General features: G+C 38.2%; 1 protein-coding gene across 5 annotated transcripts; it reads left to right on the forward strand.

Moving 5' to 3' along the window:
- Positions 1 to 222: 222 nt before the first annotated feature.
- On the forward strand, positions 223 to 88,627 carry MYBPC1 (myosin binding protein C1). 5 transcript variants are annotated; one of them, XM_059186659.1, is made up of 32 exons: positions 223 to 410; positions 18,561 to 18,605; positions 20,730 to 20,771; positions 28,921 to 28,959; positions 29,675 to 29,710; positions 31,326 to 31,436; positions 33,148 to 33,296; positions 33,633 to 33,750; positions 35,228 to 35,279; positions 37,321 to 37,377; positions 42,761 to 42,927; positions 45,015 to 45,147; positions 46,679 to 46,803; positions 47,702 to 47,807; positions 49,020 to 49,186; positions 51,066 to 51,228; positions 52,173 to 52,279; positions 52,607 to 52,740; positions 61,464 to 61,623; positions 63,196 to 63,300; positions 64,090 to 64,278; positions 65,371 to 65,505; positions 69,686 to 69,853; positions 73,731 to 73,819; positions 75,308 to 75,503; positions 77,659 to 77,798; positions 80,445 to 80,604; positions 81,576 to 81,712; positions 83,594 to 83,780; positions 85,491 to 85,558; positions 86,956 to 86,998; positions 88,355 to 88,411. In XM_059186659.1, the coding sequence occupies exons 1-31, from the start codon at positions 386 to 388 to the stop codon at positions 86,959 to 86,961; spliced, it is 3,516 nt and encodes a 1,171-aa protein (XP_059042642.1). In that variant the 5' UTR covers positions 223 to 385; the 3' UTR covers positions 86,962 to 86,998; positions 88,355 to 88,411. The 5 variants fall into 5 exon arrangements, with proteins under 5 accessions (XP_059042642.1, XP_059042643.1, XP_059042645.1 ...); XM_059186660.1 differs by having other exon boundaries at positions 85,491 to 85,549; XM_059186662.1 differs by lacking the exon at positions 85,491 to 85,558 and having other exon boundaries at positions 224 to 410; positions 88,355 to 88,444.
- The last annotated feature ends 13,559 nt before the right edge of the window (positions 88,628 to 102,186 follow it).

The raw sequence follows: 102,186 nt of genomic DNA on the forward strand, positions 1-102,186 counted from the left end.
GTTTTGCGCTCCTGAGTTGACACATGCCTCTGTCAGACAGAAAGAGAAAAGTAAGAAGGAACACGAAGCTGCAGCTGAATTTAGAAAGTTAGAGGTGTTCTCATAGCCACATGAGATGGACAGGAGATTCCTTCCAGTAGGCGAGAGAGCAGAGTGCAGACAACAGATGTGAGAAAGGTCCTCCTAGCTGTCAAGTTCCAGCATCCTTGTGTTGAAGAAAGGGAGGTGCCAACATGATTGCTGTGCAGACAGCGTATAAAAGCCCTGGACTTTTCCCCAGCTGCTTGTCACGCTGACCTGCACCCTTTCTGACTGCCTGTGGGGTTTCTGTCAGCCGGTGTCGGAGGGGAACAAACTCTTTGGAGAATAACACTTTCTTGTGGTCATGCCAGAACCCACTAAGAAAGAGGGTAAGACTCAACCATAAATCTCTTTGCTGCACTTTTTAATAAAGTACGTTTATTTCTTCAACAGACTACAAGAGAATAGAATCACTGTGATTTAAGGAAAAGATCCTTTCCAATAAACAGACCAGAGGCAAATTATAGGAAAAGTATAACAGATTGAAAAATACCTGATACAGATGGTTTATGAAGGTGTAGGGATAAAATGATCAAATTTTTATGTTATCATTAAGTTGAAAGGGATCATCAAAGTGTCATGTAAAGAAGTTAATTGTTCATGATGAATAGACTGCATTTTCAAGCATATTCTCTTAGATTCAGTAACTAAGTTTTCACCATGTGTTTGAAACTCGTGGGTGGTGGGAGGGACTTGTAGCACTTTCTTAGTTAATAAATTTGATCGAGATTTCAAAAAAGAATTTATGACAGTATCTCCAGAGTTGCTATAGTTTTTCATGGAAAGACATTTAAAATATACAGATATACAGATGCAGGTATTTTTTTGTTTTTATCGGTGTTTTGAAACCTTCATTACTTATTATATTGCTAAATTCTTGCATGCAAAAAAGACATCAGACAACTTGATAAAAGAATTTTACTGCTAGGTTGTGTTCTTTAATGAGTTTTGTTGTAGACCTATTCATAATATGTAGCCTTTTTAAAATAATTACACTGAAAATATGATAATATTCTTTATTAGAAGAAATGCTTCCTCCAATAAGTAGTTTTTCCTTTCTATGAAAAGATAAGTATTTGAAAACTACTAATTAGCAAAAAATAAATTGGAATTAGAAATTACTAAAATAACTAATGAAAAAACCCACATTAGCTGCACAAGTACATTGAGTTTAATTTTTAATGGAAATATCTTTTTAAAATATTATTTCATTCGTTTTAGTCTTCATTAGTGCTTACCGAATCTTTATTTTTTACTTCTGCAAATAAAATTTTAAAAAATGAAAAGGAAGCATAAAAATTTTAATTCTTAAAACTGCTTTTAACCACTGTTTTGAAGAACCTTGGAAAAGATGCTAGACATTGAACCTGAAGTTGAAATACTACCCAAATTACCAAAAGTCTTTGAAATATATTTTCTTTATATAATTAAGCAACCAGTGTTGACAGGCTGTGGGTGATCAGTTTACAGGTTGGCTTTACTTAGTGGTGGAGGGCATTGATGGATGAAGTCTTCCACCCAAAATAACCACACCAAATGCATGCATTAATATGGGAACTTAATCCCGACTATCAGGCAGTGAGTCCAACCCCTGCTAAAGTGTCTTATTTGTAATGCAAATGATTTACATGTGTATTAAGTGTCCTTTTTATTTGATCTGTCACTTGACTAGCCTCTTCAAGGTTGATTTGGGTGAATTGCATTCTAAGTTTCCTGACTAAGGACAGAATATTGTTTTAATTATCCTGCATTTAGTGGATGAATTTGCATGTGTTATTTTAACACTCCATTGAAAATGACAAGCTGAAAAACTAATAAGTAAGATGACAGACTGTAGAGCCTATAAAGCTAATTAAATTATTCTGATTGCTAGGGGTGATGAAGTTTTACTCTTGGTCTGACAACTGAATCTGACCCACTCTGCTTTTAGAAACAATGAAATTTTAGAGCTACAAAGGGGAAGATCTATTTTTAACTTCAGCATAGCGCCCCCAAAATATTTCTTTTTTCCTTTTGAATAAATCAATACAGATACCATAGTCGCCACTATCATCTTTTGCCATAAAAGCACTGTTCATATGCTGTGTCGGAGTCCCCCGACCCAGAACAGTAATTATATACTCATAGATTCTTCGTTAGTTTAAATTTGGATGGTGGGGATAAAAAGAGTTTTACTGATATATTTAAAATTGTTTGAGGAAGCACAGGGATTTATTTGTTTGTTTCCTGGTCAGCAGAACTGATTCTTAAAGGAACTGCACCTTACACAGTTTTCCTAATGAAATCACTGCCTTTTAATAGTGTTTCTATTAAGGAGTAAGGAGTATGGCAATTCAGGAACTCTTCTGGTTCTTGCACCTTCTCCTAACTGATTTCATTTTCACTGGGGGTGGTTTTGTTCCATAAAAGCATCCCTCTGGACGATCGCCTCAAGAATAAACCATGTCCCCAAACCAGTTCTTCAGAGTCATTTTGAACTATCGACAGAAACACCCCCAAGGGACAGGTTCCTTCAGTCCCTATAGATCTACTTACATCACTTCTCCAGCTGGGAGAACCATGCCCACTTGCTATGAATCTTAATAGGGTACATGGGCCTAGGATCCAGGAGGACCTGGCAATTCCTCAAAAGAGGCTGAGCTTTCAGCACCTGTAAAAGATATCTCTCTTCATCACCTCCCAATCTACTGTGGCTGAATTCTGGGAGCTTCATGTTGGGTCTTGGGAGAACTAAAATCTTCTAAGGAGGTGGAGGAAGGACAGGTGTAACTTTGTCCCTCAAGGAGGAAGTCTAGTGGAAGTAATTAGTCAACAGTCCTGATTTAGGCTCTTGAAAATATTCTGGATGGCTCAGTAACCCCTTTTGGAGAAAGAAAGCCCTGCTTTTAAGGAGCAACCACTTCCCATTGCTCTCCTCTCCACCTTCATCAATTGTAGAGTTACTCATCAGAGAAATTTTAGAGTATTTGTACTGACCATTTGGAAATAAAAGATCTATCTTGCACTGGGGAATCATGCAGAACCTGAGGCCTAGCAAAATTAGATTATTCTAATCAAATAGTAACAGGATGTGGGTGGAAGTTTCAGATTTGTGGGAATCTCCCAGAATGCCTTACTGATACATATATTTATGTATCAGCCATTAACTGAGGACTTACTATACGCTAGTCTCTGGGATTCTGTTCTAAAAGCCCTCATGGTTAATTGCCTCTGGGTTCTACTATGTAAAGAAATTATTACCTTTCACTAGAAATTTCTCTTTTTCTGTCAAAAAGTGATTTCTATCAACGTGAAACTAGAAAATTTCTAATTAGAAATTAGAAAATTCGGGCGCCTGGGTGGCTCAGTGGGTTAAGCCGCTGCCTTCGGCTCAGGTCATAATCTCAGGGTCCTGGGATCGAGTCCCGCATCGGGCTCTCTGCTCAGCGGGGAGCCTGCTTCCTCCTCTCTCTCTCTCTGCCTGCCTCTCTGCCTACTTGTGATCTCTCTCTGTCAAATAAATAAAAATAAAATCTTTAAAAAAAAAAAAAAGAAATTAGAAAATTCTTCTGCGGTAGAATCCCTAATAGTTTAAAATACTGTAAATGGCTTTTCAATCCACAAAAATGATTTCCTCAGAATTCTGTCTCCACAGTACGTGATCATTAAAATCTGGTTCTTTAATATACTTAGACAGTTGTTAACTGTCACAGTCTATAGGGCTTAGAAAAATTAACTTCTAAAATACCAGGTTGAGGCCTTAAAAAGATTTTCACTATTTGTTATGTGATATATCAAGCCCTGTTATATTTCATGTGCTTAACTTGTAGGGAAAAGGCGTAAGTTCTCTTTGGTGCTTGGGTGCGATTCATAAAACCTTGGGAGAGACACTGTAGGCTTCTTGTCTTCCATGTAAAACCTCTTCCTGAAAATTCAAACATATGACAAAACATAGGTTCATTTATGACCATAACTTTAAGGGACCATTCCGATAACTCCAGGGATCAAAGGTATGGCATTGTTGCTGTGGACTCTTTTGTAACATCAACATACAAGGTCTATCTGTCAAAACCATCTTGGCCATGTTCCTAGACAGGAACATGGTGATAGAGAAAAACTTTCTTTCAGTTCATAGGAGATTTTCCTTCGCTTTATCCTTCCTTCTTGGTCCCTAGAGATTTCATCACATTTTAAACTTCTGCCCCAAACCTATCTGAATGCAGAGCAGGATTTATGACCTCTTGCTTATTCCTCAGCATCGCCCAAGGCTTAGTCATCATCAGAAAATGTGCCCTGGTGATGGCTAACCTCCCTCTCAGATTTACTCCTTGACCTTCAAGTTCTACCTGCATGAGGCTGGAAGGCCTATTTCAAACACCAAAATAAATTCTGGGGGGAAATGTCATCTCACATTTAGAAGACCACCTTTCATTCAAATTGAGGGAGAAGGGGCACCTGGGTGGCTCAGGTCATGATCCTGGGGGTCCTAGGATGGAATCCCGCATCAGGCTCCCTCTCTCTCTCTCTCTCTGTTAAATAAATAAAATCTTTAAAAACAAATTGAGGGAGAGTTAATTTGTAGGAAGTAAGGGAAAGAATGGGAGAAGAGGGAGGAGCTATTTGATCAAGGGCAACGATTTTCCTCCAAATTTGAAATGGTGCGTGTAGGCCAAATTGTAGATTTGGATGAGGAATAAAGAAGCTGTATGAATGAATGCCATGCTCTTTCCCCCTGAAAAAATTTTGCCACGCCAAACAGGAGATGGGTGGGGAAGATCTGAGCTCTCTGCTGTAAAAAAGAATACTCCGGGGCAAACGCACACCAGAGAGGCTTAATACTTGGCAAAATCATTCTTTTTCAGTAGCCTGCTTTTATGACCGCCCGGGCTGCACCTGTTAGGAAGATAAATAAAGGACTGGCCAATTCTTTCCTCTCAAGCGTCCTAAATATATCGCTTTAAAAAAACTTTGGAAAAACAAATTGTATCCCTGCTTCTCATCCAGTAAATCTGAAGAAGTCTTCCCCAGGCCTTTTAAACCCCAGCCAAGTCAGCGGTCAGAGAGTTCCTGAAATGAACAAAGGAAAAGGCGGGCCTCTCCCCTGTGTCCAAGGGACCTAAGAGAAAGGAAAAAGGAAAGCACCCACAAGCCTCCGTTCCCGCAATGACTCCCTTTATTTTGGACACAAGACATGGCCTTGAAACATGTTATTTTAGGCCCCTGATGGACACACAATTCACACTTTTCCTTATTTATAGCGACTTCAAAGGATCCCCGCATCTGACATGGACGCTGGAGAAACCATCCAGGCTGAAGTCACTTTTAAGAAATGCATGTCCCTTGGGGTGCCTGGGTGGCTCAGTTGGTTAAGCCACTGACTTCGGCTCAGGTCATGATCCCAGCGTCCCGGGATCGAACCCCACATTGGGCTCTCTGCTCAGCAGGGAGCCTGCTTCAACCTTTCTCTCTCTCTCTGCCTGCCTCTCTGCCCACTTGTGGTCTCTGTCTGTCAAATAAATAAACAAAATCTTTAAAAAAAAAAAAAAGAAAGAAAGAAAGAAATGCATGGGCGCAAGGACTAAATAAACAAGTGGCCTTTTTAGAAACTTGAGCAAATATGAAAACAATGGTTTTGTAATACTTTCGTAAGCAAATAGGTCCCTTTTTTAAGTGTTAGAGAGTTGTGGAATGCAACTGCCATGATAGAAAATAAGTGTGGTTTTTTTTACTGCCCTAGAAAGCATTTCTGTTATTTTTGCTGAAATTTCTTATAATTATTTTCTCTAAAATTTACTTGTAGGTTCTTTATGCACACACAGAGAAGAATTTTTATTATTGTTAATAATGACTATTTTTATCTGTGCTCCTCCTTAACTAGTCTTTGAAACCTATATTAAGAGACACAAAATATTCTTGGCAGCCTATGACTTCTGGTAATTCTAGACCTCATCTCTAGACATACTTGGATGTGTTAGGTAATAAAGAACAGGATTAGAGAAAGCTCAAGCAATCAAAAATAAGCAGAAAATTTTTATTTTATGTGTGTACCTGAGGGACTTCGGCCATGTCTTCTTTCTTTGTTTTTATTCTCTGTCAGTTCTTGACAAGAACAGATGTGTTTTCTGCAGTACTTGTTGGTACAGCCTATTACACCCGAGGAAAACCCAAAAAATATGTAGAAAGGCAGTTTACTGATTTACAGTGTTCCTATTTAGGGTAATCACGAAGTAGCTATTATTTACTCAAGAGCAACTTCCTCATATTTGAAAGTATAGTGATAAAAGAATATGAAGCTGTGAAAAAGAAGACTTTATCACTTAACTTCCTCTAAGTATGCAAATTATCTCATAACCAGAGAGAACAGGGCTTCAGTCCCCACAGCTTTTTATAAAGACGAGCCCAAACTATAAGAGTGACAATATTGTTTGCTCTCCTCTGTGTGGCTAGGCCCAGTTTTAACTTACAAAAAGTACATTTGTTTTGGATGGTCTCACCAGTAGACAACAAGCCGAATTTCAGGATGTTCAGGATGTTCCCATTCACGGACAGAGTTTTCCACTCCTGTGTTATAGGCAGTGCATTTTTTATGCATTTCCAGAGGAAAATTTTAGATTCCATCAGACTGGGGCGTGAAGTTGTCGATTTGGCAAACCAGGATCATTTAATCACACGCTTACTTCTCTCTCTAAAATGAGTTCATAAAAAGCTAACTATAATCTGACTTTCATTATGCCTTTCAAGTCTGAAATCCACTTTGATAAGTCTTTTGCCCTTTTACACTCTCTTAGGAATCTTTTTATGGGCCAATTTGGCACATCAATATAACACCTAAAGTTATGTTTATTAATATGTCAGATGTTAGGTCTTATAATTTTGTTTTATTCATTTTTTTGGCTTGTACTGTAGATATTTACAAGAACCTAGGCTAGAAAATATTTTTTTTCCTCCAATCATCTATTTAGAGGGAGAATCATCTAATTCTCCCTCTAAATAGTACTAAATCTCTTTTTAAATTCCTCAGGAATTCTTTGCTTGTGTCAGCTAATAGCTTTTGCATTTAATAAAATTTTATATATCTTGCAACAGATGCTCTATTTATAACTAAAAATTCACTTATTTGTATAATTCTTCATTTTAATTTCTCATTTTTTAAAAGTTAGATGTCTTTAGAGTTGTCCTGCATATAGTATGCATTTGGGCTTTTTCCTTATGCCTGTTAACTAATATTCATTATTAAGCGTAGTGACATAAACGAAGTGTACTATTCATAGAACATTCTAGGTTCTTCCAATTCCAGCTAGACCATGTATTGTATTGAGTTAGTTACACTACATATGCCTCAGCTTCCTCCTCTGTGAGACGTGAATAATAATAATACTTAACCCATTAGGTCTTTACACGAAGGAAATAAGATAAATAAGGTAAAAAGCTCAGAACAGGACCTAGCTCATAAGAGCTTAACTCTTTTCCTTCTAAAACAGCAAGCCCAGAATATAGCATAAGGTGTTACATGCCTTCTTCTCATACATTTTGAGGGCATTCCAGAAACCCATAGCAATCACTGTAAGGTACCTAACAATGCCTGCTCCTCTACTCAATATTTATTTAATAAATATCATCAATATTTAGAATACATTCCCAAGCAGTTGCTGTTATTATCCTAGCCATGATCACCACCAACATGAGTATTTCCTTTTTTTTACTTGTAAATCATCTTAGCTTCTGCCCACAGAAGCCCAGATCAAATAAGAGGTCTAGGAGCGCCTGGGTGGCTCAGTGGGTTAAAGTCTCTGCTTTTGGCTTGGGTCATGATCCCGGGGTCTTGGGATTGAGCCCCACATCTGGCTCTCTGCTAGGCGGGAAGCCTGCTTTGCCCACCCACCCTCTCTGCCTGCCTCTCTGCCTACTTGTATCTCTGTCAAAAAAAAAGAAAAGAAAAAAAAAAGTCATCCAATTCTAAAAATGTAAAAAAATAAATAAATAAGAGGTCTACACTCCAGAGCCTCTGCTGTGTTCCTACTGAAATATGCCATGTCCAGTTGGGGGTCTCCAGCTGTTAAACAGATGAAGATGACTAGTTGTTTCTTCACTGTTCCATTGTGGGAGCATGGCCTTACCCACTTAGATGAAAGAGTCACCCTGCACAGTCGACCGTGTAACTATATCCCCCCCAAAGTGTGAAAGGCTTGGGTTTGTGGAACATTAAGATTTCTCTCCCCAACAGGGGTGCTTTTAGCAGGTGGGGTCTTCCTCAGGTCTGAATATCTCTAGGATGTCCACGTAACAAACTCTCCATGACCACATATGGATGTAATTGATTGAGTGCCACTGTGTTTACTGCTGTGGAATTTTATTTTTATGACCCCACCTGGCAGCAGGCCTGTCCTTCCTCTATTTTTAAAAAGTCACCCAATGTGAGGCCCAGCAATGCCTTGTGGCAAGGCCTTTAGGGGATGTATCTGATAACCATAGAACCACTTAAGAATGGTGTGATTGTGGTGATGGTCTGCCCAAGAACAGCATCTCAGGAGAGGCATAATCAGGGACTAAAAGGGCAAATTGTTAAAAATTTGAATCACTTTTGCAATAATTTCCTTGTGACCTGAGCTAAATTTTTAAACTTTTTCTATTTGCGTAAAGATTTTCCCATACCACCACCCCCATCTATGCCACTCCAACTCCTGTTTGATTCTTACTTCAGAACATTTTAAGAATAACGTAAAAGAGACAATTCATCAGATCTCAGCAAATGACCTCATTTTCATCCAGCCCCATGTTAACAATGAGAGGCATAGTGTTGCTATGCAATACTAACTATATTTTAATCCCCTTCCTGTGTGGAATGACATCTGCAAGCTGAAACACAGTGTAATTAGAAAGACATAAGAACAATTTGACTAGAAGGGGGAAAAAAGTCCTGTGAGTTCAGGGAAATTCCATCAAACTGAATAATGAGTCACTGAAAATTTGCATACTTGATGCACAATTAGATTCATCTCTTCAGAGTCTTAGAATATGGTCTGACAATATTTAGCCACAGTGAATGAATATGGATTTTATTGACTGAAGCAGCTGATTTCCTTGGAAATCTAAGAGTTTATTTTGCTCTTGAACCTTATTATTTTAACCATTTTGGGTAGAAACATACCGAAAATGGTATATTATTCCTTGCTTTTAAAACAAAGGACAGCTGTGTATAACTTTGTCTTAAATTATAGATATCAGTTAGTGTACATGATATCCTGAGAGCCCAGATTATTTGCTTTTGTATTAAATGGGCTCATATTACTTGTGTTTTGAGTTTGTGTACAATTTTTCATAGCTCTCCTGTTTTATCCCTTGCTAGAAGTCCACTGTCTTCTTTTATTACTCTTGTCAGTCAGTATCTGACACTGCCCTTTCTTTTCTTTGTTGTTTGTTTTTGGACCCAAGGCCAGGTCTTTAATCCCCCAGAGTGGGGCTTCACTGTAGAGTGTCCCTGGGGCACCTGTGGCAACATGTTTAAGGAGGCACTCACTCTCAGGGTCATGCAAGTGCTGGATTGGCACTTGTGAGCAAGGGCCTCCTTAAATCTGGCCCCTGGCCTGCCTCACCCTAGTCCCACTTCCCAGGCTAGCTGAGGACCTGGGTGGGCTCTCTTGTGAGTAAAGCATTTGGTGCTCTCAGTGCACAGAGCCTGAGGAGGTGGAGACAAATCCACTTTGCATTTTGGAGACCCTTCTAAACTGGCAGGTCAGCAGCTGTTATCTGGACAAGTGAGGTTGCTAGATACTTGAATTCTGAGTAGGGAGATGGTGAGGTACTAGACAATATTGCCCTTTTGTCTCTATTACTGTACACAAAGGAAAATAACTTATATTTCAGCCCACAAAATCAATTTGTGATTTTTGACTGCTTCATTCATTTTATTAATCAAAGCTACAGATTTTTCCTTAATGACATATGGCATGAGTTTATTTTTTTAATTCTTTTTTTTTTAAAGATTTCATTTATTTATTTATTTGACAGAGAGATCACTGGTGGGCAGAGAAGAAGGCAGAGAGGGAGATGGGGAAGCAGGCCCCCTGCCAAGCAGAGAGCCTGATGTGGGGCTCGATCCCAGGGCCTGGGATCATGACCTGAGCCGAAGGCAGAGGCTTTAACCTACTGAGCCACCCAGGCACCCTATTTTTTTTTTTTTAAGTACATAGGCACAAAATAATTTTTTTAAAGATTTTATTTATTTATTTGACAGAGAGAGATCACAAGTAGGCAGAGAGGCAGGCAGAGAGAGAGGAGGAAGCAGGCCCTCCGCCAAGCAGAGAGCCTGATCCCAGGACCCTGAGATCATGACCTGAGCCGAAGGCAGAGGCCGAACCCACTGAGCCACCTAGGCAACCACAAAATAATTTTTTAAGAAGATTTACCACAAATTCTAAATGTTTCTTAAACTTTTTGGTCTCAGATACATTGGCGCTTAATAATTATTGAGATACTAAAATGTGTTTGTTTACATGCATTATATCTGTTGATATTTACTACATTAGAAATTAAAATTGATAAAATTTTAAAACATAAAAATACACAGTACACATTCTATTAGCTTTCAGACAATTTTGATGTCATCACACATTATATATTCTCTGCATATTTGTTGAGAGAATATGAGTGAAAAAGGCAAACCATGCATTAACATTATTATGAAAATAGTTTTAACTTTATAGACTCCCTAAAAAAGCCTCAGGAGTGCTTGAGGAGCCTAGACAATACTTTAGGAGTCACTATTATAAATCAGTAAAGAATTGCCTCTAAAAAGGTATCTAAATCCTTAAATACCAAGGTACAAGATATCCACACCCACAGCCTATAATGAATAGAATAGGGGACAAATTAAGCATAAAACTATGAAAATGTTACATTAAACATTTATTTATGTCCAAAATCTAGATTCTGATGCATAAAGAATATGACCACAAACACATTGTCATTGTGTTTGCTGATATTTTTGATGACACTTATAATTCATATATCCAAAACTTCTCCAGGTATTATTAACACCTTCATGCAAATAATATTCTATATTAAAGCAGTCTCCATTGTGCTGGACATATGAGGTCGAGGCTGCAACATGCACGCAGTCCCAAACCCCATTATCAACGGGGGATATGCCAGACGTGTTTAGCCTATTTAACCTAAGAAGAAAGATAACTTGCTATACTACCAAAAATGACAAAAACTGGAGTTGGCCAGATAGAGCCTCATTCACCACAATGTTTACAATATATAAAGCATTCACACAGCTTATTTCAAACCAAGAGTGAGACTTTGAGAATAAATAATATTTAAGAATAACATAACAGGGGCACCTGAGTGGCTCAGTCGGTTAAGCATTTGCCTTCAGCTCAGGTCATGATCCCAGGGTCATGGGATCGAGCCCCGCTTTGGGCTTTCTGCTCAGAGGGTAGCCTGTTTGTCCCTCTCTCCCTCCCACTGCTTGTGGTCTCCCTCTCTCTCTCTGTCAAATAAATAAATAAAATAAAATAAAATAAAAAAGAAGAACATAATAGTCTTTGTCTACACACCAAATTACCAAAACATGGTTTTAGCACATTTATTTTATCCCAAAAAAGTGACAAAAAGAAAGCCACAAAAAAGACATAAAATCCTACCCCTCAGTCATCACAACTGTTATTATTGTGTTCTCCCTGTCTTTTCCATGCCTATACAACATATTCATATGTTGTAAGTATGTTCTCCAAGGTAGCAAAAGGCTAAGTTGAGGGTCAATAGGATACTTGAAAGTAGGTCAAACAATGTATTATATGAGCCCGTGAGCCCATGGGAAGAGAGAGCTGGGATGTTTCTATCATTTTGGTGTGGAGACACCTCGATAGAGAGGGGCAGGTTAATTAATGCCTCCTAAGACTGAAGATTTTTTTCCCCTCTTTCAATTTACTGACCATGGAAGCCTTGATCCTGGAAAATAGGAATGGACCTCATTGGAGCAAACCTGACCATTTATGGAGTGACGAGGTTCTGGTCTTCCAGCAGAGCACCAAGGCCACATATGGGCTGTCTGTTTACTAGCCGCCACCAGCGCCCGTCAGTTAGAACGCCCTGGCACTCTCCGTGCAGGAATGCCATTGGTGGCATACCTGTGCTTTTTACAGTAGGTGGTCATAGGAAAAATCCACCATAAATAGATCGAGCCCTTTGAACACGTTTCAGTGTTGCAGAGGGAGGGAAAGACTATATCTGTGAACTAAAAAGGATCAAAGAACAGCCGTCCTTGCCTGAGGAAGAAGGAGGTAGCTTTCGTTGCTGGTTCAGAATCTAGTTAGTTTTCATGCTGTCCATAAGAATATTTCCTTGGGCTTATTATTTTCTGGGTTTCCGAGTTTCTTCCTTTTGTTAAAAAGAAGTTTAAAACAGCAGGTTCTACATCCTTTAGTCCATCCCGTTTGTGTGTTTCCTAATCAAGGCAAGGGGAAGAGGGAGACAAAAGTCTGACTTCATTCACCTGGCAGAAAAGTCCTACAAAAGCTGCCTTTGGGTTTATGAATAAGCAGAAGCCTAGCAGGGCCTCCCTTTAATAAATAACCTTCTGCTCTAAATCTAAAGACATAGAGAGCTTCCCAAGGACAGGTGCCTCCTGAGAGTGTGGACAGGGCTAAGCTAATTGACAGTGGAACTGGCATGGCTGATTGAGGGTTATTTGCTGAAATTTTTATTATTTGGGTTATTTACAGCCCAGATTTTGGAAGGCAGAATTCCTTAGAAAGGCAAGGATTGTATTGGCACCAAGGGGCAAAACTCTAGCCTGATTGCTCTCCTGCCATTGTTAAGAAACGATGGGGTTGGGTGAATGCCTTCCAGCATTCAGCCAGCAGGAGGGTCGCCAATGGGAGACATAGTGTTCTCTGTGGGTAACGCAGATGAAGAAAGCTGCCCTTGGAGTGCCAGCAAATGGTTCTTGATTTCTTGGCAATGAGAAGAAGGGGTTTTTGTGCTGGTAGGAACACTCTGCCAGTCAACTATATTTATAGAGCACCTGCTGTGCAGAATTTGAAAAGGAGGAGGAGACAGACCTTGTCCTCAAGAATCTTGTGATCAGAGAGGAAAACTCCCCATGTACTGTAAACCCTTCACCATTTACAATCACGTTTGAAATGGGACAGGATTAGGTGATATTTAGGGCATAGTCTGAGCTTACTTACCCAAAGTGTGGGGTGTGGACTAGCAGCCTCAGAATCACCTGAGAGCCTGTTAGAAGTGCAGAAAGTTACACCCCCACAGGCCCCCAGAATCAGAATCTGCACTTGACCAAATCCCTAGGTGATTCATATGTGCACAGCAATTTCAGAAGCACTGGAGGGACTATAGATGTTGAGTCTTGAATGTTCTGAGAGTGCAAAGCCACCTGCTTTTGTGACTGACTCGATAGAAAAGAGTAGTTAATTTACCTGTGAGCTTCTTCTTCTTTTTTTAATTAAAAAATGTGTAGGGGCACCGGGGTGGTTCAGTGGGTTAAGCCGCTGCCTTCAGCTCGGGTCATGATCTCGGGGTCTGGGATCAAGCCCTGCGACGGGCTCCTTGCTCAGTGGGGAGCCTGCTTCTCTCTCTGCCTCTGCCTGCCTCTCTGCCTGCTTGTGCGCTCTGTCTCTCTCTCTCTCTCTGTCAGATAAATAAATAAATAAAATCTTTAAAAAAAAAATGTTTAAAGTAATCTCTACACCCAACATGGGGTTTGAACTCACAACCCCAAGATCAAGAGTTGCATGCTCCACTGACCGAGCCAGCCAGGAGCCCCAATCTGTGAGTTTCTTAAACACAGGCATCTCATCTTATCAGTGCCCACTCTTGGGAGATTTATAATAGATTTATGCTCAATGAATTCCGACCACCTGGGTCCTTCTTCCCACAGTTCCCATTCAGTGGGTACTATGGAAATCGTTGTGTATGAATCATTGTTATAGAGGCAGCTAATGAATCTGGGGAACATACAAATGGCTCTTAGAGGTGTGGGTGAAGCTGGGCTTGGCACAACCTATCAGCGACAAAAGATGCCTTGGAGTAAGAGAGATATATGAGCAGTTCCTTGAGGCAAAAGGAGATGCCTTGGGTTCTGAGACATGCCTGTAATCGTGCATTTTCAACCTAATTCCTTTGATTCCTTTAATTGTGGCCTTTACCATTCCAGCTTCCCCATTTCTTCAGGTCCAAGACAGCTGGAATTCTTCATTTCAAATGTCTTGCAAACTATTGAGAGTTCATCTTTTTATCCTTTCTCTTCCACGAGGATTTACTGATTGGTGGGTCCATTTATCTACATTGTACAGACTCTGCAGTGTATGTAAATTTCATCAAAAATCAATTACTATTACCATTTTACGGTTAGGAGAGTGAGAGGTCTACCTCCTCTGCTTCCTCAGCCCCCGACCCAATTCCAAACATGTTCTAACGTGATACAGCCACAGACCTAGAAATAAGTCAAATCCCTAGCAAATGGCATGTGTAGAAAGACAGGAGTGCTGTTCTCACAAATGTGTCAGAGTAAAATTATGACAATAACAATGATAACAATAAAAAGAGATTGAAGTGTATATGGTGTCTACCACATTCCTTGCTTCCGCAGGAATTCACCCACTTCTCCCAACAACTCTTAAGATAGGTTATGCTATTGTGTCCACTACATAGATAAGGAACTTCAGGCACATTCCACTCCTACAGCTAGAACAACACCCATAGGAGGCTATGTGGCCATGGCAATAGATTAACCAGCTCACCGGAAAAATGGAGTGATATTTCTGGAAAGTCCATCAGTCCACTTCTGCCTCCACCAAATATGAAAGCTGAGAAGGGAAGTGCAGTCCCACGTGATAAAGTCCAAGTTCTGACTCAGGCAGACCGGACAGAGCCTGGCTCCACCCTCAATGGGCTGAGGGACCTCAAAGGGCCTCACTTCCCATCTGCAAAATGGGGATAATTAAAGCACTGATTTTAGGGAGTATTAAGGATGGTAAGGATTAACACCCATTAGCATACACTGTGTCCTTCATGCAGTGGAGGCCTATAAGTAGTTGCTGCCTATTTATTTCTCCACTGGCTATAAAGTAACAGGGTTTCTATGATTTCAAGAAGGAAAAGTTCTGGCTCTGCCTTCATACCAAGCAGGCATTTTTAGAGTGCAAACACTCTAAAAATATCAGCATTAATATTCTATAATATTTCTGTAGTTCTGTTGATAATCCAATTGGCAGTTAATGATCGAAGTTCTGTGGATTTGTTGGAACTTGAACTAAGCCCTTTAAATTCTCATTTTGTTTTGATTTGGGGGCTTTTACATACAAACACAATGGAAACGGACAATTCACATTCAGAACACAGTTTCAGTATCCAGAGTAATTCTCTTTTATTTATTTTTATTAGATTTCACCCTTGGCCTTACTTCCAAAACAGGATTTTAAGTAAGCAAGCATAGCTTCCCTTACAAAAATGGGCTTTTGTTTACATAGATGCTGAGAAAGCATGGCCAGTGTGATAGTCCCTACACTATCACCAATGAAGTCCTTTGAATTCTTTTTTTTATCAATTCACTATGCATTTAATGTGTTTCCAACAAGAAAATGTGGTATTAGGGAGACAAGAAAGGAAATGAAAGATCCCTATTCTTGTTCAGCTAGGAGGGAAAAGAAACAAATACACTGTGATAAATGAAAAATAATTTTATTTTTAATTTTTTTAAATATTTTTTTTATTTATTTGATAGAAAGAGATCACAAGTAGGCAGAGAGGCAGGCAGAGAGAGAGGAGGGGAAGCAGGCTCCCTGCTGAGCAGAGAGCCCAATGGGGGGCTCGATCCCAAGACCCTGAGATCATGCCCCAAGCCAAAGGCAGAGGCTTAACCCACTGAGCCACCCAGGCGCCCCTGGAAAATAATTTTAAAATAATTAGTGAATAAAGAGTATATTATCATGGGTTTCAGAATGCCAAGAGAATAAGGGAGGGGAACAGAAGGGAAAATCAGTTCTGGGAATCCTCAGAGAAATACAAAAAGATAGATCAAGACTGACAAAACAACGATAGTAGTTATTGTTGTAAATTATAGAGCTCTATCTACATATGGGAACTGTGCTTATAATTTAGTTAGATTAGTACCTTGTTGTTATTTCACAAATGAGTCCAGGGAGGCTGACAGAGATTAAGGAATTACCCTAGATTACACAACTAATAAGGTGTAGAGTCAGGATTCAAACCGAGATCTACCTGACACAATCACATGCAGAGAATAAACAAAGTCTACTGGGGAGAAGATCATCAGTCTTCTCAGGGGCAGAAAGGTCAGACATTGAAAAGAGAAACCAGAACAGCGGGGGCCACCAGGGTGCGCTAAGGAAAGGGAAGGAGGAAGTTCCCACTGGCAACGGCTTTGAATGTGAACTTAAAGAGTGTAGACCTAACCAAATAGGGAACAGAGATCCTCTCTGGTAGAATAACAGGGTGAAACACGGTTGTGGCATTAAGTAATCCCTGCAGTTATGGGAAAAAGAGGCTGGAAGCCAGAAAAACTCATCTACAAGGAGAGCCAGGCAGAGGTTCTCGGGCATTAGGCAACAATGACCCTGTCCGAAAGATAGTATGCCAAAGAAGTTGGCTTCTTGCTCTCTGTATTCTGATACCTGTGAGCTGCAACGACTCACCCAAAGCCAAGGGGTGAACATTAGATTCCCATTTCTGCACTCAGCTCTCTGAAAATAAAATGCTTTGGCTGAAGGCTTTGTCTTCTGGTTGATCTGGCACTACAGATCCTTTCCATGACGTGGTAAAGAAACTAAAGCGTTTCTCTCGATGCCATCCAGGGGACACTTGTTTCACTGTATCCTCAAACTACATTGCATCCTGCCACATTACTTTCTGCCCGAAAGCTATACGTTTTCTCTCCTTTGGTTTTATTTCTTCCTCTTTAGTAAATAGTACCGTATTTATGGGAATCTGAATGAAATTTTTTTATTTTTTAATTTGGAGTTTGTACCCAGCACACACACAAAAAAATTAGTGATGGAAGGAGATGTCACGGCATCCTGATAGCACTGTGTTGTTCCTTTCTTGATCTGTTGGGGTGCAGTCCATTCTTTCTTCTATGTTCATTCCAGCCTGCCAAGACTACACATAGTGATGACCTTTGGGTTAAACTCTTTGCTGTGAGCTGTTTTCCTCTTTGCATAGAAAGAGCCAGTCGTGGGAAAAATAACTAGAAAATCCTAGATCTGGACAGGAACAGAGCTCCTGGGATCCCACATGTGCTTATAATATGAAAATTTTTCTTTGACAAGCAGAAAATAAGTTTAAAGGAGATTACCTTCATTAACTGCCTCTTCCTGCTCTGGAGTAGGAGGAGTTGATTCACACACATGTCACTAATTCCCAGTTCACGGAATCCATGGGGATTCAACGGGAAATTCCATGCCCTTTGGTCATGGGATATTCCTTTAGCTACTTGAACATAGTATATTTTTTAACAGAAGTTTCTTTAACATAATTCACTGCCAGCCTTCTTTATAATTCTGGATATCCAAAGCCAGGTATAAAAACCTCAGAACCAAAGTTCTCAAAAATTTGGATATGTGTAGATAGAAATCTACTCCAGGGGGAGTCTGAGTGACTTGGTTGGTTATTTCCACTCAGGTCTTGATGTCAGGGTCCTGCCGTCAGGCCCTGCACTGGGCTCCGTGCTGGGTTTGGAGCCTGCTTGAGATTCCCTCTTTCCTTCACCCTCTGCCCCTCCATTCGTCTTCACATGCACTCTCTCTCGCAAATAGATAGATAGATAAATAAAATTTTTTTTAAAAAAAGGAAAGAAATCTACACCAGATACTTGCATTCCCAGAAATGACCAGGAGAGGAGTTGATTCTGTTTCCCAATGAGTCTTGCTTTGACTTGTGATAACTCTGCAGAGCCAGAGGATTTTGGTCTCATCACCATTCAGGAAGCATGTCTCATGGGAGCAAGATGATGTCAGAGATGCCGCCGTGTCCTCGCTCTCTGGGGAAAGCGGGCTCTCATTTACGAGCATTGTCCTCACCTTAGGTTCTGCAGGGTGTGAGTACTTTGGACCATGAGGGACACGCACGCCACTCAGTGTGTCTCATCTTCTGCTCTTTGCAACCTGTGCATAGGGGATAAGTGCTGTATTCACTTTTTCAGAAAAGGAAAACAGGCTCAGTTTAAATGCCATTAAATGTTCTGCCTGCTGGCCAGGACACCCTGGATCCCCACTTTACCTGTGCTCTGCCCATCGGTCCACCATGGAAATCTATAGACTACGATTTAGATCCTCACCTCATACCACACACTAAAAGGCAGTATGTCTTGGCCACAGGTTGAAACTTTTCCTGCTCCATCCCTCTTGTCAGTACAGGTGAGTTGGCTGCCTAGAGTTGAGGGCAGTGTGGGGCTTTGGAAAATAGCTTTTGCCTGTGAGAAGTGAGACTAACACTTCCATTATTCTTTTCATTTCCAGAAAATGAAGTGTCTGCCCCAGCCCCAGCCCCAGCCCCACCCCCAGGTGAGTAAAAACACCGCTTCACGTGTTTGGGCCGCAAATACAGAACGTCCACCCCAGCATGATCTGGCCTCCACTGAAGCTGTGAGTTTTAACCTAACTCCTATGGAGAAGTTGGATGACCACACTTGGCATAAGTTTAGACTACTAATAATAGTCATAATAATAATACATTGTATTTATATATCCGTCTCATGGTACCTGATTTGAATGGCATGTCATATACTTATGAAACATTTCTAGCGACGCCAAAGTTGTTGTTATGCCCATGTTTTAGCTTTGTGGAGCCTGAGCCTCCAAGGGTATGAAGGATTTGTAGCACTTCTTCACATAGAGCTAAAGGCAAACAAAGCCCACTCTTTCTTGTGAGTTTAGGGAACACATTTTACCTCAGTCCTGGAAGACAAGCAGCCTCCTGCCCACTTGAACTATATCACCAGCAAGCACCTGGAGAAGCAGTTTTCAGGACAGTTTGGTGGCCTCTGAGGCTCCACTTCTCCCGTTCTTAGTACCCTGTTGTCCACCAGGTGGCAACAAAAAAACAAGGAGTAAAGAGTTGTAGGGAGCGACAGTGGGCATTACTACTTCACAGAGCAGGTGAAGCCCGCTTTTGCGTTCACATAGACCTAAGGAAGAGAAAAGACTGAAACTCTAAGCGGAAAACATTTCCCTGGATTCTGTTTGCTTACAACCAAGTAGAAGATAAAATACAGCCTGAAGAACTCCTTAGTATAACACAACCGCCATACTGAAACGCAAGCAATACTGGGAGACCCTCCCAAGGCCATCTGTGATTCAAGGCAGGTTTCTTAAGTTGACAACACGGTGTGAAGGAAGGGGATGAGAGAGCACTGGAGACCACAGTCTAGGTGAAAGAGAAGCTGACTAGGCCTTAGTTGCTGGTGATCTTTTTGCATGGACATTTATAATGAGATTATGAAGCTCTTCCATCCTGGAGATCATTTTCAGGAGGGAACTTTGAGAAATCTGACTGTTCATAGGAGCCCCTTTGTCCAGCTAAGAACACTGGATTCACACTCTCAAAGCCCTTAAACAGTATAGAAGAATATTGCTATGTATCAAAATGAATGAATGAGGCTCTGTGCCTTATGGGTTCAAACAGGGACAAGCTCTGTTTAGTCTTCTTTTAGCCGGTGCAGTGTGACATTCTTCTTAGGATGTTCTTTGGTGTGTTTTCTCCTTGCACATACCAATTTATTTTTGACAATACTGAGTACACTGAGGACCTACAGGCCATTATGGATATAACTTTTTCCTTCTATTCTTAAGATCAGTTGCTGTCACTGAGCCACTCTAAATTTTCCCTTGTTATAGCATACGCATATTTCATACTCATTGTATAATACTGACCTCCTGTTGCTAAAACCGGTCTCCTCCCAAACTCTTAAAATAGTGATTAGTTAGCTGAGATTCAGACCTCTGCTCATCAATCCAAGAAAGAGAGAGAATTCATGCTTAAAATCATTATTTTCTTACACATATCCCAAGGCAGACACCATTTGCAGGTATCTAAATATGATTCCGGACAGAGAGATCTCAACTGATGAAATCGGATGTTACTGCTCTCAGGTTCCATTAATTGCCACTCATCTCAACCTAGAAGATTAGTACATGCACCAAAATATTTTCCTTGAAACTACTGGACAATTATAGATTTTATACCCTGACTCATTATTACTATATTAACCGGAAGTCTAAACAATTGGAATCATTACATGGGTCAATCTTCCTTAAAAAGTCAGTCCCTTTTGAGGTCTAAAATGAAGTGACCCACATTTTATACTCACTTTCACACCAGCATGTTTAACATAGTCCCAGCATAGCTAAGTATATTTTAACAAAATCTGTATTGCATGTTTCTCTGTATACTTTTTACAAAAGTGGTCAGATTTACTCATTGCTTTTATTAAAAGTTTAATGTGATTCTACATTATCATTCCCAAGTTCATAACTCATGTATAGCATAATAAATGAATATGTAGAATCATTTATGATCTCTTCTGTTCTCATTAATTTCTTCTCTCCCTCCCTCTACCCGTTGCTCATCACATAATAAAATGTTTTCTTTAAGACACTTTTAAAAATGTGCTTGTACTTTCCACACAGAACCAAATAAAGAGAAGGAGGCTGAAACCACACCAGCAAAAGGTAAGTTAGAGGGAGGGAGAACAAGGCTGAATTCAACAAAATTAGAAGCAGGAAGAGGTCAGTAATGATTGTCATGATGGTCTGATAGAATTTCTCTGCATTTCCTTTGATCAGTGTGGTTTTGAGTTCTTCTTTCGCATCTTCTCTGCATGGCCAGTCAGCATAATGAATGGATCAGTTTTCATGATACATATTTCTTTTTTTTTTTTTTAAGATTTAATTTATTTATTTGACAGACAGAGATCACAAGTAGGCAGAGAGGCAGGCAGAGAGAGAGAGAGAGAGGGAAGCAGGCTTCCTGCGGAGCAGAGAGCCCGATGCGGGGCTCGATCCCAGGACCCTGAGATCATGACCCGAGCCAAAGGCAGCAGCCCAAACCACTGAGCCACCCAGGCGCCCCATGATACATATTTCTAAAAGAAAAACAACAATGATAAAAATATCACAAGTGTTTGTTGAGATGCCAGCAAATTAATTGGTAGTTTGCAAGTTACGTGCATGTGAAGGAAAAGATGTGTCTGATCTTTAGGGGATTACGCCAATTTGGAAAATTATCTGGATTACACATAATTAAAAAAAAAAATTGTTTTTGTATTACTGTGTGAACTGTTCCAGATTTCACTAGTAATCTTGAAGGCTAGCATCTCATTTTGTAGCACTATGTATTTTCATGGACTTATATAATGGCTTATGTACGTTAACACATACAACCTTAAGCAAACATTATGTTGCTCCTTATTGAGCTGGAAACTCATTTATCATTACAATATTATTCTATTTTTATTTTATATGGACATAATCCAATCTGAGAAAATGAATCATCTTTATCATGTACTGCTGTGGATCCATGAAATATTCATTCCTTTGTCTCCCCATGGAGGAAGTCATTGTCATTACTGACCAGCTCTTCTAAGATAAGGAGCATTACTCTTCCAAAAAAGAAAGTTTTCACAGAGGTAGATTTGACAGTTCTGCCTGTATGTTTGTATCATCATTTTTAAACGTTCATCTTTTATTTGTGAATTGAATCACATAGTTTAAATTTTGGAATAACCAATTATTTCCTGATTGCAATAAGATATTTCTCTTTGTCTTGGATGCTACTCAAAATTATGCTAAGTATTTCTTTGTTCTTACTATGTCATATTTCATTACCTAATTCCTATGGTATTATTGTCTCCTATACATTAATAAAATACTTTTCTCTTTTTTTCAGTACACTGGACCTCTTTACTTCAGCTACCTTGAACTTACACTTTCATAAATGAACACACAATGTTGGTGCACTCATTTTGTCCTTGACCTTCAGTGGCTCCCATGGATAGTAACATGAATACTACTCCTGGCCATGTGGGCTACAGTCTGAAGGTTATTTGCTTATGGAATGCAGACAGTGCAAACTCCTAGAACTCCTTCCATGAGATGGGTTCAAGGATATTTGGGCATCTTGGCTGAAGCTATTGTAACATTATTCTCTACAAGACCAATGGCATACACCTCTGTTTCCAAATTTGGAAAGGTAGTTGGACTAGGTTGTAAGGCTCAACCAACAAAGTAGATGATATAATCCCAGAGGGCAAGCTGTCAGTGTTTCAACAAAGCCTGTGACTGACCCTTAATATGAAAAGTCATTATATTATATTCACATGCTTACATGAGAATATGGTTAAAATCAACCAGTCAATGTACAATAAAAGCTCATTACTATATGTAGAACACAGTATGATAAAAGAGCAAAGACAGATGACTAAGGAATCCTGTAATTAGCCTTACTTTTTCCGACATTTGCAGAAGTTAAGCAAGGCCATGGCCACATGAAGTCACGTGCCTAACCACATAAACTGCCATGATTACATTTGCTCTACAAGATTAGGAAGCAAATCGGTTTATGATACAAAGTGACACCCCTAAATAAAGAAAAGTAGGTGGTTGGAAGTTATTTCTTTTTTTTTTTTTTTAAGATTTTATTTATTTATTTGACAGAGAGAAATCACAAGTAGATGGAGAGGCAGGCAGAGAGAGAGAGAGAGAGAAGCAGGCTCCCTGCCGAGCAGAGAGCCCTATGCGGGACTCGATCCCAGGACCCCGAGATCATGACCTGAGCCGAAGGCAGCGGCTTAACCCACTGAGCCACCCAGGCGCCCCTGGAAGTTATTTCTTAATACACAATCCTCTTCAACTATTACTCACTTTCATCAAGGACAGGGAAATTTCAAAGAAAATGCTTAAGTAAAAGGCAACGCAATCATGGCTATATGTGTTTCCCTGGCTGAGAAAGAAGGCTTGCATGAGCATAGCAAGACTGACAGGGGCAACAGGACAGGTTCTTCTGCATTGACCAGAGTGTCTCTTCCTACCCTTTACCCTCCCCCAGCCCTCAGCCCATCCCATTGTTCTTTAACCAGTCAATTCAGGCTCCACTCCTCTGTGCAGCTTCCATCTGACTGTCTTAGCTCACTTTCATCTGCCCTTCCTCCTCCTGATTTCTCTTGGACCTTTCGCCTCTGTTGCTAAATCACTCTTTTCTCCACTTAATCACGTATTAGTGGTTCACTCCTTTCCCTAACAGGTTGGAAGTTTTCTGACAGTCAGGCACCATGTCTTAACACCTCTTTGGTCCCCTTAGCTCATTTCTCCCAGTGTTTGGCAGAGAGCGGCATGTGGCAATCTCCTAGTAAATACTTGTAGAATGAACAACTGAGTTTCCAGGAGGGCTTAGCTGTTGATGATATGGACAGTGGTCATCTCCAGAGATTTGTATTCCCTTTTGCCATGTTTGCTGGATAGGAGTATGAATATCGCATGCATACTTTTAGTCAATGAGATTGAGGAGGAGACACTGGGGTTGTGCACTGTGTCAGAACAGATGGATGATTTTTACTGTAAGGCCAACTCACTTAAAACTATTGAAAATGGTCACTCCTGGATATTAGTACATTTTCAGGACTTTAATTCGTCCTCTGTTGAGTTAATTGAAGTATATTCAGTTAATAGCTCCAAAACTATTACCAGTAAGAACATCATTCACAACAATGTAGCCTTAATATTTTTCTCAGATTGCCTGAATTTTTCTACAACAATCTGGAAATGTTCTGAAAAGGTTTTTTTTGTTGTTGTTGTTGTTTTCATAGCTGCAGAACGTTGTTTGGTTCCTAAATCAATCTTATAAGTAGTGTTTGTAGTTAGATTTGCCAAATATTTCACATTTACTAAGGGTCTCTATCTGGGAAATAGCTGATTTCCCAGGAAGAAGTTTTAATATGTGTTTGTTAATTTGCTCGCTTGCCTCTGGAGTTGTCCATCCAGCTATCCTGCTCCCTAGTACTGCCAACTTTCTCCTGGAATTGAAACAAAAGAGATGACAATATAGAAATGGGTGTAATCAAACAACAATACCAGAAATTAGATGCACAAATCCCATTTAGAGTAATCATACTGGGAAGCAATGTCCTCATAAAAACAATGCTACCATGGCTTAGAATTCATCCAGAATAATACAGGTGGCAAATCAATGAAGTACTTTCTATACGCTCAGGGGGACCAAAGATCTGTCTTTTATCCCAATGTCCTCTTATTCAGCAAGTTTTCACTAAGTGTTGGCTCTGTGCCAGGCACAGGTCTGGCTGCTGGGTCCTGCAGTTCTGGAGCCAACTTTAGGGAGCTTTGGAGAGGAGAGCAACCATCAGCAGAGGACAGTTTTAGAAGAGGCAATTGTCACGGAGAGCCATGTGTAAAGAATAATGTGGGTGATCAAGTAGGATCATACTTCTTTAGATCAGCCAGCCTTGGTACATGTGAACACAGGGTAGTGAGATTGGGTCTCTTCTCTACCTTAACAATTGGCCCTAAGGGAGGTTCAAAACAGGTCTTAAAAGTAGCTCCAGATGTGTCAGAGCATAGAATCAAACACTACTTTAAAGAACAGTATTCATTTCCATACATAACTTCTGACATTTAAAAACGATTTTTTGGTTTTTGCATCTTAATAGTTTATAGTCTGTCCATATTTCAGTAAGCCCAACTGGGATATTTACTGCCTCTTTTTATTTTTCTTCCAGAAAAATATTTGGTTCTGTAATCACTGCAAGTAAATAAAGATGTGTTTTCTTTTTCCAGGCACTCACATTAATATTACCACATAAACTATCGTGAATGAACCTTGTGCATATTAAAGATCTCATGTAACTTGAGATGAAGAATCTTTCATTTGGTGTGAATGTGGTTGGCAGATGAGGAAGTGAATCAGACCAAGTTCCACCCAGTTTTCTCTTAACTGTTATGAAAATTCTTAAAAGAATGATTAAACTTCTTTTTCTTCATTTAGATCCCTTTTCTGCAATAACATTATTCTGGTGCTTTTTACTCAATGCTACATTTTTTTGTGTCTAATTTTACCTTTAGGTGTCAGACAACCAACCATCTAATGGACTTTCTCTATGCTTTCTAATTACATTAATTTTTTGTAATGGTCTTTGTTAGAAGCTAATATTACCACATTTTTCAATTCTGGGACACAACCATTATAAGTTGCAACATAGATTTAATAGATTTGGAGGAGGAAAAAACTCATCAAATATATGCATTCTGATTTTAGAAGCATCAAGATGTGAAGGCATGTGCCTTTTCATTATGAAACTATGATAAATTTATCCAATACCTCCAAACATGATGAATTCATGTTAGCTGTTGATGCTACTGCCTTCCACACATGGTTGTTGTTGCTGGTCTTGTTATTTTTGTCATGGGAGCCAACATTTTCCACAACTGATTTCTCCACTTGAGGATTCTGAACTTAGTCACAATCAAACAAGGTATTATATAGGTATTTAAGTGAGGTTTGTTGAGAGCCACATATTTTAATTTATGTGCTTTTTGGTCTTTGCAAAGATCTCATCTATTGTCCCAAGTTTGCATGACTTAAAAATTAATTTAGAAAGGTAACTTAAATCAACCACAAGTAGAAGTTAATTTATGGCAAAGTAAGTATGTAGAAGCATAAGAATCTATATATTCTACTCTCTCTTCAGTTCTCACCCTGCATTCCAGATTTCATGTGTGCCCCCTTAAAATCCCAGGCTTGTAATATGAGGCCGAGTTTCTTCTCTGCTTTCCAGGCCTTCTTCTCTGGGAACTTCAGTTATTTCAAGAATCATTTTGATGGTTTTACAAATGCTATTTTCCCATGACTTAAAGACAAGTGAAATTTTGCTTTGGTAAATTTCCTTCCATGAACTAGGGGAGAGAGTCTGCTGCTATGGTCTCTGGTCTTTAGATATGCTATACCCTAAGGATCCAAGAACAGATGTCTTTCATCATTATGGTAGTCACTTGTAAACAGAAAAAAAGAAAATATAACTTACATATTGTATTTTTTGTTTTGTTTTGTTTGAAAATATTCTTTGTATGATGCCAAGCCTTTCACATATGTGTTGTTGAAAAGTTGGATATTCAGTTTCTCTGCTAGCAGTAGAACCTGTTTTCTCACAGCAAATGGGAACAATTAGACCTTTCATTCTCATCCAATTCAACCAAATTCAAGCAGGCAACTTCTCAAGAGTTTAAAGTCAGGATCCAACATCTTAACTACATTTCCAATCTAATGGGATGCCAGGACCAAAGCTACTTTTGAAAGGGAATCAAAAACTTTGCCCCTGGTCTATTATATTTTCTAGCACTTCAGTAAATTTGAACATGTATGTATGATGAATCGTCAATTGAGAAGTAACTGGTGTTCGGAAGTAATGTTGGATCATCCAGAGTATCATTTCATGATACCTTAAAACACTGTAATGGTCTAAAATACAGTAATAGTCTAAAATAATTGGACATGCCCCCCCAAAAGGTTTTAGGTTTGCTCTGAGTTCTTATTTAAATTCTAGTTAGTTAACATATAGGGTAATATTGGTTTCAAGAGTAGGATCTAGTGATTCATCACTTCCATCTAACACCCAGTGCCCATCACAATAAATGCTCTCCTTAAAGCCTATCACCCAACTAGCTCATTCCTTGCCCACTCCCCTCTATCATTTAGTGGACTTTGAAACTACTCACCTATCAGATGTTTACTTAAAAAGTGGATTCTCCTTTCATTTTAGTTTTATGAAGGTATGCTAATACTCTTTTCTCATTTTGAATTCTAGACAATTAATTCAATTCACCATGCACAGTGCACAAAGCAAACTCGCAACCATAAAAATGCCTAAAATGAAGCGATCATTTGATCAAAATGGTTCTAGCTTCTACTTTACATATAGCAAAGATGCTCCTTTCTAGGATTTGTTTGAGGTTTAAAACTTTATTTTCAAGAATTTTGACAGGGCTTTAAAATCAAGATTCTTTTTTTTTTTTAAGATTTTATTTATTTATTTGACAGGGAGAGAGAGAGAGCATAAGCAGGCAAAGTGGCAGAGCAGAGGGAGAGAGAGAGAAGCAGGCTTCCTGCCAAGCAAGGAGCCCGATGTAGCATTTGATCCCAGGACCCTGGGATCCAGACCTGAGCCGAAGGCAACCGCTTAACCGACTGAGCCACACAGGCATTCCTAAAATCAAGTTTCTTTACATATTTCAGTAAATAAGAGTCTCTGATTAGGTTGCAAGAATAAAATTCAAATACTGAATTAAATGCATAGCTAATAATATAGAAAAATCTCAAGATATTTTATTTTAGTTATGCAGAATTGTGATTATTTAACGGTGTTTTGGAATAGCTCAGACATAGCTATATTTCCCCAAATGCATGATTTTGTGGAATATTAACAGATGTTTCAGGAGAAAAGTATTGAAAAAATGAACGAAGTTTGGGAAAGGCTAACTGCTGGATCTTTTTTTATCTCTATCCCTAAATGTCAGTGCCCATTAGCACACAGAAGTCTGTGATACCCTTCAGGAAGTGCACATTCATACAATCCAGTAAAATACATGCATTTAACTTCATTTAGTTTAGCATTTTTCAAGCTTCTTTGAGCCCAGAAAGTTTCCTCTGGAGAATCCTAAATCGCACAGTGTTCAGCGAATCTCCTCCATTTCAAAGATAATGACATTAAGTTTCTTACGTATTACATTCATTATTTTGTTAAAAAGTAATAATACATATTGCTGGTTGGCAGTTTTAGAAAAGAATTTCAGGCTAGTAAATAATCTTTGTAGTAACTATTCTAATAGATTATATAAAAATGTGCTATTTTACCTCTTGTTGGGAATTTTTTAAAGCACTTTAAAATTAACAGCTGGGTGCATGTGTCCTGTATCCTATTTTATATAATCATATAGGTTTGTGCTTTGAAATTCACAACTATTCTAGTGTTTTAAGTACAAAGATTATTATTATTATTTACCCTAACATTAATGTTTATGCTTTGGGAAAGCAAAGGCAGAGATTCAGATAACACCAAATGCCTATTTAAACATCTAAAATTGTAAAGACACTTCGAAATTCAGACATTTTAGAAATGGAGAATATTCAGTACCTCTGTATATAAATAATATAAGGCATATTTTTAATTTTACAAACGTGCTTTCATAAGGATTAAAAACGTATACAGCATACTAACATTCATATAATCATGGGAAAATGCCCTCAAATTTCCTAAAATTAATATTGGTAAATTTAGCAAGTGTGACAAATTTATTTATCTTAGTTAATGTAGTCACTTTTGCCTTTTGTCTCCTAAATATAAAAGGGGAATTAATCACAAGTTTTTCAGGGGCAGAAGAGACTAAGTTCTCATTCATTTATGCTTTTTTATGTCTATGTCCAAATGACTATGGCATATGAATTACGTCTGACATTGACTTCAGGTTACAAAATAAGAACTTGAAAACACCTCTATTGTTGACTTTGTTAAGGTTTGGTTTTTAACATTAATTTTTTTTCCTAATGTACAATCACATGAAATATTTGCACAGAGTTTCATTTCTCAATCTACACTTTCAGAGGATTTCTCTATTCTCTCATCCACTTACTTACTTATTTTTCTTTTTGATCTGAAATATTGAGTTTAATCTTTTAGGTACTGAGTCTTCTGAAGCTTACTCATCAGTTTAAAGCATTTTGTGTTTTCTTTTCTTCTTTTTCAGCTTTCTCTTTTTGCAGGATACTCAGGACAAAATCCTTTTCTTCTTGACTTTTTATTCCTATTTCTTGTTTCAGATGAAGAGGAAGCCTCCCCACCTAGCGCCCTGCCTCCAGGTTAGGACAATTCCAACATCTTACCCCACATTATAATTATTGTTAATTGACAGTAAAGAAAAAGGAAAGGCAGAGAACCTTGATGAGATAGTGTGTAGAACAGGGGCACGACGTTTTGCCCCTGTCAGCCCAGGAGGGATACTTTGGTTTTAATGGTGATCTTTTATATATTTTTTAAAGATTTTATTTATTTATTTGACACACACACAGAGATCACAAGTAGAGAGAGAGGCAGGCAGAGAGAGAAGGGGAAGTAGGCTCCCTGCTGAGCAGAGAGCCCGATGTGGGGCTTGATCCCAGAACCCTGAGATCATGACCTGAGCCGAAGGCAGAGGCTTAACCCACTGAGCCATCCAGGCACCCCTATTTTTTTTTAAACAAAAGGAGAATTTCTTTGTGAAATAAATAAGATTAGTAAATCTTGGATATAAATTTTAGGGACAAAATGTTTGATCTATTTCCAGCTGTATGCCCTTATCCTCTGTTCTTTAGATATTTGCGTTATTTTATTTTATTATTGTTTCTTAAATAAGACACACACTTTTTATAGATGCTTTCATAGTTGAAGGTCTACTGATTTTCAACCCAAGCTGACTCTAGTTCTTTCTCCCCATCATGAGGAGAGACAGGGTTTGGGGGAATCCAAGAAGGTTGAAGTCAGCTCTCCATTTTCACTTCTTGCCCTTGTATCATCCAAATCACGCTTTCCTTTCAGGTTTGGGTAGTCGGGCCCTGGAAAGAAAAGATTCAGGTGAGCACTCGCCTGGAGTAAGGCGACCGGACGCCATGCTAATATAGTCACTAATGACCTCATCTCTTGAAGCGGTTTTGATTCTAATCTTTGTTTTATTCAGTTTGTAGCTTTTTTTTTTTTTAGCAATTTTTCATTATGTACCCTCTTACAAGAAAACTAATTTATTGAGAAATAATTAATTTTGCATGACACACACACAAATACAGTAACTTAACCACATATACCACAGATTTGTGGTCATTATAGCTGACATTTTTAACATTTAGCAAATGCACAGAGATGAAGAAACTGAAAATCTCCATTTGGGGGATCTGCTTAAGTTAGAGAATAATTCACATTTCCATAGAACTTTATTACATTTTATAAAAGCCTCCATATGCACCGTGTCAGCAATCACTACAATTCATTCTACAAATTCATTCTGAGGACATACTACAATTCTACTGTGGGCCTCATGGACCAGGCACTTTTGTAGGTACTTGTAGGTATAAAAAAGGAAAAAAAAAAAAAAAACAAGTTCCTGCCCTCATATTACAAATATGAGTGGCCACAATTCATTATTACTATGAATTTCACAGACATACACATACCCCACCCCACCCCCCTACATAATCATGTGACTACATTGCGTAACTTCATTGTGAAAGTTGACATCACTTCATGATGATCTCCATGAATAGCATGATCGATACATGAAAACTAAAATAACTAAATATTTTTCCTTCTTTTCAAGAAACATTAACAGAGTTGGCACCCATGCATTTTTTTTCCCCAGTTACTAAGTGGCTGAAACTGAACTTCTCTACATTTAGCTCGTGGAGACAGAGGGAATGTCTTCAGTTCTCTCCCCTGCCCTCCTCACTGGAGTGGACTGCTGATTCACACCAGCTAAGCACCTGGAGTGCAACCTAGAAAATGAAAATAAACTTCACTTTCAGCTTCTCGGTCTTCATGGGAAAGCCTCAAAGAATTGATTTTTTTTTTCTTTTTCTGCTTCTCTTGCTTCTAGTATTCTTGAAATTTGTGCCTGCTGGTCATGATCCCTTACTTAATCGTCCAACTATGGTCTCATCTATACAACCCTAATGGAATTATCTAATCCTATAGCAGCAAGGAATCTAGGAATACCAGGCCAGGTTTGGCTGCTTGATCTTTCCCAGTTGACTAGCAAACTGACCTATCCCTTTAGTTTTTTCCAGTTCTGTTATATGGGTGTGGCACACTGTAGTCATTCACCTAATATGACGTGGTACTGCCTCAATACACAGTATACTTCCCACCTTGTCTATCTGTTAGGAGACAGACAGAATGGAGAAACAAACCATGGCTGCCAACAAACACAGAGTAACAATGTACCTGAAAAGTTTTACTATTTCTAGGAATACAAAATGTTCTTTACCCTCTCATGAAAGAGGCATCCCTGTAAGAATGAGAATCTGTCACTCTCTCCCGATGGCTGCAGGGGAGAGGGATGGAGAGAATGATGTTATATTTATCCAGGTCTATTAGACAAAGAAAAGCCTCGGCGTTGACAAGAACAAGAAACCCAGGTAAGTCTGCCTGAGAAGAACTTGGTCCTGAAATGATCCTTTTCTTCCTTTCTGCTCATTAGAATGGTCTCTAGGTGAATCACCTGCTGGGGAGGAACAAGACAAGCAGAATGCCAATTCCCAGATGTCCACTCTGTTCGTGGAAAAGCCTCAGACAGGATCAGTGAAAGTTGGTGAGTGCCAAGCATGAAGTCTTGCTTTTCTCTTTAAATGGAAGTGAAATTCACATTGCATGCACTTTACCTTTAAAGTGAACAAATGACCGGTGGTTATCAGTGTTGTATAATCGCCACCTCTAGTTTCCAAATAGTTTCATCATCCTGAACAGAAACCATGTACCCCACCAAGCCATTACTCCCTATTCTTCCTCCCTCTCTCCTCCCTCCCAACCACTAATCTGCTTTGTGTCTATGGATTCGTCTATTCTGTATATTTAGTATAAATGGAACCACACAATATACGACATTTGGCGTCCAGCTCCTTTCCCTTAGCATAATGTTTTCAAGGTTCCTTAAAGCTGTAGCATGAATTGGTACCTCATTCCTTTTTATGGATGAATACTATTCCTTTGTATTTATATACTAAATCCTGCTTTTTATAGCCTGAAAAGAAGAGTGACAGCTATCATTTCATAGTAGTTGAGTGCCTGGACCCTGGAGCCAGATTGGGTTCAAATCAATCACCTCATCTGTAAAATGGGAGTACTACTTGTGAAGTACAATGAGCAGCATCTGGCATACCTTAAAGCTCTGAGCCAGTGTTTTCTGCCATTATGACATGCTCCTTCCATAAGATGATTACAAATCTGCATACACGTTGTATGATAGGGTGTAGTATCTCAGAGGAAACTAGTGGGACAGGGGGCTCAACTTTGGAGAGATTCATTCAAAAAATATTGATTACACCACCTGTTTTAGGCACTGTGCTGAGCACTGAGTATAACATGTGAACATTCAGAACTCACAGTCATAATGGGAGGAACATACAACAAGAATTACAGGTAATGACAAAAGCCAAGTGCCATGATGGAAAAAAACAGTATGGTAAGCTAGAGAGGATTTGGGGGTTCAGGAATTTTGGTGAAATAAATTTTTTAAAAAATATTTATTTATTTATCTGATAGAGAGAGAGAGAGAGAGAGAGAGCACAAGCAGAGGGAGCAGCAGAGGGAGGAGAGGCAGGTTCCCCACTGAGCAGGGAGCCTGATGTGGGGCTTGATCCCCGGACCCTGGTATCATGACCTGAGCCAAAGGCAGATGCTTACCCAACTGAGCCACCCAGGTACCCTGCAAAATAAATTTTTATAAGGAATATATTGTGATCACAACAAATGAGCACAAAACTGACTATATTCTAAAATTACTGCTTTTAGATCTATAATACAGAAGCATACTGCAGGTATATGGGAATATTTGTTCCCTTGTGTTTCTGGAAGATGCCAAAGTGCTGGGCTAGAGTTTTGATGACCTTAGGGTCCATCAGTCAATACAAACAGATAGGCAGGTTGATTTAAAAAATATTAGTTTCATTTAGTCATAGTTGGTCATGTAAGTCCAGACTTCCCATCATCATACCTAATAAGAAGAATAGAAAAAAGGCCATACATTTATAAGGCTTTCTATTTTTATTTCATGTATATATGATAAAGCTAAGCAGAAACTATTCCCACCGATTAACCCATTTCTCCTTTTCTTTCTCCTAAACCTCAAAAACAGAACAAGTTGGAGTATCCTAAGGACTCCTAGAGCATGTGTAAAAAATTCAGGGCACAACTCCAGGGGCACCAGTCACATCATAGTCTCTACAGTGCAATCCTCTATAACTCCTTCCCAAAACAAATAGCAATTTTTAAGCCTCAGTCTGAATCACTTGTGCTTTTTCTAGGTGGAAATATTACCTTTATAGCTAAAGTCAAGGCTGAAGATCTTCTTAGAAAACCCACCATCAAATGGTTCAAAGGGAAATGGATGGACCTGGCCAGCAAAGCTGGGAAGCACCTCCAGCTGAAGGAAACCTTCGAAAGGCAAACTCGGGTATGGCTCTTAACTCCTGGCACAGGGGCTTGGCTAAGTCGTTCCTTCCGTGTGGAGAGAAGGTCATTTTCAAGTTCAGCTTTGAGAAATTTCAGTTCCAGAGAATTTCTCTAGAGTTATCATTCCTGGGGTCTGCACTCAAGCATGGTTGCCCTGTTGTGCCCTGGGGCTGGGAATCACACTGACCCATCCTGTGTTGAGAACGCTGGGCTGGAATGCCCAAATACAGACACAGCTTTAAGCCAATGCTGAGGAATTTCGTAAATCATCAAAATGTGATAGCTTCTTTCTGTTGACACGGTGGGTCTGAAATATGCCTGATGCATTTCCCTGCAGATATACACATTCGAGATGCAGATCATCAAGGCCAAAGAGAACTATGCAGGAAACTACAGGTGTGAGGTCAGCTATAAGGATAAGTTTGACAGCTGCACATTCGATCTTGAAGTACACGGTAAGAGAGTCTTCTTATCTGGATAGCTGTGGGTTTTTTTCATGGTGTGTGAGGGGATAGGAGAGAAGAAAGTCATTTAATATTATGAGATTTTGAAAATAAAGTTTTCTTTCAAACTGTGTGTGTTTCTGATTATGGTAGCCTCAGGAAGCCTGCTGAGTTAAATTGTTATGAAGCAATTTTAAAGTGGAATTTCAGGGATTTCACTGCTAAGTATATCTTCTTCATGCTACCTATACTCCTTCAATCTCCCAGATAAGGGCTGGAGCCCATTTTTGCTTCTACTGAACATGCCTGTTTCATTGGGTCCACTTGTTCCCACCTAAGTTTGGGGAAAATTTTATATCGTACAAGGATGTCAGGATATCTGGGTGGAAGGGAGGATTTCTCTTATAAGAACTAATGTCAGATGGGGAAGTTATCCATCCTTATGTGCTGTATACTGTCCAGAGTGAGTTTAACAGGAATAAATGTAAAGGTGTACATGTAGATTGGGGTGAATAAAACCACTTCGATAAGTAAACAAAGAGAACGTTGACTTGGCAGCAAAGATCATAAACTTAAGGCGAATCCAAAATGTGATAAAGCTACAAGAAGCAAAGCTGGTATGATTTAATACTGGGCTAATATAAGTGGTATAGGACCTAGGTTTAGGAAATAACACTACTCTCTGCAACATGTTAGTTGCTCCACATTTGGAGTAATGTCTTTGGCCATGGTCACCACACATCTGCCTGGCTCTCTTATAGAGTATGGTACCCAGGAGGATGAAGAATTCAGAAACAACATCCTAGTCACCTGAATGTAGTGTGAGGGAGGCCAGGCCTAGACAACGCATAAATAGGGGAAGTGCTATCACACAAAAGTGTTTCAGACAAATTAGAATCTAAAGGTAGGAATTAGGAGGAAGTGAATTTTTTGTCTTCACTTTAGCATGAGCTTTCTATTTAAAGCTCTGTAAATAGCCTGACAAAGGTGTGAGAGGCCCATCTCAAGAAATCTGAAATAAAGCCTGGGTGATCATGGAGGTGCTGTAGAGATTTCTGTATTGAGTGGGAATCTGGTGCTGAGTGATGCCTTTTCAACCTGGCATTTCTGAGAATCACCTGAAGGGCTTTTGAAGAATATTGATTTCTTGGTGCCCATCCCTGATCTAGTGAATCAAAATCTCCAACAAGGAGATCAAGAAGCTGATTTTTTTTTTTTTAAGTTCTTCAGGTGATTCTAGTGGGAAGGCAGGTGATTCTAGTGGGAATGACTGGATCTGGTAATTCCGGCAGTCCCCACATTGATTCTGTGTGAAGGAGGATGAGGTATGAGACCTCAGTGGCTCAGCCATCCAGGAGGAGAGCCACCCCCACGCCCCCTTCACCTGGTGTTCCTTCCATCTGAAGAATCCCCACAGCTTGGAAAGGAACTGAGCACAAAATTGCCTACTTAATGGGTATTTATTTTATTGTTTTCTTTCCTTTCAAAGAATCTACCGGGACTACTCCAAACATTGACATCAGATCTGCTTTCAAGAGAAGGTAACTTCAAAAGGGGAATTTAGGTAGCTTCTGTATAATGAGCAAGTGGAGGGTTTTCAAAGCACACATTCCCTTCCTCCACATTCTGTATTCCAGAGAGAGCATCTCTTCGCTGTAGTCAAACATACTGTGTACCCAAAGGTCAGTGTTCTAGAAAAGCCATAGGTTTAATGTAAAAACTGATCATTTTGTAGAATATTCTCGTCATAGTGAAGCTCCCATTTTTCCAGGTTTCACAATTGCCTTATAAAAACATACTCTTATGTCTTCACATGTGGCTTCTTCCTTAATTGCATGATTTTCAACCAGATGGCCAAGAAAGGTATATAATAATAAAGCATCAGTTAAGTAATGTCAGAAAACTTTCATTTATATTGTTTTTCATCTAGAAATTACTTATGGAGCTATTTAGTCATGTGTCCAGAAAACTGCAATTAAGTAGCTACTTACTGAAGTTAGCCCTATTTAAATACCGGATTGCTAAACGAAAGACCACGGAGTCTGACAGAACAAAGAACACTGTAGAAAGATAAAACCTGTTTGGTTTATTTTGCAGTTGCCAACGCCGAAAAATTAGGGGTGGGTGGGGAAAAGGAAGAAAAAAGAAAAAAAAAAAAAGTTCCAGGCTATTAGAAATGTAACTAGCCCCTTCCTGACATTATTTTACTCTCTGCACTTAATTTTTCTATACTATGAGTTCATCAATGAGAGCAGATATTTTGTTCTTCTGAAGACTGAATCTACTTAGTTTTGTTGAGTAAGGAAAGTCATCCCAAACTATTATAAAGCAATGATTTAGTGTGTTAATAAAAGGCATATTTCTCTCCTAAATTATGAACAAATGAAAATTTTAATTGCTTAAAAATATATTTAATATCACCTGATCAATCAATGGGTATTTTTTTAAGTCATAACCTTAATTCCTATTACTTTCCTTCACCCCATGTTCAACAAATGCAAAGGGTCCAAAAGTATCTTCATCCCATGTATGAGCATATTCTAAGAGAAGGGGATGTAGTCTACTAAGTTTTGTGGTTTAAGAGAATAGAAATGGGTTTATTTCAAAAACTCTAAATACCTACTATTAAAGAAATTTTGAAAACACATTACTTGACTTTAATTCTTATAACTTACGTGTTATACACACTGTTTTTAAACCCACAGACTCTTTTCTTAGAAACCATAACTAACATTTGTTAAAGAGCAGGAAACAAAATCTTCATTAAAAAATTAAACATGTAAGTAAATACGTAGTGCCATTTAAATGTCAGCTCCATAGCTTCTATTTAGAGTTTATATGAAATCATGAAGGTCAATGCATGCCTAATTTAAGATGCATTTCTCAGTAGGAAAGCACTCCTAGTAAAGGGTTCATCAATAATTCAAAAACAAATTTTTGAAAAATACATTTTAAAAGGTATAAATATTAACAAGAGAGTGAAAAGCTTACAATGATATCCCTTTAAAACAGAAAGGAATGCATCTCGTGAAAAGCTCTGCACTAGCTCCATTTTTATGTTTTGTTGGTATCACATTATCTGATTCAACTATTGATGGACACAAAGAAGTTACCTTTGAATATAAGCTTTGTACTTATATATTTGACATTGGTATACTTCGTCCTCCAAGCCAATCTCTGACCCAAATAACAGAGGTCAGCAAAAGTCCTTTGCTTTTTACATAGGTATGTTTCTAAAAACCCCAACTTGGAAAAACAAAGTACTTTGTGTTGCTTGGCTTAAGCGCATTTGTGTTACTCTGCTTTAACACAAATCCAAGCAGTTTCATAAAAGCAATCTTCAAAAATATGTCTTCTGAAATCGTAGAGTAACATGTTTACTCATGTTTACTTTTCCACAAGTACATACTCCAAAACTTAAAATGTCACTTGTGTGAAAAGAAAGAGTTTGTGTTGATTTAGTCCCATGACTTGTGTGCTGGTACGAAATGGCATATACGTTATATGTAGAGTGTTTGGGGGAAACTGTGTGTATATGTCTTCGTATTAAACCCAGATTTGCTTTTCTTTTGTTAATGACAGTGGAGAAGGTCAAGAGGATGCAGGGGAACTTGACTTTAGTGGTCTCCTGAAACGTAGGTGAGAACCCAGCGATGGAGTGAGGCGTTGTGGCCTGGAAATCTTTTAGACACCCACTCAGAGAAGTCAAGTTTAAAGTGGATGTTTTTCAAAGAATTTCTCATTTCCTAAAATGTGTTTTGCTTATGGAATATAACACAGAGTCAACTAAGAAAGAGACAGAGAAATCAGTGCATACTAATCTGCTAAAGATTTCAGCTGATGCTTTTTAACCTTCTTTTTAAATCTTTTTAAAATCTTTCTTAGTTGGGGATGAGGAGATCTGAAAACTGAAGCAGAAGACGCAAATACCTAGAAGTCTCTGATTTCTTTGATGATTTCTCTCATTTCCATCATGATTCCTTGTCATGATCAAATAAATAAAACCTCTATTCCCCGCCTTTGATATTTTACCAAAAAATCAATTTCACAATTTTGGTAAAAGTCTCTGCAGGTATATGTATGTGTGTGTGCGTGCACATAAAATATATATATATATATATACATATATATACATGTTTATATATATATCTCAGATCTACTTTAAAACGGTATTTATAATTAACTGTATTCCATCAAATCTAAGACACAATTCATTTGAATATATACCTGTATTTCATAAATTACTAAGCAATGAAAAAATTGCCCCAAAGAGTTTATTATGACACACTATTGATTATAAGATACATCCTTATTTAAGATCTTTAAAATGTCAAAAGATATGCATTTTAGAAGAGATAAAATACAGGAGTAAAATGGAAATAAATATTTAGTATTATCATTCACAATCCCTTAACATTGTTCTCTTACAATAAAATTTATAGATTTAATGGTGGATATTCAATACATAATCATCTCACAGGATTTCTGCCCATATATGCATATAATCATATATATGTGTTATATGTAAAGCTATGCATATCCAGATATTTACTATAGGGCAACAAAAAGAACTTGATTTTTGCTAGGATTTTATTTAAATATGAAATTTGTGCATAAATAATAAAACTATGATTCTAAATTAATAATATATAATATTGATATTCGTTTTCATTTAGCTTTTCAGGTTCACTTTTTATTACTTTTAGTGCTTTCTATAGTTACTAAAGAAACCTAAGTATATATGCTTCACAACAAATCACAAATTGTAATAAACTGGACTCTATTTAGTTTAGTTGGATGGCTTTATCCATCTCAGTTTGGACGGCTTAATCATTCTCAGTTTAGTTGGATGGCTTTATCCAAGTCCCTGTGAATGAAAAATTCAGTTGAAAACAGAAATATTAACAGGTGCAATTTATTAATTACCAATGAATATTAGCCAATCAAGAGACCTTGGCAGTATAAAATACATCTTTCCCTCTTTAGATACTTCAAATAATCATTAGTCTAAATAATATTTATTAATTCCCCAAATTTATTTAAAGCAGTAGTATAAGTGGCTCTCCGTGAACCTTGAACCTTACCCTTCCTCATTCTACAGGTGAGAAACCAAAGACCAGAGATGTCAGGTGACTTACCCTCAGTCACACAGCGCTTTAGAAACAGGGCAGGGACCTAAATCCAAGTTTCCCTCTAAGTCAGCTCATTTCCTGTGACTCCACATAAGAAATACCACTCTGAATATGCCTTGGAAGTTGGGTGATTCAGTTTATAATACAAATTGAGAATTTGAGAAGAGAACATTTTTTTTTCCTCCTGCTATCATTTACTCAGTCAGGAAAATGCTAAATGCTTTCTTTGTGCCTTGTGTGTGCCAGTGCCTTCCAGTGTCTGGCACACAGAAAGGGTTGGATACGCATTTGGGGGAAAAAAAGGTAGCGATAAAAACATGGATGTGGGTCTCAACTCTCCTAGTTACTAACTGCATGACTTTGACCAAATTACATGTCCTCTCTGAGACTATTTCCACATCTATAAATGTGGAGAACAAAATCTAGTTAAATCAGTTATGTGATTTATGTGTATTTATGTGACTAGTTGATCAATTATGGAAGAGGCTGGCTCATAGCACGTGTCAAATATTCACTCCCACCAAAATGTAACCTTTTCCCTTGAAGAGCCTATATTCACAAAAAGACATACTACACACAGGCACAAGCATGCGCACACACACATGAATCAATCAAGATGTGACACAATCAATTATTAAACCCCATGCTCTGATTAAGAAGGAAAAACAAAAGAAAAAAGACCAAACTACTGCAGTAGTGTGCAGAGTAAAAGAAATCTAATGCATATCAAAATGAATAAAGAAAACAAATGAGAAAAAAAAAAAAAAGTGGGCAGCCAATAGGTCTCCAGTTCTCATTTTCTTTACATCCCCTAATTATGATTTTGACTCATAATTAAATTGTTGTTAGCAAAAGACTATACTCATTTAATATGATATACTAATCTACCAATATAACTTTAGAAATCATTGTGTTTCCCTACTGATTTGTGATTGCATGTGTTTTCATTGTGGTAATGACACCATTTCTACTCCTCCAAGAGTGTGTGGCAAAATCCCTACCAGATTAAATATCTTTACAACCATCATCTGTCTGTAACAAAAGATCTCCCTGACCTGAACAAAGCCATAGTATTTCAAATAGACATGAACTAAATCAGATTAAATCTATTAGGCAGTATCTTGTTATGAGATTTTATATATGTATAAACACACACGTGTGTGTATATATATCTATGTCAAATACATATATATTTGAAATTTTTATTCTATATAAAATGTGTATAATTGCTTTGTACTTTACTAGGACCATTAAGTTAGAGAAATTTTGATGTAGATGTAAGTACTGCAAATGTTTTATAGGTCTATCCCAATGCTTGAAAAGGCATCAGTGGTGCCTATGGAATTTGAGTTTTTCTTCCTACTGTAATTTAACATAACCATGCAGATAGGGCCATGTGCAGCCACCATGGTAAGTAAAGATATGTTTGGATGAGTTAAGGTAACCTCATTTTCTAGTAAAAAATAATGAATATTTCTTGCAATTTGGAATTGAATTAAGTAATGGATAGAAAAAGAAGGAATAGGCAAGAAGTCACTGGTATGTGTATACCAAGTTTGATAAGATTAAGAACATGGTAGAGTGAGGTATATTTTGGTGTTTTCATGAAAAAAAAATTGTGAGGATGATCAGTCTTATGAATCTGTCAACAAAACTGACTTATGAAATCACACTGAAAATGATGATCTTTATATTGGCTTCTCTTATATAAATATTCACCTCATGGACCTAGGTATGCCACAGTGTTTGACCTGTGCTGCTTCCTATCTATTTTGATCTAGTTTGGTATCTTTGAATCCTGTCACCAGTGTTAGGAGGATGGCTGAAATTATACTTAATTCTTGGTTGAAATACAAATTTAACACAATGTAATATGGCATAGTTTTATAGTTTGGGGACTATAGGCTGGACTATGATAAAAATAGAGCATTAATAAAGTGGTCAAAGAAACATCTACAGAGACAATATATAGATACATACAGACACATTTTAATTAGAATTCTCCAAAACTTCCTACAAAATATTTAAAGGATTTATTTAAAATTTAGACTGCTTTCAGGCACTTGACCTATTAGATTTGGCAAGTTATTATCGATATTCCAACTTCAGGACAATTTTCTTAAGCTTTTCAATTTACCTGTGTTAATAGAGGGTGTAATTATGATTTCATTGACATATGAAGATAATACTTGTTTCTTGAGTATTAAAAGATTATTTATTTATTTATTTATTTATAAATGGGCTCCACACCCAGTGTGGGGCTCAAACTCATGATCCTGAGATTAAGAGTTCCATGCTCTACTGAGTCATGTCCATGTCTACCTGAGACATCCAGGTGCTCCGTATCTTTAGTTTTTTAAGAATTACATTTTCCTAATGATGTTGCCTAGTCCTTCTCATAAAGGTTACCGATGGACCAATGCCCTCTCACTTCTTTCCATTTTTTCCAGGAGATTTGCCTCAGCATCATCCTCCACTGGGCAAAAAGACTTACATGACAATGTAAATTAGATATTCAAAAGTCATCCTTGCCTAACTCTACTTTAAATTCTCTCTTAATATTTACATTCTCCTCCCCTTCCCTACAATTACAATCTGGTATTTCCTTTAAAAAAAAATGCAGAAACAGGTGTAATTAGTGTGACAATGCAAACATATGTAACCCATCATTTGCTAACCTGATAGCATGAATCTGTTTTCACACTGATGTTTAAGATCTGTTGACCAGTTTTCCTGGAAAACTATATCCAAACCAGTATTATTCACAATAAGTACTCACTGTAGTATCTCCAAGTTAACCTGACAGAAACAGTCAACTAAATCTTAAATTTAAAAAAAAAAAAAAATCAGGACTATTTAGCCAGCAAAGGAAATCAATTTAAATTACATTTTGCATTTACACTAGTGCCCTTTCCCTAAAGAGTGTTTATTCTTGAGTTTTTCTTTCATTTAGTTGGTTTTAAAATAACGACAGACAAGTGTATTTGAAATCTTATATATTCTTACTCATATATGTTCTTTATATTCTCTGTATATTCTTTAGTCAGTGATAAAAATTTGGGTCATAATTTTGATAATTACACTAACAAGTTACCTTCCCTTTGTTCATTGGAACCTAGCCATTTGCTTTACAGTTTAACATTTATATTTTTATAATTCATACTCAACCTGCTTTCAAAAAAGTTCAAGCCAGTACTTTAAGATTAAATATGAGAGAATTTTTGCTTCATTTTCCTTTTTCCCTGCCAAGTTAGAAAAAAATTTGTTAAAAAGTCAATATAGCCACAAAAATCATATTTAAAACAAAACAAACCCTTCTGGCAGTTTCAAATATTTTTTTTGCAAAATATGATTAGTGTGCACATTTACTAATATGATAGGAAAACTATTTGCAAATTCCTAGGATTTTAAATACTTATTTATACTGTCTTCATATATAGCTAAAATGTGTACAATAATGAAGGTAGAAAGAGATAATTTTTCTTTCATAAACCAATGTTTAAATCTTCTCATTCTCAATCCACTTTTCGAAATTACTTCAGTACCCATATCCTAGGTGACAACTGATCTTAAATTCCTCAAAATCTCACCTTCTCCTTACACTTTCAAGTGAAAATAAATAAAAACCTATTCAGAATATTTTCTTTCTCTCTTCCTAATATTCTGTTTTTAACCAGGAAAGCGAGGGTGCTAATATAAGCGCATACATCTAATCTTTAACTGCCTGAAAGCTTCCTTGAGACTGCGGGTTCTACATGCTCAGGCTTTAAAAAAGGGGGTGGGGGGTTTAACCCTGAACCGAGAAATGGGTACCATACTCCGACCTTCATTCATTGTCCTTAAGGGCCGGTGGGCGGCTACTAAACTAGGGAATGGTTTTCCCCGGGTAGGGAGGTGAAGCAGCAGGAGGAAGAACCCGAGGTAGACGTGTGGGAGCTGCTGAAGAACGCGAACCCCAACGAGTATGAGAAGATCGCCTTCCAGTACGGGATCACCGACCTGCGTGGCATGCTCAAGAGGCTCAAGCGCATGCGCAGGGTGGAGAAGAAGAGCGCAGGTGAGCCCTCTGGGGGGTGTGGCTGCGGGGACCGCCGCGTCCACGCCGCGGACCTTCGGGTCTCTGGCTGGGTTTGGGGTGGGCACGGGTGGGGTGGCCTTCGCAGTCGTTACTCTTCTCTTCGTTACCTGTGACTTCGGGCGAAGTAGCTCCCCGCTCTGCACATCATCAGTAGCTAGGACGGTAGCCGAGAGCTAGCGGAAGTTTAAGGTAATGGAGATTTACTTTACAAGTACCACAGATAACAGGTAATGGAACATCAAGTACGTTCGCTGTCACTGGGGATTTCTTAGTGGCCCCTTTCTTCAGCCTCCACATCTCCCTCCCTCTCAGATTCTCGATTCTTACTTAGGTAGAGTTGGTTCTATGTTCCTTTTTTTACCATCGTATTCTTCTACTCGTTTACCGGGGAGTGGGGAATTCATTTCTCACTCCAAATGCAGAAATCAGATTATTTTGTAAAACAGCTATGCTCCTCTGCATAAAGATCTGAAATGACTGCGTTTTGTTGTGGCTTTAAATATCTCTTTAAAAACTTTCAAATGTTGCGATTTAAATAAAAAAAGAAAAAGAAATACATTCTAAATTGATCTTAAGCTCTTCAAAATTTCCTGTACTTGGTCCTTGTCAGTTATCTGTTTTGTGGCACAAAAAGGTAACATATCTGTCCTATTATTGTTTATTGTTTGTTAAGATCCAAATAGAATTTATTTATTTAGGCGCCCAACCTGGGCTGGGTGTCTAAATAGAATTTTTCTATTTAATTTATCCACCTCTGTTTAAAAATCTGCCCTTTGTTTCTAAACCTCCCTGTAAACTGGTTGAACAATTAGACCCAAAGAAATACAAAAGAGTTTTGTTTTTGCTTGTTTACATAACTCAGCCATTCCCACTATTTCAAAGCTTCAAAACTTTTTGAAGTTTTATTCTTAAGAGGTGTCTGAGATGGTACAGTCACAAAGATGTGAATGCCACGCTGACATCTCTTTTCCTCACACTGGCCCATCTAATTCTTATCACTTAGCTCTCAATTGATGTCTTGAGGTAAATGATCGATAACTTTTTTAAAGCTCATGTTTATTATGTTTAAGGTATGAGGAGGTGAGCTGATTTAAGCAGTAGTATAACAAAGTTGGAATGATGGAAATGCAAGCATAAAAATTTCATGAGGCATTCCACACTTGTGTGTATCTTCCAAACTGTCTAAATGAGTATTATATTAAAATCAGGGGAAAATGATTAAGTCAAGCAAAGAAGTTAACAACTGCTTAGGACCTTTCAAAGATTTTTTTTTAAAAAACTACCATGTTCTTTGTCATTTAGAGTGTTCTGATCCCAAGTTCCTAACCATTTTTATATAAGGAGTGTTTTAAATGTGTCATTATTTGGGCAAGTTTCCACAGTACGAAAACTTTGATAAGCCTACTATTTCAATTAGTCAAAGGCATTCGATTTAATCTTAGGAGTCATTGAGTTTATCTCATAAACTCTGTGATTAAAAAAACTATCATATACAGGGAGTACAAATATAATGCCAATGATCCTGATAGTAATCTTGCTAGAAGAACAGGCATGCTCTTCAAGTTTAGTTTCATTTGGATGCTTTATAATTTCCTGAAGAATTAGGACAATCACTTTTAAAGATTCTTCAGTAATTATTTTTTCCTTTTCTTTTTTCCAATTTTTAAATTTAAATTCTATTGGCCAACATTCGTTTCAGATGTAGAGTTCAGCACTTCATCAGTTGCATGTAACACACAGTGCTCATCACATCATTAATGCCCATCGCCCAGATACACCATCCCCCCAACCACCTCCCCTCCAGCAGCCCTCAGTTTCTTTGCTCTTCAATAATTCTTATGTTTCTTTCAAAAACATGTGGACTCTCTTCAAATTTTTAGACCATCTTGTCATATATAAATCAACACAGAATTCTAAAATATATCAGATAATTTGGAAGATTCCTAATTTTTTTCTACTTCAAGTCTCAATTTTTCATTTAGTTTTAGGTTCTTAGACACACACCGACTAAGTTCACAGCATATATATGCCCATACTGACATAGTTTTGCTTTTTCTCTCTACCAGCTTTTGCAAAAATTCTTGATCCTGCCTATCAAATTGATAAAGGAGGCAGAGTAAGGTTTGTTGTGGAACTGGCAGACCCAAAGTTGGAGGTGAAATGGTATAAAAATGGTCAAGAAATTCGACCCAGTACAAAGTAAGTGGGCTTTGAAAATAATCAGTGATAGCTATATAAATCTAATAGTAGTCTGACTCAATTTTCTGGGAATAAAAACATTTTATTATACCTTTTTAATGCAAAATCATATGGAGGGAGAGTAAAAACTTTTCATATATTTTGGAACCATTAAAATTACCATGATATATAAATAAAACCTTGGTTTTTGTTTTAATTCCATACAAACTATTTTTGAGTGATTCCAGTTCCAGATGTGCCAATACACGTTATATATGATTATTGTCAAATACAATGTCAAGAGCATTGTCAAATTTCTCCCAATTTTTAAAATAAAATTTTGAAATACATATTTGATATAACAACTGGAAATAACACCTACAATTAGAGAACTTTTGGTTTTCCAGAAGAGCATCTAAAGACTGTATTTTATTTTTTGGCCCTCTCTCCAATGAAGGAAACAAACTAATCCCTGATGTCTGATGGTATCGCTAGTCTATTATGAAACTATTTTACAGAGATCCTTCTCAGCCTGAGAGCTTTTCAACTCCAGTATATTTTTTTAAGTTAATAGGAGTCACATGTACATTTACAAAAGACTTTAATCCTGAAAATCTGTCACTTCTGGAGTACATTTAGGTGGTTTCCAGTTTCTTAATGGGGCCATGCCTACAGAGTGACTTTGTGATGATAATGTTTAGTCTGATAAAAATCTCTTGAAAGTGGCTTGAATTTACCAAAAACACAATTTTAATCAGTTATCTTTATCTAGAAAATGTTGTGTAATGCTTTATTCTTAAAGTGTTCAATTTGAGAATTTTCCAAATGAGAACTTGTTAGTCTGCTATAATGCCCTAATATACTTACCCATAATCTGGTCACAGACAATTAAATTTTGTGATATTCCTGGCTTTTAGCTTTTTGTTTCCAAATGCTCAAGTCCTTTTTCAGTAGGTGCTTACTATGATATGATAACACTAGTTCTTAAGCTCATTTAAAAGACCATCACATTATGTAAAATTACCGCCTATGTTAGTGATTAAGTTCATAGTATTGCTAAAACCACATAATCACTTATTCACCTAACAAAATCTGTTGTGACACTGCACTAGGCAATGAGTGGAACCAATGAATCAATGAGTAAGACTGAGTCCCTGTCTACCTATAAAGTAAAAGAACTGGTCCTTGAAAAAAGTGTACAGGATTCTAAATCTCCCTGACAACCTCAGCCAACCCCATTTTCCAATAATGGGTTAAAAAAATTAAATAACAAATATATGAGTACTAATTTATAGATGAAATGAAACCTTCTATAAAAATACAGAAATTATATATTATATATAAATATGCATATGTATTACATTATGCATTAGAAAGATAACAATTGGCTTTATGTTTTCTATTAACTACGTAGGATGTGCTACATAAATTACAAATCAAAATTATATCCCTGACTTTCAAACATTACTGAATTATAAGCCAGATTTGCTGGTAATTAAGTAAAGAATAAAATCAAGTTCACAAACTGTTCTCTCCCTCCTATTTAACACAGATACATCTTTGAACATAAAGGATGTGAAAGAATCATGTTTATCAATAACTGTGCACTGACTGATGATTCAGAGTACTATGTGACAGCTGGTGATGAGAAATGTTCCACCGAGCTCTTTGTAAGAGGTAAAATGAAATCTCCTACTGTAGTCTTGAACAGCCTCTGCACTCTTCCTCCCAGGGGTAGTAATTAAAATGAGCATGACAAGGTGAGCTCTTGAGCTCCAGAGCAGAGGTCATAGTACCTCTAGAAATAGGTTAGCCTGGGTGTTAGATTGACTCTGCATGGAAGCTCCTCTACACTGGCAGTTATCAATTAATAATAATTATTATTATCTTAAGTTATCCTAATTAATCGTCAAGTTTGTTGAAGACTAGAAAAGCTGAGGGGAGAAAATGAGTCCAAATGCCTTATGCTTTTGACTCAAGCAAGCGGTAGATAATTATTCTGGATATAGTTTCTAAAACCCAGCAAACTCGACTAGATAGTCCTCATTTCACACATTCAGCTGATCACAAGTAGATTTCACTTGAAACCAGCTTCATTAATAAAAGGGTATCAATGTTTGACACGGAGGGTGCTGAAGATTATCATTGACTTAAACTTTGTGAAAGAGCCTGAGGGAGTCCACGAACCCTCTCAATACAGACAGCTCTGCAATCTCTATCGTCCATCTAGAACCAGAATCAAAGAATCATGCTGTTATAGATTCTCCTTCATCAGAAATTCCTACCACATGGTTAGTCATTTGCCAAAAGAAGGATATTTGATACATGTTTTGCCTGTTTTCCAGAACAATAATTGTTTGGATTTGAGGAAATTAAGAAAACCTACTCAGGGTTACCAGCTATTTCGCCAAAAAAGCTTTAAAAAAAAAAACCCACCAACTATCTACCACCATCTAACCATAGCCCTATGGTAGATGATACTTTCTTACTGTTGATCTTTAATTTGTGAACAAATCTGTGGTCATGAGCAGGTTTGAACATTTAATGATTCTGATTCCCCCTTTTTTCACACTAGAGCCTCCAATTATGGTCACCAAACAACTGGAAGATACGAATGCTTACTGTGGGGAAACAGTGGAATTAGAATGTGAGGTATCTGAAGATGATGCCAATGTGAAATGGTAAATAGCTTTCCTGAGGTCTGTCCATTTTTAATAGATTGAAAAAAATGCCTTCATGGATTGGAGAACAGGAAATGGCTTTTACACATATGAAAAGAATCGTAATCTCATTTGTGTTCATAGAAGTGGTAACTAAAACTGTGAAGATACTTGGGGTTTTTTTCACCTATGAAGCTGGAAAGCAATCCGGAAATCTAGATTGATAATGTAGGGAAGTAGGCACTTACTGAGAAATGGGTGATTTACAGTTGCCGGGGGTCTGTTAGACTCTAAATCTGGTAGATGTTCCTAACTTCTATACCTTGCTTACTCTCACTGTGGCATGCTGGAAACTTACATGAAAAAATATACTTACATACATATTTTTCATTTAATTCACAGTTACCTTATTGTTACAGTACTACAGGAAAATATTTTAGACTAAGAATCACCGATCACTTTAAAGAATAAAAGCATTTCTTTTGTCTGGATAGGGAATGTTTTCTCAAGTTCTAATTGAGTAACCTCAAAATTAAAGCTAAGAGTTTCAGAATCCTAAAATGAAATAGTTTATTAAGAAGTATAGTAAATTACACAGCGTGTATCTGGCAAAGAGTAGAATGTTTATTCTAATCTAGAATCATAGCTAACTTTAAAATATATTAAATGATGCTATTCTTATTGGTGTGGGTCAAGAGGTAAAATCCACTCTTAGCATCTTCATTGGATTGATCTTGAATGGGAAGAAGGGACCTACATTCTTCTAATGTAATTTTTCAGACAATACTTGTTACATTATTAATCCATTTGATATGATGATCTATACATTCTTTACTTCTTTTTTTTTTAAGATTTTTATTTATTTATTTACTTATTTGACAGACAGATCACAAGTAGCCAGAGAGGCAGGCAGAGAGAGAGGAGGAAGCAGGCTCCCTGCTGAGCAGAGAACCCCATGGGGGACTCGATCCCAGGACCCTGAGATCATGACCTGAGCCATAGGCAGAGGCTTTAACTCACTGAGCCACCTAGGCGCCCCGATCCATACATTCTTTAATTCAACAAATAGTTCTTAGATCCCAGGATATAGCAAAAAAAAAAAAAAAAAAAAAAAAAAAAAAACCCAAAAAACAAAACCAAGACCAAAAATGTCCATCTCCTAAAAAAGAGTTTTATAAAAGCTTTATACAACTCTTTTTTAAAAAAATCTATTTACAATCTATTTTAACTCAGGTTTAAGAATGGTGAGGAGATTATCCCTGGTCCAAAATCAAGATACCGAATTAAAATTGAAGGCAAAAAACATATTTTGGTCATAGAAGGAGCAACGAAGGCTGACAGTGCAGAATATTCTGTAATGACAACGGGAGGACAATCGACTGCTAAGCTCAGTGTCGACTGTAAGTAAGATGTCCTTGGATGTCTTCCAAGTTGGCTAACTATTGGTGTTGCATTTGTTAATTCAATTTTAATTTCAATCTATTTGATTTCTACTTCTGGCAATTTTAAATATGTAAAATTGGATTCCATCCTAACTGAGTGTCTATGTCACATCAGTCAGGGTCTCTGAGATAGAAACCAACTACTCAATTTAATAGTAAAAACAGGGGGAAGGGATAGGGTGGCTGCGCGATGGACACTGGGGAGAGTATGTGCTATGGCCAGTGCTGTGAATTGTGTATGACTGATGATTCACAGACCTGTACCTCTGAAACAAATAATACCTTATATGCTAATTTTTAAAAAGGGGGAAAAAACAGTAAAACACAGTTTTGGGGAGTATAAACATCACCTTCCAGAGAAGTTATCCAAATAGTTAAGAAATACTTTAATCCCAAGACCACATAAATAGATAGTAAATACTTCAATGTCATATAAAATCCTGATGTTTGCATAACCCATGGGTGAATTTGCTATCTATTCATTATATAAACATTCAACATTCTGCAGTTACATTTAGAGTATGAAGAAAGTTGCTCAAACCAAGAAGGCTCAAATGAGAACATTGTAAGAAATTATTTGCTACCAGGATCCAGAGGCATACGAGAATTTATGTACTTCCCCAAATGCCTCCAAATAGTAGTCAGTCCTCAACAGCAGAGTCTGTCTCTTCCAATTAACCGTGAGAATTAAAATAACAAATCTCACAGGAATTTTCGTAATACATGCAGAGCAAAAATCCTGCTTCCTGACTTCTTGCATAGTCCAGTTGTGATCCATAGGATTCCTGGATTATTCAGAGGTTATCTCAGTTACACTCCTTATGCTTCACAGAACTGCGGCCATTTTAGTTTACTATGAAAAAAGTTTTTCAACCATAGGCAACCTGAAATTTGTTTCATTTAAAGCAATTACAAACAAAAACAAAAACAAAACACACCACACACACACACAATAAGTAAATAAAGCAATTACAGCCAGTTCTGCTATAATGCAGCATAGGCATTTCTAAAATCATTGAGCTATACGAAGTCATGCAATAAAACCACAAGACTAATGGAGAAGGTGAGGTTATGGGTACAACACTCAAAAATTTTGTCAGCCGTACATTAAAAAAAAAAGAAGAAGAAGAAGAACCAAATTAAAAAAAAACAGTATCACAGTTTTACACATGTCAAATGGTTAATAAATATGGCACTTTACATTAAGTGAGACCTGGAATTTGCTTGTGTGAGTGGTGTTGGAAGTGTTGCCGCTAGGGAGCCACTGTGAAGTGATGGAAAGAGGTTATTTGAAATTGGACAGACAGTGGTAATTTTATTTTATTTTATTTTATTTTTTTTAAAGATTTTATTTATTTATTTGACAGAGAGAGATTACATGTAGGCAGAGAGGCAGGCAGAGAGAGAGAGAGGAGGAAGCAGGCTCCCTGCTGAGCAGAGAGCCCGATGTGGGACTCGATCCCAGAACTCTGGGATCATGACCTGAGCTGAAGGCAGCGGCTTAACCCACTGAGCCACCCAGGCGCCCCGACAGTGGTAATTTTAGATGTGCATGAGTGTGGCTCATACCGCATGGGTGAATTCAGGGAGCTGGTAAATGTTCGACGTGTGCGTGAGTGCAATTTGTGCGTTCTTACCTGGCTCAGTCAGCTGGATGCTGTTTTCTCTTTTTCATGAATCAAATCATGCATCATCAAAAACAAAATTTTTGTTGTGTTCCAGTTGCCCCCTAACATATCAATTGCACCAGAACACATTTTCATTTTCAAAACAAGAAACCATCTTGGCCTCTCCGGTGTTTGGGTTTGGGACCTATAATTATCTTTTTTTTCTGTAGTGAAACCTCTGAAGGTTTTGACACCTCTGACTGACCAAACTGTACACCTTGGAAAAGAAATCTGCTTGAAGTGTGAAGTCTCTGAAAACATAACAGGAAAATGGACTAAAAATGGTCTACCTGTTCAGGAAAGTGACCGTCTAAAGGTTGTTCACAAGGGAAGGTGAGCAAGTCAGGTGGCTCATAAGGGAGGGCTGGTCCCCATATCCTCTCTCTTCACTTCCTAAATTATATATTTGGTGAGGAGGATTAGAGAGTTGTCCTAAAGAGAGGATCTGTGTTTGGTTCTTTGCTTCCAAATAGCAAGAACATGTGATTTCTCTGTTCTACGTCCTGTCCTACCAGTGAAACTTTACCTGCACCTCATGGCTTCATGCTTTGACTATTCAAAAGCCAATAACTGATTCTTTCCATCCAATCATGAGGTTAAAGGACTGATATTGAGTCCTAGTTAAGGAATGAATCAAAATGGATTAACAGTCCGTAACTAGTAAGTGTCATGTGACCTCCCACAATTTGGGGGGTGGACATAATGCCCTGGAATCTAGCAAATATCTTAAAAGGCAAAAGTTCATAATCTTGGATCTGTGGATCCTAGGAGATTGTGAATCCTCTAAAGCAAGGTCTGTGTATACAAAAATACACACTTTTCTCTAGAGAGAGGATCCATGATGTCCATCAGATATTCACTGACCGCCCCCCACCTCAGAGAGTTAAGAACTACTGCTTTTAGATTTGGGATAAAAAGCCAAGGTCAAGATTATTCTTGGTAAGTTCTTAAATCTTAAAGTGTGGCACTGGTGAGATGTTATATTTCAGTCTTTTTCAAAAGCTATATGATGAGACAAGAATAATGGACTCTTGCATGCATGATAAGCAAGTTGTATTCATACAGATAATTTCATAAACTCCAAAATGAATACTCAGTGTAGGTCAATAATAGGATAATTAAGCCTTCACATTCATATTCTCTCTCTCGATTTCCTGATCTTTCTCTCCAGCTAGCACTAAAAAGTTAATCAGATAAAGGCCAGGTATCTCTTCAGTTGGGTGGCAAACCATCTAAATCTTTGTAAATTCTTAGAAATGTTTTTCTTGTTTCCTTAGAATCCACAAGCTAGTGATAGCCAATGCTCTCACTGAGGATGAAGGTGAATATGTATTTACACCAGATGCCTACTCTATTACTTTGCCTGCCAAAGTTCATGTTATTGGTGAGTAGATGAATCGTTGCAGAGTTTTATATTCATGTTTTGTTGTTGTTTGCTTACCTTGGAAATATAACACATATGAAACTGTGATATTTAAAGAAAAAAATGCATGAATTCGTATGTCATTAATTGTAATAGTTGATTCTTACGGAGTCTTATAGTGAAGTTGTTTTGCAAGGTCCCCGGCACCTACTACTTTGACTCCTCTTATATTCTTTTTAGCCAGATGAAATATTGGTTACTACCAGTATTTACCACTAGGAAAGTACTAGCCCAGATATTCACACAGAAATGATTGTCTGATAACAAAGGCTATGTTTAATATTCTAGATCCTCCTAAGATCATCCTGGATGGTCTTGATGCTGACAATACAGTTACAGTAATTGCAGGAAGCAAGCTTCGTCTTGAGATTCCTGTCACTGGAGAGCCACCTCCCAAAGCCATTTGGAGCCGAGCAGATAAGGTTTGTTTTGCTTACACACACACACACACACACACACACACACACACACCCACTGATGATCCCACTTCCCATTTTCAATTAGATGAAAGAAGAAAGCAATATACACATAGGGGTTCAGTAGAGATATAATTCCTTTGATTAAGGAAGATGACTAATTTTCATGCAAATATAATCCTCATTCATTTACTTTTCATATTTCTAACTATTTACTATGTGACCAGGCAGGTTTGTGTCTGTGTGTGTGTTTGTTGTTGTTTGGGTTTTTTTCACCAGGCAACTTTTTATGTACAGTGAACAAGATCCCATTTTTCATTCTTTTTTAAAATTCCTTTTTAAATTTAAATTCAGTTAACATAATGCATTATTATTTTCAGAGGTAGAGGTCAGTGATTCATCAGTCTTATATAATACCCAGTGCTCATTACATCCTGTGCTCCCTAATGTCCATCACTCTGTTACCCCATCCACCTCCCCTCCAGCAACCCTCAGTTTATTTCCTATGGTTAAGAGTTTCTTATGGTTTGTCTCCTTCTCTGATTTTGTCTTGTTTTATCTTTCCCTCTCTTCCCCTATGATCTTCTGTTGTGTTTCTTAAATTCCACATGTTAGTGAGATCACATGATAATTATCTTTCTCTGATTTACTTGTTTCACTTGCCATAATACCCTCTGGTTTCATCCATATCATTGCAAATGGCAAGAGTTCATTTTTTGATGGCTGAGTAGTATTCCATTACACCAAATCTTCTTTATCCATTCATCTGTCCATGGAAAACTGGGCTCTTTCCATAGTTTGGCTATTGTGGACATTGCTGCTATAAACATTGGGGTGCAGGTGCCCCTTTGGATCACTACATTTGTATCTTTGGGGTAAATGCCCAGTAATGCAATTGCTGGGTCATAAGTTAGCTCTATTTTCAACTTTTTGCGGAACTTCCATACTGTTTTCCAGAGTGGCTGCAACAGCTTGCTTTCCCACCAACAGTGTGAGAGGTTTCCCCTTTCTCCACATCCTTGCCAACATCTGTTGTTTCTTGGCTTGTTAATTTTAGCCATAATGACTGGTGTGAGTGGTATCTCATTGTCTTCGGATTTGTATTTCCCTGATGCCAGTTGATGTGGGGCATTTTTTCATGTATCTGTTGGCCATTCATATGTCTTCTTTGGAGAAATGTCTGTTCATGTCTTCTGCCCATTTCTTAGTTGTATTATTTGTTCTTTGGATATTAAGTCTGACAAGTTCTTCCTAGATTTTGGATACTAGCCCTTTATCTGATATGTCATTTGCAAATATCTTCTCCCATTCTGTCCTCGTCTTTTGTTTTTGTCGACTGTTTCCTTTGCTGTGCAAAAAGCTTTTTATCTTGATGAAATCCCAATAGTTCATTTTTGTCTTTGTTTGCCTTGCCTTTGGACACGTGTCTAGCAAGAAGTTGCTGCGGCCAAGGTCACAGAGGTTGCTGCCTTTGTTCTCTAGGATTTTGATGGATTCCTATCTCATACTTAGGTCTTTCATTCATTTTGAGTCTATTTTTGTAGATGGTGTTGGAAATGGTCCAATTTCATCCTTTTGCTTGTGGCCCATTTTTCATTCTAATGAGTATCACAGAATGGAGTGGAAGAGAAATAGACAATAAATTATTAAATAAGTAAATGAGCAAAACCACTTTGGATAGTAATAAGTGCCTTGAAGGTTTTTTTAAAAAACAGAGTAATATGATTAGCAAGTGATTGTGAGGTAAATGACCATAGTCCTTCTGAAGAACAAGGAAACCATTATGTGACGATCAAAAGAAAAAGATTTCTGGGTAAAGTCAATGCAAGTGCAAGGGACAAGAGGAGAGGAGAAAATGAGCTTGATGTGTTGAAGGAGTTGAAAAAAAGCCAGGAGTTGAAGGAGTTGAAAAAAAGCCACTCTGCATCAGAGTGAATGATGAGGGGAATAATAAATAAGGTTGGAGTGGTGGAGTAGTAGTTCAAATGTCACTCTTGGGCTCCCTATAAAATGTATTATAGGCAGTAAAACTATCCCATATGATATTATAGTGATGACCACCTGTCGTTATAGATTTGGCAAAACCCACAGAATGTAAAACACAAGAGTGAACCCTAATGTAAATTCAGACTTTGAATGATAATGATGTGTCAGTGTAGGTTCATCAGCTGTAACGAAAATACCACTCTGATGTGGGATGTCAGTTGTGGAGGAGGTTGTGCATGTGTGGGGAAGGGTATCTATGAGAAGTCTCTATACTTTACACTCAGTTTTGTAGTGAGTCTAAATCTGCTTCAAAAAGTAATTTATTGGGGCACCTGGCTGGCTTAGTTGGTTAAGCAACTGACTCTTGATTTCATCTCAGGTCATGATCTCAGGGTCATGAGCTTGAGCCCTGTGTTAGGCTCCAGTCTGGACATGGAGCCTGTTTAAGATTCTCTCTCTACCTCTGCCCCCTCAACCCCACTCTCTCTTTCTTTAAAAACAAAACAAAATAAAACAGAAGAACAGGAAGAAGAAGAAGGGGTGCCTGGGTGGCTCATTTGGTTCAGCTTCCACTTTCAGCTCAGGTCATGATCCAGGAGTTCTGGGATCGAGCCCCATGCGGGGCTCTCTGCTCACGGGGAGTCTGCTTCTCCCTCTCCCTCTGCCCCTCCACCCTGCTTGCTCTCTCTCTCTCTCTCTCTCTCTCTCATGGTTTCTCTCTCTATCTCAAATAAACAAATAAAATTTTTTAAAACAATAAAAAATTTTTTAAAAGAATAATTTTTTAATAAAAAGGTTGAGTTTCTGTTTTCTAGTGGAAAAAAAAAAAAGAACATCGTTGAGCTTTGGGACAACCTCAAGCAGGGAAATGAATGTGTATTTAGAGTTCCCAAAGAGGACAGAAGAATATGTAAAGAAATAAGGATCAAAATTTTTCAAAATTTGATAAAAACTAAAATTTCAGGTACAGGAATCTCATTAAAACCTAAGTACAAGGAACATTAATAAAACCACATCAAGACCCATTATAACCAAATTGCTCAAAATCTGTGATTAAGAAAAAAAGACTTAAGTAACCAGAGAAAAAAGTCCCATTAAATGTATAGAAACAAAGACAAAAGTGACAGCAGATCTCTCTAGAAGCAAGGCAAGTGAGAATACAACGGAGCAACATCTTTAAGGAAAAAACGATCAACCTATATTTCTATGAATGCTAAAAAATTCCTTTTTTTTTAAAGATTTTTATTTATTTATATTACAGAAAGAAACACAATGAAGGGGAGAAGGAGAAGCAGGCTTCCTGCCTAGCAGGGAGCCTGATGTGGTACTCAATCCCAGGATACTGGTATCATGACCTGAGCCAAAGGCAGATGCTTAATGACTAAGCCACCTAGGCATCCCTGAATTCTAAAAAATTCTACAAATTCTAAAAAAAACCTATCAGTCTAGAGTTCTATACTGAGTAAAAATAAATAATTTTTAGAAATGAAGACAAAATAAAATTGTTTTCAGATATATAAAAGCTGAAAGAAATCATCACTGGTAGACCTGCACTACAGGGAATGCTAAAAGAAGTCATTAAGGGGCTCCTGGGTGGCTCAGTGGGTTAAATCCTCTGCCTTCAGCTCAGGTCATGATACCAGGGTCCTGGGATCAAGCCCCGCATCGGGCTCTCTGCTCAACGGGGAGCCTGCTTCCTCCTCTCTCTCTGCCTGCCTCTCTGCCTGCTTGTGATCTCTGTCTGTCAAATAAATAAATAAAATCTTAAAAAAAAAAAAAAAAAGAAGTCCTTAAGTCAGAAGGAAAATGATGCCAGATGGAAACAATTTTTACAGAGGAACAAAGAACATCAGAAATGATAACTACATGGATAAACATAAGAGTTTTTTTCTTATTATTTAAATCCCTTAAAAAGATTATTGACTCATTAAAAATAATAATCATATGCTGTAGTGTTTGTAACATAAATGTAAGTAAAAATTATGACAATAGAAACATAAAGTCAAGAGGAGAGAAATGGAAGGTAAGAATTAGGAGGTTTAAAAGGGAGGTATGCTATTTTGATATCACCTGAAGGTAGACTGAAAAACATGTATACTGTAAGACCCAAAGGAACCACTAAAATAATAAAAAGTTATAGTTAATAAGCCAACAAAGGACATAATATGAAAATCACAAAAAATATTTAATTAATCTTTAAAAAGGCAGAAAAAGAGGCATAAAGTACAGATGAGACAAGTAGAAAACAACAAGGTAATAGAATTGCAAAGAAAAATAAATAAATTAGAGATTTCAATATTCTTCTCTCAGTAGTTGATAGATGTAGACCATCAGTAAGGCTACTGTGGGTTTGAAAAATAGTAGCAACCATCTTGATCTAATTGGCATTTATAGAACACTCCACTGACAAATGCAGAATGGGCATTATTTTAAAATTATATATGGTGGGCGCCTGGGTGGCTCAGTCCGTTAAGCATCTGCCTTTGGCTGGGGTCATGATCCTGGGGTCCTGGGATCAAGTGTCACGCTGGGCACTCCCTACTTAGCAGAGAGTCTGCTTCTCCCTCTGCCTGCTGCTCTCCCTGCTTGTGCTCTTGCTCTCTCTCTCTCTCTCTCTTTCTCTGTGTCAAATAAATAAACAAAATATTTTAAAAATATAAATAAATAAATAAAATTACATATGGAAAGTTTCCAAGATAGACTATAAGTAAGTCTCAATAAATGTAAAAGTATTTAAGACATGCAAAGTATGTTCTTTGATCACAATGGGGTTAATTAGAAATCAATAGCAATAACATATGGAAATTTTTCAAAATTTAGAAACTAACACTTTTTGGAATAAATCATGGATCAGAAAAAAGAACCACAAGGGAAATTAGAAGATGTTTATGAGCATACCACAAATCATAATTTTCAGAATGCTACTAAATCAGTATTAAATAGCCCCATATCAATTAAAGAAATGAAGTTTGTAGATAAAACCTTTCAGAAAGAAAATTCCAGGCCTAGATGGCTTTATTGGAGAATTCTATCAAAGATTTAAGAAAAAAATAATACCAATTCTACATAAACTCTTCCAGAAAATTGAAAAGAGAATAGGAGTATTTCCCAACTCATTTTTGAAGCCCAGTCATTCCCTTATAGCAAAACTAGGAAAAGGCATTAGAAGAGACTATAAACCAAAATCACTCATTAACATAGATGAAAAATTCTAAATAGAAGTTAGCAAATCAAATCCAACAATATATAAAAGGAATAATACATTATGACCAACTGGGTTTTATCCCAGGAATGCAAAGATTGGTTTCACATTTGAAAATCAATTAATATAGGGAAGCTTGGGTAGCTCAGTTATTTAAGCATCTGCTTTCAGCTCAGGTCATGATCCAGGGTCCTGGGATCAAGTCCCACATTGGGCTTCTTGCTCAGCGGGGAACCTCCTTCTCCCTCTGCCTGCCATTCCCCCTGCTTGTACTCATGCTGTCTCTCTCTGACAAATAAATAAAATCTTATTTAAAAAAAGAAAATCAATTAATATAATTCACCGTATTAACAAACCAGCAAAAAAAAAAGTAAGCATGGTCATCTCATAGATAAAGAAAAACATTTGACAAAACCCAAAATCTATTCCTAATAAATATCTCTCAGCAAACTAGGAAGTAAAAGGAACTTGCTCACCATGATAAAAAAAAAAAAAAAAACCTGTGAAAATCCTACAATGGTCATTTTACTTAATAGTGAAAGATTGAATGTTTCAATTCAAAGATTGAATGTACAGATCAGCAGCAAAAGAGAGATGTCCGTCCTCACAACTTTTTTTTTTTACTTTTAATTTTTAATTTTTAATTTTTTATAAACATATATTTTTATCCCCAGGGGTACAACTATCATATGATCTCACAACTTTTTTTATTTAATATTTTATTTGAGGCAGAGAACACATGCAAGAGAACACAAGTAGGATAGGGAGACATGGGGGGTAGGACTCAATCCCAGGACCCTGAGATCATGACCCAAACTGAAGGCAGCTGCTTAATCAACTGAGCTACCCAGGTGCCCCCCATCTCACAACTTCTACTCAACATTGTACTAGAAGTTCTAGACAGGGCAATCACACAAGAAAAAGAAATAACAGATACTCATATTGGAAAGGGAAAAATAAAACTGTGCTTATTGTTATTATAGATGACACAATCATAGATGTAGAAAATTCAATGTAACCTACAAAAAATATGTCACAAATGGTCATAGTAGCCTTATTTATAATTTTTTAAAGATTTTATTTGTTTATTTGACACAGAGAGAGAGAGCAAGTGAGCACAAGCAGGGGGAGCAGCAGAGGGAGAGGGGAAAAGGAAGAAGAGAGGAAAGGAAGAAGGCTCCATCACAGGACCAGAGTCATGACCTGAGCCGAAGCAGATACTTAACCAACTATGCCATCCAAAGTCCCCAGTAGCCTTACTTATAATATCCAGAAACTGCAAACAACACAAATGTCCATCAGTGGATGAATGGATAAACAGATTACAGGATATTCACACAATGGAATACTACTAGCAATAAAAAGGAATGGATTATTGATGTATACAACAACTTAGATGAATAATGATGCTGAATGAAAGAAGCTGAATAGCAACAAAAATATTTCTAAAAACTAACAATACCAAATCCTTTTAAGGATATGTAACAACTAAAGACTCATACATCACTGGTGGAAAGACAAACTAGTACACCCGCTGGAAAACAGTTTGGTAGTTTTTATAAAGGTAAACATGCACTTGCATACAACTCCACAAGACAATTCCTAGGTATTTACCCTAGGGAAATGATATGTGTCTGTACAAAAACTTGTACATGAATGTTTATAACAGCTTTATTTATAATCGTCAAAAGTTGGAAACAACCGAAAAGTCCCGTTGTACAAACATACAGTTTGTACATGCATACACCAACTGCTCATGGAATATACACTCGGATACTACTCAACAGTGAAAAGGAAGGTACTAATAAAACATGTAGTAACATGGATGAATCTAAAGAGCATTATGCTAAGTGAAAGATGACCGATCCAAAAGACTGCATATGGTTTCATATGACATTCCAGAAAAAGGAAAACTAGAAAGACAAGTAACAGATTGGTGGTTGCCAGGGACCAGTGTGGAGTGAGTGAGTTGACTGTGAAGGACCATGGGGATACCACTGGGAGTCATAGAAGTGGTCTGTATCTTGATTGTGGTGGTGGTTGCACAATCACACAAGTTTATAAAAATTCATAGAACTCTATGTCTAAAAAGTGTGTGAATTGTACTCTGATAGCACAATAGACAAGCAAACAAAATGTTGAAAACAAAAGAAGATAATATAACACCAGCCTAAATAAGTATTTTTCTTTTCACATTAAAAAGAAAGCAGAACATCTTCTATAATCTTAAAATTAGAATTTAGCTAATGTGAGGAAACTTTCTTTTTTTTTTTTTTAATTAACATATAATTATTAGCCCCAGGGGTACAGGTCTGTGAATTGTCAGGCTTACACATTTCACAGCACTCACCATAGCACATACCCTCCCCAATGTCCATAACCCAACGACCCTCTCCCTACGCCCCTACCCTGCAACCCTCAATTTGTTTTGTGAGATTGAGTCTCTTATGTTTTGTCTCCCTCCTGATCCCATCTTGTTTCATTTTTTCCTTCCCTACCCACCAAGCCTCCCACTTTTCCTCTCAAATTCCTCCTATCAGGGAGAGCATATAATCACTGTCTTTCTCAGATTGACTTATTTTGCTCAGCATAATACCCTCTAGTTCCATCCACATCATCGCAAATGACAAGATTGCATTTCTTTTGATGGCTGCCTAGTATTCCATTGTATATATATATACACCATATCTTCTTTCAATTATAAAACAGAAGAATTATGAAAACTATAAGCTATTGCAGGTATTTTTATTGCTGTCACAGTTTTTTGTTATTGAAGACGTGTGAGTCCTAATCCAAACCCAAAAGAGTAAAGAGTTAATTTAATCGTTACTAGAAAATTACCCAGTTTCTAAATTACCTTGACCTTCTCTGTGTTTTCTCTTTGTATACTGGCTGTTCATTGTCATGTAGGAAGATGATCTAGGAATCAGAAAATTGGAATGCTGTTTTAAATTTCTGATTTAAGAAAGAAGGAAAGTAGTGAAGGAGAAGAAAAGGGGGAGAAGGAGGTGGAGGAGGAGAAAAAAAAGAAAGAAAATATAATGAAAGGCCCAACCTACTCTGTCTTTACTTAAGGAATTAGATGTTCATTCTTTCATGTCCTATTAGAAGGGAAAGATCAATACTCAACAACTTGTATAGAAAATAGGCGTTGTGGTCTTCTTCAACCCTTTTCGGTATTTCTAAATTTTCAAGACATATAAGGAAATGAGCAAATCATGATCAGTTCCTGATATGAATTTAAATATTCTAATTTCACGTCCAAAGAGACTCCTCTCCTTAAACAACAGTTCTACAGTCATATTTTTGTCCTCCAAATTTTTCTTTGGTGAGTTCATGGTTAGTGGGCTTTTGAGACAAACCCCACAGCTTCCTGCTGTGTAATATGGAATGTTAATACCTTTGTCCTTAGGATTGGTGGAGGATCACACTAAGAACATGTATTTTAGGCATTAGCACCACATCCAGCTTAAGTTCTAAGGCACTCTGGAGTAGTCCTTGTCAGATAGGTCATGCTGTATTTTGTTTCTCTCCTTCTTAGGCTATTGCGGAGGGCAGTGGCCGGATAAGAGCAGAATCTTACCCTGACAGCAGCACTCTGGTCATTGATGTTGCTGAAAGAGATGACTCTGGTGTTTACCACATAAATCTGAAAAATGAAGCTGGGGAAGCACATGCAAGCATCAAAATTAAAGTTGTGGGTAAGTGCTCTGGGTCAACAGACTTCTAGAATGAAGTTGACATGTCCATATGCAGAGTAGACTTGGGCAGCTCTTGGTTCTCTTAGCTCTTCTGGGTAGCCAACAAAGGAAAACACAGTATAGCTATATTTTATAAATCACCATTTTTCTATCTTTGCCACTTCTTTTCTTTCCTTGCCTTCTCTTTTCTTTCCTTTCCTTTTTGAAAAATTTCCTTCCCAGGGCACCTGGCTGGGTCAGATGGTTATGCTTCTGCCTTTGGCTCAGGTCATGATCCAAGGTCCTTGGATCAAGCCCCACATCAGTCTCCCTGCATCAGGCTCCCAGCAGAAGGAGTCTGCTTCTCCCTCTCCCTCTGTCTCTGCCCCTGCTTGTGTGCTCTTTATTGCTCTCTGTCTCTCTCTAATGAAAATAAATAAATAAATAAAATAAATCTTTGAAATTTCCTTCCCTTCTCTCCCTTCCCTTATCTTTCTCTTCTTTTTTCGTGCCTAGAGGTCCAATTGTATAAATGCATCACTAAGGTTAATCATTTGGGGCTGCTGGTCATTAGCTCTTCATAGCCGTATTCCCTTTCGGTGCCCTCTAAACTCACTGAAACACAATTGCTAAACAATTTCCAACATCACAATCATCGTAGAAGAGTAAGATCATCTTTTTTGTAGAAGATCTTCATTGTAGAAGAGTAAGGTCATCTAAGGACCTCCTAAGTACAAGTTTGAAACCAGGTGAAATGAGTCCAGCGGATTATTGATGGTCCAAGTTTTTATGGTCTCTTCATCTCTCTTCATTTTTCCCTTAAGAAATATATTTCAAATGGACCAGAAACTAAGGTCACTTTATCAGGCACTGAACTATAATAACAGGACATGGTAATTTGCCATTTTTGACTTGGATTTCTACCAGTCAACATCTTTATTATTCCAAATAATTTATAACAATAGTCCTTGATTCAGTTCTGCTGAAAGTTCACCTTGTATTTAAAAAAACAAAAAACAAAAAACAAAATCACATCTGATATTTATGCAGTAATTTCTTAGTTGCCATTTTCAAGGTAAAGAACAAGTGTCTTGGGGCGCCTGGGTGGCTCAGTGGGTTAAGCCGCTGAACTTCAGCTCAGGTCATGATCTCAGGGTCCTGGGATCGAGTCCCGCATCGGGCTCTCTGCTCAGCAGGGAGCCTGCTTCCCTCTCTCTCTCTCTGCCTGCCTCTCCGTCTACTTGTGATTTCTCTCTGTCAAATAAATAAATTTTAAAAAAAAGAACAAGTGTCTTGAGTTCCATATGGGGCTTATTCTCTAATGTTGTAACACTAAAGAACTTGAATACATTATTATTTTTATCTTTATTGGGCCCACTGTCCCTTATCCCATATGGAGTGTGACTTTTTGCCTAAATTAGTTACTATGTGCATTTCAATAAGAACGGAAAATTATTCAGAAAAAAAATGCTTCAGTGATTATCACTAAAAATCCTTTTTTCAAGTGACATTTTTCATTGTGCTCTCATATATGCTTACTTTATTTTATTTTTTCATTCTAGTCTATTTATTCCATTTTTTTGCTTACTACAGATATCCCTGATCCTCCAGTGGCACCAAATGTGACAGAGGTGGGAGATGACTGGTGCATCATGAACTGGGAGCCTCCTGCCTATGATGGAGGGTCCCCAATCTTAGGTAACTACGTTAGTCTGTCCATGGAACTGCCAGTGGAGTTGGAATCCTTTTTATGCTGATTAGTATAGAGGGCCTTTTAAAAACTGCATTTAGAAGAAGACCTATCATACTGTGACTTTAAATATCCATTCAAATTGAAATGTATGTTGGAATTCTCTGTAAGTACTTGCAATTTAAATAACTCTGATAACTCTAATATTATCTGACTGCCTATTCTTTTTTTGTTTGACATTTACATTTAATATCCAATTTTGCAACATCTATAAGTCTAACTTTAAATTGTCCTAGTCAGCAAATGTCTACTTCCATAGAACTATGTCTATGAAGAAATTTCTTTTAGAGATAAATACTTAGAAGAATTTGCTTCCCCTATGGAACAAGAATTTTTCCTACTTGAAACTCATAAAACTGGTCATTTCCCTCTTCTTACCTACACTCTTGGGACTCGGAGCCAAATCTATTACTCAACTAAGGGAATGGTATAAGTTTCTACAGTTTACATATCTGTGATTTGTTTTTCTTTCTTCTCTTCTTATACAATTTTATTGTATTATTTTTAATATTTTAATATTATATTCTTTTTATCCATGTCCTATAACATTAATGTTTATATTCCCTATTATCTCTCTCAAACAACTGATGGGATAAGGTGGCTTAAAAATATATGCATACCTAACTACTTCACTTAAGTGCTGAGAATATGAGAAATTTTAAGAATTCTAACACCTGACAAAGTTTAATTTTGGAGACCATGGAAAAACCTCAATTTCCACTTTGTGTCACTTGCAGGATACTTTATTGAGAGGAAGAAGAAACAAAGCTCCAGATGGATGAGGCTAAATTTTGATCTCTGCAAAGAAACAACTTTTGAGCCTAAGAAGATGATTGAAGGTGTGGCCTATGAGGTCCGCATCTTTGCGGTCAATGCCATTGGCATCTCCAAGCCCAGTATGCCCTCCAAGCCTTTTGTTCCTTTGGGTGAGTCAAGAGAGATGCGTCTCTGTCATGCAGATCACTGCGCTGGCTTGTGACTGCTCCATTCCCACCTCTAAATGGAGCACACCTGGAAGCTTCTTAGAGTGGTGGGTGAGCAGAAGGTTGGAGGCAGTTAGGGACAATTTTCTAAGAAACTGAAAAACAAGTTTGGTAGAGTTGAATGTCTTCATAATGTAGACCCTGGAATTTATTACCAAAATTCCAGTGAGAGCTGTAGGTGGCTCTGGAGTCTGCTTTCCTCTTCAGGCACTTATCTGAGCCCAATGACACAGGACCACTCCCCATGTGTCCTGAAGGTATAACCCAGCACCTACCTAGGTGTAAGCATTGTAACTCAAACAGAGACCACTTCAGCAAAGCACACTTGAAAACTAGTCTCTTTGCTTTACGATCACACCTTAAATGTTACCTATTGATCCAACAAAGTCACTTCTTTATGTTTTATTTTTTAAGATTTTATTCATTTATATGAGAGAGAGAGAGAGATGACAAGTAGGCAGAGTAGCAGGAAGGGGGGGGGAGCAGGCCCCCTGCTGAGCAGAGAGCTCCATGATGCGGGGCTTTATTCCAGGACCCTGAGACCATGACCCGAGCCGAAAGCAGAGGCTTAACCCACTGAGCCACCCAGGCACCCCAAAGTCAGTTCTTTAAAGACAAATAAACCAAGAGAAAATGTCCACACTCTTTTATGGTAGTGAAGTCCTTCTTTCAATGGAAAGGAGATTTAGTGCAAGAGTTTGCACTTTAAAGTTAGAAGGTTCTGGGAAAATTTACTCTGGATTATTAGATCTCATTTGGCTTTTTTCAACTTCCTTGGGCTTCCCAGCCTCCCTCGCCAATCCAAACTGGAGGGAAAGTGTGGCAGCATTTCTAAAAATTTCTATGCCTGGCAAATCTTTGCCTTCCACACAGTATAGGCTTGAGGAGTCTTCACTGAATTTTATTAAGACATGGATGGGCCTTCTATGTACATACTTATTTGTATCGTAGTTCATTTTATTACAGCTTATGCAGTAACACCATAGTTAATGTCTTCTGTTTCTCTCTCTCTCTCTCTTTTTTTTATCTCCAAAGCTGTAACTAGCCCTCCTACCCTTCTGACCGTTGACTCTGTAACTGACAACACTGTCACGATGAAGTGGCGGCCCCCAGACCAGATTGGTGCGGCGGGTTTAGATGGCTATGTGCTAGAGTATTGCTTTGAAGGAAGTAAGTACAACTGGTAGTTAAAATGAATACCATCATCAATAGGTGAGATACGCTCCTCCTCTTTCTTTTGTTGTTCATTCTTGGGAAATCTCCTTCCGCAGAAAATGACAATAGGTAAAGGTCATCCTTCTAACATGGATTAAAAACTTAGTCCTTCTTTGGTACTCGATGCTAACAAATGGAGATCTCAAAAGTATCCTAGCTAGTCTACCAGATCAGACAACATGATAGGTCTAAGACGTAAGAGTAAGGGAGTCTGACAAAACTTCAGGGATTTCCACCTCTTGAATTTGAGTGTTAAAATTGTACCAAGCAAAATAAAAGTCTAGTTAGGATGAAACGAATTAGAATTCTAAACCCTATACTAAGCAGAGGTCAGCTATCAAAAGCGCTGCCTATTTCTGGGTAACAAAGAGAGATCATATTTGGCTAGTTGGTGATCATCCCCTACCTTCCTAAAGAAAAAAAAAAGAAGAATTAAGGATCTCTTTCAGTGCTTAGAGAAAGCAGCATTAAACCCCAGAGAGTGTATTCAATAGATTTGACATGTGACAGAACTTGTCTCTGTATGGGAAATTGAATCACTTAAATTTAAGAGGAGAAGAGAAACAGTGCCCTCCCCAAAATGTTGATAGAAAAAGAGAAATGACACAAGAAAATATGGGCCAGAGTGTACCTAAAACCAAAAATGATGTAAAGTTCACTGAAAGCATCTTGTGTTTTTTGATTTCCTACTTGACATGATTTGAAAATTGGCGAATAAAACTACCCCTGTTTGAACTCGGGTTCCGCTCTAGATGACGGGAGGTAGGTTAACAGTCCACCCGGGAAGCGTGTTCCTATCTCCATAAATGATAGGCCAAGACAACCTCTGAGGAAACTCTTTGGATCCCAAACTTTAATATGGATCTTACATGAAGGACAGAAACTACAGAGCACATTTGAGAAATCAGGAATGTGAACATAAAGCACCTTTCCAGGAGGAAAACCTCTATGGAAAAGAAACTTCGTATGAAGAAACAACTGCTGAAAAGGAAATCCTAGGCCCCTGGATCGGGACATCCCTCGAAATGAGCACCACTGGTGGCTGTTGTGGTTGCGGGGGAACAAGAAGGGGGGTGGGGGAGGGGCAAGGCATCCGGGAACAGTTCCATTTTCATTTGCTTGGCTCCCAGAACACTCTGCTGGATTTCTCCAGGGCTTAGAAAGCCACTAACCAAAACCAGTGGGGACATTATGAGAAAGTTCCCAGGTATCCCCGTGTGGGAGTGGGGTAGTGTCACTAATGCAACAGATAGATTCTTGAGCGCTTCAAAATAAGTGTTATGGCCATTCCATCCCTCCTCCCCACCCCATTTCAAAAAAATCCTGAGTAATCCACTCTGTTATTTATATCACCCCCAGCAGCAAAATCTCCCAATCTTACATGTGATGTGGCTGCTGAGCACGAACATTTGTGTACGTATGAAACAGAGCAAATTCTTTACTCTTTTCTTTCTGATAGGTTTAAAAAGTAAGAAGATACAGCAAAATGATAGATGGCTGTCATTTTGATGTTACCCACCTTAGATAAAATACAACGAAGTGTATTTTACATAATTTTGTGTGTGGTCTGTGTAGATATATATGTATATGCGTTTATACATATATATATGTACACAGTCATTATTATGTATCTATTTTGCCACATAACATTTTGGAATTAGCTTTCTATGGAAGTTCTTTCATAACGTGTATATCTTTCTTCTTGCAGTCTTTTCTTTCTTTATGTGGCTGCCCTATTCTTCATTCTTTTTAATGGCTGTTGTCCTCCAGACTAATTTTCTGTAGTGTTTAATGCTTTTAGATATGTCAGGTTTTATTCTGTAAGAAAATTCGTTCTTTTATAAGATCGTGTGTTGGTTTTGAGTCTGCCTTTCTCTTGTTTTTTGGGTTTTGGTTTTTTGTTTTTTTAATGCCTGCAGCACATTACTCTTCTTTGTTGTCTTCCTTCACACTAGCTCTTTCTTTTCTTTCTTAAAAATTCTCCTCGTGTATCAAGTAACTTTCGTATTCCTTCCCCATCTCTCCGACACCATTTTCTTTCGTTTTCCTCAATAAAAGTGGTTCAGATGTGAAGGGATGGGCTATTTTTTCTTCCCCTCTGATCTTGTTTCGTCCTGTTTTCTCTTGAAATTTCTCCTTTACTAGGTCTTTACTCTTTCAAGCACATTTTCTGTCTCCTATTTTCACTTTCTCATCAACTGTCTCTTCACTATGAAAATACCAGCACAGTAGCTCCCAATCTGACCATTGGCTTAAAGATGTATCTCTTTTTTGATGTCCTATTGAAATTTTAAAATTTTTATCAGTCCATATGCCCTTTCAGCCACCAGGATATTCTGTCTCCCTGTTCCTTCTCCCTGATACTTCTAGAAGGGATGGAATCAGAGAGAGGAGAAGGTTCCGTGGGCTTCCAATCCCCTGCTCCTCTCCTGAGAAACTAGAAAGGCATCATCCCAAACCAGTGGGGTGTCCTCACGACCAGTCCAGGAGCCAGCGACATTCCCTCCACCCCATGCGAAACTCAGGGACCCAGGCAGACTCCATTTGTTTTCTTGACTGCAGAACCCATTGCCATGGCAACGGGGGGAGCTGCCTCCAGAGCTGCTGGGAAGACAGAGTTGACTTTATCATGAGTGCCCTCACTCCCAGCCTGTGACGATTGAACCCCGTGGTGGAAGCACTATGTTCCCTGGGTACCTGGGAGGACCCTCCCAGGCGGAGGGGGCAGGAACAGGTCAAAGAACAGACTGTTCCACTGTGTGCTGCTCCTCTGTGGAGTCCAAGACCTGCTCCTCTTTTCTCTTCAGGGTCTTGCTTTGTTCCTCTCTACCTCTTGTTCCCACAGCTGGAAGTGCCCAGCCTCTTTTCTCCTCCTCTTCTCTGTGGCAGGTGCCTCAGGACAAAAACCGTAGTCTGAACAGAGCAGGCTGTGGCTCTCCTGAGGAACTCCCCCCTCCCTAATGTGTTTGGTCTCTTCCGTCACTGCTCTGAAGACAAATATCTTTGCATACTTTGCATACTTTACTAACAGAGAATGCTGACTACTGATACGATATTCTTCTGGTGTGAAAGTGGGTGTCTTTAATTAATTTTAATGACGGATTCTCAAAGGTACATCAGCAAAACAGTCTGATGAAAATGGGGAGGCTGCATATGATCTACCAGGTAAAGTATTCTATCAAAGCTTTCGAACTTTTTTACTTACGATAAAAGTTTCTGGGAATGTTCCATGACCAGGCATGAAGTACACCTACCACCCACACACAAAAAAGCCCCTAGAGATCAAGGGAGTGGGTGGGCAGTGAATTAATAATGTGGAATACAAACTTTCTCTCCCTTCCCCCCCACTGAGGGCATAATGCATACAAACTTTTAGAAGGTGAAATATTTGCAAACCCCTCTCTTGCTGTTATAGACAAAGCCTACCAAAACCTTTTAAAAATATCAACATTTTTGATCAAGGTAAAAAGAAGAATGCCAATTCCTTAAGAGGTCTTGGCTCCTACCCAAGCTGTGTTTCCTTTTTACCATGGATATTAGCTTCTTGTCTTCATAAATGGGAGCATGATCAGACTCCCTGGGCCCATAATAGTGCCTCATAATAAAAGACCAGCTAAGATGAAACAGAGAGATTATGTGACCATAAAGGTCTGTGTCTCTCATTCATAAGAATAGCATTTTCGTTTTCCAAAGTTGAACATGTATAGGTGGCTAAATGTCATGACTATGTCAATCCTTATAAAACTGAATTGGAATAAAACTGCTACAAAACTCTTGGGGACAGTTACTATGATTCAGAATACTCCAGTATCACTTTAATTTCCTGAATCACAGTAACTGTCCCCAAGAATTCAGGATACTCTAGTATCATGGTATCTTGAATAAGAGGTTTTTCAGAAATAGCAGAATCTGATGATCCTTCTTCCTGTCATTTACATTAGCCATTCGAGACCATTTTTCATTTAAATATGAAAAATGCTCACCCATGTAGTATGACTCCAGACCAAAAACGTATTTCCTCCAACTGATTTAATTATGAGTCAAATGCTAGTTTGGAGCCGACTGTACCAGTTAGGGTGATTTCTTTCACTAAATACCATTTCTCCTTGTTTTCTTTCTCTTTTGTGGGTTTTAGCCGAAGATTGGATAGTTGCAAACACAGATTTGATTGACAAGACCAAGTTCACCATCACAGGTCTGCCTACAGATGCAAAGATCTTTGTGCGTGTGAAGGCTGTGAACGCTGCAGGCGCCAGCGAGCCCAAGTACTACTCCCAGCCCATTCTGGTGAAGGAAATCATAGGTAGGTAGGCAAGACTTTTAGAATTTTGTCTCCATTTCCAACATCACTTGGTTTTATGTTCTAACCCCCTTTTTTCTCAAACCTTTCTGTTTTGCTATCGCTCCTTTGATGTATAGTCAGTGCCCCTCTGGAAGTTAGGAATGAACGAAACATCTCCTTTCCACCAGTGTGGAGGTCAGTATTTGCAACTCGGTACAAGGACCAGTTAGTTAACCTCACCAGATCCCGTGAGCCCACTCTGGCTGAGCTGCCGATTTCCACTAAAGAGAGGGAGCATGAATGCAGCAGGGCACACAGCAACAACATGGCTCCGACGGGTCTGCGAGGCCAGAACCATCTTCATAATGAAATGAACACATTAGTTGCCCTTATCAGTGTTTGGCATCTGCCCTGGTGATGCACAAGTGATAGATCCGCACAGACTCAGTCAGTGCCATCAAACTCTGCTAATTATTTCTGTCTTCCTCACCACCTTGAACTTGTAGTTATAGTTAAAAAGCCAGCTTTGCCTCTGCATGTTCTTTTTGTTTTTTTTTTTTTTAAGATTTTATTTATTTATTTGAGAGAGCGAGAGAGATAGCGTGAGCAGGGGGAGGGGTAGAGGAGAGAGAGAACAAGGTGGGGCTCAATCCCAGGACTCCAGGATCATGACCTGAGCCGAAGGCAGATGCTTAACTGACTGAGCCACCCAGGTGGCCCACCTTGGCATGTGCTTGATGAAGCATAAAAATTATTAATTCATTATGCCTTGGTCCTCAAGGACACATTTTTCCTATGTTTATGTAGCAATGAAATGCAAAAGATGTACAGAGGCCTTACACTGCATATTGCAGTGCAATGGTTGTCTCTAGAATAGCACTTGTGTGACTGAGTGAGAGGCTGAGCTAGTGACCGTTCTCAGAAAATTCTATTTTTACTTGAAAAAGAAATGACTGGCTATTTGGCAGGTATTTTGTAGAAAATGAAAGCGATGAGGCTATCACTTCAAATAAAACAAGTTACAGTATTTGTTGTCAGCGTTTCAGTGAAAAAAAATAAGCTTTTAGGGAAAAATTAGAATTTTGGAAAACTTATATCCACCCCCATAGACTTAACTGCTCTCAACACTTATAACTGTTCTCATTAAATAGGCAGTGATATTAATGGATGTAATTTTTTTGATATTGAATAATGGAATGTGTCAGCATCTGGAAGATCTACATAATTTGGTGAAGCAATATTTCCCAAATGACAAATACATGTTAAAAACATGCATCAGTACAATGTATATTAAAAATGTAAGCTAGACCAATGGATTTTAATGTAACAGAGTGTGAAAAGTTAATTGAAATAGTTTCAGATTCCACATTTTCCCTCACCTTTAAGAAATTACAATTTATCGGGGTGCCTGGATGGTTCAGTGGGTTAAAGCCTCTGTCTTCGGCTCAGGTCATGATCTCAGAGTCCTGGAATCGAGCCCCGCATCAGGTTCTCTGCTCAGCGGGGAGCCTGCTTCCTCCTCTCTCTGCCTGCCTCTTTGCCTACTTGTGATTTCTATCTCTCTGTCAAATAAATAAATAAAACTTTAAAAAAATTATAATTTATCATGTTTTAGTTTAGAGTCAAAAAGGAATATCCAAAATTGTCTAAAAAGCTTATTAGAATATTTCTTCAGTCTGTGGGAAGCCAGATATTCTTCACTAAATGACTTCAACTTATGGAACATATTGAAGTCAAATTGAAGGCAGGAAGAAGTTGGAGATTGCAGATCTCCTCTATTAAGTCAGACATTAAGCAGACTTGCTTAAATAGAAACTAATGCCATTAAAATGTTATTTATGTTTTTATTTTTACATGAATAACTAAATATTTCAAATATCCTGTTTTAATTTCTAATAGGGCAAGTACTGATATATACGGCACACATAAACAAAAGCTGAGAAATTGCTTTTTTGAGAGCGATCCTTAATAATGTTTAAGAGTATAATAGAATACTGAGACAACATGTCTGAGAGTTGCCGCTTCAGGGGAAAGAACACTGGACGGGGGCCTGGGTATCTGGGTTCTAGACCATGTTCTGCCACAGACTCATGTTGTGGCTGCCTGAAACCTTTTAGAAGTGAGTTATGGGATAGATGTTTGGGTGGTTGGTTGGGTGAATGGATGGATGGGTGGGTGAAAGAAAACATGAAGCTTGCACATTTTCTTAGTGGATTCTAGAGACAGCCTATGTAAGTTGAATCCTGTTTCCATCGTGTGTTAGCCGTGTGACCTCAGGCAAGAGACTTGATCTTCCTGGAGCCTTAATTTCTTCATCTGCAAATCGGGGATAATAATAGCACCTGACCCATCAAGAGGCTCTGAGGATTAAATACATGGATCCATGTTGCTGCTTAATAGAATGCTTGTCACATAATAAGCTCTCCATATGTGTTAGCTTTTATTGTGATGATTGTTTAGTTTACTGAAGAATCTGGCTGAGTTTTTTTTCCCTCATTTGTAAAGTTAGGGAGCTAGGGGATCTCCAAGTTCTCTTCCAGCCCCAACATTCAGTAGTCATCATCATTGTCACCATCATCATCATCATCTCCTAAAGTTTATTGAGCACTTATTATTCTCAACTATTATGCTAAATGCTTTACGTGGATAACCTTATTTAATCCTCCCAAGAGTCATACAAATTAGATGCATTCATCATGCTGATTTTATGGAAGAAAAGTCTGAAACCAGAATTCCTATATATTAGATCTAAGACTCAAACGCAGATCTTGGACTCCGAAGTCCACACTCCTGAGCATGGGCTCTTAAGGCTAACTCAGCTTCCAATCCTGGCTGTGTCACCAAGGGCAAGTTACCTAACCTCTTATCCTCCTGTTTCCTTTTTTTTTTTTTTAATTTTATTTATTTATTTGAGAGAGAGAGTGAGAGAGAGCACGAGAGGGGTGAAAGTCAGAGGGAGAAGCAGAGTCCCCGTGGAGTTGGGAGGCTGATACAGGACTCAATCCCGGGACTCCAGGATCATGACCTAAGCCGAAAGCAGTCACTTAATCAACTGAGCCACCCAGGGTCCCTCTGTTTCTTTATCACGAAGTAAAACAGTACCTATCCTACAGGGTGTCCTTGAGTTTGAAATCATGAAAATACACATGGAAAGTATTTTGTCCAGTGTCTGTCACATACTACGCCTTCAAATGATGAGAACTGCTTCATCCTTGTGAGTCTACAGGCTTTTGACTCTCTGCTTCTGATGGGTTTGCAACAACATATCCTAGTACTTTATGGTGGTTAATTAACCAACATCAGTACATGTGGGCTACAGCCACCTCTTGTGTGTCTTATAGCCACACAGGGAGAGAGTTAGTATCCACTTGCAACAGAACTACCCAAATAACAAGTGCTACCTGCGTAAACTCTTTTGTTTCGTTTTGTTTTGTTTTGTTTTTTTCTGGTGAGAAAAAATGAGCAGTCCTACCAACCAATGTGGTGCCTATAGATCTTTTGTGGAATGTTCACTGGAGAATATTCTCGCTGTTAGAACCTATGAAAAATATATCAAAGGTCCTAAGAGAAAATTTGCTGTTTTTCTCTAACATTGTTTTAGACTTCTAATGACTGTAAAAAAGGGAAGTTACCATAAATTCAAGGAGGTCAAGGGTAAATTCTGTTGAGTCAAACTATGCAAACATCTCTATTGAGTCAAACTATGCAAACATCTCTGAAAAAAAAATGTTTAGAACTAAAGTTACTGTACATGATCTGGTAATGGCACATCTGAGATTTTCCTGTAGAGACATCAGCGCAAGTATATCCCAGTGAGTATTATGCCAGTGTGCTTCTGTAAGGCTATTTCCCGTATACCCTACTGATCACAAAATTATACTATTCTACTTTCACTCAGAGCCTCCAAAGATTCGCATCCCAAGGCACCTGAAGCAGACTTATATCCGCAGAGTTGGTGAAGCTGTCAATCTGGTTATACCTTTCCAGGTAATAACTCAGGGATATTTATTTTCTTTTTTCAGTGCTGGGATGTTTAAGAAGTAGAAACAGTTACTCTAGCACTTAAACTCATGCTGATTCAGGATTTCTTCAGGGGGAAAATAGATAAATAACGCAAGAGATATGGAGAGTGAGTAAACAATCCTGTGCTTGATGAGAAAACTATGAAACTGATAGATACTCCTTCTCCATGAGATGAATGATACCTAGGTTGGACCGGTCTGAAGCTCAGGGACTATGGTTGGGCAGAGAGGAAATAGCAAGGAGATGCCCAAATAAGAAAAGCTTAAAGCTTCTGGCCCTGCACATCTGTGATAAAACTAATCTTCATTTTAAGTGAAGCTCTTGGTATAACATTCAGGAAAACAACATGTACTTACTTCCCATAATCAAGCCAAATGAAGAGGGATAACTGAATGTTGAAATCTAGAGGCCACTAACTGAAAGATGCAAACATTGTTAAATCATTGCTCCAGCAAAAGAATCTGTTGTTTACAAGATTAACCAGACCTCACCTACAATAATAATTTTGGTCTGGTACACACACACACACACACACACACATACTGCACCACCACCCCATGGACTCTTTTTATGCCTCTAGCCAGCACTGTTCAATAGAATTTTCTACAATGATGGAAATGTTTTGTAGCATCAATGTCCAACGTGGTGGCCACCAACCAGATATGACCATTGAGCACTTGAAATGTGGTACTTGAAACTAGTGCAACTGGGAAGGTTAATTTTTCATTTTCCTTAATTTTTTTTAAAGAGTTTATTTATTTATTTGACAGACAGAGATCTCAAGTAGGCAGAGAGACAGGCTCTCTGTCGAGCAGGGAGCCCGATGTGGGACTCGATCCCAGTACCCTGAGATCATGACCTGAGCCGAAGGCAGAGGCTTAACCCACTGAGCCACCAGGTGTCCCTCATTTTCCTTAATTTTAATTAGCTTTAGTTTAAATAGCCATGTGTAGCTTGTGGCTCTTCTCTCAGAAAGCATGGCTCTTGAATTAGAATTTAGGTTTCTGCACACATTTGAATACACACAGAGCTCATTCAAACCCAGGATCCCATGACAAGCAAGCTAGAGGAGAGCCATTTGGGCCTCCCTTATTGCACTTGGAGTTATAGCTTAGAAGAGGCAGTTGCCTTCTACATGCAGTTTGTGAAATCAGAAGGAAAGCCAAGGAAGATGCAAGTCCTTTATCCAAAAAGTGAGGATAATGATACTTATTATCTTGCTGTGAAGATTAAAGGAAATATTAAACATCATGTACCTAGTGTAGTGCTTGCACAAAGAATGCAGACAATAGGCAATATGGGTATCACTGTTTCTGCCACAGTTGCTAACCACCAGACTATCTCCAACTTTGCCTAGAATGGGGTAAGCAACTGTCATTTTTTGTAACGCTGAAAAAAAAAGTCTTGAGACCATCTGATTTCCCTCCCCCTCTACTTTTTCTGTCTTTTTAGGGAAAACCAAGACCAGAAGTAACTTGGAAGAAGGATGGTGCAGAAATTGATAAGAATCAAATAAACATTCGTAACTCTGAGACTGATACAATCATATTTATCAGAAAAGCAGAGAGGAGCCACTCTGGGAAATATGATATGCAAGTCAAGGTGGACAAATACGAAGAAACTGCATCAATCGATATACAGATCGTTGGTAGGTTTGAAAGAAAGAAGTAGAATGTTCTGTCGAAGCAGTATTTGGTCTTGTCATTAAGGCAAAAGTAAGAATTTTTATTAAATTCTTTTTCTAGAATTAGAAAATATAGGTAAATTGGTAACATTAGTACTTCAAAATAATTTTTTACTGACTGAAAATACTAATCATTGGAGACTTAGGGCATACATGTTAAAGAAAATTAATGCACATACTTTTAGTATGAAACATGTGTACTGCTTCATAATCCACTTCTCTCTTATTCTGTTTCTCATCTCCTTGGTGACAAAATATTTTCTGTTTTGAATTCTTGCATTTTTTTATGACTATAGTAGATTCTAGACACAATTTACATGTTTCCTACTACACCTAAAATTTGCTAATAATAAAGTTTTAATGGAGAATGAAAAGTTTTTATTAAGTGTAAGGAAGATATACCTAAATAGTTAAACACTAAATTGGTTGATCCTGTAAGGCTAGATACTCACTCATTTGTCCAAATAATAAATAAGTGTAGTTCTCCTGTCTAGAGTTAAGGGAATAGATGGAGGATGTCTAACAGATGGACCCTTCTCACTTGCTATCATTTTTGCCATGTCAAGAAATACATTTAAGAGCAGTGCTATAGAAGACTTGTTTCCAGTCATTTTTATTATCATATTTCAGCAAATTTGATGAAACTAGGGGCTTTCTCACCAAAGGAGCAACTTCCTGTGGCAGATTGGATAAAAGTTCATGCCCTTTAAATTAAGTACTCTCTTCCTACCAGCTAAACTTTCTTGATTTTTTGTTAAGTTGAGAAGAGTGTTGAGGCTGCCCTGTGCCCTTGGATCTGACTGGGCTCCATTGTAATGGGAGCCTGCGTGGGAGGGTCTGGAAGAGGGGATGCCCTCTGAAACATACAAAAGAAATTTTCTTTTCTACTTTGCCATGTAGGTACTTTATCAGGTAGTTATAGTGTTTGGGCCATTGATTGCACACTCAAAGTGCTCAACGAATAATGATTTTCATTCTAATTATTTTACTAATTCCAAATTTATGTTGGCAGAGAGATAAAACAAGTTTTCCTCATGCCCATTAAAGGTATCTTTTGGGTATAACAGAGGAACCCACTCACAGGCTGTGGCCTGCCTCTGAGCCTCTCACCAAATACCAGAGATGCTTGGCCCAAATGGGCTGTTATGATTTGGAGTCCCAAGTCAGCTCACATTTCCCATTAGGCAGGGTAGCCTTGTGCTTCATGGCCAGTAGCCTGTCCTTGGAGGGATGACTAATGAAGTTTCATTTAAATTTTCTTTTCAAAATCCATTTCTTTCCATGAAGATGAAAGTCAAGAGTTTTTAGAGAAGCTTAGCTGGAGTGCATTTCATTACTCTGATGTTTAAGAATGATGAAGGGAGGGGCGCCTGGGTGTCTCAGTGGTTAAAGCCTCTGCCTTCAGCTCAGGTCATGATTCCAGGGTCCTGGGATCGAGCCCCACATCGGGCTCTTTGCTCAGCGGGAAGCCAGCTTCCTCCACTCTCTCTCTTCCTGCCTCTCTGCGTACTTGAGATCTCTGTCAGATGAATAAATAAAATCTTTAAAAAAAAATGATGAAGGAAATGTGGGTAGAAATGCAAGGAAGGATGGATATTTCAAATATCCTTCTGTAATGAGGTACAGCGGTCCCCTCTATCGATGGAGACATGTTCCCAGATGTCTAAAACCACAGGTAGTACCAAACCTTATATATGCTATACTTTGTCTTCTACACCCATACCTGTGATAAAGTTCAATTTATAAATTAGGCACAGTAAGAGATTAACAACAATAACTAGTAATAAAACAGATCAAGTATAACCATATACTGTAATAAAAGTTAATGTGGTCTCTCTCACAAAATATCTCATTGTACTATACTTACCCTTTTTCTGATGATGATGTGAGATGATAAAATGCCTACATGATGACATGAAGTGAGGTGAATGACGATGATGCAGGCATTGGGACATAGTGTTAGGCTACCATTGACCTTCTGATGTTATGTCAGAAGGAGGTGCATCTGCTTCTGGACCTCACTTGTCAGCAGAAAGCAAAAGTGCTGTTAAGGAGGGACCCACTGCAGAAGTTGAGAGGGAAAGTGATCTTACAGTGATGCCATGAATTCATCTTATAGACCGTCCAGGTCCACCTCAAATGGTGAAGATTGAGGATGTCTGGGGAGAGAATGTTGCTCTATCATGGACACCACCAAAGGATGATGGAAATGCAGCCATCACAGGGTACACAATCCAGAAGGCTGACAAGAAGAGTATGGTAAGGTCTGGCTTTCTCTGGTTCAGCAGCAACAGAATCACATTTTATCAGAGGTGAAGGTGGGGCATGAGGTCCTCTATGGTGAGGAATGTGTGGGGGGCATGGGTAAACAATGTGGCCTCATGGAAAGGATAAAGCCTTAGGAGTCACAGAGAGTTGGATTTGAATCCCAGTATTGCCACTTAAGAGCACATGTACATGGACAGTCACTTAACTTCTTTGATCTCCATTTTCCTCATCTATAAAATAGCGACATGAATACTTAACTTTGCTTGGTTATTGTGGGGCTAAAACAATATAAAGCAGCTGGCACAATGCTCAATGGAACTTAATTCATTTGTTCACCAAATATTTACTCACTCTGGATTCTAACTCAAATTTAATCGGTGCAACACTTTCTCCTTATAAGATAAATGTTGCGCAACATGGACAGAAAGACATCAGTTAGAAAAGAGGGATTCTAAAGGGAACAGTGTGTGTAAAGGTCCTGAAGAGGGGAGGAGCTTAGTGTGTTTCAGAAGTCAGAGTATGAGTTAGTATTAGCTATATTTTATCGCTGAGGAAGCTGAGGCTCAGAAAGGATAAATGACTTGCTCGAGATCACCAGATTTTTAAAAATGTTAAAGTCTAGGTGTTCCTGCATCAGAATCCATCCACTACACCCTACTACTGCCCTACTTGTAAGTGAATGAATGAATAAATGACTGTTAGACACACAATGGCATAGAGCCATTTTTCATTCTTACAGGAAGAGTAAAATATCATACTCAATGATGTTGATAGGAAGTCATTCGGCAACTACACCAGTAGATCTCAGTAAGAACTTCAGTTATGAAGTCACATCAGATTGTAATTTTATGACCTAAGTTATGAAAGGGAGAAGGTTTTGTTTGGCCCTTGTTTGGACCTTGCCTCTTGTTTGGACCTTGGCCCAGATACTGGCAGTGAATCCAGGGGTACCGTGGTTCTTATAGAGGGTCCTTCAAGCACTGCCCTCTCCCCGACCCCCAACATACTTGCTCAGTGTTTGTCTTCTTAGATATTCAGTCAACTCCAGATGAACCAGGACTTTCCCAATGCTTCATGTACCTGAGTTGTACCCGGCAACAGGGGCTGATCCCTAACCCCTGCACTCCTGTGTGTCTGTTGCATTTCAGCAGGGACAGACCTAGAGGCCAAACAATGCTCCCTCTGCCCAGTGTAAGTCCCAGGAGATCACCACACCATTGCCTCACTGTGGCTACAGGTGCTATTCTTCACTTAAATTCCTATTGTCACTCATCACTTCATAAACACTGTTTTCATTGGGTGTGCCAACACATTAATTTACTCATTTATTTACTATGTGTTGAGCACTGTTCTAGCTGCTGGATTGGGAAAAAAAAGAAAAGATCACTCATAATCTAGGCAAGAAGAAAGACATCACAGTATCACATGATAGAATAATACACCAAATGTTGGAATAAATGTTGGAATAAAGTGCTTTGGGAATAAAGGAAGGCATAACTAAATTTGTCTGGTGTCTTAAAAATATCCAAAAATACAGAAATAATGATGGCCCCTAAAAATTCTGAGAAAAATCCTTCTCCTTTATGAACTTTCTGTCATAAAATATATTTTCTCAATTAGTGATACTAAACATACATGCGGCAAGGTGGTTCTTTACTGGTTGCAAGATAAACTTTGAGATCACTATGTTTCTCAGGATGATGAGAAAATAATTGAAAAGAAAATTACTTGTTTGGGTTCTCATTCATTTGTTCAAGTATCCAATAAACAATTATTTTTTGCACAGTACCCATTATGTGCCAGGTATTCTAATAGGCCCTGGAGATACAGGAGTGAGAAGAAAAGTCTGTCTTTACCTTGATGGTGTGTTCATTTCAGTGAAGGAGGTAGAGACTAAACAAGTAAAATAGTAAATATATAATGTAATTTAAAGTAGCAGTTTCTATTAAAAAAAGAAAAAAGCCTCGCCAGGTTAAGGTGATAGCCTAGAGTGGTTGGAGGGGAAACAATTAAGAAGGAGGTAATATCTGAGCAAAGACCTGGAAGGCAAATTTATTGGGTGATATTAATTTTTCTCTAGTGATTTAATGTCATCTCTTCCTCAGAATAGGTAAGTTTAAATTAAAATTCTTTAATTAGGGGCACCTGGGTGGCTTAGTTGGCTAAGAGACTACCTTCGGCTCAGGTCGTGGTCCTGGAGTCCTGGCACGGAGTCCTGCATCAGGCTCCCTGCATAGCAGGGAGTCTGCTTCTCCCTCTGCCCTTCCCCCTCTCATGCTCCCTCTCTCTCAAATTAAAAAAAAAAAAAAGAAACTTACAATATTATATAATTAGACTTCATTATGCAAGAGATAGGTGACAGACACTATATACTTACGAAGGAAATATAAAGGTAGGAGTTGACATCTATGATTATGCATCTAATATGCAAATGAAGATTAAATTATACATAGTCAAGTATAAGTCTGTTGTAAAGTATAAACAAATTAAATGTATGTCATTATTACTCTCAATATAAAACTCAGTGCTATTTTTCTTTTAGTTAATGAAACATCCCTGTTATTTATTCTGATCAACAGTAGGAATAGTTGTGTATTTTTAGATGATTTTTCTCAAACAAACTTTTTTCCCCCATAGGAATGGTTCACTGTCATTGAGCATTATCACCGAACCAATGCCACCATTACGGAACTGGTCATAGGAAATGAATATTATTTCCGGGTCTTTGCTGAAAATATGTGTGGCCTCAGTGAGGATGCAACAATGACTAAAGAGAGCGCTGTGATTGCCAAGGATGGTGAGTTAGCAGTAGACTGGTTTAAAGGGGGTTCTCATTTCAGTTTGTGGGAGTGAGAAGCATTTTCCTTTTTTTTTTTTTTTTTTTTTTTTTTTAAAGAGAGTCTTCACTGCATAGGCATGGTTGATTAAATCACTGGTCTTTGTGATTAAACACAAGCTCCAGCCCCTTTCCTGCCCCTGGGATTCTGGGGATGGGGCTGAGCGTTTGAACCCATTAATCACAGGGCTGGGTTTCTCTGGCAACTAATCCCCATCCTTGGGTCCAAAGGTCACCTCATTAATGTAAAAAAGACCCCTTTACAACTCCCCTCACTTAGGAAATTCTAAGGATTTTAGGAGCTCTGTGCCAGAAATGTGGCCAGAAGACCAAATATCTACTTCTTATTATAAATCACCATATCACAACTAGACATCTGGAAACCTCAGTTTTCCATGACTAGATGGAAAGGCCTGGAAGAAGAGATGTGACGAATGGGAATTCTGAAACTGATAAACACACATTTTTAAATTGCAGTAAAAATATTCAAGCAAAATGTTCATTTTATCAGTAAAATATTTAAATTTTTAATATTGCATTTTTTTTTAAAAATGCAAGCTTAATTCATTCCAGTTTCTGGGCTGTGGGCCTAGAAATGGCTCAAGTTATAGACATCGGAATTTATTTCAAATTAGCCACTCTCCTTAAAACCCTTGCTCATTGCGTTCACATTAAAGCACACTGTTGATCAAAATACTGACACCAAATTCTTCTCAATATTTCTTTCAGTCTCAGAGGACCACACTGGCTTTCTGTCCCAGGTGGGATTGACTATCTCTTTGTACCCTTCAGAATGAATGTAGTATGATATTCACCCACGTTTTTACATGTTTTTTTTTTTTTTTAAGCTCAGGGGAATTTTAATCATGAGTAAAGTATGCCAAGAATAATATATTCTCAGGCCAATTTGTATATTCCTCATTGTTTCTAAGGTAAAATCTACAAAAATCCAGTGTATGAAGATTTCGATTTCACAGAGGCACCCATGTTTACTCAGCCTTTGGTTAACACCTATGCTGTGGCTGGTTACAATGCTACCCTGAACTGCAGTGTGAGAGGAAATCCTAAGGTACCTTATGTTTGGGGTGTTTTTTTTGTTTTGTTTTGTTTTGGGTTTTTTTTGCACATTAGTGAAATTTAAGAATTAGTCTCAAATTCCCTTTTTTTATATTAGACACAGTATTATTGTGGGTAATAATATAAACTGACTTTCCAAGTGTTACTGTGTCTTTCTCTGGGATAGGAAGAAGGTACAGCATTATGGTGTTGGTGGCTAATTAAATCCACCATTTAAATATAGTAATAAAATCTGTTTATATTTCTTTACTAACTAAAGGATACCTACTAAGAAAAAACAAAAACACTAATTCTTTTTTTTTTTTTTTAAGATTTTATTTATTATTTATTTGACAGAGAGAGAAATCACAAGTAGGCAGAGAGTCAGGCAGAGAGAGAGAGAGAAGCAGGCTCCCGCTGAGCAAAGAGCCCGATGCGGGGCTCGATCCCAGGACACTGAGATCATGACCTGAGCCGAAGGCAGCGGCTTAATCCACTGAGCCACCCAGGCGCCCCCAAAAACACTAATTCTTAAAAGAGCTGAAAGTTAAGGAAATGAACGTAGTATCATTTTACCTGAAAAATTAGGTGGTAATGTAAATTCATCAAATTCTCTGAAACAGATTAAAGCAAATAATGATGATATTATAATGCAAGACAGAATTTAAAATGTGCTGGGATAAGGATACAGAGTACCCAGAAAGAAGAAATCACATCTGATTGAAGAGATTTAGAAAGGTTTTAAGGTTTCTTATTGGTATTTGAAAAAAAAATGAAATATTGAATGCTGCTCATAGAGATATCTATTCCTAGGTGGCACTGTGGGAAAAGTGCCCTAGAATTTGTAAAAATTGCAAAGTGGCATTTTTCCTGCATTATACCATGAGCAGGAACAGAGAAGTCAAGGAAGAAGGTAGACTGAGGATGAGAGGAAGATCCTGAATTCATGCTTAGTTGGAAGTAACATGGATATATCCAAATGGGAACGACCAGGAGGGAGAGGGGCGGTTCACCAGAGCTTAGGAGAAAGGCCAGGACTGTGACTCTTGATTTGGAAGCCTCCCACCTCTTGGAGCTGAAGCTCTAGAAAGGATACCACTGAGGAAAGACAGTAGTGAGTGAAATGGCAAAGTCCAAGGCATAATCCTCAGTGAACCATCCCATTTGAAAGGAGGAAGGTGATAGTATGAAGGAGACAGAGAAGGAAGTCTCTAGGGTCTGAACAGGGCAAAAGCGTAAAAAAGGTGGAAGAGAGAACATGAAGAGTACATATTTACCAAAGGAAGGAGAAGACAATATGGGAAGGGAGAAGGAGGGTCAAGGGTATCAAATATAATTCAGAGGCCCAGGAGAATAGAGTCGTCTTCCTGGGTGACTGACTGGTCCTTACTGATCTTGCATTATCTGAAGTGGACCCATTCTACTGGATGATCAGTAGAGGTGTTTGAGGAGAGATAAAATGGTGGGGAGGCATAAGCAGCACATAAAGAATTAGAAAAGAATGTCAGGAAAAGGAAGTGAAGAAAATCAGATGGTTAGGATACCCTATGGGGATTCTCTGAAAAGTGCCCAGCAGTATACATTCTTCAGGACGAGCTGACTTCAGGGACCTGTGGCTCAAATTGAAATGCTTCTGAAGAAGCATTTGGGAAGAGAGCCCCAGAGCGGTCCTCTGAACAAGTCTGGCTTGCTTCTTCAGAACTTCTCATACATCTTCTTGCCAAGCAATAAGAAGAATTTCATTTGAGAGAAACAATGCTCAAGCAGATGTGGATTCTTCTTAGATGTACTTTCTTTCTAAGCTATTCTTTAAAATCTGGTCCCCTGTTTTAATGGTCTCTTATTACAGTAGGTACTGATATGTTCTGACCTATTTACTTACTTCAATCTTCAGCCCAAAATAACCTGGATGAAAAACAAAGTTGCTATTGTGGATGACCCAAGGTACAGGATGTTCAGCAACCAAGGGGTCTGTACTCTGGAGATTCGCAAGCCCAGCCCCTATGATGGAGGCACTTACTGCTGCAAAGCAGTCAATGACCTTGGGACTGTGGAGATCGAATGCAAATTGGAGGTGAAAGGTATGCGTTTGAAGATCTCATGTATAGACTAAAATGAAAGAAAATGATTTGATTATTGCCCTTACTGCAAAATCCAAATTGTTTGCTAAAATGTCTAGGGGTGGCAGGGGACGAGGAAAGAGAATTCTGGGAGAGAAGACATTATTCCATACTGCACTCACTCTGATTTATTTGAGTAGACTTATTTTCATCTCTTGTAGTTCTTATTAACTAAAGGAATATTAATTTCAGTGGAATGGTAGTATGTGTATGGTAGAGTGGGAGTGAATAAAGTTAAGATATGACTTTGGTGATATAACCTATATTAGAAAAAAAGTCTAGTGTAAAAACCCATCTAATGAAACTACAATTAAAGGCTTTGTACTATTTTTAATTAGTTTACTATTTTGTGAAACCTTTAATATATATATGGGTAAGTTTGCTAATTTAGTGTTTACTATTGCACATATAGAATATAGCATAACCATATTATAATCAGTTGCCTTTAAAAATCACATTAGAGAATTTCCATTTATAGGTATGCATTACATTTATACTAGTTTTTAGAAGTTTTGCAACTAATGTAAACCAAGAAAACATGTAAGGATTAATTGGTAGAAAAGTCTCAGAACAACCTGTCATCTTAATGAGTTTTTGTAGTAATTGAGTTTAATTTTTATACTGAAGTTTTTTCTTGACAATCAAAACCTATTTTGGGATACCATGAGAACTCCTACAGATGTCAGAGTCCCTGTTATGAGATAATGGGTGACATGATCCAAATGTCTTTTTTCTTTTTCTTGTTATATTTTCTTGTTTATATTTTATTGTTTTATGATAACCAAAATCTTTATTTTTTATACCTCTCTGTAATGAAATTATGATCCAAAAATCAGAAAGATAACTTTGTAAATATCTATTTAGAAAAAATAGTAAATACTTAAGATAATAATGTAAGAAAGAGGTTTTAGTCCTTAGTCTAGTATAAGTATAAAAAGTTATTTGTTGAAAAAAAATTTTTATAACAAAAAACTGTTTTCTTTCTGCTATGATTTCTGTCCATCCTCAAGTAATACAGTATGGTAGATTCATGACTGAACAAGAGGAAATTTTTTTATTTTTTCTCTCAAATATAAAACAATAATATTCTTAGAAAATGTCAAATGTGACTATTGAGATAGTGTTTACAAGTTTAAATATTATTTTAGCTGTTTACTAGCTCTAAATGCAGTTAACAGTTGCAGATATATCTGGTTTCTCAACTCCTAGCCTTATTATTTTCAAGGTATTGTTGGTACTTACGTCTCAATATTCAATAAAGAACAACAACAAAAAAAGCCCAGTACCAGGTCTGCATGCTTTGAAAATAAACACATGTTGCTATTGATATAAAATGATTATTTCACAAATGGTTTACCATTTGGAGTCCTCCGTAGTAACAAATAATATTGTACATATGGATGATATATCCTTTATAATAATTGTATAGTAAGTTGTATAGGGATTGCATTTAATAATACAAGTAATGTACCTTGTATGAAAGTTCATGATAAAGTATCAACTGTGCTGTGTTGGTCAACACTTTTGGTCCTACGAGTAAAGCCAAGATTGTTGATCATCAGATTGTTATCTGATAATAGGTGATTTGAATCAAGTTAATCTGAGAAAAAAAAAGGTAAGAATATCAACTGAGAATAAATAAATACTGGTACAAATATTCTAATTCTACAGTGATATATCAAGGAGTAAATACCCCTGGACAACCAGTCTTCCTGGAGGGGCAGCAACAGGTTTTAAAAGTTCTTATCCCACTGGATATTTCTACTTTCTGTTCCATTCCTCTTACATGAAATCGCACTTTGCATGTAAAGCTTGACTTTCTCATTTGCTTTTCATTGTATTTCTTAGCAGCTCATGGCATACGGTGTTTATGCCATGAACAGGAAGGCCAAATTATTCAAGGATATTGATTAATGTAGGCACTGTGTTTTGTCAGGAAACTAAGTACCATACCACACATCTCCATAAATAAAGCCAGAAAGCTACATTTGAAAATGACCTCATGGTAGACATCAGATGATTAAAACTTGGGACTCAGTGTTAGTTCTTTAATATTTTCATTTTTTGAATGTAGAGAAATACGACCTTCCTTTAAGATAGTTTCCTTGGATTCAGTAAGTTCAGAAGACTAACGTTTTTAAATTGTTAAGTGGTAGAAAAGAGTTCTGGACATTTTTTTTGGAGAGAGGACACAAGAAATTTGGAAATCTTTGGATCCAATATTTAGAAACTTTCGTAGTTAAGATTTCTGATGAAAAACTTACCAGTAGCTTACCAGTACCAACTTACCCATCTATCTTTTGGGCACTTTGGATATTTTCATAGGATTAGAATTATTTTATATATTTATGAACTTGAAAGAAAATTCCAGGCCCTATTACTAAGTGTATTAAGCAGTAAATGAGTCCTATCCTGTATGTATAATACACTCCCATTTGGAAGAACGAGTTAAGTTTTTTGGGCCTGGGTAAGCAAACTGATGTAAACTCTAATGATGTAAATAATTAGATGCCCGAGTTTACAATTCCTAGAGAAAATGTCAGCTTACAAAAGATGACAGAATTAGGGCTCTTTCTTTAAGGTTTGGTAGATTAAACATAGAGTCACTTTCTAGTCTAAGTTTGTTTAAGCCTTGTGTTTATTTAGATCATATATAACCAGTTCAGAATATTACAGATACGCTAGTCTAATATACCTACTTGATAATTTTGCCTTGTAGAATTTCAACATATATATATGTGCACTAATGCTTTGTCTATTGTCTCTGTTTTTCTTTTGTTGAAAAACACAATATATATATATGTTGTAGGTTTTTTTTTTTTTTAAGCTAATGGTTTGGAAGCTCTTAGCATAAATATTCAGTGTACAATCAGATTGGCTTTGTCACCTGTTCAGGCAAAGTGGTTGTGCATATTAATAAGTGTTTTACATATTAATGATCCTTTTGAAGTGACTGGATCCCTGCCCTTCATTCCACGCGCTTCTATTTCCCTCCATCTTTCACATGACTAAGGATTAATGAAATCACCTCATCATAATTGTGACTATAATTTCATCCAACAAGCACTCAACTTTGTTTTTAGAACTTTATTAATGCTTACAACTCTCTCTCTCTCTTTCTCTCTCTTTCCCTTAGTCGTAGCACAGTAAGGATTTTTGAATGTATATTACCATCTAAGGTAAGCTTTCATATGGTTTTGGCATATGAAGCTTATGACTATCATAAGCCATACAAAGCCTGTAGAGTATGGCATGATTTTCATTATGTAATCCAATGAAAATAGACTTTTTAAAATCTCTAACTTTGTAGTTTTAATTTGTATTTAAGTATCTTGAAATTAACAGCTAGTACTTATTCATCACAACAATCTCCTGTTGACATGGAGCAAGTTGCCTAATGAAGTAGAGCATGAATTAAAGCATTTAATGTAGATGAAAATGATACCCAAGCATTCTGAACGCTTTGCATCAAGGAATGGACATGTACATAAGTGGCATCATTTCTATAAATATGTGATTTGAATTTTTTTTTTTAAAAAGGAGAATGACTTTCCCAAATTTGCATTAAATAAGTTTTAAGAATGTTCAAATGGCATGCTGTTTTTGCCTGGACGTGAATTTATTAGTAAGTAGTAAAGCACTTCCTTAAAGGACCAAAAATTTTTATGGTTTCATGGGTTCTCTTGTGAGGGATAATTTTTTTTTTAATGTAATTGAGAAACCTGGAAGGTAAGTTTGAAATATTAGTAGGTGTTTCACCTTCAGAAGGTATTGGATGGATTTTACTCTTTTTAACAAAATCTTCCCAGTTTTTGCACGTTTGACAGGATATAAATAGCCAAAGTTAGAGGAGTGGTCCCTTTTTTCTTCTCCAATGTGCTTGACTAGGAATTCTTTGTACTTAACTAAAAAAAAATATTAACAAGGGCAGCTGGATGGCTCAGTCAGTTAGGTATCTGACTCTTGATTTCTGCTCAGGTCATGATCTCAGGGTCATGAGATACATCCCCACATCCAACTCCGCGCTCAGCACAGAGTCTGCTTGAGATTCTCTCCTTCTCCCTCTGCCCCCTTCCCCTGCCCATGCTCTAAAATAAATAAAATCTTTAAAAAAGAAAAAAAAAGAACATTAACAACAAACAGGAAACAGATCTTTCCACTGATTCATAACGTGGCTTGCATTTATCTGCCATTCAGTCAGAAGGCTTAAATCATCTGTAGAAGAATCCTAAAACCTCTCCAAGAGTAATAGATACTTTCCAACCAGTCAGGAATTCCAACTAAGATTGAATAATAGCAGGGAACAAAAAACTGCTGTGGGTCTGCTGGGAACTTGCTTTCCCTTCTAGTTGCCAAGTGCTTTAAATTTTAAATGTACTAAACCCAGAAGACTTCCAAGTAGAGGCTGAATGAATCTTTGTAACTAACTGGAACATAATTAGTCACATTTCTAGGCAGCTAGTCGGGAAGTAGTAGTTAAGTAATCTTTCATGTAGATGGTTTTGACTTTGCCTTTTCCTCTCTGTCCTCTCTAGGTGGCCTTTCCTTCTGCAGGCTCCTCTTGCAAGGTGTGCCTCCTAACATAATTGATTCATATTTGCGAGACTTGCAATCAAGCAATCCCGAGGAATACTAAGGGCATGGGCCCTGCCTCCCTACACGCCACTGCTTTGAAATCTGGTTGCAATGAGAAAGCATTTTCTGTTTTTCTACCAGGCACTCAAGTGTGGTCGTTTTCTTTCCTCCTGATATTGAAGAAAAAAATGTTTGCACGGATTGCTTAATTAAAAATTGCATACAAAATTTCATTTGAAGTCAGATTTTTGGTCATTATTGCCTGTGCTTGGTCACTGTACTTTACCAAAAAAAGCAAGCTATACAATTAGCAAAAGCAGTCATTTTAGTTTAAAATTGTAGGCTGTAAATGCTTTATTTTTTACAGAATAAAAACACATTGTATGGGGTGTGTGGGTGGCTCAGTTGGTTAAGCGACTGCCTTCAACTCAGGTCATGATCCTGGAGTCCTGGGATGGAGCCCCATGTTGGGCTCCCTGCTCAGTGGGGAGTCTCCTTCTCCCTCTGACCCTCTCTGCTTTCATGCTCCCTCTCTCTTATTCTCTCTCTCTCTCTCTGGCTCTTGCTCTCACTCTCAAATAAATAAATAATATTTTTTAAAAAGCTCACAGACATATATCGTACAATACAGCACAGATTCTGAAAACCCACTCTTTTCTTGATCGAGGAGATTTTTCTAAGCAAAACAAGGCTGTTTATTTCACACAATCCTGCTTAACACCAGTGGATCTGTACCCTCTTTCCCATTTGAATTCACTGCAAGACTTCATAAAGTCTTTCAGGTGAGTTTTCTCAATGGAAGGGAAAATATATTCAATAAATGGTACAATAAATTTGAAGTGTTTATGATGAGGTGACAGAGTGCTCATTTATGTGTCTGGGATTATGTGCTCAGACAGAACTCAGGACAAAAGAGTGGAAGCTGGGGTGCTACCCAACTTGGGCCTGACCTTCATTGGTTTCTGGTGGGGCCTCCTGGCTGAGTGCATCAGGGCTCCTGCCAAACAGCTAGTTATGGTGACAGAGAGCTACTGCAGACTACAGAGAAATTACAGATTTAGAGTTTGCTAATGGCATCCTTTCCAACTGATGGAGACCGTCAAAATATGGAAGTTGAGAAACAGCTATAGGAGCTCATCATCTTCTTGGTGCCTTCCTGTCACTCTTTCTGACTTCCTAGAGAAAGTTTCTGTTCAGGGAATGGAATGCAGTGTGAGTAGGTCACTTCACGGCTATTGTTTATTCCCTCACCTCCCCCCATTTCTTCCTTTTGGTCTTTTGTGCTAGGAGTTAAATACATTGTGACCTGCAGATGGGCCCATAGCATTCTGGGACAGCATTTTAAGATATCTGCTCTGCTTCCTTTCCAGATTAGGCCTGGGAAGTTGTGGTGGTCATGCTCCTGGGTTGATGAGGGTTTCATCAAGGAAAGGAATGGATGATCTAGGTAGTTGTAATACCTTAGGAACCAGCAAGGGAAAACTCGTGTTCTTGTCCAAACTCTGGCCTCTTCTGTTCTGGTGGGTTGGTGATCTTGGCTTACTGGTTGTTAAGAGTATTACTATCATCCCATATGCTCAATAATTGTGAAACAGTAATGTGTGCGACCGCAATGTAAATATCCATTTTAATCAGAAAATTATTGCACATTATTTTATGTAAAAGAAGGCTGGTGTATCTATAAAGTCAAGAAGATCATATCTCTGTGTGCACACCCAATAAATGACTGGCAAAATCAATCAGTATGGCGGCTGGGTCAGAACCCCAGAACCCCAGCAACTGAGTTGGTTGCTTAATTCAAACCCTCAGGGACTGATTTTGCCAAGTAAGGGTCAAGTTTGTTAGGCTTTATGTAAACATTGCCTAAAAGTGACTGTAAAGTATCCCTACAAAACCCTGGTTCTCCAGTCATGACTTATGCTCTCAAAAATATTTTGTACTAGACAATGTTATTTTTCTACATATGCTCTCTTCTCTTATTAAGGGTGCTCTTGTACCACAAAGTTCCAAAAAGGAGGAAAAAGTCTATTTTGAAACTACAAAAAGCAAATAATGTCAGAAACTGTCATTGCTATTAACTTTCCTACAACTTTGTCCTGATTTTGTTTGAATTACACTTTTTTTAAGAAAAATTATATGTCAAATTATATTCTTTCTGGAAACTAAACATTTACAAAATATTTTAAAGGATCATGCTTATTTACTTTAAAAGAAAGCTTAATGAATGCTTCACCTAAATTAATACAGAAATTTTTAAAAAAAACACTCATTCCAAGAAACATTGGAATGAGGTAATATGTCCTTAGGCACTCATTTTTAATAATTCTGAAACATTCTATTCAGCTCAACAAATGAGTTACTGAATATCTGATGTGTGGATAGCATTGTGGTGGATTTGGCTAGAACCCAACTATGAATAAGCATCTTCGTATCTTCAAGGAGTTTATAAAGCAGAAGACTAGTAAACAAAGGGAAACATAAAAAGGGCAGACAGCAGGTATAAGAGAGCACCGTAAGGATTTAGAAGTTGGATAATGTGGCTTGTGTTTTGTTACTATCCATGTATGTATCACACTAGGATGAAGCACGAGACATGCCATGTGACTTTATTTTTCTAAATCAAATTAAAATATGAGCTCTCCACTAGCCAGGGAGATTGAGAAGTTCTCTCTGTCCTGTTTGGAGACCCTACCTCGGGTCCTAGGTCAGTTCTGTGCCTAGAAAATGGAGAGAAGGAAAGTCTCCCCATTTCAGTCCACACTGATGACTACAGAAATGTCTGTCTCTGTATAGCCCACTACAGTCCACTCAAAGACAAGTGACTGTAACTACCTGGACAAGTGTGGACCTGGGGTCTTTCAACCTCCAAAGTCATAGCTTGGCTATTTACCTGCTAACTTCTAAGGGTGTTCTTTGTGGGAATACTGGATAGTTCTGCCATTTAGTACTAGCATTGGAGCTGGGCAAGAGGGACCCTTTTACTTTCAAGTGCCTCAGTCTGGCCTTCCTCTACCTGTATCTCCCTTCACAGTGCAGGAGAGCCATGAAGCCAAGGGGATGTGCCTACTTGGAACCCCTCCCACACCTCCATCTTATAGACTGAACCCAAGCTCACTTTTATGGCCTTTCTGGTCATTTTCCCTGAGTTCAAACCACTAAGCAAGAAAGCTATCACCAATATATGCACACTGATGTCCAAGAGTTGGTTTAGAGAAACCCGTTTGCCAGGAGGTTGGGGTGTGAGAGATGTGACCAGAGCTTATGCTTGAGGTTGGGACATCTGTACATGTGTGCCTGGGAACCCTCATGGTGTGACACAGGAAGGAGCTAGGATGTAAAAAGCAGGGAGCCCAGAGACTGGCAGTGGGTCACAATATTTTGGCAAGTATCGCTGAAGAATCTGATAACTCTACAATTCAAATCTGGCCTTCTAAGTCATTATGGATTCAGCTCAGGAAGACTGGAAGATACTACTAGTTTATTAACCATCTGTTAGCTTGATTTATAGCTTATATAAATATTTATGTATATGAGCTATTAAAGTTAGGGTCAGTCTGCCTCAACCATCTTTGATTCCTTCTCTGTATCCCATCTAACATCTCTCCCACTGCACCCCAAACTCTCCTCTCTCCTCACTCACCAAACTCCATGTCTGACCCTCCTTCACCTTCCTCACTCAAGTTCCCTAGAAAAGAATTCTAGAAATACAAGTTTGGCCTCTTTTTCCTGGGAATAGGAATAGGATCAGGAATAATAATGCCAGTCTTCTTACCAACTCTTTTATGATATTAACTGATTGTAGATTGAACTCTACATTTGTTTTATTTCCTATTTTAGCCAGGCCATCCTTATACCAAAGATTCAGGTGGTTGCTACATGTAGATATTTATAAAATCCATTATAATTAGACTTTGATAACTTTGAATGGATGAGAGAAACCACCTAATGGAACAACCAGTTCTCCTGATTCTGAGGTCTGTCATCACCCTCTTAATGTCACCTGATGATCTTTCTCTGTCCCCAAATGCACTGGCCTGAGCAATCTATGGCCTAGCTGGATATTTTTCTTCTATCTGGAGTAGATTACTTACTAGGAACAAAATACCAGAGAGGCAGCAAGACTGTTAGACACTCCCAGAGGGGTCATTCAGTGTGGCTTGGGGCACTGGATGACTCAAGTCAGAAAAGGAAAAAACATTGCATTTAAGTACACATCCACCATAACTTCTTTCACTCCCAAGCAATAGCTTTGGAAAGCATCTTTTAGTTCTTTGTGGAGAGACACTTACACAGCTATCCACAGGCAAGAAGTTCCCTCCTTTATTGCTGTACTCTCCCCTTCATCCTAAGTCACAGAACCCAAGAAAACATCTTAAAGACATTATATACCAATTTTAAAATCTTGACTTAAAGTTTTTTAGTTAATTAAATGAATGAATGAATAAATAAATAAATAAATAAGAACTAGCCAAGAAAACATCTTAAAGACATTATATACCAATTTTAAAATCTTGACTTAAAGTTTTTTAGTTAATTAAATGAATGAATGAATAAATAAATAAATAAATAAGAACTAGGGTTTACCAGCAACACCATGGCAAGGAAAAGAACCATTATTTGGATTTTGTAATGCATCCCTCTTAAATGATTGGGACAAGGGGTAATTGGAAAGCAGCCATGTTGCAAAATAAACCAAAGCTGATTTGGAGTCATGTGGTTATTTGGAAAATTTCGGGCACTAGAGAGCCAAGTAATGTATCTCCTGCAGGCTATGGGATGAAGTGTCATTGGACTAGTCATCTCAGTCCCATTCCTGAGTGTCCACTGGGCGTCATTGTCAATTCAGTTCTCATTTCTGCATTGGGAGGCGCCACTGAGCTGGAGGCAGGGGGGGTGGTAGTGCAGGTTACCAAGAAGAGGTAGAATATCTCTGCACAAGGATATTTTTGTGTACTTCTTAATAGTTCAGAGTTAAGACTCAATAAACATTAGCTAGCAGTAGTAGGGGCTCATTGGTGAGATAAGTTCCATGATTATCAAGTCCTCACAATGGCAAGCATGGACTCTGACCCAAAGTCTGCCATTAGTAACTCCAATCTCTGAGGAAGTTAAGTAGGAGTGATGGACGGACGAGCAGAAGATGGCAAAAAGGGCCTCAGTGGAGGCCAAGACCCAAGAATGAACATCAAACAAGAGGGAGAAAAGGAAGACAGACTAGCACCATATTATTTGTACAGAGGGAAGAAAAGTCAAGAGCAGTGAGCTAGAAATGAATCCAGAAATAACCTCATGAGGCAAAAACTAAAAAAAGAGGAAATGGCAGTGAGAAAATCAACAATTAAAAAACAAACAAACAAGAGCACCTAGTTATGTCCTTTAGCGGCATTATCTTGGTCACGATTTCTTCACCTTGTCCCCCACTGCCCTATTTGCAGAAGAAAGGAAAACCTTGGATAGAACAAGAGAATGTAGCACGAAGCTACAACCACAACCCCTGGTATGCTTATGCATTGAAGTTCATCCACATGTTGCATTCTTCTCTGTAATATAGGAGTTTATTTTAAAAGAAAACATTTTTGTCTTCCCAGATCTTCCAATAGATGTTGCTCCAGGCATTCTGTCAGGGAGCTAAAGTTCTCTCAGTTTAGGAAGGACTGTATAATCTTAGAAAAGCCTCATCAACAATCAACAACTTCATCAGGGGCCAACAAATAGATTTCAATTCCACTGAAGAGAGTACTATGTAATGAGTTTTAAATAAATAAATATATTTAATATAAAACTAGAAATACAGGATGTGAGGACGATTGGGCTGCAACATCTGTCACCCCATTGATTGCCAGGGTTAACTTGGCTGATCTGGCTGGCTAGGCGGGAGTCCCCTTCCTCCCTTACCATTCCATGTGCGTCCCTCCTGAAGCTGTGCACTCTGTTGAAGAGGACAACCTTCCCCGATAGAGGAGAGGACTGTTCTTCTGTCAAGGGTATACCAGTAGCTACGCTCCCCTGCTAAAACATCCAAACAAGCTCTCAAGGTCCATTTGTAGAAGAACATAGGGTAGTCAAGCTTCCAAGACTCCAGATACATCCAAATAAGGTGCTGCACGTGGCAGTCTGCCTTTCTTAAAAAAAAAAACAAAAACAGAAATACAAAATAAGATACTAAATCTTATGCGCCTATCTATCTATCTATCTATCCATCTATCAATCGATCTCTTCTTTGTCCTGGAAAGAATAGCTCTTTTTTTTTTTTTTTTTAGATTTTATTTATTTATTTGACATAGAGAGAGAGGGAGGAAGAAAGCACAAGCAGGAGGAGGGGCAGGCAGAGGGAGAAGCAGGCTCCCCACTGAGCAAGAAGCCCAATGTGGGATTCCATCCCAGGACTCTAGGATCATGAGCTGAGCTGAAGGCAGATGCTTAACCAACTGAGCCACCCAGGTGCCCCATGAAAGAATAACTCTAAGCAAGTGAGCCAAACTGGTCTTTTTTGACCTTCAACTGCCCTGAGTGCTTTCTCTGTTTGTTCTGCCCAGCCCCATTCCAGCTGGTGCTCAAGGGGCTTCTTCAGAGCAGTGCATCCACCCAAGCCTTCTAAGACCAGATGTTTCAGTCCCTCCTCATCCAATATCTGGGGTCTTGTAACCAGCAGCATGGGCATCACCTGGGAGTTTGTTAGGAAAGAAAACTCTCAACACCATTCACTCTCCACATCCCCTCACACAGAACCTGCATTGTAACAGGATCTCCAGCTGAGTCCTGTATCTGTCCATGTTGGAGAGGTACAGCTCCAACCTTCTTACTAGTTCCTTGCATGCATCTTTATTTGGCATCATTCCCTTTCAAAGGAAAGACATTCTGATAAAAGTGTCCCTCCTAAGGTATTCCTGATAATAACCTAATTTAATACTGAAATGTGACCCAACCCTAGCATATAAAACCAGTGCACAAAAGTTGCATTTCTATATACTACCAAGACAGAAGAAAAATTAAAGAATCGACCCCATTTACAACCACACCCAATCGACATTTTTCACAGAGCTGGAACAAATAATCCTAAAATTTGTATGGAACCAGAAAAGACCCCAAATAGCCAGAGGAATGTTAAAAAAGAAAGGCAAAGCTGGTGGCATCACAATTCTTGACTTTAAGCTCTATTACAAAGGTATAGTCATCAAGACAGTGTGGTACTGGCACAAAAACAGACACAGAGATCAATGGGACAGAATAGAGAACCCAAAAATGGGCCCTCAACTCAATGGCCAACTAATCTTTGACAAATCAGGAAAGAACGTCCAGTGGAAAAAAGACAATCTCTTCAATAATGTGTTGAGAAAATTGGACAGCCACATGCAGAAGAATGAAACTGGACCATTTCCTTACACCACACACAAAAATAGACTCTAAATGGATGAAAGGCCTAAATGTGAGATAGGAATCCATCAAAATCCTAGAGAACATAGGCAGCAACCTCTGTGACCTTGGCTGCAGCAACTTCTTGCTAGACACGTCTCCAAAGGCAAGGGAAACAAAGACAAAAATGAAATATTGGGACTTCATCAAGATGAAAAAGCTTCTGCATAGCAAAGGAAACAGTTGACAAAACCAAAAGACAACCAACAGAATGGGAGAAGATATTTGCAAATGACATATCAGATAAAGGGCTAGTATTCAAAATCTAGAAAGAACTTATCAGACTTAATACCCAAAGAATAAATAATCCAATTAAGAAATGGACAGAAGACATGAACAGACATTTCTCCAAGGAAGACGTGTGAATGGTCAACAGACACATGATGCTCCACATCACTTGGCATCAGGGAAATACAAATCAAAAGAACAATGAGATACCACCTCACACCAGTCCATATGGCTAAAACTAACAAGCCAGGAAACAACAGATGTTGGCAAGGATACAGAGAAAGGGGAACCCTCCTACATTGTTGATGGAAATGCAAGCTGGTGCAGCCAATCTGGAAAACAGTATGGAAGTTCCTCAAAAGGTTGAAAATAGAGCTAAGGTATGACCCAGCAATTGCATTACTGGGCATATACCCCAAAGATACAAATGTAGCGATCTGTTTATAGTAGCAATGTCCACAACAGCCAAACTATGGAAAGAGCCCAATTGTCCATGGACAGATGAATGGATAAGGAAGATGTGGTGTAATACACAATGGAATACTACTCAGCCATCAAAAAAATGAAATCCTGCCATTTGCAATGACATGGATGAAACCAGAGGGCATTATGCCAAGTGAAATAAGTCAATCAGAGAAAGACAATTATCATATGACCTCATTAATATGTGGAATTTAAGAAACAAAACAGAGGATCATAAGGGAAGAGAGGAAAAAAATAAAACAAGATGAAATCAGAGAGAGAGACAAACCAATAAGATACTCTTAATCATAGGATAATAAAAAAGGATAATAAATTAAAAACTGAGGGTTGCTGGAGGGAAGGGGAGTGTAGGAATGAGGTAACTGGGTGATAAATATTAAAGAGGGCATGTGATGTAATGAGCACTGGGTATCATATAAGACCGATGAGTCATTGGGATGCCTGGGTGGCTCAGTCTGTTAACCATCTGCCTTTGGCTTGGGTCATGATCCCAGGGTTCTAAGATCAAGTCCCAAATTGGGCTTCTTACCAGGTGGAGGGCCTGCTTCTCCCTCCCCCCCTTAAGAGTGCATGCCCTCTCTCTTTCTCTCAAATAAATAAATAAAATCTTGGAAAAAAATAAAAGCAAAACCTGATGAATCACTGACCTCTATCTCTGAAACCAATAACACATTATATGTTAACTAATTGAATTAAAACTTTAAAAATGGGGAAATGTTATGGAAGTTAAATAATAACAATTGTTAACATTTATTGAGCGCCTACCATGCTGAGTACTGTGCTAATTGCTTTCTAAGCACTATGTCATTTAATCCTCACGTAATATTATGAGGAAGGTATTGTTTATTTTTTAAAATTTTTTTTTTAAAGATTTTATTTATTTGAGAGAGAGACAGTGAGAGAGAGCATAAGCGAGAAGGTCAGAGGGAGAAGCAGACTCCCCATGGAGCTGGGAGCCCGGAGCTGGAGCTGGGACTCGATCCTGGGACTCCGGGGTCATGACCTGAGCTGAAGGCAGCCGTCCAACCAACTGAGCCACCCAGGCGTCTGGAAGGTATTGTTTATAAGAAAATCAAATCATAAATACAATTACATAGAAATAAAATCTGACTGCTTTACAAAAAAAAAAAAAAAGAAATGTGACCTAACCTGTTACTCCCCAAAACCCTAACCCGAACAAAGGAATAACTCTTGGGATTTCAGGCCCCCTAGACTGCTGAAGAAAGAATTTTTGAGGAAAAGCATTCCCTCTCACGCTCCTCAGATCATACTGCGCAAAAAATTTTAAAGCAGAAGGATATGAACTCAGAAAAGGATAATAAATTAAAAAGGTTAAAGGATACAAAAAAAGAGTGCTAAGAACTGTCTCTGAGGGAAATCAGTTTCCTTAATCCTAAATTGCTTTCGCAATTTCAGATAAAAAGCACAATTACAACTTCTCAGAGACCGTATTGTGAAATTTTATTTCTGATCTCGTCCAGGAAATCAAGCATTTGTAAAAGAGGAGAGCAAATGTTTTTGGCAATCTATTAGTAAACACTGCATGTCTATTCATGCATTTTGTAAGGTATCCTAGTTCTATAAATTTGTAGACTTTATAGTCTCAAAGTACAAAACTATAAAAACATAAATTAGGTCAAAGGAAGTAAATGAAAAAAGACAAGTCTTCATACTGCAAAATCTTTAGAAATACTCCAGCCTATGAGTCTAAACCTCTAAACACAGAGAGAGCTTGACTCCTTAAATGATAACATTCTGCTACACCAAAAATCTAGCGAGTGGATTCCTTGATTTCAACCCATGCCTTTTTCCAAACCAATAAAAGTCAGCGGCTTTTTGAAGCGGTTATATCACAACAGATGCACCTAATCTGTGAGGCTACTGTGTTAGATCTCATGGAAGGTCAGCAGAGATGTTGAGGATGCTGAAGAAGGAGTTTTGCAATGTGAGTGAAAGTGACATACACAAAGAGAACCAGTGGTAAAACCAAGGTATCCTTTCTCTTTGGGGAAAGAAATTCAGTTCAGCTAAAAAAGCAAATAAAAATTTATGGGCCTTGGGGCACCTGCGTGATTCAGTGGGTTGGGCCTCTGCCTTCGGCCCAGGTCATGATCTCAGGGTCCTGTGATCAAGCCCCGCATCAGGCCCTCTGCTCGGCAGGGGGCCTGCTTCCCCTTCTCTCTCTGCCTGCCTCTCTGCCTACTTATGGTCTCTCTCTCTTTCTCTGTCAAATAAATAAATAAAATTTTAAATAAGAATAATAATAGAAAAATTTATGGGCCTATTGTACTATGAATATATTAAGATGTTACCATTGGGGGAGGTTGGGTCAAGAGTACAAGAGATCTCTCTGTATTATTTTTGCAACTTTCTGACTCTATAATTATTTAAAAATTAAACTTTCTTAGAAGTATGTGGATGGATGTCTACTGAGTGCCAAGCATTGAGGAACACACTTAGTGCAGGACTGTGGTCTTGGTACTCTATAAGCTGGATGAGAGGCAGATTGGTACATAAGTGAGTGACCAAAGACAGATTGGAATACAGGTACAAAGTCCCTGGTGTGGAAGCAGGAGAGGTCAAACTGGAAGAATGTGAAAGGTCATCTCAGAGAAGGTGGAATTTAAGCCGAGCCTGGACAAATGGGCAATGCTTTAGAGGTAATGAGAGATGGAGGCTACTTCCCTAGCCCAGGGAGCAAATCAGGGCATGAGAAAGCGCTGGGTGTGTTTGGGAACAGCTAACGGGAGCTGGAGCATGGGATGCAGAGAGGGGATTGAGGGAAGAAGAGACATTTGGGAGGTAAAACTGGAAAAATAGATTCAGCCTTCAAATACCAAGCAAGGGAGGTTGGATTTTACCAAAGGCATCTGAACAGGGGAATTCATCATCAGCTTTAGTATTTAGGTAAAACAATTTTTTACATAATATTTAGAATGGTGCAAAAATCTATAGAAACTGGACTGTTCGATATTGACAAAAATTCCTATCTAAATCCAATATTTATTTATTTTTTTATTTTTTGTATATGTTTACTTATGTATTGGTTTCAAGAGTAGAATTTAGTGATTTATCCCTTACAGACAACACCCAGGGCTCAACACAAGGGCCTTTCTTAATGTCCATCACCCATTTAGCCCATCCCCCACCCACTTCCCCTACAGTAACCCTCAGTTTGTTTGTTCTCTACAGTTAATGGTCTCTTACGGTTTGCTTCCCTCTCTTTTTTTTTTTTGTTTTCCCTTCCCTCTCTCTTTTGTTCACTCATCTGTTATGTTTCTTAGATTCCACATATATGTGAAATCATATGGTATTTGTCTTTCTCTGACAGTAAGTCCGATATTTAATATACATAACTTAGTAAGTGTCATTTAGCAATGGTTAGGAGTATAGGGTCTGGAATCAGCTATGTGGTCTTGAGTCCCAATTTCATCACTTTTCCAGTTGTGCAGTCCTAGCAAGTTATTGAACCTCACTGGGCTCCAGTGAAAAAATCTGCAAAATGAGGAAATAATTATATCTAATTCACAGAATTTTTGTGAATATTAAATGAAATTACTCTTCATTCTTAGAATAGTGCCTCATTGAAGCTCATCAATGTAAGCTACCATGTTAGTTCAAGAAAAGGAAAATTTGTGTACGTCAGTCACTATGTAATAAACCATGATAATCAAAGGGAGCCATGATGCAAGAGATAATAGGAAATCGCTAATCTACTTTTCTTTGACACTAGATAGGTTGGCCTTAGTATGTCTTGAATTCATTTGAAATTTCCAAAAATCTGCTAAAAAACAAAACAAAACAACAACAAAAACCAACAAAAAAACCAGGGGGAAATCAGCTTAGGCGCATGAGTTTTAAAAATGCGCTTTTAGTTGATGTGGATGGAACTAGAGGGTATTATGCTTAGCAAAATAAGTCAATTGGAGAAAGACAACTATCATATGATCTCCCTGATATGAGGAAGTGGAGCTGCAACCTGGGGGGTTTGGGGTAGGAAAAGAATAAATGAAACAAGATGGGATTGGGAGGGAGACAAACCATAAGAGACTCTTAAGTCAGAAAACAAACTGAGGGTTGCTGGGGGGAGGGGGAGAGGGAGAGGGTGGTTGGGTTATGAACATTGGGGAGGGTATGTGCTATGGTGAGTGCTGTGAAATGTGTAAACCTGGCGATTCACAGACCTGTACCCCTGAGGCTAATAATACATTATATGTTTATACAAAAATTATTTTTAAAATGTGCTTTTAATTTTTTAATTTTTTTATTACTTTTACTTTTTAATTATAAAATATTCCAGGGGTGCGTGGGTGGCTCAGTCAGTTAAGTATCTACCTTCAGCTCAAGTCATGATCCCAGAGTCCTGAGATAGAGCCCCCGCAACACCCCCCACCCCGCAACTGCCTGTTCAGCAAAGTGCCTGCTTCTCCCTCTCCCATTGCTGCTGCCCCAGTTTGTGTGCGCACGCGCTCTCTCTCTCATAAATAAATAAATAAATAAATAAAATCTCAATAATAAATAAATAATACGATATTCCATATTTGCAAAAGAAAATGATTATACATATATAGCATAAATAATAAAATGAAAACCATGTTCTTACTACCTAGTTTAAATATTGTGGTGGAGATAGCAAGAGGGCCCTCCAATATCCATTTTCCCACTTTACAGTAATAATAGAAATCATTTAGCGGGGCAAATGGTTGCCCAGCTGAAAACTACATTTCCAGCCTTTTCTTGCAGCTTTACACAGTCATGTGACCAGGCTCTGGCCAATAGACTGAGAGCAGAAGGTGTACACTTTAGACCTCCCGGAGTAAGGAAATGAATGCAGCATTGCTTTCTCTTTTTTCCCATTCCAACTGATTAGAACTTGTGGTTAGCCATTTTTGACCACAAGGGCAAGGGGCAACATCGTAATGATGGCAGACTAATAAAATAGAAGAAATCTGTCTCTGGCATTTTGGCATTGCCATGGCAGCCCAGAATTGCCTGACACTAGGTGAGAGAAAAATACACTTACATCATATTTAGGCTGTGTGGTTTTGTATCCTAATATAATTATCAATACTTTGGAAGCAATCTGTGTGCACTTCTACAATCCCATTTCTGGAATTGTATGTGTCATTTACTTCCTTTTCTTCATAGCTTTGTCACACATGGTCACATATGTACATACTCCGAAATGCAAAGTCATTCATGTTTTCAACCTTCGTATGAGTGAAATCATACTGTGTGCACTTTTTCTATAACCTTTTTTCCCTCTGTCAACATTGTACTTAGGCAGTCCATCCGTGTAATAAGTGTAGCTATGGTTTATCAATTTTCTACTGCTATATTAAACTTTTTGTGTAATATTAAATTATATGAAAATACCTCAGGGTATCCATTCAGCATTATTGGACATTTAGGATATTTATAGTTGTTGATTATTATACAAAGATGCTATGAATATTCTTATACCTGTCTCCTAGGACACATGTGCAACAATTTCTCTAGGATATACTCCTGGATCAGAATTGTGGTGTTAGAGCATGTGCATCGTCAACTTTACCAGATAATGCCAGATTGTTTTTCAAAATGGTTGTCTCATCTATTCCTCCTTGCTAACACTTGCACTCGGGTAGGCCACATGATTAAGTTCTGGTCAGTGGGATGTATGTAGAAG

This window comes from Mustela lutreola, chromosome 8 (genome assembly GCF_030435805.1).
Source record: "Mustela lutreola isolate mMusLut2 chromosome 8, mMusLut2.pri, whole genome shotgun sequence".
NCBI lineage: Eukaryota > Metazoa > Chordata > Mammalia > Carnivora > Mustelidae > Mustela > Mustela lutreola.

Coding starts and splice junctions, on each gene's coding strand:
- MYBPC1 (XM_059186658.1), top strand. CDS start 386: ATGCCAGAACCCACTAAGAAAGAGG. Junction 411..18,560: donor AGAACCCACTAAGAAAGAGG/GTAAGACTCAAC, acceptor TTTCATTTCCAG/AAAATGAAGTGTCTGCCCCA. Junction 35,280..37,320: donor AGATCTGCTTTCAAGAGAAG/GTAACTTCAAAA, acceptor TGTTAATGACAG/TGGAGAAGGTCAAGAGGATG.